Source organism: Camellia sinensis, chromosome 3, assembly GCF_055761805.1.
Source record: "Camellia sinensis isolate YWXY chromosome 3, ASM5576180v1, whole genome shotgun sequence".
In the NCBI taxonomy this organism is placed as follows: Eukaryota; Viridiplantae; Streptophyta; class Magnoliopsida; order Ericales; family Theaceae; genus Camellia; species Camellia sinensis.
The window spans coordinates 164097585-164241763 of record NC_138963.1 but is presented as its reverse complement, the minus strand read 5'-3'; the positions used below and the strand labels follow the sequence as shown (position 1 = coordinate 164241763).

At 37.5% G+C, this 144179-nt stretch overlaps 6 protein-coding genes and 1 long non-coding RNA gene across 15 annotated transcripts; 4 read left to right on the top strand and 3 right to left on the bottom strand.

The window, feature by feature from the left end:
* Positions 1 to 12633: 12633 nt before the first annotated feature.
* Positions 12634 to 19037, top strand: LOC145789414 (uncharacterized). The gene is made up of 6 exons (XR_014364722.1): positions 12634 to 12821; positions 14151 to 14233; positions 15391 to 15483; positions 17224 to 17358; positions 17486 to 17572; positions 18944 to 19037. It is a non-coding gene; the product is annotated as an uncharacterized LOC145789414 (long non-coding RNA).
* Positions 19038 to 30670: 11633 nt separating this feature from the next.
* On the top strand, positions 30671 to 31159 carry LOC145821992 (uncharacterized). Its single transcript, XM_082918561.1, has one exon. The coding sequence runs from the start codon at positions 30671 to 30673 to the stop codon at positions 31157 to 31159; it is 489 nt and encodes a 162-aa protein (XP_082774687.1).
* A 16526-nt stretch (positions 31160 to 47685) lies between these two features.
* Positions 47686 to 60144, top strand: LOC114315787 (transcriptional corepressor SEUSS). Its single transcript, XM_028262394.2, has 10 exons — positions 47686 to 48119; positions 48760 to 50167; positions 50256 to 50372; positions 50617 to 50665; positions 50902 to 51116; positions 51212 to 51280; positions 54873 to 54970; positions 57017 to 57110; positions 57782 to 57851; positions 58704 to 60144. Exons 2-10 carry the CDS (start codon positions 49130 to 49132, stop codon positions 59672 to 59674), a joined length of 2721 nt encoding a protein of 906 aa, XP_028118195.2. The 5' UTR covers positions 47686 to 48119; positions 48760 to 49129; the 3' UTR covers positions 59675 to 60144.
* A 1138-nt stretch (positions 60145 to 61282) lies between these two features.
* Positions 61283 to 62191, bottom strand: LOC114315786 (uncharacterized). The gene is made up of 2 exons (XM_082921320.1): positions 61880 to 62191; positions 61283 to 61673 (listed from the first exon to the last, which is right to left on the bottom strand). The coding sequence occupies exons 1-2, from the start codon at positions 62130 to 62132 to the stop codon at positions 61354 to 61356; spliced, it is 573 nt and encodes a 190-aa protein (XP_082777446.1). The 5' UTR covers positions 62133 to 62191; the 3' UTR covers positions 61283 to 61353.
* A 1361-nt stretch (positions 62192 to 63552) lies between these two features.
* On the bottom strand, positions 63553 to 74322 carry LOC114315783 (sequence-specific DNA binding transcription factor). Its single transcript, XM_082921319.1, has 5 exons — positions 74023 to 74322; positions 66710 to 66839; positions 66342 to 66542; positions 65760 to 65927; positions 63553 to 64230 (listed from the first exon to the last, which is right to left on the bottom strand). The coding sequence occupies exons 1-5, from the start codon at positions 74154 to 74156 to the stop codon at positions 63784 to 63786; spliced, it is 1080 nt and encodes a 359-aa protein (XP_082777445.1). The 5' UTR covers positions 74157 to 74322; the 3' UTR covers positions 63553 to 63783.
* Positions 74323 to 78350: 4028 nt separating this feature from the next.
* LOC114318503 (small RNA degrading nuclease 5) lies at positions 78351 to 99139 on the top strand. Of its 8 annotated transcripts, none has more exons than XM_028265408.2 (14): positions 78351 to 78563; positions 81599 to 81655; positions 81741 to 81806; positions 85243 to 85376; positions 85466 to 85578; positions 85859 to 85987; positions 86128 to 86198; positions 92693 to 92752; positions 93155 to 93210; positions 94474 to 94534; positions 95182 to 95449; positions 97591 to 97772; positions 97881 to 98173; positions 98806 to 99139. In XM_028265408.2, the coding sequence occupies exons 1-14, from the start codon at positions 78462 to 78464 to the stop codon at positions 98927 to 98929; spliced, it is 1716 nt and encodes a 571-aa protein (XP_028121209.2). In that variant the 5' UTR covers positions 78351 to 78461; the 3' UTR covers positions 98930 to 99139. The 8 variants fall into 8 exon arrangements, with proteins under 8 accessions (XP_028121209.2, XP_028121208.2, XP_082777440.1 ...); XM_028265407.2 differs by having other exon boundaries at positions 78364 to 78563; positions 86107 to 86198; XM_082921315.1 differs by having other exon boundaries at positions 78377 to 78563; positions 81585 to 81655.
* A 275-nt stretch (positions 99140 to 99414) lies between these two features.
* On the bottom strand, positions 99415 to 103451 carry LOC114318505 (scarecrow-like protein 1). 2 transcript variants are annotated; one of them, XM_028265410.2, is made up of 2 exons: positions 103147 to 103451; positions 99415 to 101468 (listed from the first exon to the last, which is right to left on the bottom strand). In XM_028265410.2, the coding sequence occupies exon 2, from the start codon at positions 101272 to 101274 to the stop codon at positions 99553 to 99555; it is 1722 nt and encodes a 573-aa protein (XP_028121211.2). In that variant the 5' UTR covers positions 101275 to 101468; positions 103147 to 103451; the 3' UTR covers positions 99415 to 99552. The 2 variants fall into 2 exon arrangements, with proteins under 2 accessions (XP_028121211.2, XP_028121212.2); XM_028265411.2 differs by having other exon boundaries at positions 102766 to 103172.
* Between the last annotated feature and the right edge of the window lie 40728 nt (positions 103452 to 144179).

The window sequence follows — 144179 nt, the reverse complement described above, 5'->3', positions numbered from 1 at the left end:
TCTGTATAATTTTCACATTATTTGCAATTCACATTATTTAAATTGAAAATTATTTCAAAAATAAAATAAAATAAAATAATAATTTTAACCTTATATTATTATTTGACATTACTTGGTATGCCTAATGCATGCAAACTATGTTATACATATGTCTAGATTAAGTTTTCTTGTGTTATAGGAAATGGCGAATTTAATGGAGTTGTTCTGGTTCGAGCCTCTAAAAGCTCATCTCCTCCCGAACCTATTAGAGGGCTGAGGTGACTCAGAGATTCTTGTCAGGCAAGCCCATCCGACACTTGACCAGGTCATGAGGAGACCCGTATATTTGCAAGCCGACCTTGATGAGGATTTCTTATTCTGGAGACTGAGCCGAGGTAGCACTTGTGAGAGGTATCTAGGGCCGACCCATGTTGTTGGTCTTGCTCCGGATCTAGAACCGCCGCATTTTCTGGTCGCACCTCTACCCATAGATTTTGCAGAGAGGATGGGACACGCATACCCTAGCAGTTACATCCGCACCACGACGCCTCCTCCACAGCACATTGCCTATACCCCAGCTGTGGACGTCACTGATAGTGCATCATATTTGAAGATACCGATACAGATTACCAGACGAGAATTTTGGGGTTATGATTACGGTGCTCCTGTCTACATAGTCCAGATGGTATGGAGTTGCTTTGGAATAGAGCACAGTGGGTGGGAGTTCGAGTCCCTCATGCAGAGTGAGTTTGCGGGGTTATTTCATGGGCCAGTTTTCCGGAGCCAGTTCTCATGGTGGCCTAACGGTCCATTCTAGACGTCCGACCGGAAGATCCTTTTTGTGGCCTGACCATGATTAGTCTAATCCTTATATTTTTGTATCAGTAGGATTAGACATTAATTTTTGACGGTTGGACTAACGACTTATGTATAGTAACAATGATGTATATATGATGTTTTATGTGGTATTAATGTGGTAATAGTAATGTGATAGTAAAACTAATATGTTATATGTGACGTGGTATCAAAGTTGTGTCAATATGATGTCACGCTTATATCATTTACCTTGTAGTAATGGCCAATGAAGGAAATGAAACCGGATCATCAGCCAGCGGTACCATCCCAATGGAGCAAATCATGGAAAGAGCAGTCACCAACTTTTTGCAAGTCTTGCAAACCAGCATAACCAATGGGACACTAGAGAGACGAGAAGAACCAACTACGATTAAACAATTTCAAGATCTGAAACCCACCACGTTTATCGACGGTCCAAACCCACTAGTGGCAGAGGCTTGGGTTAGGGACATGGAGAAAATCTTTCGCGCTCTACCTTGCACAGAAAGATAGAAGGTGACTTTTGCCATATTCACCTTCAAAGATGATGCACAAGAATGGTGGCTTCTTACCCTGGAGAAGGAATATATTGTGACTTGGGCAAGATTTTTGGAGGTATTCCATGAAAAATACTTTCCAGATTCACTACGGGAACAAAAGACGTCAGAATTCATACATCTAAGGCAAGGAAGCATGACAGTGGCTGAATACGAAAGCAAGTTCACACAACTGGCCCGATTCGCAACATACGTCATCCCTACCGAAGCTTGAAAAGCCAGGAAATTTGAAGTATGATTGGATCCTGAAATCAAGGACAGGCTGGAGGTTTTGAAACTACCAACCTATGCGGCGATAGTAGATCGAGCTTACATTACAGAAAAAGGGATTAAAGCCTTACGCTTCAGGGAACCAAGCCAAAGGAAGCGATTTTGGGAAAGAGATAACAGAAGACCCGGTGTCGCACCTCCCAACAGAATAAATACGGGCACAACCAGTTTAACCAATTCAAGCAATCAAGGTCCTACAAATCCCAGAGGTGGCACCATTCCAGCTTGCACTACCTGTGGAAGAACTCATTGTGGATAATGCCATCGAGATACGGAAGCATGCTTTAGATGTGGCCAAATTGCCCACTTGCTGAGAGATTGTCCAAAGCTTACCAGTCCTACAGTTAGCCCCTCTGCACCAGTCCAAAAACCCGCGGTACCTGGAGGAGTGAGAAAGGACCAGAAACGCCAAGGAAGAGCTTTTGCCCTAGTGCCTGGAAACCTAGAAGTTACTGAGAATGTTGTGTCAAGTACACTTTTTTGTTTGTGGTCACTTAGCCTATGTTCTCTTTGACTCTGGTTCAACTCATTTTTTTGTTACACCACACTTTGCTACCAAGTTAGCATCAACACCCAAACCCTTGGGATACGTACTATCTGTGTCTTTTCCTTCTGGAAACTCCGTCCTTAGTACTGATGTATACAAATCTTGTACTGTATCCTTAAAAGGTGAAATCTTACACGTAGACTTGATTCCCCTTTGCATTAGTACCTTTGATGAGATCTTAGGAATGGATTAGTTAGCTGTCAACCATGCCTCTATCAATTGTGAAGCCAAAAAGGTCTTCCTCCGGTCACCAAACCAACTTGAGCTTGTCTTCGAAGGAACTAGAGTCTCTCCCATTCCATGTGTTATATCCTTCATGTCAGCCCAACGGCTACTAAGAAAGGATTGTTATAGTTGTATTTGTTATGTGATCGATACTTAACAAGAGACCCCCACACTTGATGCAATCCCTGTGGTTCGAGAATTTTCGGATGTATTTCCTGAAGACCTGCCTGGTACCCTAGTTGACCGAGAAATCGAATTCACCATTGAAACCCAACCTGGTACACAACCAATCTCAAAGACCCCTTACCACATGTCCATGACAGAATTGAAAGAACTAAAAACCCAACTCCAAGAACTACTGGGCAAAGGCTTCATCTGACCAAGTACCTCACCATGGGGAGCTCTAGTACTATTCATAAAGAAAAAAGATGGCATGATGAGGTTATGCATTGACTATCGAGTACTGAACAAAGTCACCATAAAAAATCGGTACCCCCTGCCACGAATCGATGACTTGTTTGATCAACTGCAAGACGCTTAAGTATTCTCAAAAATTGACTTGCGTTCTGGCTAACATCAACTAGAAGTCAAAACGGAAAGCATCGAAAAGACTGCCTTCAGAACTCATTACGGGCATTACGAGTTTCTCGTCATGCCATTTGGTGTCACAAATGCTCCAGTGGCCTTCATGGACCTCATGAATCGAGTGTTCAAACCCTATCTTGACGAGTTCGTCATTGTCTTCATTGACGATATTCTTATATACTCCAAATCGCCAGAAGATCATGAGCACTACTTGCGAAGAATTCTACAAACATTACGCGATCACAAGCTTTATGCCAAGTTAAAGAAATGCGAATTCTGGATCACTAGTGTACACTTTCTTGGTCACGTCATTAACAAAGATGGCATCTTAGTTGATCCCCAAAAAGTTACAGCAATCATGGATTGGCCACGACCTACTAATGTGTCTGAGATTCGAAGCTTCTTTGGCCTAGCCAGCTATTACTAGCACTTCGTGCAAGATTTCTCAAAGATAGCTTCACCCTTGACCCAGCTAACTCAGAAGAACACACCCTTTGAATGGACAGACAAGCAGGAACGTTGCTTCCAAGAATTGAAGAATAGACTCGTAACGGCTCCTATACTAGCACTCCCTACGGAAACAAAAGGGTTCGTGATTTATAACGATGCCTCAAACAATGGTTTGGGTTGCATTCTTATGCAAAATGAGAAGGTCATTGCTTATGCCTCCCGCCAACTAAAGATTTACGAAAGGAACTACTTAACTCATGATCTAGAATTGGCTGCGGTGATCTTCGCCCTCAAGATCTGGCGTCATTATCTCTACGGTGCAACCATTGAGATTTACACTGATCACAAGAGTCTCAAATATCTGTTTACATAGAAGGAATTGAATATGGGGCAACGACGATGGCTAGAATTTATGAAGGACTACGATATAGAGATCTATCACCATCCCAGCAAAGTTAACGTAGTAGCAGACGCATTAAGTCGAAAAACGACCAAAAGTTTGGCATGTACCCTCGTTCCTCGCGAGATCAATGGACTGCTCGCCAACATAATCGTTGAACCCGAGTTGATTGAAGAAATTAGAATCTGCCAATATGAAGATAAACTTTTGAAGAAAAAATACAAGGAACAAGGAAGCACGCCCGATCCTGACTTCACGATAAGCAATGGGATGCTAAAATTTCATAATCGAATTTGTGTACCCGATTTTCCAGAACTCAAGAAAAAAGATATTGGTAGAAATCCATAGCTCGAGGTTTGCGATCCACCCTGGCAATACGAAGATGTATCACAATCTGAAGGAACGCTTCTGGTGGACAGGAATGAAGAAAGACATAGCAAGCCATGTCTCCAAATACCTGCGTTATCAACAGGTTAAAGCAGAACATCAGAGACCTGCAAGAATATTGTAACCACTCCCTATTCCCGAATGGAAATGGGAGCACATTACTATGGACTTCGTGGTCGGGCTACAGCAATCAGTCTCAAAGAATGATACAATATGGTTTATCGTAGATTGATTGACGAAGTCGGCGCATTTTCTACCAATCAGAATCATGTACTCCCTTACTAAGTTCGCCACTCTATACATTAAGGAAATCATTCGTTTGCACAGTACTCCAGTTTCAATCGTATCCGATAAAGACCCCCGCTTCGTGTCTCATTTCTGGAACAAATTGCAAGAAGCTTTTGGAACCACTCTGAAGTTTAGCACGGCTTATCACCCACAAACTGATGGCAATCTGAAAGGACAATCCAGACCTTGGAAGATATGTTACGTTTGCGTGTGCTAGACCTCAAAGGTAACTGGGATGATCATCTACCTTTGGTGGAGTTCGCGTATAATAACAGTTACCATACAAGTATTGGAATGGCGCCGTACAAGGCACTTGAAAATCCTACGTGATTTGTGATTAGATCAAGATTAACTGATTCCAAATCCCAATAAATCAAAACACTCAACCTAAAATCATCAAACACTTACGAGAGTGATTTTAGTTTGTTTGTTTTAGAGAATAAACAATAAATTGACACAAACGATTTTTTACGTGGAAAAAACCACAATTGAAGAGCCTTCAATTGTAATCAAAAACCACGGGCGAACCGCCACTATCAATCCACTACTGAAGAACAAAAAGATTACAAAGAAATCATACAAATTACCCAACCCTAGTCAATTTGTCTCTGAATCTTCTGTAACTCTTTTCACCACACCTTCGTCACGGAATTGATTCTGAAGTTGATTCCACACCACAACTTCACTTGTCGAATTAACGACTGCGTAGACTCAAACGCCTTTTGGATCCTACGCTTTGATCTTCGGAATCCACCGGAGAGAACTCTCTTGAAACTAAAGAAGCAACCTCCTTGATATATAAATCTCAATGCATAAGTTCAGAACTCTCTTAAGAACATCAAGGAAAAAGATCAAAAATCTCCCAAGAAGACTTTAAACACAACCCTAGTTTGTTTTTATCAGATCTAGGAAAAAACCTACCAAACAAAACAACGTTAGCAGCTTTAAATAGGAATCTGAATCGCGATCTCCGCTCGAGCTCAACATAGCCCGCTCGAGCGGACTGAAAAAAAACTGCATACGAAGAAACAGAGATGCGCTCGAGCGTAGGAGTTTCCGCTCGAGCGTCAAATCACACCCACCAGTATCTGTGCTTGCCCTGTCAAACTACTGTGACCTGCTAATCTACGCTCGAGCTCAAGAGTCTCCGCTCGAGCGTACAGTATAAAAACAGAAAAACATAGTTTTAAATCAACACAAGATTTTGTCTCCGGATTTGACAACACAGGGACCTAACAATCTCCCCCTTTGTCAATTCCCGGACAAAACTTTTCTAAACAAAAGTCCTTAAACACAAGCACTAGACAAAATTCAAAAACCAATACTAAAACACTCAAAACAACTCTATGAACAAACAAGCTTTCCAATCTTGCCATATATCAATCCATCAATCCAATTCATCATCCACCATTCACCTATGAAAAAACGAGCAACATACCAGAAAAAACAAAACTTGTGGAACTATATAAGAATATAGCAATGGAACAAAATATCAAAATATCCATTCAATAGAACCAACGGAACAAAATATCAAAATATCCATGTATCATAACCAAAAGACAAAACGAAACAAAATATAGCAACAATATCCAAGTACCATCAACAAAAGATAAGTACCATCAACAAAAGATACCAATATATCAACAATATCCATGTATCAGCAAGATCCAGCAATATCCAGCAAAGCAATATCCAAACTCTCCCATCATGCTCATCTCAAACTCATGTGTCATACAATCCGAAAAATATTTCACAAGATGTTCAGCAGTGGATCCAAACACAATATCATCAACATAAATCTGAGCAACAAGAATATGAGACTTAGTATGTTTCACAAACAAGGTCTTATCCACACTACCCCTTTGAAAATCATTGTCAAGAAGAAATGTAGTAAGTCTATCATACCAAGCTCGAGGGGCTTGTTTCAACCCATACAAAGCCTTGTCTAACTTGTAGACATGATTAGGACATTTAGGGTCCTCAAACCCTTTTGGTTGCTCAACATATGCCTCTTCTCTCAAGTACCCATTCAAAAAGGCACTTTTCACATCCATTTGAAACAATTTAAAGCCAAGAAAACATGCAACACCAAGCAAAATACGAATAGATTCGAGACGTGCAACTGGGGCAAACGTCTCATCATAGTCAACACCCTCTACTTGTGTGTAGCCTTGAGCAACCAACCTAGCTTTGTTCCTAACAACTGTACCATTCTCATCAGATTTATTTTTAAAGATCCACTTGGTACCTATCACATTCATGTCTCTAGGTCTGGGAACTAGAGTCCAAACCTTGTTACGTTCAAATTGACCTAATTCTTCATGCATAGCATTGACCCAACTATCATCTAGCAAGGCCTCTTTAAAATTTTTAGGTTCAATTAAAGAAACATAACACATATGTGATACCTCATCCCGAATCTGTCTTCGGGTTTTCATTCGATCCGAGACACTTCCAATCACCTGTTGAGCTGGATGATTTAGTTTCACCCTAGCTGATGGTTTAAGCTCAGGACTCGCAGTGACAGGGGCAACAGGAGTTATGTCCCTTGGAGCACTCTTTGGACTTGACCTTACCTGTGAAGATGGTTCTGTAACCATTTCTTGTGATGGGTCCACACCTTCTCCTTGATTTTGTGATTCCGCGTCCAAGATTGGAGACTCATCATTATCATCCTCATTTGTTGCTGGAGTAGGTGCACCTGTGTCATCTATAACCACATTGATAGATTCCATTAAAGATGAAGTTCGCAGGTTATAGACTCTAAAGGCCCTACTAGTGGTTGAATACCCTAGAAAAATACCTTCATCACTTCGGGAGTCAAATTTGCCCAAAGGCTCTCTATCTTTGAAGATGTAACACTTACTCCCAAAAGTTTTGAAGTATTTTACATTAGGTTTCAACCCCTTCCACAATTCATATGGAGTTTGTAAAGTGTCGGGCCTTAAATACACGCGATTTATAACATAAACAGCAGTATTTAAGGCTTCAGCCCAAAACTTAGGAGGAAGTTTCTTACTAAGGAGCATGACCCTAGCCATTTCTTGAACAACCCTGTTCTTCCTCTCAACAACTCCATTTTGTTGTGGAGTAATAGGAGCAGAAAATTCATGCTTGATTCCATGCATATCACAAAAATCCGAAAACGAACTATTTTCAAATTCACGACCATGATCAGTTCGGATTCTTATGATACGCCCAATGGAAACACCCTGTTCATTTTGGATTTTAGGGACTAAGGCCTGGAAAGCATCAAACGCATCAGATTTTTCCCTTAAAAAATTTACCCACGAAAATCGAGTAAAATCATCAACAGTTAAAAAAATGTATCTTTTACCTCCGATGCTTTCAGTCCGAGTAGGACCCATTAAATCCATGTGAACTAATTCAAGAGGACGTTTGGTTGTAAAGCTGTTCACCTTTTTATGAGGAGCACGGGTTTGCTTTCCAAGCTGACATGGTCCACACACATGGCTCAAATTCTTACCTAGTTTAGGTATTCCCCTCACAAGCTCTTTGTTGGCAATCTTAGTTAGGTCATTGAAATTCATGTGACCTAATCTTTGATGCCACAAATCAATGTTGCTAATGATGGCAGAGTGACAAGTGAGATCATTAGTTGTAACAATCCCATAGCAGTTATCAGATGTGCGAACCCCATGTAAGACAGTATTTCCTTTTTTATCCAAAATTTCACATTTATTTTTAGAAAACAATACTTCATGATGGGAATCACACATTTGACTAATGCTTAAAAGATTTGCTTTAAGACCATCAACTAGTAAAACATTATCTAGCTTGGGAAGACCAGCAACACTTATAGAGCCCTTACCAATGACTCTCGAAGTGCCGCCGTCTCCAAAGGTAACAATTCCTCCTTCATATTTTTCAAGGGAGGTGAAGTAGGATTTGTTACCGGACATATGACGAGAACACCCACTATCAAGATACCACATGTGTGAATCACGTGCTTTTAGAGCAGTGTGAGCAACAAAACAAGTCAAATCCTCTTTTCTAATCCAAATCTTTTTAGTCTTGGTGTTCAGCCTAGACATATAAGGTTGTCTCCTAACCCAAAAAGTATTAGAGTTTCTACCCTTTTGAGACACCTTACCAAAAAGTTCAAAACAGTAAGGACGAATGTGGCCATACCTACCACAGTGATGACAAATAAAAACCGGTTTTACCTCCTTTTTGTTGATTTTACCAGCTTTCGGTAGACGGAGAGAGAGATTAGCCTGGTCTACCTTCAATTTTCCCTTTGCTTGAGTCTTCTTGTCATGTGAAGTAGAGGCCTGTCCCTTGTGTGCTGTTGCATCATAGCCTAACCCGCTTTTGTCGCAACCCATTTGTTGAGACCCGAGGATGTCTTCTAAGGATTTTGAACCTTTGTTCCACATGGCAATAGTGGCTCTAGCAACCCGAAGCTCTTCATCCTTTTGACAGATTATCTCTTCCAATCTGGCTTGTGACAGCTCAAGACTTTCAAGCTTTTCTTCATATGTGGAATACACCTTCAGAAGTTCATTCCTTTCAGTTTCAGAGGATAGTAATTTTCCACATAAGTCTTGCCTGTCACTCGAGATCTTGACAATATTCTGCTTTGCTGCTACAAGTTCTTCTTTCAGCCTGACATTCTCACTCTCACATGTCTTGAGCTTGAGAGAGAGTCTGTCGTTGAGTTTGGACAAATTCAAAGATTCCTCGTACAGCTTTTCGTAGGCTTGTTGTAGTTCATCGCCATTGATCTCCTCATTATCCTCAGATGTCTCATCATCCTCTTTTTCACTACTACAAAAATAGTTAAAGATCACACTTTGACAAAAAAAAAGATCTCACTTTTATTGGAAGTGTGATAAAAAAAATTAAATTGATATTTTAATCACACTTAATTTGATTGAGTGTGATAATATTTATTTTTTATGTCACTTTTCAATTAAGTGTGATTATATATATATATTTTTAATCACACCTTCTAATTAAAGTGTGATTATATATACACTACTACTTTTTAATCACACTTTTTAAACAAGTGTGATTATATATATTTTTTTTAATCACACATTCTAACTAAAGTGTGATTATTTATATATTTTTTAATCACACCTTCTAATTAAAATGTGATTATATATACACTACTACTTTTTAATCACACTTTTTAAACAAGTGTGATTATATATATATTTTTTAATCACACATTCTAATTAAAGTGTGATTATTTATATATTTTTTAATCACACCTTCTAATTAAAGTGTGATTATATATACACTACTACTTTTTAATCACACTTTTTAAACAAGTGTGATTATATATATATTTTTTTAATCACACATTCTAATTAAAGTGTGATTATTTATATATTTTTTAATCACACCTTCTAATTAAAGTGTGATTATATATACACTACTACTTTTTAATCACACTTTTAAATAGGTGTGATTATATATATAATTTTTAACCACACATTCTAATTAAAGTGTGATTATTTATATATTTTTTAATCACACCTTCTAATTAAAGTGTGATTATATATACACTACTACTTTTTAATCACACTTTTTAAATAAGTGTGATTATATATATTTTTTTAATCACACATTTTAATTAAAGTGTGATTATATATACATTACTACTTTTTAATCACACTTTTTAAATAAGTGTAATTATATATATATATATATATATATTTAATCACATTCCCTAAATAGGTGTGATTGTATAAAATATTTCAATTTGATTTTTATATAAAATATACAATTCCCAAATCCGTGCCTCTATTCTACCCATGAATGATAGAGACGACTCACTACTAGAAAATGAGGCGTTAGACACGGAACTTTTTCACCCATTTTTTCATCTTCCTATCTCTCTGTCTCTGTCTCTCTTCTCTTTCTCTCTCACTCATCACTCTTCTCTGTCTGTCTGTCTCTCTCTTTCTCTCTGTGTCTCTGTCTCTCTTATTTTTCTCTCTCTCTCACTCATCACTCTTCTCTATCTGTCTGTCTATCTGTCTCTCTCTCTCTCTTTCTCTCTATGTCTCTCGTTCATCTCTCTTCTATCTATCTCTCTCATCTCTCTTCTCTCTCTGTCTCTCTTCTTTTTATCTCTCTCGCTCATCTTTCTCTGTCTCTCTCTCGTTTATCTATTTTCGCTCTTTTTTTTTCTCTCTCTCTTTGTCTATATCTTTTTACCCATTTTTTCATCTTCCTCTCTCTCTTCTCTTTCTCTCTCTCACTCATCACTCTTTTCTTTCTGTCTATCTGTCTCTCTCTTTCTCTCTGTGTCTTTCACTCATCTATCTCTTCTCTCTCCCCATCTCTTCGCTCATCTCTCTTCTCTCTATCTCTCTCATCTTTCATCTCTCTCTGTCTTTCTCGCTTATCTCTCTTCTTTATCTCTCTCTCTGTCTCTCTCGTTCATCTCTCTTATTTCTATGTCTCTTTCGCTCACCTCTCTTCTCTCTATCTCTCTCTCTCTGTTTCTTTCGTTCATCTCTTTTCTCTCTCTGTCTCTTTTTCTGTCTCCCACTTTCTATCTCTTTATCTTTTTGTCCCTCTCTCTCTCTCTCTTTCACTCTTGCCACTTCATCTACTCTACCACTACTACAACTTCACCATTAATCTCCTTCGCCACCGCCACCGCCACCGCCACCACCACCATCTCTTATCCACCACCTTCACCACTACTACTACTCCCTCTCCTCTACCACAAAAAATTAGTTCATGATTTTTAATAAATAAAAAAAAAATAGGCCGTAAAAAAATATTTTTCATTGACCACAGAAAATTATCTTTTATTTTAGTGGAAATATTTTTTATTAAAATATTACCCCTACTTCTACCAAATAGAAAATAATAATATTTTTTTCATTAAAATAAAAATGAAACAAATAAATTTTCAATCTTAGTAACTAAAAAAAAAAAGATTTTTTTTAAAAAAAATTCATTAACTACAAAAAAATATATATTTTAACAAAAAATAAATTTTTTTGATGACGACAACCCCGTCGCAAAAAATAAAAAAATAAAAAAAAATTAAACGACATTATTTTATTATTTAAATTTTATTTTTGACAAAAAAAAAATATTATTTTTTATTCCCGCCCCGCTCCCCTCTCCACCTTTTTTTTTTTCTATTCCCGCTCGGCGGAGGAGCAGCCGAAAGGGCAAACGAGCCCTAGCAGTCACTTGAACCAGTCCAAACCCAAACCATGGATCAAACTCTCATCCTTCTCCGCCCATAATACGCCCTCCCTCCCTCCCTCCCTCCCTCAAACCCCAAATCTAGGGCTATACACAATCACCACAATTCTGTACATACATATTGACGATGATGGTGTTTGCTCGTAGCATGTGGTTGCTGGGGTTAATTTACTTTCTGGGGTTAGGTTTAGTGTTTGGTTTGAATTTTGGGAAATCTCTGAAGGTACCCTTCAGAGTCAACGATGTCCTTCCAGCTCTTCCTCGGCAGATTTCGTGGCTTGTGCTCAACAATCTCCACAGCGCCGTTGACTTGTTGCCGTCGTTCGTCGGATCGGTCTCCCCTACCAATGGGTCGATTGAGTGGAAAGGGGCCACTACTACAAAAACAATTAAAGATAACACTTTTACAAATGAAAATATCTCACTTTTATTGTAAGTGTGATACAAAAATTTAGATTGATTTTTTAATCACACTTGATTTGATTAAGGCCTCGTTTGGCAAGTGCTCATTTTAGTTAAAAAGTCAAAAAACTATTAAAAAAGTCAAAAAGTCAAAAAGTCAACAATCCATACCAAAAAGTCAAAGATTCTATTTTCTCTTTACTTTTTACACATCTTTTCGTAAAAAGTTAAAAAGTCATCCCAAATATACTAATTTTTTTTACATCACATTTTAGCTAAAAAATCAAAAATTATTAAAAAAATATGTTCCCAAACGAGGACTTAGTCGGAAAAAAATACACATTTACTATATAATCCATATTTTTATCTTTTTTCTATCAGATCATCTCTCTACTTTTCTATATATCATTTCATAAAAAGATAAAAAATATATTTTTTAAGACATCCCAAAACCCTAAACAATGGGTTGCTAGGGTTTCAAAAGCATCACCGTTTTAATAAATCTTTACCTCTACTTCCCTCTCACGCCTCTCTCATAGCGGCTCTCTCTCTCTCTCTCTCTCTCTCTCTCTCTCTCATGCCTTTGCCCTCCTCCTTACACGCTATCTCTCTCGCTTTGTCTCCATAGCCGTCGGGTACAGGAGCATCACCGCCATCGCACCAACGTCGATCCACCATTGGAGCATTACCCCAGGTATCTCTCTCTCTCTCCCTCTCTCTCTGTTTTCTTCCAGTCGCATACCTTCACACAAACCCAGCCCCAAATTGACCCATCTACCGCCATTGAGTTTAATCCAGATTCCTCCTCCACCATGAACAACCACCATCAGCCCCGTTTTCCCTTTTATCCCTGCTTCTCTCTCTCTCTCTCTCACTCTATATATATATACATAAATAATTTTTATATGAATTTGGCTACGGTGAGAGTATGCGGATGACCTGTTCGTGAAATTCCAAAATGGGGTTTGACTTAGAGAAATCATGATAGTCTGTTGGACTGGTTTCTAAACTAGTTTATCGGCATCCTTTGTTGTTGGTGGCAATGATTTGGCCTTCTCAGCAAGAGCACTATGCATATCGCAATATAAGTCAAAACTTATTAAAAAAATTCAAACAAAATAGACGGCATAGGAATTACATAAGTGAAAACTAACAAACCAAAAAAATTTCTGTTAATTTTCTGTTGAGTGCGAGTACTTGATTTCCAGTGTAATCAAATTAATAGTAACATGAAAAGAGAGAATCTCTCCCTCCTTTGTTGAGTTTGAGCAATATTTTGACCTCCAAAGGATGATTACAGAAACACGCTGCTAATTTACTAGTGTAAGTTTTATTTGCTAGCCAGTTTACAATTGTTATTAAATAGTTTTTATAATATTTTGTAATGTCAGCAAATATAATATGAGGTTGTCAGAATGGGAAGGAATTTTGTTTGCAATGCTGAGCTATTGGTCAAAACTGAAACTAGGGCTTGCTGCAAATGAAAGCAATTTAGTATATTTGTCCTCTGATTCTATGGTCAATTGTTATTAAATAGTTTTTCCCATTTTTTTTGGTGTCTGATTTCATCAATGGGAATATTGTTTCCATTGTTCCAGAGATGGCTTCATGATTGCCAAGTAATTATAACTGAATATTGCGCCAATTCATTGTCACATAACAGCATTTAGATGTGAATACGATCAATGATATGAACTGTTGTTCAACTTCTGATGTTATCATAATTCTTGTGATAATTTTTCCAATGATGAAGCTTTTAGACATTACAGCAATGTTGTTGTTTTTCTAAACCAGATGGCATATTATGGGGTGAAGTGAATTTAGGCCTTTTCAATTTGGCCTTGAGCTATTAAGGATTTATATTTGACTACAACATGGGTTTCATGGAATTTAGTCATGCATTTCATATGTTTTCCCAAAGATAAAGCTTCTCTCTCTGCTATTCTATATGTAAAGTTGGTATATTTTCTGTCTTTTTAATGCGGATAGGAACTAACTTTCTTCTGCATGGGGCTTCACTCAGTTAATAGTCACTGTTGGCGAGGATTGTACATGTCGTGTGTGGGGACTGGATGGTAACCAACTTAAGATGATGAGGGAGCACATGTAAGTTAAGTTTGCAATTGTGCATGTGTATTTTGATGTGCCATAGCTTAAAGTGTAAGACCTTAAATTGCACTTATTTTAATATTCTACAATGTTGCAACTGAGCTTGTTAATACCACGGATCATGAGCCTACATAACCAGAATGCCCACACAGTACAGTTAGACCAAATCTTGTTGTGTAGTTATGATGCTGAGATAATGCCGAACCAGTTTAGGTTGTCGACTATTCACATGCCACATCATGGGTTCGTTCAACTCTTCTGATCAATTTGGTTTGGGCATCCTAAGAAGTTTATCATCTTGTCAAGTTATTCTACAATTTGTCAGTACTATTCTTTTCCTTTTATTATTATTTGGAGTATGAAAGATGAATTTTGCTATGCGGTTTCTCTTTTCCAGAAGCCTTTCATTCAGATAAAGCATCGTATCTGTTAAATGTTTTTCTATTATCAATGTCATGTGTGTTGCAAATAAGTTTTTCCAAACAACCTCTGAAAAGGTGTTTACTCGGTTTATGCATACTTTCATGCCAACCATGCAGATTTTGTTAACCAACACCCCCACCCCCCTTTTCTTCAGGAAGCGCGATGGCAATGTGTGATAAAATACTATTATTCATTTTGACCTTTTGTAGGATGGACTCATCTAAATGCAGTACAAACTGACGATAACCTCCTTTCTTCTTCGGGTTCAAATATTTCATAATTTGTTCTTAGGGTTGATATATTTCATGAAGTAAAACTACGCTGTATTTTTTTGTCATCTTAATTACCAAATTTTGTCTACAGATAATAAATTTCATCTTTTGTGGACACTTCTTATTTTTAGAGAATGCTATCCTTGACTTTTGAGTATAGTAGTGCTATAGTAGTAAACTCTAATGGCCTCTTTGTACTTATCTATTAAATTTGTGCTCACTAACCTACAATTCCTTCATTTCATAATCTGTTTTAAATACTTTCTGTAGTCATATTAATTTTATTCCGGTTTTTCTATTTACTTCTTTTGTTGTCTTTATGTCCATCAGACTTCATCAATTTGGACTTTGATGGGGAATTTAACAAATGTTACTGGGTACTGAAGTTGTTACAATGGATCTTGTAGTCTATGGTGAATGGTATAACATTTGTGATACATAAAACTTTTTATCTTACAGGTTGTTGAGAGCCGCGTTCAACTTCTTATCAAACTTGAGGAGTTGGGGATATCTGAGAAATCTGAATTGGGTTCTCTTATTGAATCCCTAATAGTATCCAGCCAACTTTGTTTTGCAATTGTTTTTCATTTCATTCATTCTTTTTTATATAAATCTGAAATATAGTTGAGTTTGTGTCTTGCGTGATTGTTATGGTTAAAATGGGTAGTGTCCAGAATTTGGTTGTAAGCATGGGAGAAATTACAGTGGCTTATTGTATAGCAAAAATTCCAGTCTTTTATATCAACAGATTCTGTCGTCATAGTGGAATTGGGTGAAGATACTTCTTATAGGCATTCCCAAGTGACTTCGTTGTCATTGTGTCTAGTCCTTGCCTTGAAATTGATTTGAATATTATTGATTTTTCAAGATTGGGTCTATAACAATCTGAAAACGGGAAATTTCTGACTTGCAAAAACATGTTGATTGACTTACTGAGAAAGATTTTGCTTGTCACTTTTAAACTGATTTGTGACTGTAATATTCTTTTGAGTCTTTGCTTATCCTCTTCTTTTTTTTTTCTCAATAAATAAATAAATAAATAAATAATCTTCTTGGTGTTACTTTTAGTTTTGAAAAATGAAGTTTCTTATATTTCATGTTTTATGCATAGGTTGTTCGATTTTTCTCTTTGTATGTTGTCCCTCAAAAGAGAGGTAAAGAGTTGTTCTTTGGTTAAGCCTCAAGGAAATTGGGAAAATCAGGATCGACCAAGCAAATCGTCACTTAAGTGTGTCACCTCTTTTGCTTACAGTGACAAGCTAGGTACCCTTGGCTTTGCCAATTGATACTCTACCTAAGCATGCTTCTCCTATGCCTCAATCCCTTGTCTCCACTGGTACCTTAATCCGCTCACGCTAGCCTAGATCAAGAGTAGGGCCTATGGATCCTCTCGAGGTTGGGCGTAAGGGGGTGCCTGAATGCTTCCTTGTGACGTATATGCTGGACCTTCAAGGGAATGCGGCTCAGTTAGAGCGATCAAGTGGCACTCATGTTCTGACCCTCGTATTTATAGAAAATCTCCTCATTCGGCAACTTGAACACTTTTGTTCACCACCTTTAGTTCTCCACTACTCCTACTATCTCTACCCCCTATTACCACATCAACTCTCACCCTGTCCACCTCAGATCTCCCCTTATTTGTCTCAAACCTGTGTCATCACAAAATGATTAAACTTTAGCAATTTGGCAATTTAATTTGTCTCCAAAAAATGATGTACTTTTTTATTTTTCGTAGGGCATGCCTGTGCACTTGTGCTGGGGGGAGGGGAGTTGGTCTCCTTGGACTCATCGTTTTCTCTCTAAATTTAGAATGCTGACTCATGGCTTCTTATATCTTCCCCTTATTATTATTATTCCTTTTTTGATAAACAATGAGATGAAGATGAATTAGTGGAAAAGAAGAAAAAAAGGCAAGTGATGTGGCACAAAGGGCGGATGTAAATGGGAAATAATTTGTTTTGTTCTTTCTATCAGTCCAAAGATCTTTTCTTATAGTCCTATTCTATTAGATAAAAGAAAGCTTCAGATTAGAACTAGTTTGTCATGTGCTGATCTCTTACTGATTGGAACAAAGATGCATGTGCTTGTGGTACACATTCTTTAGTGTGATAAATGACTAGATGGTGCTGTGATCTGTGGCAACAAAGCCTTGCACATTGAACTCCTTTATTGTATAATCACCCACATTAATTGTCAAAGAGGAGATTATCATTTTTCAGTGTGTAATATTCCTGCACACTGTTTGAGTGTTCTATATTTTTTGTCACAGTTCTTACCTTAACAGCTGACTAGATTTTCTGGGAAGACTTCACATGCTTGGACATTTCCCAGTGCATGTTAAATAAAACTATTTTGCATGTAGCTGCAAAATATCTTGAGTTAGACATATCAGGATGTCTACGGCACTTTATTTCTCTTGGTATCAAGGTACATTTCATTTCTATCCTCCGTCTACTTCATTAGGTTATCTGTACTTCTGTAACAGATGCTATATTTCAGTTTCTTGAAGTTATTAGAAATATGTGTTGGTGAATATCTTGAGTCTTACTTTTAGGCAAGCATATGGTGTGGAAAGCATTTGAAGATGACACTTATGTCGACTGAGGAGTCTCAAGAAGAACATTGCAATCTCTTTTTCCAGGTAAATGATATGTGATGTAAATTAATTACCTAATGAATTTTCTTAAGTGGGACTTTTCTTGAGTTATGAAGTCGTTTTACAGGATTGTGCAAAGAGAAGTATCAACATTGTTTTTCAGAATTCTTATTTGAAAATAAAATTATGCAGCTTGTAGAAACTTGCTAGCTGTAAGAAGAACCTAGTATTGGAATAAAAAAACCCTTAGTATGTTTCATTTCTGAGAACATGGACTTGCATTGTGCTGATTACATAAATGCTGATTTAACCAACATCTAGATTTTACTGCAATTGAATTGTAATCCAAATGCTGAAGGAAGGTTTAGAATTAGAAGGTTGAGTTTTTTTTTTTAATAAAAAAACTGCTAACATAGTTAATCGGTTTTGTAAAGGCTTTAAAATAATTTTTCCTGAATATTTGCGAAGGTCTTCTCAGAACTTTGAGACTTGTAGGTTTGGACCCTACAATGATGTGTCATTTTTATTTTTTCTTTACTTTTGAGTTTCCTTGCATTATTGATAAGTATGATTTGACCATAGTCAAACTGGATGTTGAATTTCTTAAGGCTGTTATGTCACACATGTTCACAGAGGATGGCAAGTCGCGACTTGTTTTGGTGGATTGGGACATTTTCTGAAAATGCTTCTGCATATATCATAACCTTTAATTAAAAGTCTTGTATCAAATTAAACCCTGTACTGTTAAAAATCATCAAAATATTTTTATTAGAGGAATCAAAACTGTATCCTGTGAGGGGCAAAAAAAAACAAACTTTCTTTCATCAGAATCTGTTTTAGATTAACATTTATTTAAGATACTTATTGTGTCACTCTAACATGTCATGCTTGCTTGACATTGATCATCACATATACAGTCAGCTGATGTATAACCACAGCAGAGTTGATTGATTCCCATATAGGTTGATAGTTTGGTTTTGGAGTTGCTAAAAGGCAATTTGTGTTTGTAGCGGTCTCTGAATTAATTTGTATTTTCATTTTTCAGGTCAGAAATTAATTAGAAAGATGCAAAATATAGTCAAAGAATTCAAGAAGTTTGTGCTTCAAATTTTTTCATTTTTTAATATATGTAAGCACAGTTAATTTTTTAAATAATATATATTCACAAAAAGATCGTACACAAGCTGTATTGAAATTTATCATTTTTAAATATTGTGCTCATTAGTGACCTTCTAATTACAATGTCATTGACACTGAGCTGCTGTGGCATCTAATTGTTAACAGGGAAGTTACTTCCAAAAGAATTAAGATCAAGCAGAAATAATTAATGTTTCTATTTTGGTTTGTTGAATTAACTTTTTAGTTTATTCATATGCATTAGCGGTTTCTGGATTAATTTGTGTTTTTATTTTTCAGGTCAGAATTTTTTTGGAGAGATGCAAAATATGGTCCAAGAATTAAAGAACTTAGTTTTTTTAAGTTTTTTCATTTTTTAATATATGTAAGCACATTTAATTTTTTATTATTTAATTCCTTTGTATATACTTTTGAATATTTAATTTTCATTTATGAAATATATGACGTTATTCTATTCAATATGTGGTTATGATTCAAAATATAGTATATAGTGTGTATTACATTATTCAAATGTGCATACAAAAATAATATTGATTATTTTTCAAATATGTAGCACCTTTTTTTTATCACAGATTTTATTAGTTATTAATCACACTTAAAAGATGTGATCTAAATGTTATTAATCACACTTAAAAGATGTGATGTAAATATTTTTAATCACACTTAAAAGGTGTGATCTAAATGTTATTAATCACACTTAAAAAGTGTGATTAAAAATGATCATTTTTAATCACACTTCCAAAGATCACACTTAAAAGGTGTGATCAAAATATTTTTAATCACACTTAAAAGGTGTGAACTAAAGTTTTTAATCACACTTAAAAGGTGTGATCTAAATATTTTTAACCACACTTAAAAGGTGTGATCTAAATATTTTTAATCACACTTAAAAGGTGTGATCTAAATGTTTTTAACCACACTTAAAAGGTGTGATCTAAATATTATTAATCACACTTAAAAGGTGTGATGAAAGTATTTTTTAATGACACTTAAAAAGTGTGATTAAAAATGACCATTTTTAATCACACTCCTAAAGACCACACTTTAATAAAACTTAAAAGGTGTGATTAAAAAACATACATCACACCAAAAAAGTGTGATCTTTATCTATATTTGTAGTAGTGTTTGCTCTTCATTCTCCTTTGCCTCCTCCAATCTTGCAACTAAGACTGAAAAGTCGCTGGATGGTGGTGAATGTGAGTTTCCTCTTTCATGGAATTGGCTCAAAATTTCCCATGCCTCTTTAGCCTTTGTGCAACGAACAACCCGTTGCTGTTCTTCAGCAGAAATTGCTCTACGAATAGTGCTAAGGGCTCTCAGATTGCTCGGACTGTCAGCACTTTCTGTATCTTCTTCAATGGCCTGCCAGCCTTCTGGATCAAAGGCTCTCAGAAAAGCCCTCATTCTGATTTTCCAAAACAGGTAGTTACTCCCATCAAAAGTAGGAGCATGATGCAAGTTCTGACAACGAGCTAACTCCGCTGGCTTTGGAAGAGTTTGAGTGAAAGTGGACCAAAAAGCCATAAAAGCACTATCCCCGTCTTCTCCAGATTCAGGTTCTTCGGGTTCTTGCTCCGACCCGCTTTCATCATCCCAAGTTACAGTGTAGACTTTCTTTCGATTCTTTTTCGAAGGGCATTCAAGGGCAATGTGGCCAAACCCTTGACACTCATAACACTTAACCCCTGGTCCCCTTACAATCTTTTTTTCAGTAGTTTGAGCAAATTTTGGTGGAACAGTTTTGGGTTTGTCATTACTTTTATCTTTTGAAGTAGGAGCTCTGAAATTCGGCTTCTTTTTCAAAAAATTTTTAAATTGTTTTGTAAGCATAGCCGTCATCTCAGACTCTAAATCAAATTCAGTCTCCGGAGGTTTTGCAGTCTCATGGGCACTCGTGAAAGCCATATTTTCTTTTTGCTTTTTCTTAGAAATTTGGTGGGCTTCATAAGTCTGCAAATTTCCAACCAATTGATCGAGCTTGAGGGTATCAACATTCTGAGCCTCCTCAATGGCTGTCACCTTTGGTTGGAACCTCTCGGGAAGGGACCTCAAAATTTTTCCAACAACTTTTGCTTCCGGGATTTTCTCACCGAGAGTGAAACAGGAATTCACGATATCACTGAGTTTTGCATAAAATTCATCGAACGTCTCATCGTCGCGCATAAAAAGGGTTTCAAAGGCGGACGTGAGACGTTGAAGTTTTGCCCTTTTAACAGAGGTGGTACCTTCGTGAATCGTTTCAAGAATATCCCACGCCTCTTTTGCTATTTCACACGTGCAAATTCGACGGAATTCTTCAGGTGTGACAGAGCAGAAGAGGGAGTTGAGAGCTTTGCTGTTCCAACTCGAATTCTGGTAATCGATTGTGTCCCATTTATCAAGGGGTTTAGGAATATCAATCCCATCAATGGTGATTGTAGGTTCACTCCACCCAAAGATTACGGAGTGCCAAACTTTCTCATCGATGGATTTTAAAAATGCTCTCATACGAGCTTTCCAATAAGAATAGTTTATACCGTCAAGTAAAGGGGGTCTATGAGTGGAGTTACCTTCACGAATAGAATCCATGATACTAATCACACAAAATCACACTCCTATAGTTTTGAAAAAACAAAGAGTGACCTGCTCTGATACCAATTGAAAATCCTACGTGATTTGTGATTAGATCAAGATTAACTGATTCCAAATCCCAATAAATCAAAACACTCAACCTAAAATCATCAAACACTTACGAGAGTGATTTTAGTTTGTTTGTTTTAGAGAATAAACAATAAATTGACACAAACGATTTTTTACGTGGAAAAAACCACAATTGAAGAGCCTTCAATTGTAATCAAAAACCACGGGCGAACCGCCACTATCAATCCACTACTGAAGAACAAAAAGATTACAAAGAAATCATACAAATTACCCAACCCTAGTCAATTTGTCTCTGAATCTTCTGTAACTCTTTTCACCACACCTTCGTCACGGAATTGATTCTGAAGTTGATTCCACACCACAACTTCACTTGTCGAATTAACGACTGCGTAGACTCAAACGCCTTTTGGATCCTACGCTTTGATCTTCGGAATCCACCGGAGAGAACTCTCTTGAAACTAAAGAAGCAACCTCCTTGATATATAAATCTCAATGCATAAGTTCAGAACTCTCTTAAGAACATCAAGGAAAAAGATCAAAAATCTCCCAAGAAGACTTTAAACACAACCCTAGTTTGTTTTTATCAGATCTAGGAAAAAACCTACCAAACAAAACAACGTTAGCAGCTTTAAATAGGAATCTGAATCGCGATCTCCGCTCGAGCTCAACATAGCCCGCTCGAGCGGACTGAACAAAAACTGCATACGAAGAAACAGAGATGCGCTCGAGCGTAGGAGTTTCCGCTCGAGCGTCAAATCACACCCACCAGTATCTGTGCTTGCCCTGTCAAACTACTGTGACCTGCTAATCTACGCTCGAGCTCAAGAGTCTCCGCTCGAGCGTACAGTATAAAAACAGAAAAACATAGTTTTAAATCAACACAAGATTTTGTCTCCGGATTTGACAACACAGGGACCTAACAGCACTGTATGGAAGGAGATATCGATCACCTCTATGTTGGACGGAAGTCGGAGACAAAAAATTATTAGGCCCCGAGATTGTGCAAATAACGAGCGATAAAATTCAACTCATCCAGCAACGAATTCGCACTGCCCAGAGCCGCCAGAAAAGCTGTGCAGATACACGGAGACGAGACTTAGAATTTCAAATAGGCGATCATGTGTTCTTAAAGATTTCACCTACAAGAGGGGTTATTCGATTTGGAAAGCGAGGAAAGTTAAACCCACGTTACATGAGCCCATTTGAGATACTCGAAAGGATTGGTCCTGTGGTATATCGCCTTGCACTTCCACCCGAACTATCCAATGTTCACAATGTGTTTCACGTTTCAATGTTTCGGCGATATCTTCAGGATCCAGAGCATGTTGTCGATTATGAGAACTTGAAAGTTCAAGAAGACCTCTCTTATGAGGAACAACCAGTACAAATTCTTGATTGCCGTAATCAGGTCCTTCGAAATAAGACTATACCTCTTGTAAAAATCTTATGAAGAAACTATCGTATCGAAAAAGTAACGTGGGAAACTGAAAGTCAAATGCGAGCCAAATACTTGCACCTCTTCAAAAACCAAAGTACGTTAAGTTTGGGGACAAATTTCTTTTCTGGAGAGGAGAAATGTGACACCTTAAATATTTAATTAATACTATAATAATAATAATAATAATAATAATAATAATGGTAGTAATACATTTAAAACAAATCTTGGTCCAAACAATAAAAATAAAATAAAATTTAAATTTAAAAAAACAAATAATAAAAATGAAAAATGAAAAATAATTAATAAATAGGATGGTTACCATGCCATATAGGCTTGGTGAATCACCAAGTTTGATAAGGAGGGAATTGCCACCTGTTAGACAGGTGGCTAAAATTAGGCAAATCAGATGAAAACATGCAATTACCACCTATAAATAGTGGACGGTTGGGAGAGCGTCGAAAATTAGGGAGATAGGAAGATGCGAATAACTAAGAAGCAGCGTGCTATTAGCGAGGAGTTTATACTAGGAAAGTAAAGGATAAGGGTTGATATTAAGATGTGTTATATTATATCTTTAGTTATTATATTATATTTTAAATATGTTTTGAGTTATTATAATTTATTTTATATAATTTATGTTTTATGGTTATGTTAATGTTTCAATTACGTGGATTATTTTCTGAACTCCATTTGCTTAGAGTAAAACCTAGGGGTGTACACAGTCTGGATTGGTTCGGTTTTGAGAAAATCCAAGAACCGAACCGATCCTAACAGTTCTGTGATTTTGAGAACCAGACCAAACCATTACACTTGTAAAACCGGACCAGAACCAAACCGAAAAAACGGTTCGGTTTCGGTTTGGTTTACGGTTTAAAAAATTTCTATTTATAAGAATAAATTGTTAATATTAGCAAAATAATTACTTAAACAAATTACATTTGACTCATGATAAAAACTAATAATATTGAGGCATTACATAATATTACATATTTATACCATCCTAATATTATTAAAATTATAAAAAACTAATTAATAAAAATAAAACTTGATATTATATATATATCTTTTAAATTTTGGTTCGGTTCAGTTCGAACCACGATTTTTTCATAAAATCCATTAACCGAACCGTTTTTACGGTTCCCATATTTCTTAATCCGAAACCGAACCAATTCTTAATAGAACCGAACCAAACCGTATGATTCGGTTTGGTTCGGTCCGGATTACCGGTTTGAACGGATTTTTGAACAGCCCTAGTAAAACCCATGGATATATTTATTTAAATATTAGAAATTATTTGACAATAATCTTGTAATCAATTATTTTCTGTCAGTACCACCACGGGAGTCCTATGCCTTGGGGGACTTAAATAACTATTGGCCCCTGTTTGACCACTTCGTGGTCTTCTGTTTGTCATGGATCCATTGACCCATATTCTGATTATCACTCTAATGACCATTATTTTGTACCGTGGTTATAATTATTTACGTAATTTTTATTTCAGTTTCTGTCACTTAAATAATTTATTTCTGTAACTTAAATGTTTTAGCTTAAATAACTGTACATGGCTATTTGGTACCCCTATACTCACAGTATAATATTTTTTACTCTGCTATGTGCTTATAGCTGAGAGGGGAGATTTGCACCGTTAGTACGGCCGAGCTAAGATAGGACGGATCTGTTTTGCTCGGTCTAAAAGGTCGGCTGACCGGGGGTGAACTAGCCTGGCCGAGCTACGACTAGCAAACATTCGGCAGTGTACATAGCCAAGTGGTGAGACCGGGCTACGGGTAGCTCGAGCTAAACTATGGATAAGTGAGGGATGGCATGTCTCTGACCGGTTAGCCGAGATGGGCAGATTCCAGACAACCTCGGGTGAAGGTAGAGCGAACGGAGGCCGGCATGCCTCACGACCGGTATGCCACGATAAACCGGTCAGTACTAACCCGGCCCATGAGCATCACCCCTCTGCCCCTTCGACAAGGGCCAGTCCGGTGGGGCATAGCACGGTTAAGTGCCTAAAGTGATAGTTCTTCGCGGGAGATAGGCCGGTCGTGGTACTGCGGTCAGGTGTGCCACCTAGGCCAATGGCATGAGGGAGAGGACGTCTGCTCCAAGCATGCCACAATACCGTTAGACAGTTCTGCGTGTACTAGTGGGAGGACAAAGCCTTTACACGCGTAAGGTGGTGAGAGGCGAGTACTGCCACCTGTCTTGGGAAGGACAGCAGAGGTAGTGCGCGCATAATCTTGAGGCTGCATGGTCAGCCTTGAAATAGGGAGGAAGATGAACGTTAGAGGTATGCAACTTCTTCCCCAAAGAAAACACTCTCTCTCTCTCTATCTGTCTTCTCCTTCCTCAAGTGGACTGACTTGATCGTCGGAGGGTCTTTCTGGCACACCACCGCCGGGCAGCTCACCTTTTCTGTGTTACCAGGTAGACGCCGCCAAGAGAAGCTTGGAGTACAAGGAGTACGAAAAGCAGAGGATATTTCGCCCCCGTACAATTGGCGCCGTCTGTGGGAAGTTTTTTGATACTTAACCCTTGTTCTTAGAGTTTCTTCAACCACTTCCATGGCCAATAACGGCGAAGCCCCACTGTCCATCGTCGATGGCGTCACACCTGAGTACGTCCGCTTGAGAGAAGGTCCTCCGAATATTCCAGCCATGGCGGGCCTAGAGACTCCTTCGCAAAGTGCGCGAGACAAACGCAAAAGAAGTGCTGATCGCTCGCAGAGTCCTGAGGGCCGCTGACGCAGGGGGGAGTCCCATGCGCAGCGCCTGGAGCACAAACTCAAGGACCAAGACGCCGTCATTCGCAAGATGGCAGCGGAGATGGAGCTGCTGAAACGCCAGATTAAAGGGAAGGGTGTTGCCGGAGAGGGCAACCTCAGTGAGCGCACCCCGTCCCCTCGTTGTAGCAGTCGCCACCAGGGGAGGACCCACTCTCTCTCCATCACCAGGAACTATGGAGTTAGAGGTTCCGACCAAGGGGAGGGTAGGTCCCTCTCTCGCGACAACACATACCGCCCCTCGCGCCCGACGTCGACGTCGGGATCCTCTTTCTCCACACGTTCCAGGGACTTGAGGGATGTATTGGAGGAGAGGGTGCGCCGTCAGGAGGCTCGGAGAGTGCCGGCATTGCAGAGGTTAAGCGCTCCAGTTCGTTACAGTGAGGAAGTGGCGATGCCAGCCCCCAAAGTGATGGCCCCTACGCTGGTGGACAAAGAGCTAGCGCGACTTACAGCCACACCACTGTCTCCAGAGATTGAGAGTACACCGCTCCCCGCCGGATTCCACCAGCCAAAGTTCACTTTGTACGACGACAAGACGGATCCATACATGCATGTGAGCCATTACCGGCAAGTAATGGCTGGACACCGACGGAATGATGCCTTGATGTGCCTCATATTCCCAGCAAGCTTGGGAGAGCTGGGTTTGAAGTGGTTCGAAAGGCTCCCGGAGGGGAGTATTGAGGGGTGGCAGCAACTAGCGGAAGCCTTCGTTACCATATTCAAAACCAACACACGAACGCTGAAGGAGGTCGACCATCTCTTGGGCGTCAAGATGGAGTCTGGATGTTCGTTGAAGGCATACAATGTGAAATACTGGGAAACTTACAATGAGATCCTCGACTGCCCCACCAATCTGGCGATCACTCTGTACAAACGGGGTCTCCCAGTCGGACATAGGCTACGAGATTCACTCATAATGCATCAACCTACAACCATGGAGTCATTGATGCAGCAGATCAATGAGCACATTCGTGTGGAGGATGATGCCGCCTCCGCGACCGAGAAGGCAAATCCGGTCGAGGCGGACAGAAGGGTTGCGGGGAAAGTTCACTCGGTTGGGCAGGAGGATAACCGCCCAAACAACCGGTCGAAAGACCAGCGCCATGGTTCAAACCATGATGACAAGGACCGCCGAAACGACCGGGCTGACCCTCCCCGTGATGCAGCGGAGGATGCCAAAAAAAAATTGAAGGCGCGGACTGGGATCACCACGGTATTTAAAATCCCCATCTACCGCATTTTGAGCGAGATTCGAGGTGAACCCTTCGTCCGTTGGCCGGCCAAGTTGGGGAGTGCGCAGAGGGGCTTCAATTCAAAATATTGTTGCACCTTTCATGAAGAACGGGGGCACCGCACAGAGGACTGCTTGTCGCTCAAACAACACTTAAAGTAGTTGGTGGCGGCGGGGCATCTTGACCAATACATAGATGGAGGCATCAAGGCCACGCCAACGGACCAAGCCGAGCCAAACGGCCTGGCCGCCCTAGAAGCGCCCCCGCAAGGTGTAATCAACGTCATCCACGGAATCATTGAACCGGCCAGGGTTTGCGAGCTGAGAGGGATGATCAAGAAGGCCGAGCACATGAGGGAAGTGCTCTCCGTTCAGCCCGCTGTGAAGAAAGGAAAGACCGAAGAAAGGGACATCCTTTCATTCTCAACCAAGGACTTGGAAAGAGTTCAGATACCGCACAATGATGCTTTAGTAGTCACTCTTCGCGTCAAAGACTTTGACATCAAGAGAATCTTGATCGACCAGGGGAGTTCGGTAGAAATTATGTATTATGACGCGTTTAAACAAATGAAGTTGGAAGACAAGGACTTAGCCCCCGCAACGTCCCCTTTGGTCGGCTTCAACTCACAGCCAGAATGGCCAATCGGAAAGATTATTTTGTCGGTCAAAGCGGGATCGGTCGTAAAGCAAGTAGAGTTCTGGGTGCTTAAAGTTCCATCAACTTACAACTTGATCTTAGGCAGGGGTTGGCTGCACGCCATGCAAGCAGTTGCTTCGACTTTCCACCAAGTCATGCACTTTCCGGCACCGAGCGGACAAATAGAGAAAGTTTCGGGGGACCAGGCGATGGCGAAACAATGCTTCGTTGCGGTAAATGACAGCCGAGCGGCCAAAGGGTTCGTCCAAATGATTGAAGGGCCCGAGGGTAAAGAGGTCCTTGAAGACGTAGGAAGAAAGGCCGAGGAAAAGTCAGTCGAAGATTTAGTAGAAGTGCGCATTGACGAGAACGATCCAACTAAATTCTTCCTCTTGGGATCATCCTTGTCTAGCGCCGAGCGGATGGATTATGTCAACTTCTTGGTTTCCAATTTGGAGGCCTTTGCCTGGACGCCTTACGACATGCCTGGCATCGACCCGAGCTTCATTTGTCATCAGTTGAATGTCTTCCCTAATGTGCGGCCAGTCATTCAAAGGATGCGCCGCTCAGCCTTGCACCATGCTGAAGTGGTCGCAGAAGAAGTAAAGAATTTGTTGGAAGCCGGGGCCATAGAGGAGGTGCAGTACCCTCGGTGGATATCCAACACGGTGGTTGTTCCGAAGAATAACGGCAAGTGGCGAGTCTGCGTTGACTACAAGACTGTCAACCGAGCTTGCCCCAAGGATAGCTTCCCCCTCCCACGAATTGACCAGCTGGTGGACTTAACCGCTGGCCATCAGAGGTTTAGCTTCCTGGACGCATATCGCGGCTACCACCAAATAGCCATGTATAAACCGGACATAGAGATCACGTCGTTCACAACCCCCAGAGGCTTATATTGCTACAAAGTCATGCCATTTGGACTAAAAAACGCCGAGGCGACTTTTCAGAGGATGGTAACGAAGATGTTCGCTCCTCTTCTGGGCCGAACAATAGAGGCCTATATCGACAACATGGTGGTGAAGAGTAAGGAGAAGTCTCAACACCTCGCCGACCTTGCAGAGATGTTCGCCATACTTAAGCTCCACAAGCTTTGCTTGAACGCCACAAAGTGCGCCTTCGGAGTTGGCACCGGAAAGTTTCTGGGTTTTCTGGTCACAAATCGAGGGATTGAAGCTGACCCATCACAGATCAAGGCCATACAAGACCTGGAGCGTCCCAACTCCACGAAGGACGTGCAACATCTTGCCGGGATGGCAGCCATGTTGAACAGATTTATCAGCCGGTCTTCTGATCGTTGCAGGCCCTTCTTTAAAACTCTGAAGTCCAAGTTCTTCTGGGATGACGAGTGCGACCATGCACTAGTAGACCTGAAAGCATATCTCTCTTCAGCCCCTATTTTGGTCACACCTCAGCCAGGCGAAGAGTTGTACCTTTACTTGGTTGTCTCTCAACACGCAGTCAGCACGGTATTGGTGCGTGCTGAAGGCATCCAGCACCTACCGATCTTCTATGTAAGCAAGACTCTTCTCCCAGCCGAAACGAGGTATCTTCCCTTAGAAAAGTTGGCGCTGGCCCTAATGATGGCGTCAAGAAAGCTGGCACACTATTTTCATGCCCATACGATAGTTGTGTTAACCGAGTTCCCGCTTAAAGTGCTTTTTGAAAAGGCAGACTTCACTGGAAGAATTTTGAAATGGGCCGTGGAATTAGGACAATATGACATCAAGTTCCGACTATGCACCTCAATCAAGGCTCAAGCACTTACCGACTTTGTGGCGGAATTTGCCCCTGGGATGCATCCAATATGCCCGGTTGATTTGGTTGGTGCGGATTTAGCACAACCCATGATTCTGGAAACAGAAACGAGTGTTGGTTCGCAAGTAGGAAAAGGGACGAGCACGACCGGACTAACAAAGTCCGACGTTGATGAACCCAACCAAGACAAGGAAAGGGACCAGAATGAATCGATCAGAGACTTGGAAATGAGAAGCTCCCAGAACCCCTCTGACTGTTGGAAGCTGTTTATTGGCGAAATGTGGAAGCTCTTCGTTGATGGGGCGTCCAACAGACATGGGGCCGGGCTGGGCATCGTGCTGAACTCGCCGGACGGGCTGATCATCGAGCAAGCAATTACACTCGGCTTCCCAGCATCCAACAACGAGGCTGAGTATGAAGCTCTCCTTGCCGGACTAAGAAGCGCGCTGAGAATAAAAGCCACAGCCCTCATGGTATTTAGTGATTCCAAGTTGGTGGTCAATCAGGTCTCAGGGGAGTATGAGGCAAAGGACGAAAGAATGGCCAAGTATCAGGCGCTGGTACGCGCAGAGATCAAGAAGTTCGCTGCAATAAGGTTGGAACAAATCGACCGCGAGGAAAACAGCGCGGCTGATAAATTGGCCGGACTTGCTTCTGCTCAGACAGCTTTTCCTAACCCCTTGATGATAGAATTTTTACCCCAGCCAAGCGTTGAGGAACCAGGATCAGCCGAGGTACTCTGCACCGACTTGGGCCCTTCTTGGATGGATCCTATCATCGCCTTCCTGAAAGATAGAATTCTACCAGAAGAAAAGAAGGTGGCGCACAAGATCCAGGCAAAGTCAGAGCGGTTTTGGCTCTCCCCGTCCGGGGCCTTGTACAAGAAATCTTTCACCAGCCCGTATTTGAAATGTGTCCACCCCACCAAGGTGGAGGCTTTCCTCTATGAGATACATGAGGGCATTTGTGGCAGCCATACTGGGGGCAGATCCTTGGCTTACCGAGCAATTTCTCACGGTTATTGGTGGCCGCGCATGTAGGCAGACGCGCAAAAATATGTTCGCAGGTGCGAGAAGTGTCAGAAGTTCGCCCATCAGATCCACCAGCCGGCTAGAGATTTGCTCTCCCTCACAAGTCCTTGGCCGTTCGCGCTTTGGGGGTTGGACATTGTTGGGCCACTCCCAGCTGCACCAGGAAACCGTAAGTTCTTCATCACCGCCACCAACTATTTCACCAAGTGGGTTGAGGCCGAGCCACTAGCGACCATAAGGGAAAAGGACGTGAAGAAGTTTGTATGGCAAAACGTGATCACCCGTTTCGGTATACCCAAGGCCCTCATCTCAGATAACGGCCCTCAATTTGATGGTAAACTGTTTCACGGATTTTGCGAAGAGTTGAAGATCGAGTTCTACAATTCGACGCCGACCTATCCTCAGTAAAATGGTCAAGTAGAGGCCTCAAACAAGACCATCCTGGACGGGCTGAAGAAGCAGCTTGAGAAGGCTAAGGGCATGTGGGCTGAAGAACTCCCTAATGTGCTCTGGGCATACCGCACTACACCAAGGCGGTCAACCGGGGAAACACCTTTTGCTTTGGCCTACGGCATGGAGGCCGTCATCCCGTTGGAAATTGGCATGCCAACCATCCGCTCTGAAGGTTTCCAGCCAGATTTGAATAGTGAAATGGTGGCATTGGAGTTGGACCTTGCTGAAGAAAGGAGGGAGCGAGCGTTGATCCACATAGCAGCTTATCAACAAGAACTCTCCAAAAAGTACAACAAGGCTGTGCACCCCAGGATGTTCAAGATTGGGGACTGGGTATTAAGAAAGGTGCTTGGCAACACAGTGGTCCCTGGCGAAGGAAAGCTCGGTGCAAATTGGGAAGGACCATACAAGGTGATTGGTCTTGCCGGTAAAGGGGAGTACCATCTGGAAGATATAGATGGCAAGGCTGTCCCCAGACCATGGAATACGGCCAACCTTAAGGTCTTTTACTTTTAAGATGTAATTTGCTCGTATTGTTTAGCTTTTTTAGACCTTTAGCCCTTTGGCACTTAATGTAAAGGATAGCAATGCTTTTGTAATGAAAAATAGCCCTCTTGTTGTTTGGAATTACATCTTTGTACAATGGATTCGCAAGGACGCAAGGCAATTATGAATACTAGGGGCGAGGGACCGGACTGATTTCCTCTCGCCGGAATGAATGCAAACCGCACGAACAGTTGGTGCATTGTCAAACGATGTAATTGGCGTAAGGCCCCATTCGCATTAGGGTCGAGACGGTTTTGCTCGCCCGGTTGAAATGTTGGCGTCATGACCAACTCAACTGAAACATTGGTGTTTTGCCCAATGTAAGGGCCGAGTTGATTTTGCTCGGCCCAGTGGACATATTGGTGTCTTGCCCAATATGGAAAACAAGCGGAGTTTGCTTGGCAGAATTCAGAATGTTGGAATTTTGTCCAATTGATAAGAAGCCTAAAAGAAATGTTGGTGGCTTACCCAACTTAAAAAGCGAGCTGATTTTGCTCGGTCACATCGAAATCGCATGAAATTTACAAACGAATGAAGGCCGAGCAGATTTTGCTCAGACGAGTTAAAATATCAGTTCATTTGTAAGCTCATGGAACCGAACTACTAGAAAACGTTTGAGCTGATTTTAGCTCGGCAAACCGTACGGCACAGCCGGCCTGGTGGTTGTGAATTTTCAACAATTGAATCAAGGAATCCATGCAGACGCAAACCGAACAGAAATAGAAGATGAGCAAGCAAAAAGCCAAAAATCTTCATTGATAAAGGAAATTTAAGTACAAGACGGGGGGAACATAGCCCGGTTACATTAAAAAAAAAAAAAGGGTCAATCCAACTCTACGTCAACCGTTTGTTCGGCGACTTGAACAGTTTGCTCAGCCTCTTCCGCATTGTGCTCGAGCAGGATTTCTTCGGCGTCATCGTCAGTGCCTTCCACCACGGCAACATCCCGATCAGCCTCTTCCTCCGCATCTGGAGATGCTTCGGGAGGATTTTGTTCGGCTAGTTTCGCGGCGGCGGCTTCTTCCTCGACCTCTTTCCTTGCATCCGTGATGAGCCGGTTTTGGGTGGCCTTGGAGTACGCCTGCATGTAGACCGGCATATAAATGGCAGGTGGATTGATGAACATGTCAGAATCCTGACCAAGACCAACTTTCTTCACGGCAACTTTCCAGCCGCACTGGAAAAAGATGTCCTTGGTCGCTTGGACCTGCCGTTCGTAGGTCTTCTCGCCCTGTGCGTATCCCCGATCTTCTGCATCATCAACGGCCTTATCCTTCTCAGCTTTGTGCGCATCGCGCAGTTTCCTCAGCTCGGCGAGTTACCGAGCCTTCGTCGACTTCACGGCCCGAAGTTTGTCCTCGTTAGCTCGGCCAACCTTTTGCCTCAAGATATCTCGCTCGGCCTCAACTGTTTCCTGCGCAGCTTTAAGCTTCGTTATCTCAGTCTTTTGTGCCTTATTCTCCGTTATGGCATCCCGCAGGCTCTGCCGCACTTTGATCATTAGGTCGTGGGCCAAATAGTTCTTTTGCGCGGCCTGAAAACAAGTGAGAGATCGTCAGTATTCGAAAAACCGCGCAAAAACCGAGCAAACAGTTTGACGTAAAGAATGGAGAACTTACCAGCACTATGGATTTCACCGTCGAGCGGTGGACCTTGAGGTCGGAAAGCTCGTCGTGTTTTTTCATATCAACGGGCAAGATTAACCCCTTGGTCAAATTGAAACCAAGCGAGTAATCCTTGTCTGCGTAGACGGAGTCCTCAGAAGAAACTGCACGGCCCTGGTATTTGAACTCGGGTGCCCAGACCGGGGGGGTGGCTGGGCCCTTGGACTTGCCGGTCTGTGGTTGCTCGGCCTGGTCCCCGAGCTCGATGGAGACGCCATCGGTAGAGTCCTCATCGGCCAGACGCGGCCCGGTTTGCTCTTTCCTCGGCCGCTTCTTGGACCGACCAGCCGGTTGTTCGCTGGCGAGCGCCAGTACTGCCCCTTCTTGCTGCACAGCGGGTGTGGAGGATGTCCCTCCGGTTGCCTCTTGTCTTTGGGACTAGTCTTCTTCCCCGGTGATCAGGGACTTGATGGCCCTGATTTTCGCCATTTCTTGCTCGGCGGTGAGTGGAATAAGCCTGATCGGTGGTAAGTTTGGATCTGGTTCTGGGGTTGGCGCACGCAGAAAATCGGTAACCCGGCTCCTACGCGGCGTGGTATAGTGGTAGGTCTGATCGAAGTAGAGCAATTTCGAAGCCTCCCTCTCCTCGGCAGGATGGCGCAGCAGGACTCTGATGGCCTTTTGGTTGGCCCGGTAGTAGTCTGCTGCTAGGTGCTTATCTGCAAAAAGAAGACAAGTGTTAGATCGGCATGGAAAGTGAGTGATGCAAAAAGAAAATAGCGCAGTCAGTCGAGCGACTCACCAGCACTGCCAAAATCCTTTCTAATATACCATCCCGGTATGGGTGCCTTGGTGTCCTCATAGCGACCGGACACCCACAAGAAGTTGTCGTCGTTTGTCTCCTTGTCCGGGTTACCCTCTATTAATTTTGCTCGACCCTTCTTCACTTTGAGGTACCAGCAAAACCCGCTCTTATTTCTACTAAGACTATACGATGGAAAATTTCAGCCAGACCAAGATTGAGACCGAGCCTCTGGTTCAGTTCGGCGACCCGTTTATTATTTTGTAAGTGTTATTTGAAACTTGGGTCGGGCAAAGCCTTGTTTGCCTCAAAAACTCACAGATCAAAGGCTGGACCAGGAAGCGGAGCCCTCCCTCTACTATTGACATGACCATAAAGGGGCACCGGTCTAGATCTCCTCAAGGGGTGTCTCTTTTTTGGTGAGCTCTAAGATGACGTCATCTGGGATGTTGTAATCCCTGCGAAATTCGGCCATCGCACCGGGCGAGCTAACCATATAGCGGTACTTCCCCATCTATCTCGGTCTTATTTGATATAGTGTATATCTCGGTCAAAAATGTTGGTGGGTCTGCTCGGACTCTGAGCTCCACCAATTAATGCTGGACTGGCTTGGTCGGTCCTATTTGTTCTGCATTGTTAAAAAATGAGGCTAAAGGTTAGCGCGGCATAAATTCCACGGCCCCTATTGGAAATAGCTCAGTGAAAGGATTTTTGGTGTTTTACTGGCCGGACCCCTATCTCGGCTAGATTATTTGGTCGATCTCCTAGCTCGGTTTATTCCAATTTACAAATTTTATGGAGTATTCAGCTCGGTTAGGCTTTGAAGTGAAAGTTATAGCTCGGTGCTTTCCTATTTACCAATCTAATTAAAGTATCCAGCTTGGTTGAGACCTCGGTAAGAAGCCACAAACCAGTTTTTGCTCGGCTATAGCCCTACCAATGGATCTAAATGAGCGTTTAGCTCAGTTCTACCCAGATTTCAGCTGTTCATCCCAGAAGTGGGGCAAACTCGTTTGAACCAGGAAGGAACGGGGGGTTCAGAGGCCCCCTCCCATTCTCAAGGTTCCCATTTGCCCTAGGGTGTGCAGGTTCTAAGCAAAGAGAGGGGGCACTGGTGGTTACAAACAAAAATAAATAAAAATACGAAGCATAGTGACACGGAAATGAAGAACATGTATGAAAAAACCTTGAGAAGTATAAGCAAAAGATGCAAGGGGGGGTAGTGTGACTTACCAGGGGGACAAGTGCGAGGGTGGACGCAACCTCGAGAGCTCAATTGTGGCCTTCGAAAGGACCTGAAATGGAGGATGTGGCACAGAAACAGCAATGGCAGTGGTCTTGGGGGTTCGAAAGTTTGGGAGGTTTAGGGCTTGTGTGGAAGAGAAAGTGAAAAGTGAAGGGTTTTAGGCCCTTCGTTGGAATACAAAAGAGAGGGGAAGGAACCCCAAACGGCTGCGCCGTTTGAATTTTGCGCGTCCAGAGCAGCTGGCTGTACGACCCAGTGGCGTGAAGCCACGTGGCACTGGAAATGCGGCTGTCAGTACGGCTGTACGACCTTTGATGAGACTGCGGAGGAAATGGCCGACCAAACGGGACAGGTTGGCGATAGATATGCCCCCAATCATGCTCGGCTTGGTGATGGCACAACTCATCCGTTAGCTCGGTCACGATGGTAACCCCAGTCACGACTAGGTCGGATGGGGTTAAAGGGCAATTGAGAGGGGAGATTTGCGTCGTTAGTACGGCCGAGCTAAGATAGGACGGATCTATTTTGCTCGGTCTAAAAGGTCGGTTGACCGGGTGTGAACTAGCCTGGTCGAGCTGCGACTAGCAAACATTCAGCAGTGCACATAGCCAAGTGGTGAGATCGGGCTACGGGTAGCTCGGGCTAAACTATGGATAAGTGAGGGATGGCACGTCTCTGACCGGTTAGCCGAGATGGGAAGATTCCAGACAACCTCGGGTGAAGGTAGAGCGGACGGAGGCCGGCATGCCTCGCGACCGGTATGCCACGATAAACCGGTCAGTACCAACCGGGCCCATGAGCATCACCCCTCTGCCCCTTCGACAAGGGCCAGTCCGGTGGGGCATAGCACGGTTGAGTGCCTAAAGTGATAGTTCTTCGCGGGAGATAAGCCGGTCGTGGTACTGCGGTCAGGTGTGCCACCTGGGCCAATGGCATGAGGGAGAGGACGTCTGCTCCAAGCATGCCACAATACCGTTAGACAGTTCTGCGTGTACTGGTGGGAGGACCAAGCCTTTACACGCGTAAGGTGGTGAGAGACGAGTACGGCCACCTGTCTTGGAAAGGACAGCAGAGGTAGTGCGCGCATAATCTTGAGGCTGCATAGCCAGCCTTGAAATAGGGAGAAGGATGAACGTTAGAGGTATGCAACTTCTTCCCCAAAGAAAACACACTCTCTCTCTATCTGTCTTTTCCTTCCTCAAGTGGACTGACTTGATCGTCGGAGGGTCTTTCCGACACACCACCGCCGGGCGGCTCACCTTTTCTATGTTACCAGGTAGACGCCGCCAAGAGAAGTTTGGAGTATAAGGAGTACGGAAAGCAGAGGATATTTCGCCCCCGTACAATAGCTGTTATCCCTTTCAGGTGACGAGATTTAGCAGGATCAAGATGGGAAATGAATCGCTATGTTGTTTTTTTTTATTACTTTTTTTAAGATTTCTATCTGTTTTTTTGTCGGACTCTTATAATATAATAAAACTCAAATGACTATGTTTTGTTTCTTTTTAATAAATATTTGGTACTCAATTATTTTATTTTAATTTATTTAATTTATCTGCTTACACTACGACTACAAAATTATTTAAATTATTTTATTTTTATCTTCTTACGATGTCGAGCCTTTGAGTGCCGGATTTAGATCGTAACACACACTCCCTTAGTGATGTAACAAACAATACTAACCAATTGACTCGCTTCAAATTATTTCCTCTCATTTTAAAATTGTTTATCATATCAATGAGGGAAATTTAGAAAGGAAAAAATTATGGGGATATAGCCGTTCCTTTTATTTAAATGCCCAACTTAAAAGAATCAATTTCATCATCTCTGCATTGATGCACTACACGAATGACTTGCAAAGATGATAAGGAATTTCGGTACAAAAAAAAAATTGTTCATTTTAATATTGCTCTAAATTTATATCTAGATGGCAAATCTTTCAAAATAATTGAAAATTTTATTATTAGCAATAAAAATGTATAGTTTCACTTGGAGCTTTCTTGTGATAAGTTCATAGGGTTAATTATACTTTACCTCTATAATTTTAAAAACACTTTCTCACTAATATACAAATAATCCTTCATAATCGAGAGTAAATGCAAAACTAATGGATTTCACTGAAGATAAGATAACTGCCCATATTGCTCAAATGCTTATGAGACACTTGACATTTGTGCTTATAATTAATTTAAGAAGCAAAGTTACTCTATTACCTTATCCAAAATGTTTTCATCATTTTCTTCAATATTCTTGTTTATCATTCCTCCACCATCTCTATCTTGCCACTTCAACCCACCACCATACTTTTAAATCCACCACTATCAAGATATACAATGTCACCAATACCGCATCAATCACAATTTAGGTCTCATTTGACAAGTGATTTTTTTAGTTAACAAGTTAAAAAATTACTAAAAAAATTAAAAAGTCAATAATCTATATAAAAAGTCAAAACTTCTCTTTTCTCTCTACTTTTTGCACATATTTTCGTAAAAAATTAAAAAAATCATTTCAAACATATTAGTTTTTTTTTTATATCATATTTTAGCCAAAAAATTAAAAAATTACTAAAAAAATATATTTCTAAACGAGATCTTAGTCCAAAATGAGAATATCAATTGTCATACGTAGGACACAGTTTTTTAGAAAGAGTAGAATTTTTGTGGGTCAATTTTTCAGTATGCTAGTTTTATCAACAATGTCTATATAGAAAGTGCATTGGTGCTGAGAGAGGAGGCCATGGCAGCGAATATGGTGGGTATTCAGCTGGTTGTAGTAAAAGGGTCTTCTACGAGAGGGAATATGGCGGTGGCATAGAAAAAAATTAGACAAGAAAACAAGGGTAATATAGTATTTTTCACAAACATCATTAAATGTGTTAGATATTATATATTTCATTTAGATCACACAGAGAATGTGTATATTTGTAGATTACATACGATTAAGAATATGAAATTATGAAGAAATAAATGATAAAATTTAACTATGTTCATTATTATAAATAAAATGGTAAATTACAAAGACACTCGAGAGATTTGCTTAAATACCTATTAGGATTGACTATTAATGAGTTCAATGCCAAATAATGAGACTTATATGCAAATTTTGTGAGCATTTGGGATTTATTTTATTTTTAGTGATTTTTTTTGTTTTTTAATTTTTTTTTAATGAAAAATGCTAGTTATTATTGGTGTTAAAAAAATGTATAAAAGGTATATTGAAATGTGTAGAATGCTTTGAATATGTGAAAGTGCATTGGGACTATACTTTTTTTGGGCTTATTATGATGTTTATTGATAGCTCATAAGATTGTCATTAACAGAACCTTTTTTTTAATTAATGCATTTGAAAAATTGATAAAAAAAATTTATATTTTCTAGTTAAAAAAATTTGTTGTGACATTGATTTTTGGATAAATTACATATACACTTTTTAAGATTTATTTAAAATACAAATTGTCTTATGCGAGTCTGTAAATTACATCACACTACTTGAAAATTTTAATTTAATAACAAACGACCTCTTTTATTAATAAATCATTAATTTAATTAATTATTTTTAATAATATCATAAATTTATTTTAATTAATTTAATGATATATTACTTAGGGCTCATTTCGAAACTTGGCTATTTTAATCTGACTAAAAAAATTATATTTAAGATGATAATAAACTTTTTTTAGTTAATTTAATGATTATGAAAAAAAAATTACAATTTAATATTTTATCCTTATTAACTATTTTGACTAAAAAAAAAAACCAACCAACTCAAGTACCCAAACACCTCTGAATATTTTAGCCCAAATCCAATAACCCATGAAATGCATAATGATCAATCAAGACAAATCTAGCAGGGTACAAACTGAATCAAGATTCTCTTATTCATTTCTCTTCTTTAACTCTCTTCGTGTTAGGTTATGAGGCCTACTTTTGAATCCAATTTTAATGAACCGAGTTGTTCACATTTTAAAACTTGTTAAGTATATCATATCTGAAAAAATTAAATTGATTAAATATAAAAAAATTATGTGTTTGGAAAACTATTTATTAAATTTTTTAAAAAAATAGTTTGTAATTCAATGATTCAAACATATAATTTTTGATATTTGATTAACTTAATTTTTTATAAATTTAATATATTTAACAAATTTTAAAATTGAACAATTTAAATTATCAAAATTAAATCAAAATTGAGTTTAATGACCTAACAAGAAAAAAGTTAAGGAAATTCGTACAAACTACTAAACGTGTTTACTTTAGAGTTGGTTCGAGGGTCTCAATCATGACCGTTGATGCGTCGTAGGTCCACCCACCTATTTACCCTTTTTACCCTTTCGATGAAAAGGATGTTCGATGAGTCGTACATACGACACTGCCACTTTTGATCGGAGTCGTTAACGTGAGAATCATAAATCGACTTCGATCAAGCCACGTCTCCTGCAATTTGCACCATCACTCCAGTCGAGGACATTTTTGTCAATGCATAATTTCAGTTTCAGATTCTCAGATAAATTTATTTTTACGTAATATTTTTGGCTATATTTGGTTTAATTATGGGAAATATAAAAAATTTAAAATTAATTTTGTCAAAGGAAAAATAAAATGTACCTATTATTTTTTGGGTACTTACGTGTAAGTTTTAATAAGTATACTTATTGTCTAATAGGTCCTATGAAAAAAATTTATCATAAAAAAATGTCACTAATTGTAAATTTTAGTGATAATTTATAAAAATTATGACAAAAAAAATTACTAATTGTCAATTTTTAGCAACGTATATAAAAATTGTCACAAAAAAATATTTTTAACGACAATTTTACCAAGACTTATTTTCAATAGGACTTAATGAGAATTAAGTTTAACTATTGGGATCTATTAATAATTTATCCTTATTTTTATAAGGCATAAATAATTTTTAAAATATTAGAATATATTTTTATTTATTTTTGTTAAAATAATTTTTATTTTTTTAAAAAAAATAAAAAAATCAAACCAAACATGACATTCATTTCTTTAGACTAATTTTTAATTGTGGTCTCCTTTGAAAAAATGATTAAAAGTTAAAAAGTAATTTTTAACCTATTTTAGGTCACATTATCTTACTATTTTTTTATATATTTTTTAAAAAAATAAAAAAAGCCAAAAAATTATTTTTTTAACTAGCTTTCTAAAACAATAATGCATACATTTTAAAAAAAAAAAAATCAAATCACCATTTTATTTCATTATACACCCTAGGCCCCATTTGTTTTCAGAGGTAGAATGAAGGAATTAATAATGATGGAATTAATAGTGAGGGGATTGATAGTGAGAGGATTAAATAAAATTGTGTTTGTTTTGATAATAGTTGTTAGTGTAGGAATTGTTAAATTATTTTTATATAAAATAATAAAACAAATATAAAAATATAAAAATTAAACCTTAATATTTAAAAAAAAAATTCCAGTATATAAAAAATAAAAATAAAAATTTAATCCCCTCACTATTTTTCTAATATCATCTCTACCTCTTCCATCCCAATCTTCTTTCCAAGATCTTTACTAATACCAAAAGATTAAGATTCCCCTCCCCATCTCTCAAAACAAACACCCCATATAATAGCCTACCTCACTATCAATCTCAATTCACTCCCTATTAGGGGTGTGCATAATACCGCCGAAACCGCCAAAACCGCACCGAACCGCACCGCCAAGGCAAATTCGTTATTATTTGTAAATCGAACCGCCGGTTTTTGGTAAGAAAAATTGCAAATTCTAGTGACACTTTTATCAATCCGTCAGTTTTTATTTTTCTTCCAAACCGCACCGACCCGCACCGCTATTAAATCATGTTTTATAGGATTCTAAAAATTCTTTTTTACTTAAGTTTGCTTGTTGTTCTATACCTTAGAATATAGTATTACATTACTGCTCGAGGGAAATTTTATGTATTGTATTTGATCATTGTAGCTTCCACAGATACTTGTAATGAACTGATGGTATTGTCGTTGATATTATCATGTTGTTGCTACACTTGCTGCATCAGAAGAAAGCTTCGCAAGATGCTTAACATTACAATATCTCTCGTCTTTTTTTTACTCTTTGATTTAAGTTTTGTAATTTGAATTATATTTTTTATAAACCGCAAATCCGCCCGAACCGCCAAGGCAAATCCGCCATTATTTGCCAACCGAACCGCCGGTTTTTGATAAGAAAAATGGCAAATTCTAGTGATACTTTTATTAATCCGCCACCCGCCATACGGTTTCTATTTTTCTCTCAAACCGCACCGATCCGCACCGTGCACACCCCTACTCCCTATAACCCCAAACAAATAGGCCTATAATCCTAAATGGCTGATTCAGGAGAGCGTGGCACCATTAGCAAATATAAATAGAAAATGTTAGAGGTTCTAAATTTTCTACCAAACAAATGACTAAATGTCTCATATGGGTGTGGGGTTCACAAAATTGCAGACCCCACACCCATGTAAGACATTTAATTATTTATTTAATAAAAAATTTGGTATCTCTAGCATTGCTTAATATACATTGCAATGGGGTGAGCCTGTGACGAATCTGTAGTGCCCTGTCTTTACTCTCACATCACATCACATCATATAATGTTGGGAATGGGGAAGGGCGAGTTCATTTTTTAAAAAAAATTAGCAAAACATCTCTATTTAATTTTTTAGTAATAAAAGAGGTCTAATATTTTTTTTTATTAGTTAAAATTTCTCAATAATATTACTAGATAAATTTTAGTTTATCATAAGAATTTTAAAAATTTCTCTATGATAAATTAAAATTTTTTTGTTAAATTTCTTTTTAAAGAGTTGAAATTTCTCTATGAAGACAAATTTTTCTATGCTAAAATTTTTGTGTATCAAAATTTCTTTGTGAAAATGCCGATGGACCACAACTATTATAAAAATGTTATATGTCATTTATCTTATAAAATTTTAATATCAGAGATTTTAAACTAAAAATCTCTTAATTTTATGATTTGAGCCTTCTAACAAAATAAATCATGAATTTTTAATTTTGTTAATTTAAACCCTAATTTTCTATTTATTTATTTTCAATTTATATCATTCGTCCAATTTTATTAAGTAAAATTGACGGGAAAATAATATTTTAATTATTAAACTCAATGTAGATGTACATAAAATGTCTAAAATATGGTTGCGTTTGATAGAATTTTCTAAATATAATTTGAGAGTAGGAGTTGTATTTTAAGTTTGTGAATAGAATTATGATTTGAATGTGGAAAATTTGTTTGGTGAAAGAATTTTGAAAAGAGTTTTGAAGAGAGTTTTGAATTGAGTGGGGAATTTTTTATGTGACATATGATATTTAATACAAAAACTTACAAGTCATAACCAAACATACAACTCAAAATTCTATTAAAGCACATAAATTTTTTTTAAAAATTCGAAAAATATTTTTTCGAATATAAAAAAAAATTAACATATGTCAATCGCAAAAAATATATATATATATATATTACACTGTTCTGGTCAACCGATCGGACGACCGATTAGTCCAAATTTTTTCGCCTTTGACCGAATTTTCAAAAGTAAGTGTGGAATTATGATTTGAAACTCCTAAATGTAGATATACATAAAATGTCTAAAATATATTTTTCATTCAGTTTAATGATTAAAATATTCATTTTCATCTATTTTACTTAACGAAAATAGGTAAATTATTTAGATAAAAAATATATCAAAAGTTTAGAGTGTTTAAATAAAGAAAATAAAAAATTCTTAGTTTATTTTGTTATAAGAATCAATTCTTGATTTTTTTTTTTGTAGTTTCTCCAAATTAAAAATAATATAGTATATTATGAATAATAATTAATAATTAACAATAGTTAAAATATGTATGATAAAAATAAATATATGAAAATTAACTTTAAGTGTGATATTTGATATTTTAGTATTTTAATTTTATTATATTAAAAAAAAATTAACAGAGACGTGCCTAAGTGTGGCAATTTAGCAAATGTGTTAGTGGAAAAAAGAGAGATTAAAGCACGAATTAAGTAGTTCAAAAAAAAAATGTACGAATTAATCAAGATTAATCAATTATTTTTGTTGTGTTCCGGTGATTTTCAAACCAAGTAACATGTTCAGAACATCTCCTATACTAAAGTATTGAATTGATAATGTTAATATTAAATTTTAAAATGTATAGTGTTAAATTGTTAAAATTTTAAATTTTGATATGGATTCAGCGGACCATGCACGTTGATAGGTGAATGTGACAGTTTGAATTTTATTATTTTTTTACAACTATTTTAAAGTAAACTTGTTACTGTGTTTGATCTTATTTGAATTCAAAATTTTATATTCTTCATTTTTTATAGTAATTAAAATAAAGACAAATTTTTCATATTTTATAAATAGTTAATATTATTTCTAATTTTTTTTTTTAAACATACAAAGTATAAAAATATAAAATTACTTTTTCAAGGAGGTTTGACGGATCAGGTTGGATTGGGTGATCTTTCATCCACCATTCGCCTGAATATAAGTTGACTTGAAAAATCTCCATTTTACATCCTCCTGCCTATATTATTGAAACCACTTAAAAGCGGGTGAATTTGGTCAAGTCGATTGATTTTGGCAGATTGATCGGTCCATCATCACCTCTACTTTTAATAATGTAAAATATGTCCCTCTATTTTTTACAAAAAAAAAATACATATAAATATTATTGATAGATTTAGAAATAACCTGTCAAATTTTAATATTTTATAATTTGTCACAAAGATAGTAGTATAATAACGGAAGGGAAGTTGCTCTCTCGTTCATATCAAATTGGAGAGTCTCATCATGGAATCTATATAGATTGATAATGCAATAACATCAATGGAAGATGGGTCGGATTCTACATAGATTGATAATGCAATAACTTCAATGAAAGATGTGTCGAATTGATCCACGCTTCTAATGGGTCTGCTAGCCTTGCTGTCCTCAAAGCGTACTTGCAAAAAAGTCCAAAGGGGGAGGTAATCTCTTGACAGACACTCCGACGATCAAGTTAGGTTATGACATATTGATTTGAGAGAGAAAGAGAGAGAGAGAGAAGCAAGGTGGTAAAAAACTTAACCTCGACTTATCTTGAAAGCTTCCTTATATCTTTTACTTATCATTTCCTTGTCAATTCTTCATTTCCTTGTCCATTCTAAGGGTTGGTTTGGGGTGTCCTAAAAAAGTGCACTTTTTGTCTTTTTACGAAAAGATGTGCAGAAAAGTAGAGAGGTGATGTGATGGAAAAAAGATAAAAAGATAAAAAGATGGATTATATAGTGTACCCCAAACCAGCCCTAAGTCGTCTTATTGGCCGAAAGTCTATGACCTAGTTGACATCGTTCATGGTGAGTCTGCATCATCCGACGTAAAGGGGTTGCCATATTTAATATAACGAGGGCGTTGTTAAATGGCTGATGTGTGGGTGCAATAACTTTGCAGGATCTTTGTTTGTTTACATGGCTAATTCCCTGCTTGACAAGTGTTTGAATGCTATTAGTCCTGGTTCAACATTGGCTTCTCAAGGTTACTGGGCTTTAATACCTAGGCCGTGAGCTGGGCCCTAAGCCTTGGACTGGGCCCTCTTAGATACCCATCAGTATCAGTAAGTATCATAGATGATTTAAACTGTTTAATGTGTAAGATTCAGAATATATTTTATTTCTACAAAAAAATTATGTTGATCGTATATCGATAATCATTTGATCAGATCACATTTAGATCACTAGTAAATATGATTTTAAAAATAACTAGTTGACATAAATATAATATGATTAAGTGACTACCGATATTTAATTAACATAATTTTTTTATGAAAATAAAATATTCAATGAATACTACACATTATGCGATTGTGATCATAAATATCGGGTATGTTTGGTTTGTGTTTGAGAGATGTGTTTAAGAGATAAAAAGTACGAAAAGTTGTTTGGTTTGGTTTTTTTCAAAAGATGTTTTGGAAAATTATTTTGAGAGAAAATTTTGGAAAAAGTGATTGATTTGATGTATGTGAAAGAGAGATTTGTTTGGAAAATTTATTTGGTTTACAAGTTTTGAGAAATTTTTTTGAAAAAATTTGTTTGGTTTGATTATTTTTAAAAACTTATTTGTAAAGAAAATTTCTCAAAATTTTTTTAGAAATACAAACCAAACGAACCCATCAACTCTGTAATAGGCTCACTAATATCCGATAACACTTTCTAGTTAAAAAATTCAAGATATGCTTCACCTTATAATTAACTATTGACAAATATTTATCAAAAAGATAGCACAGTATCAAAAGAATAATGTTAGAATAATGTTATATGTAGCACCGCTGACGTCAAAATTGCCAATGAAATTAAACGTGGGATGAATTACAAGATTGCCACTGATCTGACAGGTGGCTCAAGCGCGTGTGGTTAGGATTCTCAAATAGTAGAATCATTTCCAATGATGAATATTGCCCACATATCGCACTTGTTTGATCTGGATAAATTAATGTTTGAAATTGCCCCTTATTGCGAAACAGTTCATGAGGCTTTGTTTGGTATGGCTAAGAAGGTTTATTTATTTATTTATTTTATTTTTCATGAAGGTTTTTAGATTATCTTAAATTTGTAAAAAGAAAATATAAAGAAATAAAATATAATTTTTACAAACCTAACAACAAATTTAAAATCTAGATATAACCTTGAATAAAAAGATAAATAATTATTACTTACATTGCTTATCAAAAATATGATTATCTATCCTTAGAAACATATTTCGCCATCTTCTGTTCGGTAATAGTTAAAGAAGGTCTTTTTCTTTTCTATTTTTTTCAAATTTTTATCTTTAAAGAATTATTAGTTTTAAACTTATTTTTATATTCTTGTTTAAAAGAATCTAAAATTAAAAAAAAATAAAAAAAAAAGTTCACTATGTCTTTAGATGAATTTTTTTTTTAAAATTGTTTTTTGGTAAGTAGGATTTAAAAATGAAAATATTTATAAAAAAAAATAAAGAGAAAGAAAAAAAAATCAACAAAATAAGATGTTAAAAAAATCATTATCAAATCCAGGGTCATTTGTTTTTATTAATAATTTTATTGAAGATAATAAATATTCATTGAATATGCTACGTAAAATCTAAATAGAATTTTCATGAGCATGGACTTCCAAACACGTCCTAAAGCTAATCATCCAAGCATGGGTTACAAATTAAAGTAGGGTCAACAAGCTCAAGAATTACACAAAACTTATGTCAACCGTAGTTAATGGCCTTCACTTAGGTCAACAGCAGTTAATGTGTAATTTTTTTTACGCAGATAGGATGTTATATGATATCTTTTAGGAAAATACATGAGACCCGCAGTGGGGTGCTGGGGTCTTTTTTATTGGTCAAGAAAATTGTTTATTTATTTATTTATTTTTTGATTTTTAGCAATGGCAGCGCCCCACGTCACTGGAGGTCGGAAGCATTACCGTATATTTTATTATTGTTATTAATTTTGATAATAGGGATTCTTATATTTATATTGGGTATTTAAAAAATAATAAAAGATATATATATTTGTTATTGATGAGAGATAATATCACATAATACCTTAATGACCTTCAGCACAATGGTCTAATTTAGTAATTTTAACAATTTAATTATGGTTTAAAATTATTATTTTTAAAATTATAGAGATCAATGTCCTTCAGAACAATGCTCAGGTTAAGTAAGTTTAACAATTTGATTACAGTTTTAAATTATTATTTTTAAAATTATAGAGACTAATTTGGTTTTTAATTTACTTTAAAATTGGACCAATTTGATTCGTAAACACCTCTAAAGCTATTTTAATCTTATTTAAATTGTTTTTATTTTATTTTATAAATTATAAAAAATATTACACCAAACTCTTTAAAAAAATTATTAAAAATCATATAAAGTGCACTAAACATGAATTATAATTACACCAAACTCTTTAAAAAAATTATTAAAAATCATATAAAGTGCACTAAGCATGAATTATAATTATTGAGAAATTTTCCAATAAATTATAAAAAATATTACACCAAACTCTTTAAAAAATTATTAAAAATCATATAAAGTGCACTAAACATGAATTATAATTATTGAGAAATTTTCCAATGAGTTCCACGCAAATGATCATCTTATTTAAAAAATAAAAGACAAAAAATAGTATATCTTCCTACTAATAATAAAGTTGGAATAGAATAAAATAAAAAAATAAAAAAAGTGGGAACTTGATAATTTCTCCTAAACCTCTTAAATATTAAGCTAAATTATAAATACACTTTTAAAATTTGTTTAAAATATAAATTAAATACCCCTTATAAAAAAATTTATTTAACATAATTAACAAAAAAAAATTCCTAACTACTCTCTTATATAAGAATAAAATTATCTAAATTGTTAATTAAAATAAATTTCTAACTTCATTAAAAATTGTTAATTGATTTGATAATTTATTAATCAAATGAATTATTTGTTATATAATTATAAATTTGAAGAGATTAAATGTAATTTTTAGAATTATTTGTATCTTAAATAAATTTTAGGAAAGTATATTTGTAATTTAGGATGTTTGGAAAAGATAGTTAAAAATTGTTTTTTATTTTTATTACTTTTGTGTGGGAGAGAAAAGTGAATTTAAATGTGAAAAGTGATTTTTAACCTAATTTCCAAAATAGGCTAACGTCGCGACTTGTACCAAATCGGGGCACTTTGGTAATTAAAAAGAAATGATGGGTCAATTGTTATTAGCACCACGTAGAGACCGTGTCAAGGCGGTGAACGGTGATGATGATGATGATGAGACATAACATACATACATAACATAATACAAGTGAAGAAGATTTGACTTCATTAGTTTCATGTCAGTGAAGAAAAGCTAAAGAAAGGAATGAAGAAAATTCAATCCAATCGAATGCAATTTTGACGTCCGCAAGGAGAGAACACACTCTCTCTCTCTCTCTCTAAACTTTCTCTCTCTAAGATACAGCGAAGAACAGGAAAGCACTTTCTCTCTCCTCCCTTTTTCTCTATCTACAGCAAAGGGACTCAAATGAGATTGATAGAGATTCATTCAAGAAGACTGTGACGAAGAAGATAAATTCAAAGAAACAAACCCTAGACATATATATATATATATGCACGTATATGTGTATTTAATGCCAAGAAAGGTCAGCAAGTTGAAGAGTAATAGTGGATTGTCTTCAATTTTTCATCAGTTGAAGTGCGTGTGTTTTGTTCGATCGCAGTTTTCAGAAACTATCTGTCAATTCTTGTTTTGGTAAGTAGTCTTTTCTCACATGTCTTTGTCTAGTGTTTCTATTCCGAGTTTCTGCTCCAACTTTAAAGCCCTAGATTTTTTCACTCATCTCAGTTCTGGATCGACCATTGTACATTTCTAGCACAATTTAGGGCTCGATCGAGAGGTTCTCTGTTACTTTTTCAGCTTACTGTTTTGTTTTTTTCTCAGTTTTCCTTATATTATAATGTTGTTTCGTTTGAATTTGTTTGTTTCGTTTGAATTTGTTTGTTTGGGTATAAATATTGATTTTTTTTATCTTGCAAGTGTGATTAAGTTAACCTTTTTCCTTTTCTTAACTTTTTTCCTTTTCTTTTCTTGTTCATTATGTTTTAGTTTCCATTAGTTTGGTTGTTGAATTTTGGTTTTTTTTAGTTGGGTATGGGAATTTTGGAGATTTGGATTCGTATCTGTTCAAATTCTTCTTTTGATGCTTCTTTGGGGGGGGGGGGGGGGGGTGTTTGAGTCACTCTATGGAGGGCATTGGAAGATTCAGGAGCTCTATTTGATTGTCAAAGTTTGGTTTCTTTATTTGGTTGCTTCATTTTTTTTTTCTTTTTTTCTTTTTTAAATGCGTTACAAATTTTGGTAAAGTTCGTCTAATGAGTTACAAATTATGCAGAGATCTAAGCGAAAGTGGGTCGAAGATTGTTCCTTTAGCAGAGCTAAGGCAATTTTAGGATGTACAGGACCAAAGCTTGTTGCTTGTATCTGCTTTTCTTTGGCAACCGACTTGTGTTTGGTAACGCTCAACACCGTAAGCTCGGCCACAAAGGCTTTCCATTTCTATTGGCACACAATAAAGAGTCTGGAATGTCTACCCTTGGCAATGAGTGCAGAACGCTTGTTGGATTGATCAAGATATTGGCTTTTGTCCGGTTTGTTGTGTAATTGTAGTGTATTCAATCTTAGTGGCACTGAGTGCCGAATTCATGCCCTTTTAGATAGTTTTTGTACTTGAATAAGTGTTTGTAGGTTCTGCTTTCGATAATATGGTACCATCGGGGCCTCCCACTCCAATTGGTGGTGCCCAGCCTGTACCTTCGGTACTGCGATCAAATTCTGGTTTATTGGGTGCTCAAGGGGGTGCAATGCCTTCACAGGGTGCTTTTCCCTCTCTTGTATCTCCCCGTACACAGTTTAATAACGGTAATATGCTTGGCAATGTGTCCAATGTTTCATCCCTCCTTCATCAGTCTTTTGGAAATGGAGGTCCAAATCCTGGGCTTTCTGGTTCTGGAAGTAGTCAGCGAGGAATTATTGATACTGGAGCTGAGCCTGATATGATCTCCAATGTGGGAAATGGAATGGGTTTTGCTTCTGCACCCTCATCATTTGTGCCATCAAATATGGCAAACCCCGGTTCTTCAGGTCAAGTGCAGGGGCAGCAATTTTCAAACTCTTCAGGCAATCAGATGTTGCCAGATCAACAACAGTCTCAACAAATTGACCCTCAAAACTTCCAGCATAATCAGCAGCCGATGCAACAGTTTTCTGCCTCTCAGAACAACCAGCAGCAGCAGCAGCAATATCAATCAATTCGGGGAGGATTAGGTGGCGTCGGACCTGTCAAGTTGGAACCACAGGTGACAAATGATCATCACACACAGCCTTCACAGCAATTGCATTCATTGAGAAATCTTGGTCATGTAAAACTGGAACCCCAACAAATTCAGTCCATGAGAAATCTGGCAACTATCAAGATGGAACCCCAACATTCAGACCAGCCACTGTTTCTGCATCAACAGCAGCAACAACAACAACAGCAACAGTTTTTCCACATGTCCCGACATTCTCCTCAGGCTGCTGCTGCCCAGATTAATCTTATGAATCAACAGAGACTTCTGCAGATGCAACAACAGCAGCAACAGCTAGCCTTAAAGGCTCATCCTCTACAGCGGTCCCCATCACAGTCACCGTTTCAACCGCAAAATTTGCCTATGAGGTCCCCAGTAAAACCAGTACATGAACCTGGTATGTGTGCCCGGCGGCTGACGCGTTATATGTATGAGCAACAACACCGACCTGAGGTAGGGTTTCTTTCCTGTAAAAAATCTGTTGTAAATGTAGATATTTTGTTACTGATACATGTTATGACTATGATAACTTTTCGTGCAGGACAACAATATTGAGTTTTGGAGAAAATTTGTTACCGAATTCTTTGCTCCCAATGCCAAGAAGAAATGGTGTGTTTCTATGTATGGAAATGGCCGCCAAACTGGAGTGTTCCCTCAGGTGTGCTGTTTAAAAACACGCAGCAGGACTTTGCCATATTAGGGATATCGCATTCCAGTTGATCAAATCTTAGTTGATTCTTTTAATAAATAGTTCCTAATGGCTCATAGTAACTGTTTCCTAGTATGGCGGCTTATTTTTTGAAGTTCCTAGAGCTATAGATGTTATGTTTAGATCTTTGGATTTTTTGATTGCTTATCTATGTTAAACATTATGTAAACTAAGTGTGTTTGGAATTCTGCAGGATGTATGGCACTGCGAAATATGTAATCGCAAACCTGGACGTGGATTTGGTATGTTTTCGTGGCTAGGTTTTGGAAACTGTTTTCACATAGAGAACTTTTGGCAGTCCGTCCGCCCCTTAAATGCTTTAAATTTGTGTACTGTTTATATTTTCCCATTGCCTTTTAGATTCATTTGCATAGATCCATTTGCGACTTGATTTTTGCCACTGTACTCCTTTTACTCTCTTGCACCATGTTAGCTATTTGTATTTCTACAGCAGTATCTAAAATCTGTTTACTTTCAGAGGCAACTGTCGAGGTTCTGCCGAGGCTTTTCAAAATCAAGTATGAGAGTGGAACTTTGGAAGAACTTCTTTATGTTGATATGCCTCGAGAATATCAGAACAACTCTGGTCAAATTGTCCTGGACTATGCAAAAGCCATACAGGAAAGCGTTTTCGACCAACTTCGTGTTGTCCGAGATGGTCAACTTCGGATAGTTTTTTCTCCAGACCTGAAGGTTACCTATGGCTAGTGTTGTTTTCAAGAACTCTATACTTTTAGGAGGCATCAATTGTTTACTTGTTTCTGTTGCTTCTTCCATTCCTTTGCTAGATATGCTCTTGGGAGTTTTGTGCTCGGCGTCATGAAGAGCTCATTCCTCGAAGATTGTTAATTCCTCAGGTTGAGTTAAATTCCCTTCATAAAATGAGTTCGCTTGTTTCTTTTGATTTTTGAAGTACACATGCTATGCTTGGAAGTATGGACTTGTAGTTAGTTTGTGTTTCTATGCTTCTTTAGTTACAGACATAAATTTAGACATTCTACAAGTAAAAATGGTGTTTCAGTACGTTCTCTTATTAGACATGTTATATATATATATATATATTCCTTTTTAGCCCTTAACTTATTCTGTCCTTATATTTTGCTCCTGACTTCATTGTAATTGCAAAGATGCCATTCTGCCTATTGGTTTTATGGACTTGTCCCAGACACTCCTTCAAATCAGTTTGAATTTTGTAGACATGTCATAATTTGAAAGTGAAATTTCTTAGTTTCAAAACAACACTTCTCGGGTACCCTCCAACACCACCTATGATGTGAATATCTTAGTAGGAGCAATGTCCAACATGATTGTGAATGCAACTCACATCACGTAATGTGTATTAAAAGATTTCTAAAACAAGACATCTTGGGTCATATATTTGTTTTCATGTTATTGAAATAGACATTCATTCTCATAAGGCACCAAAGTTTTAGTTTACATACCTTTATTTATAGAATTGGCCACAATTATGAATCTACAAATATTACTTTTTTGCCCTTGTGTCTTGTGTCAATTACAATAATAACGTTGTTCATGCATGTCTACTACTGCAAAATTACTGTTGTGTATTGTTTTCTTTGTCATCTGATTGTTCTTTTTCCATTTTTGTCTTTAGTGTTAGATTAAGGATTAGAAACTAAGCTATATTCCTTTCCATTTTTCTATTAACTGTAGCTATTTATTACAATTATCAATTGTTCATTCATATATTCCTATTCCATATTTTCCTATTATGCATACTTACATGTTTGTTCTTTCCCTTTTGTTTTATATGCAAATTGATAATGTCAATAATGACATTGCCTATATGCATTTGTTTTCTTTATTATCACCCTTACTAATAACTAGAATGATGTAATAGAAAGCTTGCTATTGAAGAAATTTGGTTATCGATGATTGAAGTTATGTTTGGTTTTTCAATTTTTGAAATTGCACGTGCTAAGATGTAATTATAGTTTTGCTACCCCACATGATATATCAATGCTATAATATCGGCAAAACCTTTCTTGACAAGAGTCTTCTGCCCTTGATATCCCAATGCCTTTTCACTCGGCAACCTAATGCTAGACTGTTGCTCTCTTCGTTAGACGCCAGCTGTCGGCAAGGGCACTTCTCATGACCCAACAATATATCCCTTTGCAAAAGCCTCTTGCAGATGTAGGGCTTCGATCTTCTTCCAAGATCGCGGAGGAAGGGGTAGATGACGACAAGGAAAAAATACAAAGGGAAATCAAAGGCATTAGGCTAGGGCTTTGATCATCTTTGACAATTGTTGAGGGGTGATTGACAAAGACTTCTACATTTTTGATGATCTCGGGCTTTGACGAAAAAGTTGGCCTTGAAGGATCCTTTAAGTTTGTTTTAAACACTAAATAGGTTGTGTAGAGAGAGAGAGAGAGAGGGGGGGGGGGGGCTTGTGTGGGGTAGGCCTTGGTTATGGTGGAGGTGGTTGGAGTGAGTGGGGACCAAAATGTTGGGTCTTGTGGATCCTAATAAGTACTATTCACTAAACCCTGAGTCCAATGGGGGGTTTGGGGGGGCCCGATTTTTCTGGATTCTTTGGTAATTTCCCAGTTGCTTCCGCGTTGCCCTAATTTTGTACTTATAAATAGATTAATGGGGCACTTCTTTTCTGTAAGAGAGTTGTATTGTTTTCTAATCATAGTGAAAACCGCAACAACCGCGGGCGTAGCACTATTCTGGAGTGAACCACATAAATCCTTGTGTTCTTGTGTGTGAGATTTGTTTGATTCGTTTTATCTTTCTTATTTGTTATTTTGTGACTCATCGATCCTGCTTAGGAAGAGTCAATTCGTAACACAAAATGGGGAAGAAGAAGAGGGAAATAGCGGCAGAGGAGAGAGAGGAGGCTCTAACATTAGAAACTCTTTTTTGCATGATAGAGAGAGAAGGCTTGGTTGGGTTGGGGGCGTTTGGAAGTGTGAGGAACGGAGGATGTTGCACTTTAGTTTAAAACCGCATGAGAGTAATTTCTCTAGGAAGAAGAAATAGAAGTTGTTTAGAACTTTTAGCTTTTTGTGATGAAGAAATCTGTGTCTTGGGCAGCCATTGATGCCTAGGTTTTGAGCTTTGATCACTTTTAGATGAAGAAGACAAAGAAGGTATCAAGGTCATTTTATACCTAAGTTAACTGAGTTAATATTGCATTTTAGTTCAAAATCACACGGGTGATTTCACTATATTTAAAAGTCATGAGTAAAGTGCTTCAAGGGCAAACCATAAGGGATAAAACAGATTCTGCCCAATTTTTTGTTAATTACAAGTACCATCTGCCGTTGCCTTAAGAATAACTATAATGGCGTAAAGTATGTATATGTGGATATATACTACTGTTTTTTCATTTTGTGGTTATTTCTATAATAACTATATTGTATATATCAATATTAATTGTGTTTTTCTATTATATTGCTTGGAAAATGATTTTTAGTAACTCTTTTTAAATAAAAACATTTTGGGTCCTACTCCACTAGAAGCCCTAATTTTTTTATTATTTAAAAACGGACCAAATTGGGAAAAAGTTCACAAAACCAAAAACAAAAGGCGCCCTTTCTTTCTTTTTTTGTGTCTTTATCGATTTTTTTTTAAAAAATATTTTTTATTTTTAAATTTTTTTTTCAAGGCTTTTTAGTCTAGAAGGACCTAAAAAGTAATATATATATATATATATATATATATATATGCAGCTATTTTAGCATTTGCTAAGCAGCATATCTCATGCATTTTATGGGCCACTAGCCAGCCAATTTAAATAAGAGTTCAATCTAATTTGGACTTTTTCCCTTGTTGGTGGCTAACTATTGTTTTCAAAATTTGAAGAATATATGAAGAAGTTTTATGCAAGTCACTGAGATTATGGTCTTGAGAGCTAATAACATGACCAATCTTTTGTACCATTTTCTGTGCAATTGCCTTTAGTTCTCCCTCCTTATTCTCCCTCCTTATTACTCATCTTGAATAGGGATTTAGCTAGCTGAAGGGAAAAAAAAATGTTTGTAACTGCAAGGTGTAATTATTGGTTTAACTTTTTGTTTATGTGTGTGTTGTTCTGTATGGTAGATATAAAAAGCAGCTCAGATATTTGTATTGGATGATTACCTAGTGGATCAGATCCCAATCATATTTATGAGGAGTTATCTGATTATTGGATTTGGTTGGGTATTTGCTTCCATCTTATACCTGGATGTGGCTATAAAATATTTGAGATCTCATTGATTTTTCTGGCGTAGTTTATTTTCATTGGGTGGTCTAGGTCACTCTTTTTTTTTTTTTTGACACATAACTGCACAAGTATTGCTTTTTGCGAGAGTAGACTTTTGTATTTCTGCCTGGATCTTGTAAATAATGTCAGGATCATAATGCCATTCTTGCCAATTGTCTCGTATTGTCTCGTATAATTTATATTTGACAGTTCTAGATTGTATTCTACAGGTTAGTCAACTAGGGGCTGCTGCTCAGAAGTACCAGGCAGCTACTCAGAATGCATCACCCAATTTGTCTGTGCCAGAGTTACAAAATAACTGTAATATGTGAGTTCTCTATCCCAATGTTACTTGTAACCATATAAGGTCTGGGCATTGGAGCTTGTTCTTACTGCCCTTTGTTTTTTGAATTCTATTTGACGATTCACTCAGGTCTTTCATGTTCTTTTGTTGTGAATAAATAACCTTTTAGTTTAATCCTCAGTCTCATGCTATTAGTATTATTTATTTCATTATGAAAAACCTTGGGAGGTCATTGTAATTTTCCACCAAAAAAAAAAAAAAGAAAAGAAAAGAAAAGAAAAGACATTGATGTTATGCACTAACTCATTTGGTTGAAAATGATTGAGAAAGTTATTCTTTACTTCTGTATTAGTTCACAAGCAAGTTTTTGGTTAAAATCATATATCACAATGAAGAAGTATAGATTAACTTTAATGAATGATACTTGTATAAAATTTGGAGAGAAATCTTCACATCCTGAATTAGATATGAATGGAAAATAGTGGCCCTTTTGGAAAAAGTGGAGAAAGTGTGGGTTAGGACTTCTCTGTCCTAAGTGCTACAGTGCATGTATGCGTGTTTTTTCCCCCTAAAAATCAAAAGAAAATTGTAATACCCAATCAAAGATATGGGTAAATCCTAACCAACAGTCCAAACTGGTGAATGATATCACTAGAAGAGAAAAATGTTCTTCCACTTCAAAAATAACTTTTTTTTCTCTAAAAGGACATATCTTTTTATTCCAACTGTATTTGTTTTTGCACTTGCAGAAGAAAGTGATTATTGTCTCTTAAAATTTAACAAGACATTATTACGATGATGGATAAGTTGGAGAATAAAGATGGTATAAATAACCATCCTGGTAAGGGAAATATAGTTATTACCTATTTTGATGATTAAAAATAAATGCCAATAGATATTATTGGATAAATTAAATGGTAGTAATAGAACTAAATTTCTACAAATGTAGTACTCCTTTCATCCCACAATGTTAGTACCTTCGAGAGTTCCAACTTTTTAAGGAGACATGTAATTGATGCATTCAATTCAAATCAAAAGGCATCAGTTTCCTGAATCGCACCTATATTCTCACTCTTAAATTTATTATTCATAGATATTTATAAGGGATAGTTCGGAAAACTATAAATTTTTATTCTTTGACTTTTCAAAGAGGATATTTGGGGACGTCCCTAATTAGAAAGGACTAACAATGTGGACGGGGGCGTATATCTTTTGGATAAGAAGGATAAAACTGAAATGAAATATTTACAGAAGAAAATATGACATAGAGAATAAGTAGTCATTCTGTTGAATGGCAGAAATGAGAAACTATAGGAAAAACTTATTCCATTATTGTAGTTGTGACATATGAATTTGAAAGAGGGTAATAGTATACTGACTACTGTAGGGTTTTTTGTAAATATGGTACAGGTTGTAATCTTAGCTAGTACTCATACATACAAGTTCGTGTGAATTTGATCAACCCTGGTTTGGGTTGTCCAGCCATTACACACACGTATGCTTCTTAGAAGGCAATTTTTTTTATTTGGGAGCTCAGATAGGAGGAAAAAACTGTTGCAAATGCGGTTTTTGTTCAAGTTATTAGTGGTTTGTATCTAGCAACTAAAATTTTCTGGTGTCCTGGTTAAAGCTTACTTTCTTTGTTTATGAATGGCATATTTTTCTGCACTTAATTAGTTTGATACAGTGAAGAGGGATGTCTACGCACAAAGGATTGGTGTTGTGAATGGTTACATTTTTCTGCACTCAATTAGTTTGATCCAGTGAGGTGGTCAGAGGGATGTTTAGTCATGAAGGATTAGCGGTGTTTTCAATAACTATAGAGTTTTGTTGCAATGAAAGGTGTGCATGTATCTTTCGTTGTCAGCCCAACATTATCCCCTCGTCTCTTTGTTTGGTGTAGATCTTTTGATCCATCTTTGAATATCTAAGTAGAGCCCCAGTCTGAGTGACCTCTGAAGTAGTAGATATGGGTTTTTGCATTACATTATAGTTGGTGATGAATATTCTGTGCCTCATATATTTCATGTCAGATGTATTTAAACTATTATATATTGGATTCTGCCTCAGGTTTGTTGCATCAGCTCGTCAGTTGGCAAAAGCGTTGGAAGTGCCATTAGTAAATGATTTTGGATATACAAAGAGATATGTGCGCTGTCTTCAGGTAGTGCACTTTATTCTTCAGTTTCCATTTAAAAATGCTACAAGTATCTTCTGTGTCCAACAGTTGCATGGTGACAAGGTTGTTGGGTATACTTGGAAAATGAACATACTAGTAGTATTGCAGTTTGACTTGTCAATAAAACATAAAACAGAACAGTTGCAGTTGTAAAGGTATTATCAGGCCAGAGCTATGTGATAAGATCAAGACTTGGCATGAACCTAATATAGGTTGGCTCAATGTATATAGCACTGGCCTTCATGATTATAAGCATACAATCCACCCGTGGGTGGAGCAGTTTACCTGAAAACTCCATTCCACTGCCTCAATTAATACGTTTCATTCTTAACTTTGGTGCTTTTGTAAATATATGCACACTCATGACCATGTTCTCTTTATTGATAAACCACACCCTAACTTGGAGTGCTTGTGCCTTCAATGCTTTATGTGTGGATACAATTTTGAACTATCCCATGAGTTTGATGTTTGGTTTTATTATTATTTTTTTATTCCCCATTTTAGCATTGTATTAAAATTTGTCACATAAGGGATGATGATTCATGGGGATGTACTTGCAAAAAATTGTATTGCTAAATTTTGTGTACTCCCTGATTGATAACATAAGTTTGTTGTTTGTTTGTTTTTTTTTTTCCCTCCTCCTGGGTACATTGCAGATATCTGAAGTGGTTAATAGTATGAAAGATTTGATTGATTACAGCCGAGAAACTGCGACTGGACCTATGGGTAAGACTGATATTTTTGAAAATAATTGTGCAAGGAAGTTTCAAAAGCTACTAGAGGCGTGTTCGAACAATATATAGATCAAAGATCTGGATCTGATAATTTTTTGGAAGACATTGTTTTTTTGTTTAGCTGATGTTTAATATGACATAAATTGGGTTGCAGTGCTAATCTACACTTTGAAAAGAGAATTTATTTAGATAATATTAGATGCTTTTTTGTTCATTTTTGAGAGCTAGAAACCTCGTTTTGACATAAGTACTGGACTTTGGTTAAAAAATGGTAGTGTGACCACTGCGAGAGTTTTTGGACAAATTTTTGTTTTTTTTTTTCTTTTACTTACTGTTAATTATGCTAGTGATGGCATAATGATTTATTTGTTACCCTTATATTGTGGAGTTTATAAAGCTTGTTGGACTAAATTTCAATTGCATAGAAATTTTTTGATAGTAATAAGATGAGTACCCATGATCTAATGGCCTTTTATGGGGGAGAATTTGGGGGGTGAAGCAAAATTTCTATGTCAAGATACTGCTTGTTTTAGTATTGGGAAGAAGTATTAGTGGTAAGAAAAAGGAAACAAATGATTGTGTTGCTATCAAATTTATGAAGTAGCATCCCACCACTTAAAACAAGCAATGATGTTTGAGGTATTCAAGTAGCTATATTGATTTTTATCTTACTAGTGTAGCATTCCTTGAAGTCACATTTTGATTTGTTTTATGTAGAAGTAGGCTTGTTGGGTGACTTGGTATGTGCGAATCATAGCAACCTAGTTTTGCCTTAAAAGAGAGTCACATCTTGCAGTTACTGAATGTCACATGGCCATTTCATTTTTTCGTTGTTTTTTCTTAGAGAGCTTGGCCAAGTTCCCTCGGAGAGCAAGTTCTACACCTGGATTTCATGGTCAACCTCAACAACTGGAGGAACAACTACAACAGCAGGCACAGCAGCAAACAATGGGTCAGAACTCAAGAAATGATCAAAGCTCTGTCCAGGCCACTGCAATGCAAGCTGCTTCTAGCAATGGTGTGCCTAATGCAAATAACTCTCTCAACTCAGCATCAACCACTTCCTCCACTAGCACCATTGTTGGGCTTCTCCAACAGAGCTCAATGAACTCCAGACAGCCCAACCCTATGAACAATGCAAATAGTCCATATGGAGGAAGTGGGATTCAGATTCCTTCTCCTGGTTCATCAAGTACAATGCCACATGCTCAACCCAATCCTTCTCCATTCCAATCACCGACACCGTCATCATCCAACAATGCTCTGCAAAATTCTCATGGCGGCTTAACAGCTGCAGCTCATATGAGTTCTGCAAATTCTCCAAATATCTCCATGCAACAACAACCAGCTCTATCTAGTGATGCCGACCCAAGTGATTCCCAGAGTTCTGTTCAGAAAATCATACAAGAAATGATGATGTCTACGCAAATGAATGGTGGGGGCGGTCTGGTGGGTGTTGGTTCCTTGGGGAATGATGTGAAAAATGTTAATGGAATGTTGCCGACAAGCAATAGCACAGGTCTCAATGGTGGCAACAGCCTGGTGGGAAATGGAACAGCCAATAGCAATGCAGGAATGGGGGGTGCAGGATATGGTAGCATGGGTAGCGGACATGGTCAGTCGGCTATGCTTAATGGAATCCGAGCTTCAATGGGTAATAACTCAATGGCAATGAATGGAATGGTAAGCATGGCAGCAATGGCTCGAGACCCGAATTTAAGTCATCAACAGGCTTTGGGGGATCAACTTCTTAGTGGTCTTGGAGCTGTTAACGGGTTCAATAATCTACAATTTGATTGGAAGCCATCTCCCTGAAACGTTCTTCAGGCTTTATTGTTACAGCTGCTTGGTCAGCGCGGGGATTGCGGAATATTGTCTTCGGCCCTATGAAGATACTGGGACGATGAATCAGTGTCAAGGCTGCCCTCTGTACTAATTTCAGGAAAGGAAAACATATAGCGTATTGTTTTTTTTTTTTTAATCATTGATAACTTTGTTTTCCTCCGATTGCTTAGACCAACTAACAGCCTCGGAATTGGGAAATTCAGGGAGTCACTATTGCCTGATGGAGCTCTCTTTGACATCTACTTCCTGTGTACCCTTTGCTGAGCCATTTGTAAACTAGAGTATCTGCGAATGTCACTCTACCCCCTTCTCTCTCTCTCTCTCTCACGTGAGTGTATATATTTCTAAGGTTGGTTTGGACAAAATTTAATGTAGAACTTTTGAAAGCTTCCGGAATTGATTTTCCGCGGTTATATGATGTTGCCTGAATTTTTTTGCCCTTTTTCTTTGGGTGGTGGTTTTCAAACGCAGTATCATATTATATTTCAGCATTGGCATGGTCTAATAGCCATACTTTGGGGATGTCGTGAGAAGTTCGAGCTCATAGAGTAACGGCGAATTTCTTTAGTTGTAATCTAACTAGATTGACATACTAACCGTCTTTGTATAAAAAAGACTTGGATAGCTTCGTGAGGCACAGTATTACTTGACTGTATAAGTTACAAACCATAAATTCTGTGTGACGTACCATAAATTTCCTTGTCCTTATCATACCTCATCCATATCATATGGAGCTTTGAATTGCAACCATTCATTACACACTAATGAGGAGATCCAACGACTAGAATATTTACAACGAACATTTTTTTAGATAAAGAGTATTTACAACTATTAGACCAAGGATTGTGTCTCTAGTTAGTGTTTCTCTTGGAAAGTATTTATAACTATTGGATCATGATCATGTCAGAATTTAAAATGAGAGAATCTCAAGGCATTTACTATTGGACAATGCTACAATTTCAAAATATGAAAATCTCGAGATCTAATTTTCGGAGATGTTTTTGAAAATTATGTCAGAATTTCAAAAATTATGTCAGAATCTGTAGAATGTATGTTTTGGGATTAGGGAAACGGGGACATTTGGAAATAGAATTCCCAGCCCACGTGATATGGGGCTGACACCATTCAACTATAGGCATTTTTTTCTTCAACAATAATGATAGAGACCTTCACAAAAAACAACCTCACAACTCTTAAAATGATCTGAACCATTTATGTCACTGTGAAACACGATTTTCAAAAAAAATTCAAACACATCAATGTCAATACATCAGTAGGGGTCGTGAAAGTCCTCATTTGTGGGGATTCCAAACATTTTCCTTTCTTCAATTTCTTTTAGGAGTGTTCGGGCAAGAAAATTTTCAATGTCTTGAGCTATGTTTAGTTGACAGAATTCACATCATTAGAAATAAAGTTTTAGTGTGAATTGCTGTTAATGTGTTTGGCTTGACTAGAAATTTTTTATCCAAAAATAATAAAAATTTAAAGATTATGGGCTTAATTAACTTTTTTTACTCCAAATTCCTCTAGGCGTGCGGGATCAAATTCCTGTTTAATTTGGAGAATGTGACTCTTAGGTAATCATGAATTGCATTGTTATTCTTATTCAATTCCAAACATTAATATAATACATACTATGTTATTCTTATTCAAGTAGTACTAGTGTTCAAATATTTCTCAATGGTAGAAGTGAGGGTGGACTTGGGCACAGCACCTATGATGCTCTCTTTGCTCTCTCCATCCATGAAGAACAACACCGTTGGGACACTTTGGATTCCATATTGCGTGGCTATGTTGGGCCAGTCATCGGTGTTGAGCTTGTAGCATTGGATTTTCCCACCATATTCTCCGGCCAATTCCTCCACCACCGGTGCTATCATCCGGCACGGTCTGCACGACGGTGCCCAGAATTCTACTAGTACGGGCATTTCACTTGCAATAACAAGATTGTTCCAGCTACAATGAGTGACTGCATCCACATACATAATAAAACTTTCACATGAATGTACCAATGCAGTCAAACTCAAAATGAATATCGAAAAGTCATGAGTTCAAAATAGTGTTTTTTGTGGGAGAAACTTTGACAAACTCAATCAGTCAGGCTTGTACTTTTCATATAAAAAAAAAAGTTTGAAACATCGATGGTGGATGTAGAGCGAGAGAGATGATTTTCACCTTCATCGACAGCTTCACGGGCCTTGCAGATGATGTTGCGCGATCTGCGATTGAATGAATGAGCAAAACACAAGGATATTGTACTACTACTACTAGTAGTACTACATGTTGGCAAATGAAGCTTAATTTCCTTTAAACAAAATGGATGGTTTTGGTGGTGCAATTTTACACCACCACCACCACCACCACCACCATCACCACCACCTCTGCCAGTAGCTACTGTCCTTACTTGAAAACAGTTCCTCACTGACATCTCTCTCTCTCTATTTTACAGGGCATGTGGCCTTTATTGGTTGTTTTCTATGATTTTTCTTCTCTAGCATTTCTAGTTTTTTTTTTTTTTTTTAAAAAAAAAAAAAAATTGGATAACTCTGAAGATTGTGAGGTGTTTAGGTGCTCAATTTCTCGTGGATGAAATTAATGGATTATAACTGAAAAATATATGCAATTTTTATTCATAAAAATCATAAATAATAATGTGACATTGATTTTAGTCAACTATACAAAAAAATTCTTTCCTCTCTATTTTTTTACATGTTTTTCATAAAAAGTCATCTCAAACATCAGCTTGTTTGGTTCTGATTTTTAGAAAATAATTTTCAAAAAAAATTATATATTTTTAATGAATTTTTTTAATATTTTAAGCAATTTTTTTTAAAAAAAATTAAACACACCAAACAAAAATCCAGTTAAAAAATATAATATTTGTGAAAAAAAACTTTAAAAAATACACTAGATACCAAAAAATACAAAATTCAATACATTTTTGTATTTTTGTGTATTTATTAATTGTTTAAAATATTTTTTCACAAATATTTTATTACTTAAATACATCTAAATAAAATACATCTAAAAAAGTAAAAAAAAAAAATTGCTTAGAATTTTAAAAATATTCGCTAAAAATAAAAACAAAAAACAAAAAACACAATTTTCAAAAAACTGAATTCAAAAAACTAAAGCCAAATTAGTTTTTTTTCCCTCATATTTTAGCCAAAAAATTCGTAAGTTACTAAAATAACATATTCTCAAACGAAACCTAACATCCTATCATTTTCCAAAAAAAAAAAAGCTTAAAATTGTCACCAATCATATTATGTCAGAATTATGATTTTATGATGAATTTTATTAGTAATCCCAATGAGTCATAACACAAATAAAATTCATGACATTTAAGTAACAATGAAAATAAATACCACAGACCATTAAAAAAATGAAAAAAATTCAACAGATTATAGGCCCTGCATCTCAGTACTCAAGGCGACTACTTCATTCAAGGTCAAGTGTGAACCCAATAATTTACTTCTATATTGTTGGATTTGTTCATGATCATATGAATGGTGCACAAAATCAAGTAAAAAGGACAAGAACCATCACAAGATGTGTCCCAGTAAATTTAAGCTCAAACAAATACCAACTTGATGAACACTCATCGACTATGAGGGTAAACTTCTAAAGATTACCTTACAGGAAAAAATTAGTTTACAGGGTGTAAAGATTTTTTGCTGGTATAATTAACACCTCCCAACAACCTACATTCTTTCTCCGTCTGTCCTATTTTCCATTAATAATAACATGAAACACCTGAGGGAAACTAATCAGCACTCACAGAAGCTTATGATCACCCCGGCCAGTTTGCACTTGACCATAAAATTTAGGACCCATCAACTAGAAGATTATAGCAAATCACAATCCATTTCCATAACATCCATTTAGGAAAGTTCCTAAAACCAAATTTCGTAAGGTATTTCAAATGATAATAGACAAAATTTGATACCCTACTTTTGCTAAAAATTTGCCAGCTAGTGTTGTAGTTTGGAATCATTCACAAACAAGAACGCATATATTTGTGTGCATAGAGAGAAAGTAGTGAAACTCAACCCACCAAAAGAGGCTGAAAATCTCACTTAAAACGAGTACTCCTTCAAATCGGACTTTGAGTCACCCATATCCATGTCAGCCATGCACTCTTCTGCAGTCAGGGGGGGAAGTTGCCTAGTCTTGCGCCTTAGGTTATGCTTGTGCCAATCACTCTTGAAGTGCTCTCTGTACTGCTTCGCATCCCCCACAAGGGCATTGCATGTGGTACACTTATTTTGCTTTACGCCACCCTCAGAATTCCCACTTTTTGCAGAGATGGTCTGCTTTTGTACTCTCTCACTTATTTGGGCCACAGAATCTGTAGTTTCCTTGGGCAGGCTTGGTGGTGGCATGTCTTCATGATCATCGTAATGATCAACGTGGGTATCATCCCCTTCCACATGTACGGAGATTGCAAGAATTTCCAACCTGCCCTGCAGATTCCTCACAAAGGCATCACACTCCCGGAAAAAACCAGGGTCCATTTCACAGGTCTGCACAACAATCAAGTAGAATGTTAAGCACCAGAAAAGGGAATAACAAGGTCATGATCAAATCTGCACATGAGATAACACCGTGTTACCTATGAAGATTACAATGCAGCTCACTAAAGCTGGCTAGCCTATTAGAAGTTCATCAAACACACAGTAAAATAAAACCAATAAAAAAGGATCTTCATATCCAAATAAAGTCAGCCTCTACATAGATTAGATCATAGACAGCAACATCATGTATAACAAATAAGAAAAATCCTTCTATTTCAATACTATCTTTTATTAATGTATCTTCAAACTATATATAATTTCACAAAAGATTAAATACATTTTAAAAAAAAAATGGAAAACAAAATGGCCTTAGTGATAAACATATATTTCCAATTGCAATAATTCAAAATCATCATCCCTATTTCAATAATTAGAACTTCTCAAGCTCTATAGAACATTGATATTTTACATCTATCTATAAAACAAGGTAAGGTGTGTATACATATATATATATTTGAAGTGCTAAGTTTTGACAAGTAACAAAGAATCTCAGATCTCACAGAATTCAGATTCAGAGAGTTCCAAGTAAATTCAATATATAATTTTCAACATACACTTCGTTGTTTATGGTACCTCATAAATGGACAAAATTGTATTGGTCCTATGAAAACAATTACTTATTTTGAAGATTTACTGGCATTAAATATCACAATTACATCTAAAACCATTGCCTCCAGGACTAGGTGATATTACATATCACAATTACACAACACCACCAATAGCATGATGCTACCCAAAGGAACCAGGACATGCTTACTAGAATAACTAAACACTATCTAAACCAAGACATTAACCACAACTACCACTGGTCAAACTATGGTTTTTCTATATAAACTCAGCTGATCATCCTAATTGACAAAGTTGGAATTGATTCTATTAGTTGCATATGTCATTCCTTTCTCACACACTGACAGCAGGATGTTACCACTGTAGAGAGAGATTATTTCCAAGGGGCTCTGTGTATATGAGTAAATTGGTGATAGTACTCAACCCGTAAGGTCTACTTTAAATACATAAAGGTTTCCCATGTGAGTTTGCAATGAACAAAGCAATCATTATAACAACTGGAGTGATCAACTGTTGCAAAAACATAAATGAATTATGTTGTTTCCATGGTTAAATGCGCTCACTAGTTCACCCAGCCAGATAAGCATCGACTACATGAATATCAATCAAATGATCAAATGATAAACTAAAAGAGTAATTGACCATAAAAGTTCAGTCCAAGATTAAGCTGTGAGTTTGCTCCTCTGATACATAACCACACTTATGCCAAGTCAAAAGAAGAAGATCACTGGTTGAATTTGCCATGTAAGAAGGCAAGTAAACCCTATGTCAAAACTTGATAGGCACTAAAGAAACAACCAAGCTAACACCAACTATTTAAGCAAGGATGAGAAAAATAGCTAAATCATAATATAAAATTTAAACTACTTTAAATAAGATTGTGCCCTTAGGGGCCCATGTCTCACACTTACAATAGAGAGCTGACTTCCAGATTCATCTTTCGATACAATACTAGCGGTCCAATCATTGAGCTTCTCCGAAAGAGAGGAAAACTTTTCTCCTGGGACATATAACCGCAGTCTCATTGGAGATCGTTTTATAGGGAAGTGCTTTTGAAGCTCCCGAATAACATCTAGTGACTGTAAAAGACAAACAGTTAGGTGAAGTACATAGTGTTTAAAGCAATCAGCTTCTACAAAAAATCATATGTCAGCAGTGTGTAAATTGGGAGATGACCATTCCTTTCAAGATACATGAAATCATCAATTTTACAAATAACAATAAGTCACAGCAATAAAATTGCAACAGGAATGGAATGACAAATTGGAACTTGCTAAGAGAGCATTTGCTAGAGGAAAGTGAACTTCTTTTTCATTTTTTCCTTTTTATTTAAGCAAAGAATTAAACAAAATTTCAAATGTGAATAGCACAATTAATTGAATTTCCTAACAATTTGAGAGTACTTAACACAGATCAATGCTGAGCAGAAAATTCGCTAAAACTCAGAAAACCATAAATCTCTTGTCAATCTACAACCAAACAAATGAACTCACCTGTTTTTTTGAGCTACTATGGGGATCAACCGCAAAATGGATTTCATGCATCAGACGCTCAATCATGCTAATAGTATAAGGGTGTTGAGTCTCAGGGTTAATAGTCTTCTGCATAACTATGGTAGCAATATCCCGAAACTGACTCGATAATTGAGAATCCCTTTCCTTTCCAGCAACTTGTAGCTCTCCTTTGTTCAAAATCTATTCCAAAATGAGGTACATCAGTTAACCACCACTTTTTTCCAACAAATAATAATAATAAATTTACTTAAAGAACTTGTCAAGTTAACCCACACAGGCCACTGCCACAGAATAGTCTATCACACAATGACATATTCCAAATGTAAGTAACAAAGCTTAAAACTGACCTCCAAGCATATATTTGTCTGATCATCTGTCCCAAAAGCTGCTACTAAATCTTTTGACTTGGCAAGAACCCCCTTCGAAACATTTGAATAAACAGTTTGTGACTGCAATACTTCATCCAAGTCCTTCTCTCTATTTCAAAATTTTAAGATATTAGCATTTTAGTAATTATATATCCAGAAAGAATGGGAAAGAGAAGAGGAAGGGGAGATCAGGTCCTTGATTCCTTGAAGACATCATAAAAGAACGCAGAAGAATATGTTCAATTCTGTTACACTCTACTTCACAACCAAAAAATGAATGAAAAACCACTTAAATAGACATTATTAACTTTGAAAACTAATAAAAATGTTCTCCTACATGAGGGTTGAGACATGGCAACAGCTGAAGACTATACGTGGCAACAAATCTATATATGTAGTTTTGTACATGTTGTTTGGAACAAATAGACTTGCAAATAAATATATATAAGTGCCTCTGCCTTTATTGCATGTATAATGGGAGAACCAATGAAGTAATCTCCAGTATTCTAGTCAAAGAGTAAATGCCATACTATGCATGTATAATGGGAGAACCAATGAAGTGATTTCCTATACATCAGTCAAAGAGTAAATGCTACACCATATAATGGGATACCATGTGTGTTGAACATTGGCTAGACAAAAACAAGTTTGCTATGTGATAGTGTTATGCAATTTTCAGTCAATTTTCAAAAAACATAGAACACGACATGTGTGGAGAAGTGGTTTGGAAACACTCTTCTGATCCTGGGAGACGCTTGTGATCCTCAGATAGACACCTGAAAAGAAATGAACACTCAGGTCGGGGTTGCCGGAATTAGCACTCCGATGGACAAGTCAGTCTCTACTCTCTCTGGGTTACTTGTGTTTTAAGTTAAGCATACTAGTTCTCACATACCTTTCTTCGACTGTTGTTCCTTTATTTATACTTGTTTCCAGGGCCTTGGGACCTGGTCCACTTTTCGCTCACTATCCGCTTATTTATTCGGCCCCGTAGTTCAATAGTTACTCGGCCTATTTATTGTATTTGGCCTTCTGATCGTGCAGGTTAGAGCCGAGTAATGTCTATCTTCTAGAGCGTACGCTTTTGATTCTGCTACTTATTCGGCTCCCACAATTGCCCCCCAAACTCCCCATTGACGGCAGTTAATAGGTGTGTTTGGTTTCGAATTTGAAAAGTCAAGGGAAACATGAGTTAGGCGGCTTCACCTATCCCAATGTGAATGTCAGAACGCACACGCCTCTCGGTCATCATTATACGTTCCCGCCTCATTCGTGCATCTTTTGCATTTATTATGATTTGAAACTCCAGTCTCTTCGAATGCACGCTTTTTTGAATATTTGAGCCTCCTGGATTACCAGCCGGTATCTCTCCTCTGTCTCGCGTCTTCTATAACTTCTTCCCGTCTCTCTTTGTCTTTCGTAAGTTTTCTTTTCTTCTCTTCTCTTTGTAATCCTATTTTCCGTGTTCATTTTTGATTTAGAATACCCTTGAGTCCTTACTAGAATGGCTAAAACATTTGAAAGACCTCCTTTCCGAGGGTCGTATTTCTGGGTTTCGACGACATTTTTCTATCCCTGATGATGTCCATCTATCTCTAGTGACGGACAATACTCTTGATATGAAGAGGGATGACCACAATACAATCGTCTTTCCTCTCATGTCCATTGCGGAGGGCGGAGTTCGCTTTCCCCTACACCCATTTCTTGGGGCCGTCCTCCGCCATTGGGGTCTGATTCCTTCCCAACCCAATTTGAATTTTTTTCTAATCATAATGGGAATCATAGAGCTGAACCGGCGCCTTAGGATCAACCTTGGCATTCCGACGATTCGGCATTGCTACACTTTAGCCAAATCCTCCGGTTGGCTTGGGCACTACTTTCTTAGAGCCAAGGACACCAACCATCACTTGGTTACCATGCTTGCTAGCTTTGGCAAACGAGTTGACGATGTAATGGTCAATGTCCGAGGTAACTGGGAATTCGGCGAAGGCGAAGATCGCCTAGACCCTATTCCCAGACGGAGGGGTGAACCAGGTTGCCGTGTAACTCCTTGTGTTTATTGATCTTTCTTTTATTCGGCTTTTTCTCTAAGTCTAATCCTTTGTTTTTGCAGGCAATAAGTTGAAGAAGATTCTGACCTCGGCTGACGACGCAGTCCTTGCGGAAATTAAGACTGCACTCAAGTATTTTGGCCGTTCAAACGTACAGAAGCAAGGGAGAGCCGCCCATATACTCCTGCGGTACGAGCCTACTTATACTACGTTCTCGGCCGCGGATGACATTCCGATCCCATCTGGCGAACAACACCTTACGGCTCTTATATTCCCCAACTTCAAGACCCTTAGGCAAATTGGTTTCAAAGCTTTTGATTCGGAGCAAGACGTAGAGCCGGTGGTCGAGGTAATTGCCGAACCAACGAGAGAGCTCGCTGCGGAGGCCGAAGAGGTCGATGAGGCTCTAAACTCAGCGTTTGAGGCAGCCGGTCTTAACCAGCCTAACTCACCGTCCACTTCGGGTCGGGCGGAGTTTTCCTTCGGAGGTATTTTTACAAATTTGGGAGATCTACCCGGCGCTTATTCTGAGGATATGGCTGGGGAAAATCTCACGCAGATGGCGCGAAAAAGAAATGCCGAACACATGGCTGCCCGGCGGAAAGTCGGGGCCACCTGTTCTAGACTTGTCCCGATTGAATCTTCACAACCCGTTATTGTAGAAGAAACGGCTCAAGTTGTTGTGGCCGAGACGGAGAAGGAAGCCGAACTGCAGATTCTAGAAGAACGCCCGATTCCAGAAGAGCGGGGGGAAAAACGTACCGCCGAGGGAGAGGCCGACTCAGAGGAGAGCCCCGCTGACAAACGGCCTCGCTTAGAGGAGTCGGATGTGGTTGTTCCTTTCGTTGTTCAACCAAAGATCAAAAACACGCCGATCTCCTCTGACGCATCTGCCTTGAAGGATCCAGCTATAGCGTTGAGCTTGGCTGCCTCAGTCTCGTTGCCGTCTGACAAGGCCCCCTTTCGAGCAGAGCTGGATTTGGCAGCTATAGCGTTAGCTGCCCAGTCGGCCCTTTTGGTATGTGACTTGATCTTTTTTACTCCTTATTTGGTTTGGTTTGCATACGATATTTCTTGGTATGTGATGATCCCAACTCCTTGTTTTGCAGGCGGTTGGAAGGATAGCCGAACTAGGCCGCCGCCAGCACGATGCCATTGAAAGAATTGGCCGCTTGAAGTCGGAAGCTGAAAGTGAGAGGAGCAGGGCCGAGATCGAGGCAATGAGAGCCACAATGGAAAGTGCCCGAGCCGAAGCTGAAAAGGAGAGGGCTCGGACTGCTGACCAGCTCAGATCCGACGCTGAGGAGAGGGCAAACGTGAGCGAGGCATCGCTCAAGTTAGCCAAGGAGGCGCTTGCCAAGGTGGAGGCCGAATTAGAAGAGTTGAAGAAGGCTAAGGAAAAAGCCGACTCTGAGGCTTCTGCGGCGTTCGAGGCTGGAAAGAGTGCCACCCTTAAGGACTACGTAGAAGAAGTCTCCAAATTCGAGAATCGGGGATTCAAACATGGGTGGCTCAAATCCCTTGCTGCCGCTGGAGTTACATTGGCCATGCCAATTCCATACGAGCAAGTGGACGTTGAGCCACTTGAGTCTGATCCCGATGATTGATTTGGGAGACATTCTAGTTTTATTAAGTATTTTCAATTTTAATGTATGTTTTTGTTTGGTAGATTTTTGTTAGTTCAAGGTGATTTTCATGTATAAATTAGTTACTATCTGCGCTCAATTTATTAATGAAAATTTCCTTTTCATTTCACTGTTAGTTGTACGCAGTTTTTGATATTAATGAAGAGTTTTGCTTTTCACTACTTTGGATAAAATGATTACTGTCTGTTGTGCTTGCTAACTATCGATCTGATAGGAAGTAGGAACAAGAGATGAGTAGATTAAATATCCCACTGCATCGCTGCCGATTGGATAACAGTGTAACTTGGCAATTAATTTAACTTTAATTTATCCGAACAAGTAAATCGACTCAGGGCCCCATCGTATGCCCTTGCCCCAGCCAATGTATGAATTTTGGATGCCGAATAGGACTAGTTCATGGAGTGGCTGCGGCACAGTTTGATCGGCATTGTGCTTAGGTATATGGCCGATCAGATTAATATGGGGCACTCAAGCCGACTAGATTGATGAATCTGCCATTGCCCCAGCTGGTTCATGAACATTAAACGCCGAATAACATGAACTTATGAATATTGTACTGAAGAGTCAATTCGTGGAGCGGCTGGGGCACTCAAGCCGACTAGATTGATGAATCTGCCCTTGCCCCAGCTGGTTCATGAACATTAAACGCTGAATAATATGAACTTATGAATATTGTACTGAAGAATCGATTCGTGGAGTGGCTGGGGCACTCAAGCCGACTAGATTGATGAATCTGCCCTTGTCCCAGCTGGTTCATGAACATTAAACGCCGACTAACAGTGATTGATGGGGCGTTTGGGGCATATGACTCAGTCGGCGTCGGGCTGTTGAGGTTTCAATATTAATGAGATTGCCTCGGAAGTGCTGCCCTCATAGGGAATAAATGGGCGTGTACTTCATGAATGAAGGTCCTACTTATGTGCTCAGTCAGTAACTCAGTCCAGCTCTTTGAGGAAGATTAAACAAGCGCGAATGTTGAATAGACTTTTTTTCAACAGTAGAGGGGAAGTGAGGACGCTAGCTGAGCTGGGAGGAGATATGAGTCGAAGTGGTAAACCTTCACGTGCGGGAAGTAGGACTTCGAGGGATCGGGAGAGACACCAATCTCCTCGTCGTCGAAGTAGATCGCCCAGGAGGGACAAGCAGCCACACGGCAAATCTCCTCCACCCCGTTCTGGAAGGGAATCCGACCCGAATACACGCCCATTGAGTTTTGCGGTCTTCGTGGGGAATAGACCCATGATAGAGGCGGATTCGATCGTTCGAGATCCAAATGTGGCAGTCGAGTTCGCTCGACAGATTTTTCCACTCGAGGTCCAGCAGTCGATGGTAGGTCGGCAGGACTTCGAAGTGTTTCGTGAAGGTGTTGGACTTTGGACATAACCGTGATGATCGGCTCTGTCAACTCTGTATATTTCTTGTCGGCGCGCCTCGTGCGCCTGCTATCAACTTGCAGTTGTTCATTTGCTCAGTGGGAGCATTTGTCGCTTAATCGGCGGGAATCCCGTCTCTTGTCTCGTTTAACCCGATGCCGTGGTTCAGGGCTCTGAGGTGCTACAGAATTTATTGGCTGCGCAATTTTTGAAGGGGCCGTCTTGTTGGCCATGTTTTCGGCTTTAACCCGCAAGGCGTCATCCTCCACTTTGCAATATTCCTCAACTTTCTTCATCAACGACCAGACTGTTTTGGGGGGGCCTTCTAGTCAAGGAATTGCGGAGAGCACTGTCATCCATTTTGAAGGCGGTGATGGCCATGGAGTCGTTGCAGGCGTCGTCGACAAGATTAAAGCACTCCCAATAGCGCGCCGAATACGCTCTTAGTGTTTCTCCTGGCTGGATCTGCATTGCCCAGAGAGAGTCAGCTTGTTTCGGTTGGACCTCGTTGGTGATGAATTTGGCCCGGAAGGATTTCTGTAATTGATGGAAGCTTTTAATCGAAGCCGGCTCCAGTTTATAATACCACATGACCGCCAATGGTCCCAAACTGCTGGGAAATATGCGGCACATGAAGGCCTCGTTTTCTGCATGTAATGTCATGGCTTGCTTGTAGTAACGGATGTGATCGGTGGGGTCTGATTTTCCATCATCGAGAGTGAACGACGGAGCTTTAAACTTTTTGGGCAAAACCGCCCTTGCAATCCGTCGCACAAAGGGATCATGCTGGTCTTCCTCCTCTGAACTATTTCTCCTGCGCTTATGCCTTATACGTGGACTCTCTTTAGAGGAACTGGAAGTCTCGGGTCGACCCTTCTTCTTGGGCTCCGGGGATAATGAGTCGGAGTCGCTATCAGTGTCTTGTTGTCGGGCTCGAGGTCGTCGACCACCTGCCCTCAGAGGTCGTTCCGGATCTTGGCGTACAGCTTGTTTGGATTTTGCACTTCCAAGGCCAAGTCCTGATGGAGACGTTCGTTCTCAGCGATCATGTTCTCCAACCTCTGTTCGTTTTGCTTCGCTTGTTCCATGATCGCTTGCATTGCCTCATGCTCTGAAGTCGAGGGTGAAGCGAAGTTCAAAGCGCGTCTTGCGGGGATAGTCTCCGGTCCAAGCATGTTTGTTGGAGTGAGGTCGTCTCTCTGCGTGGTTTCATTAGTGACTATCGGAGGGTCTTCCGTTACGCCCGCCATGGATGTGTTTGAGTATTCCCACAAACGGCGCCAATTGTGGAGAAGTGGTTTGGAAATACTCTTCTGATCCTGGGAGACGCTCGTTGTCCTCAGATAGACACCTGAAAAGAAATGAACACTCCGGTCGGGGGTGCCGGAATTAGCACTCTGACAGACAAGTCAGTCTCTACTCTCTCTGGGTTACTTGTATTTTAGGTTAAGCATACTAGTTCTCACATACCTTTCTTCGACTGCCGTTCCTTTATTTATACTCGTTTCCAGGGCCTCGGGGCCTAGTCCACTTTTCGCTCATTGTCCGCTTATTTATTCGGCCCCGTAGTTCAATAGTTACTCGGCCTATTTATTGTATTCGGCCTCCTGATCGTGCAGGTTAGAGCCGAGTAATGTCTATCTTCTAGAGCGTACGTTTCTAATTCTGCTACTTATTCAGCTCCCACAATATGCTTGGTTTGGAACATGTTAAAATTTATAATTTTACAAATTTATTATATGTCATGTATATAAATAATTTATATCATGGTAACATAACACTAATTACCATGGTTTGTTAGCATATCACAATTCACGAATTGATTCATATAATTCAATACAAGTTTGAAGCAAAACGATTCGATTCACATGCAAAAGCACACACAAGCACAGACTAAGCCATGCCTAATTGCTAAATGATACCTGGTCTCCACAACACAACATAACCCAAATGGTTTCAATATCGCCAATTTAATTCTAACATATCTCAAACTGTCCGTAGGTGCCCTAAGTTTCTCAAATTCACGCTGAACTGATTTAAGCCACAATCACTAATATTTTTGTCAGAGTGGAGTTAAATTTATGTTCATCTGAACGCGTGATCACAACAAGAACACCAATATTTACAGCATAAGAAGGTACAGAACTATAAGGCCAATTCGGACTAGTAGCGTACACTAAGGTCATATATACATATATATAGAGAGAGAGAGAAGGACTTACACGCCTGAGCGCCATGAGAGGACCTTGTTCTTGTAGCAAGCAATCTCGAATCGAACTCCGTGCTTCTTCAGGCGAACCACTGCGACGTTCGTCAATCGCTTCTGACCAACCGGCTGCACCAGAGTCTTCGACATCTCTCTCTACTCTATCTGTCTCTCTTTGAGTATGTCCTCTCTCTCTCTCTCTCTCTCTCTCTCAAACGAAAGCGATGAACGAAGACGATGTATCACACTTCGCAACCGCACCCTTATTAACCCGCTTCCTTCATCATGGCTGAACCTAAACTACGGGTCGCATCATATTTATATTTTCAACCTAGCTCCATTCAAATTTTTTATTAAATTAATTTATCAATTTATTATAATATATTAAATATATATTTTTATTATAATTTAAATTTTATTTTTGTTGATTTTATTGAAATTCATATTTATAGTGATATGTGATTGTATTTATTTAAGAAATTTTTTAATTAATAATAATGTCAGTATGTTTATTTAATAAATATAATATATGGTTGAATTTAATAATGAAATGTTTAATATATATATATATATATATATATATCTCGATAGTTAAGTTTGAGATTTATAATTATATTTTGGGTTGAGCTTAGGTAGATGTAGAGGTCTGATATTAGGGATGGGACAGGTTTAGACAAATATAAAATCTCTTATTATTTAGTGTTGCCTAACCCGATCTGATGAATGTTCGGCCATATGGGTCTAGTTGGGGAAAAACCGACTAATCTTTGTTGTTTCGTTTTTTTTTTTCAAATTATAAATAAATAAATTTAATAAAAGTAAACATCAAAAAATATGTTTTTAAATTTTTAAAATTTAGTTTTATCTTTAAAAAAAAAAAAAAAAACTGACGCAAACATAAGAGTGAAAAAATAACATTCTATTTTCCATTTGTTTGGTAGTGAACTACAACAATTTTTTAGATAAATATTTTTTTTTCTTGTAGTTGTTCAAACTCCATAAAATTTTAGACTAAATTCATTTTATATAACTTCATAATATATTATATAGATTAAATCATCAGATAACATATGTAACTCAATTGATCTTTTTTATTTTTTAACTGTCCTAATAGAATAATTATAAAGATATTACATTCTTGGTAAAAATCTTGATATTTCAACATGCATGTTTTTAGTGTATGTAGCATTGCTTACCCTAATATAATTATTAAATACATAAATGAAAATTATTATTATTTTCGGAAAAACATAGAATAATTTTTGGTAAATTATATCAACCTCCCTTGAGGTTTGAGGAAAACAGGAAAACATAATTAACCTTACACTTTTGACATTATTACATTGATGTCCTTTTTAGGCTTCATTTGGGGAGTAATCATTTTAGTTAAAAATTCAAAAAGTTACTACAAGTTGTCATATCACTCTCTTTATTTTTCTGCATATATTTTCATAAAAAATTAAAAATTTACTAAAATAACATATTTCCAAATGAGGCCTTAGTATAGCTAAAACAATTGAAACTAATAGTTGATAAATACTAAAATAAATAAAAACAAATATATATTCAAATTAAAAACATATGATAATATTATTTTTTATTTATACGATTAACTAATTATTTATGAAAAATAATTTAATTATTAGGTGAATTAAAACTTTATGGGAAGCCAATGTAATTAAACTCTTAGTTGTTATGTGAATTACACTCACCTCTCTTGATATTTAAAAAAAAAAAATTATAACTAATTAAATACTTTTGAGATAATTAGACTTACTTTCCTTAAAATTTTAATTCACATAATAATTAAGTTAATTTTCATTAATAATTTGTTAGTAGGGGAATTTATTATAAAATCTTCTTTCAAGTTGTATCCCAATTAGTTCATAAGATATTTTTATATTCCAATAATTCCAATTATCCTAGACATTTGATGATCCAAATCATGATTATCATATTTAAGGTATTTTATGAACAATCTTACCCTTAGAAATATTTTAAAACCCTTGGTAAATTTGTGATATGACCATTCACATTAAATAAATTTGATAGTGCGGATGTTTATATCATGAAACATTCAAACTGTCAATGTGAACACTAATCTCGCTTATGTCACCTATAGAACTTATTGGAACATAATAAAATAATTTAAATTAAAGTAAGAGGGCTGCTGTTAGCACTTGCTTAAATTCTTTAGACTCTTTATTTTTTTGGGCCTCCGCTCTAAACTCTAAATTTCAATAAGATTTTTTTGAACATTCCACTTAGGGGTTGTTTGGGGTATCCTAAATAAGTATACTTTTTGTCTTTTTAGACTAAAAAGTTGAGGAAAAAAAATATAGATATTTGGGTTAACTTTTTGACTTTTTATGAAAAAATGTGTATTAAAAATTTGTATAAATAAATGTATAGGAGAATATAGGGTATGAGGCCGTACGGATTGGCAAAGGAGCCCGCTGAGTGAGTAAATGAGGAAATATTGTCTCTTTGACGGGCTTTGATTTGATGGTATTGTTTGGCCCGTGGGGGCCCACCACGGGTCCCATTTTTCTAATCAGAACCATTTAATGTGTAGAACTCATCGAGTACGATATCCTCTTAAAAAATCACGTTGATTGGATATCGATAGCTATCTGATCATGTTAGTTTTTTTTTTGTTAACTATTAACTATAACATTATCCATTTTTATACAAAACTGGTTTGATCATGTAGTTAGCGATATCCGATAGACGTAATTTTTTACAAGCATATAGTACTAGACGAGTTCTACATATTTAACGGTTCATATTATCAAAACGGGACCCATGGGCCCAACTCTACTATTAAGATTTAGTGAATATTCTACTTTAATTTTTTTTTCTCTGTCACTAACTGAACTCATTACGTCAGTACCATCATTTGGGCCAACTTTTTTATTTGTATTAATATTTGTATATTAATTTTTAAATATTTGTTTTGTGAATAGTGATAATTTTTGAATTTTTTGTGTAACTTTTTGATTTTTTCTAAGGTTGCCAAACTAGCCCTTAATATCAAATTTACCATATTCATAAAATTATTATACCCAATGGTACACCCATTTAATTTTGCACACCCTCTCTCATTTTCATTTTGATGACCGTCCATTTCATATTGAAAAGAACACTGACGATCATTGCATCAATAAACATCATTACCTCAGTAAAGAACATTGCATTGATGATTTATCATGAAATTTCTATCAACTCTCAATGAAACGAGGAATCAACTTGACGATGTCCAAAAAATACTGTCGGAAAACTCGTCGAATATGTCTACCATTGCAGAAAACTCATTGGGAATTCCTCTCAGGTAAAATCTTCATGAAACATACAATTTGTTGTTGAAGATACAAAAATCAAACTATTTGGCACACCAGTACCGACTATCTACATTACTGTTCGGAACCCATATATTGAACTAAATGTTTGTGTTCAGTTCTGTGTTACTGAACATAATTTTGACAATCGGCAAACCAGTACCGAACAGTTTGAACAAATCAACAACAATTGAAAACAACCAAGAATATTAATGCAATACAGATAAACTTACTAATGGAATGCTAGACTCATCAAAATTGTTTTCATCATCCTTTATTATTCTACAAGGTAAAATAACTGATGAAGAGTAAAACATTGGACTTGAAAAGAGCTTTTTGGTTCAAGGTTTCTGATTTATGAGGGTTTATGATGGTAATGAAGATGATACATTCAGAGTTTAAGATGGTTATGAAGAGTAACAGATTTATAGTTTATGTTAGTTGGTTATAGGATTTAAAAAGGTGGAATACATATAATTGGAGGTGGAGGTGGAGGTGGAGGTGGGGGTGGCGGTACAATATTGTAGAGTATTAGTTCTTATTTATAGGCAAGTATTCCATTAAATGATGTATTTTAATGTAATTTTACTTCAGGATATAATTGTAATAACAAAAAGAAAGAAATTGGGAGTTCTAAAGAATTTAGACAAGTGCTAATAACATCCCTCCTGAGTAACAAATAAGTAGACGAAGAGAAATTCATGAATAAATGCTAGTAATATAAATATATAAAAAAATGAAAATAAGATGATATTGTCATATCTTTTAAACTAATATGTACATTTATTTCTATTTCTTTTATTGTCTAATCATTATTTGCATTAATTTTAGTCACTTTGATCTTTACTAAAAGAAAAATTAAGGTAATTATATTAACAATGTGAGGTTTATTATTATTTTTTATTTATGATAAGTGTAATTTCCCTATTTATTAATATCTATTTTACTCATAATTTTAGGGCTTTGAAAAATAAAAATAAAAATAAAGATAAAAATAAGGTGTATTTTAAAAGCTAAAGGCTTGAACGCAGCAAACTAGGGAACCTAGCGGTGCAAGCAAATCATCTGTTTTGAGTTCTTTCTCCGCTGGTTTCTTTCTTCGCAACTCGATTAAACAATGCGTCCTTCGAACCCCGATTTCGAAGCCCAAGTTTCTGAAGAAGAGAATTCCACTAATAGCAACAAACATTCGACTTTCTTCGATGTCTACGGCCCACAAGTACTCTTTCTCTCACTCTCATGTGATTTATACTTTTCTACTGTTACAATGGTTCTTCGACGAGTTTAAAATCGATTTTTCTTTCCCCCCACCTTGAAATTAGTGAAGTTAGGTTGATAAGTGTGAAAAAAGCTAACTGGATGGATTTTTTTTTTTTTTTTGACTCGATATTTAATTATCTCTGTTGCTAATTATGTGTTTATGTTAGAAATAATGCTCTGTTTGGTTGCTTGGAAACTGGAAGAAAAAGCAATGATACAAAGAATAAATACAGTGATTAATTGTCCTATCATTCATCTTAGACCAGATTTTTATTTATTTATTTTTTTGGACCATAAAGGAGAGAAGAAAAACTTTATTTTCATTAATTTGTTTACAGTTTTCTGAGCAATTAAATAGAGCCTAAAGTGAATTTCTTATTTTTCCTTCATTTTTTTATTTTATTTTTATTCTTCTTAAGTTAGTGTTGGTTGTAAGGAAATAATTATACAGATTTTGTATACCCATTGAAATATCTTATTTGAAAATGTTGGCCACAAAACATAAAAGAGCCTGCTTGGTAAGATCCTTAATTTCTGAAGTGGAGTTGATTGTTGAATTGGTGCTCATTCAGCCTCGCGTGAGGTTTCTCAGGTGCCCTTTGGAGTTTTCTTAATTTATTTACCATTGGGAGGAGCTAAGTATACTTGGTGTAATAATTAAGATAATCCATCCCTTTTCGCATTGATTGATTCTCCATCTCGTTGAGTTGGGAATACTATTTGTCAAATGTGGTGTAGGTTACTCTTCCTAGATGTATTGCGGGTTAAATAAAACACACTCCATTTAGATTTGAGAGCATGTTGCTTGAAGAAGTGAACTTCCTTGATTAAGTGGGCGAGTGGTGGTGGAGCTATAGGGTAAAGAGAACTCCAAGCTTTGTTATAGCCAGGAAGAAGAAACTTCTAAAAGAAGACTTGAGAAGACGGATCCAGCAAGAGTTGGGCAGCTTTGCTTATCAGAAGACTAAAGTATTAGGGGCCATCTCTTGCCTTGATGATGTGAAGGATGAACAGAGGATTTTGTCATTGAAGGAAGCTATGTTGTTGAGATAGAAGGCCATGGCTAAATCAGGGAGAATTGCTTTGATGGAGGATATCAGGTGGAGACAAAGAGCAAGGTCCCTATGGCCTATGAAGCACGGACACAGATACATACATGGACACGGGACACAATGGCCTTGTTTGGTTTGGTTTTGAGGAATAAATTTTGGAATTTTTTTTTTTAAAATTTTGTTTGGTTTAATGATTTTGAATTTTTTTTTTTCCAAAATCACTTTCTATCTCCTACACATCAATCAATCATTTTTTCTCTCTCTTCTCTCATTCTTAATCACTTTTTCTCTCACACACATCTACTCAATTACAACAAAATATCAAATCATTCCAAACTTCCATACTCCAAAACTATTTCCAAAATATATAACCAAACAAACCAAAAAAATATCTAAACTCTTTCTCCAAATTTTTTTTTGAAAATTTATCTCCCAAAACCAAACCAAACAAGGCCAGTGATTTCAAAAAAAATCAGGACATGGATGCAATGGGTATACGATTTATTTATTTATATTTTATGTGCTTTTTTTTTTTTGCTATGTATATAATTATTACATTTATAACCAAAATTAATGAAAACTAATACTAATTTAGTTTAGAAAACTCTTTAAATTTAAATTAGTCAAAGACTAGATATGTATTGCTTTAGGGCTCTAGAGATCGTTAGAAGTCAACACTTCACAACTCTGGTTAGAATTGTGTTTGCATTGTTGAGACTGTGGTGGAGTTCTTGCTAGTCCGTTATGAGGTGACAAGATTCAAATTTGCAAGGAAAAGGATGGTTTGGAGAGTTAATGGGGGAAGATTCTCTATCAAATAATTTCACAATCTTCTTCAAGGAGATTCTCAAGCCACTTTTCGTTAGAGAAGCATTTGGATGTTAGGGTTCCCATAAAAGTTTCCTATATATATATATATATACTTTTGTGTTTTGGATTGTTGCTTTGGATGCCATCTTGACCATTAGCAATTTGGGAAAGAGGGGGAAGATGCTTCCAAATTGGTGTCAGAGGAGTCAAAGGCTGAGGAATCAGTTAATCATCTTCTTTTGTATTTTGAGGTGGCAGGGGAGCTTTGAAGTTTGCTTTTCTCATTTTGTTTTTTGAGTGAATTGGGGGAATTGGGTGATGTCAGGTATTCTAGTTCATTTTTATGAGAGTTGGGTTGGGGTTGCTCAAAAAAGATTTAGGAGGCTTGGAAGGTGGCTCCATTATGTGTTATATGGACTATTTGGAGGGATAAGAAAAGAAAGTTTTGAAGAAGCTGATTTGGGGATGCATAGGCTCAAGTTGACTCTTTTATGTAGCTTTTATTTTTGGCTTGAAGATTTTGTTTGTTTGTTTGTTTTTTTTTTTCTCAATCATTATTTGCTTTTATTGACTTTTTTTAGGAAATCTCTCTTTTGTAGATGTTTGATAGCTAAATTTTGAGCATTTTTGTATGCTCCCAGTGCATATAGGTTGAGCCCCATTGGCCACTTTTAGTGAAATCTTTACCTTTTCAAAAAAAGCCAATCAACTGGTGCCTTAGTTTGGCAATAGATGCATGCTTTTATAATATTGACTAATTAATGGCAAATGAATAGGGTAAACTATCAATAGATCATAATAGTTGGACTTAATTCCCATAAAGTCCTATTGAAATTAAGTCCTAGTGAAATTGTTGCTAGAAATAATTTTTTGTGACGATTTTTAGTACATGTTAAAAATTGACAATCAGTGACTTTTTTTTGTCACGGTTTTTATAAATTGTCACTAAAACTTACAATTAGTGACATTTTTCTGTGACGAATTTTTCAAACTGTCACTGAAGTTGAAAATTAGTGATGGTTTTTAAAATTGTTGCTAAAACTTATAAATAGTGACATTTTTTGTGACAAAATTTAAAATTATTGTTGAAAATTAACAATTTGTGACTTTTTTAATAGTGTATGTCATGCAGGGGAAAGCAGATGTTACTTTTAAGACACCTGAACCCGGCTCAACTTTGAATTTGCAAGTAAGTTTCTGCAACTTTCCAAATATCTGAAAATTTCAGTTGCTGTGAGAATTAGAATTTCTGATGCAATTGCATGATGGAGCAGGATGTTCAAGGACTTGTCACATGGGTGCTAGCTGAAGGATTCATGCCTTCATGGGTTTTTATCAAAGTAATGAACACAGTTTTCTTTTACCTCATGTTATTTGTTGTTGTGAATAGCATATATTTGGGTTTCTTGTCATGAACGATGTAGTAACCATTGTGTGGTTACTTGAGGTATATCCACTTTGGAAGCCCAAAACTAAGTCTATTGGCTCCACATCACTCAAAAAGAGAGCATCCATGGTAGTGAGTTCTTTTTGTTTTGTTTTGTTTTGTTTTGTTTTTTTTTTTTTTGGGGGGGGGGGTTCTTAATATGTTGCCCAAACAGAGAATTCAAGCACAGAATATGGAAATATGGATAACCCCAAGGGGTTGGCCTAGTGGCAAGGCCCTGGGTCTTGGGGGTGTGCTCCCACCAAGGTTCATGGATCGAAAACCCTTTAGGTGCTAACAATTCTTCGGGCCATCAAATTGGGAGAAAACCCTTGAATTAACCGTGGTGCACTTGCGGGAAACTCTTTGTCGAGAGCTTGTGCACCCCTAGGGATTAGTCGGGCTTTGATCTGGACACCCTAGTGCCAATAAATAAAAAAAAAACACCGAATATGGACGTATTATGTGGCATTTACACTAAGGGCTGGTTTGGTGTGTTATAAAAAAGTGCACTTTTTGTCTTTTTGGACTAAAAAAGACAAAAAAAAAAATATGGAGGTTTGGGTTAACTTTTTGACTTTTTATGAAAAAATGTGTATTAAAAAATTGTATAAAAAAAATGTGTAAGAAATGATTAGAGAGGGGTGGGCCCCAGCCGTACAACCGGCTGGAGTGTATTGGAGTTGGAAATTATTGGCTAATTTTTGTACAAAGCATTGGACTGTTTTGTTTGGCCCGTGGGGGTCATCACGGGTCCCATTTTAATAATCTGAACCGTTCAATCTGTGTAACTCGTCGAACACTATGTACCTATAAAAAATCACGTTAATCGGATATCGATAGCTATCTGATCAGATTTATTTATTTTTCAATCATTTATTATAACACCATCCATTTGTTGTATATAACTGATTTGATCATATAGTTATCGATATCCGATCAATGTGATTTTTTGCAGACATATAGTACTCGACGATTTCTACACATTGAACGGTTCAGATTATCAAAACGGGACCCGTAATGGCCCCCATGGGACGAACAACGGTGTGTGTGAAAATCACACCGAATCATTTCATTTTTGCTGCACAGCCGCTGCTTTACATCAATTCAAATTGTACTTTTTGGGAAGAAAATTGATTTTTAAATTTTTTTTTTTGGTGAATAGTGATATCTTTTTGGATTTTGGAGTAACTTTTTGGCTTTTTGACTTATATAGTATAAGCCAAACTAGGCCTAAGTTAATATGCTGTTGGTATGTTTTTATTTACGTTTGGTGTGTTTTAGGAGTCGAGGGTATTTTGGTATTTTTCAGATTTGTAGGGCATGGATTGTATTTTGGGCCCATGGGTTGTAGTTTGATTGACGGACTACAATATGGGTCATTTGATTTTGTGTTCTCTGTTCTTCATCTTCTACTCCTTTTGCTTCTCTTCACACAAAATTATTCCTAATTTCTGCACCAAAACCGTTACATACCTAACTCAAATCAACCTTAACCCCACCTCGTGGCCTTTAATTCCACATCAAAATCCCCCCTTATAGACATTGTTTTGAGAATTCCAGCACACTGATTAAAGATCCTGTATGCTGCCTCTTTTAAATTGAAGCCAATTACACTTTTTATTTTTATGTTTCAAACCCCAAAATCCTCTATCCTTGCTTCAACCTTTTAAGATCTTAACGGGGGAATCTTCTCTGCCCTAAACTTCAAAACCCATCACAAGCAACCTTAGCCTAAGTTTCCTCAAGGCTTCAAGTTGTGCTGCACCAACCTTAATAGATATATCTGCTGTCCAAAATTTCTGGCATGTTAGAGTTCGAACAACCTATTACCTTGTAATTCACACAATTTTATCCCTTTCCTTTTAGAAAGCTAACAACCTCTGTTCTACTTCCTAAAACCTTAAAACTTTCATAGCCTTTTAGATTCTTTACTCAACAATAAATCAACCAAGGGCTTCCTATTGCTGTCCTGCATCATTTTATTTTAGTGGACCACCGAATATGGATGTATTATGGAATGATTGATGCTTTATACTAAGATTGAACACTATCTGTGTAGAGGGTTAGCATTAGGGCTGTTCATGGGTCGGATCGGATCGGCTTTCCTATCAACCCACCAACCGATCTGACCATGGTGGGTTGAACATGTTCTCACCCACTATCGACCGATGTGGTGTTCAAACTCGACCGTTCTTAAGATTAGATTCTGCAGTCGGTTTCGGTTGAGTTGCATGGGTCATAGAAAATCATACACAGAAGAACAAGGAAGAATATAATAAATGGGGTTTCAATTGCCGAAGGAGAAGAAGCTATCACTAAAAATAAAAAACAAAAGGGGTTTTCAAGAAATGATCCCAGATGGAGGAAGAAATCATAGAAGAACAAAAAACAAAGAGACTGACCACAAATCAAAGGTTGTTCTACCACTTAAACAATTGTTCATTCATTTTGCAAGTGATTTCAGATTGGATGTTGTTCAACATCAACTCTCTAAGAATAACCCAGTCTAGGTTTTTGCCCTTCTTCGTTGAGTCACCAGATAGGTGCCAAAAATTTAATAATCAAAGTGGGTATTTTTGGGGGAGATAGATCGAAGGAGGTTAGGATTTTGGGGGAGATGGGATGATGAGAGGAGCTAATGAGGGAGAATAGACACTGTGAGAGAGGAGATACAGGAGAGAAGAAAGAGAGATAACTGAATGCATGTGAGAGAAGAGAGAGAAAGAATTGATGCACGAGAGAGAGAGAGAGAAAATGAGAATTGAATGCATTGAAAAGAGAAGAAAGAGAAGAGAGTGGGAATTGAATGCTTTAGAAGAGAGTCAGAAGACAACTATGAGATGTGGACTTCTTTGTCAAGTCATAATGGCTTGTAGATAAGTGTAATCTGGATTGCAAATAAAATAATGACACGTACATCGGTCGGATCGGGTTTGTCGGTTGTAATATTCATTGACCCGCTGCCCGTCTGAAAAATTGAGATTTTTTACTTAGACTTCTTGTAGCCGACAGTTCCTTCTCACAAAACCGTCTGTATGTTGATTTTTCGGATCGGATTGGTCAATTTCATCGGGTGATTTGTGTTTTTGTACAACCCTAGTTTGCATGGCACACAAATTTGTGTAACATGCGTACCATTTGTTCTACCATAAATCACCAAATGGGTAAGCATTAGATAGAAGTGATGCATCTGTTGCATTGCATTCTTTGACAAAATGCAATGCACACGGTGGAACTGGATCTTTGATACTTGTCGTCCTTTGATAGATTGTGGTGCTCAGCTTACTGATTTGTAAGATGCTTGTGTATTCTTGGAGATGCTGAAGTAGCTTTCTTTTGACATGCAGAACAAGCCCCTGATTCCAAAAGTGGTTATGCTTTTTGTCCCTGGCCTTGATGCAGCTTTGTACTTGTCAGAGTCTAAAATACTTAAAAGTTTTAAAGAATGCTGTGGTATCCCAAGGGCAGTTTTAGCTCTTAGGTTGGTAATCGTGTTCCTTACTTTTGTAGTTTAAAAACATTTTGTGTATTATACTGCAGTTATGTTTATTGCGCTTTGTTCTGTGCTAGCTGTGTATCAGATGGGATGCAGACTATAGATGCACTCCTTACCTGCAAGACAAAAAGAAAAAGGGGTGGAGCCGATTCAGTTTTGAGGAGACCTGGCCAGACATCTGAACAAGGTCTGTCACCAATTTCATTTATTTTCACTCTTGTCAACAAAGGTTCCACTTTCATGCCCTCTCAGTTTAATGAGGAAATTAGGTAGCTTATGAGGTTCATTGGTTTCTTATTAGGGTGCTAGTTCTAATGTGTGAGTAGTAAAGCAAGAAGCACTTCCATAATAGTCCTAATGTGTTGTAGTTTTTGCTTGGATGTGGAAAGCAGGTATACGTTGCTTTACACTACTCAATTTGGTATGTTTCCATGTAATTTTATGTCATCATTATCCTCATCATGCAGGAGCTATTAGTTCTGGTTTAGAGATCGCATCATTTACTGACCTTGTGAAAGAGATACCATTCCCTATTACGCACTACACACTTACAATGCAGGAACTAGAAGATAATGGGTATCATAACGTCCAACAAGGTGACAAGAATGTTAGATGTTGATTTCCCTTTTCATTTGGGCATGTGAATTGTACATTTTCTTTGTGTATGTTTATTTCGTTTCTCATTTTGTTGTTTACTCATTGAATAGTTCCTTAGGGTCATATCTACAAATTGCAGGTTTTCTTTCCACTATTCCTGCTCCTTCAGGAACTCCTGCCCATGAAATCTTGGCTCTTGATTGTGAGATGGTAAGACTACAAGTATCATTACTTCTATATTAGAGAAGGTTTCACTAGACAAAAATATAGTGCCCAAAATTTCTCACATTTTTTCTATATTAAAACATATTTGCTACATTAATCTCATATAGGTGTTCTATAGTTGTAGCTATGAACTTTGCAAAGGCAAACATATAGGCAAGGGAGATATTGTATTTATATTGTACGATTAAATATCTTGTATTCCAGTATTTTCGGTGATCAGTAGTTGTTGGAGTTTGTAAGAGTCATAGTGTATTATAGTTATGCCTCTTAATCGATACAAAAAACATTAGAATGTTATATATATTTTAGGGCAAATTACACTAACGGTCCCTGTAGTTTTGGATTTGTGTCACTTTGGTCCTTGACCTTTCAATTGTGATACATTTGACTCTGAATTTTGAATCTCGTTCCAAATAAGGACAATCGAAAACATTGTTGCTCCATTTCAAGGGCAAAGTCGTCAATTTGATATAATATAAACTAGTTTGACAAAAATAAATGTCAACAAATTATTTTTAAATTTATAAAAATTATTTCTACTCACTAAAGATAAAATTATATAAAAGAGATAAATCTTTTACATTTTATTTTATTTTATTTTATTTTATTTTTTTTTATCAAATTAATTTTTAATATGTGTTTGGATGATGATCATGTAATGCCTAGTTGTTTTTGTTGATATTTTTGGATGGTTAATAGATAGTTGTATTTGTTGTTAACAAATATTTTTGGATGGCTATCATATAATGGATGGTTATTAGGCTTTTAATGCATAATTGATATGTTTAATATATGAAATGTTTTTAGTTTTGGATTTTTTGATTTAATGAATTGGTTTAATAATGACATCAAAGTTGTCGCCATGTTTGACTTTTGAAAAAATAAAAACTAATTTAATAAAAATAAATAGCAAAAAAAATTTATTTTAAAAATTTATTTCTACCCTCCCAAAAGATAAAATTATATAAAAATGATGTGTTTGTAATTTTTTTTCACCAATTTAATTTTTAGTTTCTTAGAAATTTTTTTTGAAAATAAATTTTGAAAACTAGACAAAATAGAACTTTATAATTGAAAAAGTTCCAACATTGTTCATCTAAAAAAAAGGCTATTATATTTCAAACAATATATAAGTTAACCAATGCAAAATAAGTTGTATGATGACTTTGCCCTTTAAATGGAGCAACAATGTCTTCAATTGTCCTTATTTGAAACGAGATTCAAAATTCAAAATTAAATGTATCACAATTGAAAGGTTAAGGACCAAAGTGACACAAATACCAAACTATAAGGACTGTTAGTGTAATTCGTCCTTTATTTTATTGATGATTTGTTTATCGGGTAGTTTCATAGTTTTGAGCAACGTTAGTTAATCCCATTGTAGACATTGGAGCTATGGTCTTTGCCATTTCTCTTGTTTGGGGTTGAGTGGGTGATCCTGTTTGGTGTAGTTTATTGGGGTTTCTTATAGCTTTATTTATTTAATTTTGTTTTAGAAATTTGTGCCAAAGTGTTTGGCGTAGCTTCTGCTTATATCTTATGAGGCATAAATAACTTAAATAAGTTGAAAAAAGTTGATTATCTAGAAGATGGTTGGGTGTTTTTAGCTTATGCTTTCTAATTTTAGCTTGAGAAAAGTTGCAGCAAGTGGGCCTGGTGTTACCTTGGAGGGTGAGCTTCTTCGCTCTTGGAGAGGAGCGCTGGGAAGAGGAGGAATGCTTGCTATTTGGTTCCGTTAGCATTAATGGTGCTGGTGTGGGGTGAAAGGAATATAAGATTGCTTATGAGAAAGAATTAACCGATTTTTAAATTAAATAGTATATTTTTGTCTTTCTTTCATAGTTGGTTTTTGAGGATGGTCTCTATTCTTGAACCAAGTTTTGGATTTTGTAGAGGCCTTTCATAAGCTTTTTGATGTAATGATGAGAGAGTTCTTCTTTTCATTCAGGTGGCACCACCCCCTTGGTTCTCCTTTAGGAAACCTTGTATAGTCAGGTTACACAAATATTTTTAGGTTGCTTGGTTTTCCTAATTTTGTTAGGAAGATGATTCACAATTTAGGAAACCCATAAACTTTAAACAACCAAAATAATCTAGACCTAATAAAACTCCATTAAGACCCAATAGCAATATTTAACTTCTAATATGATCTATAGCTCATATCCATCAATTCTCAGAATTACCAAAATCCCTTTTGACTCCTAAAAACCTAATAAACATCATTAAACATATCCAACAATCCTGATTTAAAAAAAAAGAAGAGAAATTCGAACACAAAAGTATGATTAAAAACCCTAAAGCTTCATTAAACAGTGCCCTAAAAATTGCTGATTTGGCGCTTCTCTTCTTTCCATGCTGTACATCGTGTTGCCATGTGCTCCTTGTGAGTTATTTGTTGCGTCTACCTTTCAATTTAAGTTCTCTTCTATGATAATCAGTGACTTTCAAGTTCAACTGGAACTTTTTGACCTAAATGAGACCCAGAATCGTCAGCATGAGTAACTTTGGCATCATGTCATCCTTATTTCCTTATTGACATTATTAGGCTTTTGGTGGAGCAATATGTCTACTGTGGATTGGATACTTGGTGGTTCTATTTTTGCTCCAATTGGACATACTTTAAAGTTGCTCTTCATTCACAATGTGGTAGCAGACACATCCATTTGAAGTTCAGAGTCATTTGTGTGTGGTTACTATCTGTTCAATTGTGAAAAATTAGTTTCATGCCTCGGATTTGGATGAATTTTTTTTCATGTATAATTATCCAAGAAAATATAGAGATCAAAATTTCAGAGATATATGATGTACAAAGATGTCAAACTCGAAAAGAAAAGAAGTGTAATTCGCAAATGATTGTATAAAAGCCAATATATATCATCAAAATTGCACGAGATCTGATTCAGGAAAAACCAGAAAATGAAATTCAACAGAGATAATGTAATAACTAATCAGGTCAAAGAGAATTTAAGAACATTTTAATTCCCAAAAGTTCCATATTTACTTTTATATACTTCTTATGGTATTATACTTTTTTTTTTACTAGAAAAACATAAAAATAAAAAACTAGGTTGTTTATTTTGCTCACGGAAGGCCCTTCAATGCTTGCTCACAGATAGCTTCTGTAAAATAAATTGATGTATATTATTGATTGATGTATTGTTACAAGATTGTTGTATATATATTTTGTATATTACAAGCTATTATATAGGAGAGGTGTGAGGTAGGTGAGTGGTGGTAGTGGATGGTAGTGGAGGTGGTGGGTGGTAGTGGAGATGGTAAGTGTGTTAGGTTTAGTGGAGTGGATGTAGTGGGTTAGGTTAGTGGGTTAGGTTTAGTGTACATTAACAGCCCCCCTCAAACTCAAGGAGGATAGGTACTAGCCAACTTGAGTTTGGAGAGAGTAACAAAACAGAAAAATAAGCTGACAATTAAAAAATGGGATAGGAGACACTGTATGGTCGTGTCGGACCGTTGTAGCAGACAGTTTACGGAGTCATGTTGGACCGTTGTAGCAGACACTGTGTGGTCGTGTCAGACCGTTGTAGAAGACAGTTTATGGGGTCATGTCGGACCGTTGTAGAAGACAGTTTACGGGGTCATGTCGGACCGATGTAGCAGGACAGTTTACGGGGTCATGTCGGACCGATGTAGCAGACACTGTGTGGTCGTGTCAGACCGTTGTAGAAGACAGTTTATGGGGTCATGTCGGACCGTTGTAGCAGGAGTTGTGGTGGTGCACCAAGGGGGCGACTTAGGGAGTGCGCCATGAGCGACTTATACATGATACTGTGTATAACCCCCCCTCAAACTCAAATAGGTGTAAAGATAGAAACCTATTTGAGGTTGAAACAAAGGGATTGATAAAGCTGACCGGTGTAGAAGACACTGTATGAGTGTGTATATAGGCTGCCCAAAAAATATACATGGATGTAGATATCGAGCCCTCAAAAGTCGTGCCCTCAAAAGGTGTGCCCGTACCCTCAAAAGGCGTGCCATCAAAAGGCGTGCCCGATTCATCAAAAGACGTGCCATGAAAAGGCGTGCCAGGTTGTCGGCGAGCGTCAAGAGGCGCGCGATGCGCGTGGCTGCCTCGGCTATATAACCAAGACTGAACCTGAGGCTGAGGCTGAGGCAGAGGCTGAGACAAAAAACCTGCGAATTTCTCTGAAAAACTCTTCGTTGTGCTGAGAGAGAGAGTCTGTAATACTCTGTTGCGAGAGATAGTCTGTAATACTCGGTTGCCCAGAAAATGGCCTCGTCTTCCCGGAGTCTGCTCACTCTCTTTCCAGACCTCAACGAGTCAACAAGAGAGAAAACTGGTGCGGTGTCCCGTGAACCTCAACCAAACATCACTGGGTTTGCTCCGTTGAACTTTCCGATGCAGTCGGTGGAGCAAAAAATGGCAGTGCAAACGGATGTGGAGGCTAATCAGTATACTTTGAAGGCGTGTGTGGAGTCCATGACGGCGGTCACAAACTTGTCGCACCGGCTGCAGAGTAGGACAAATGAGGTGCAGCAATTAAACTCCCAGCTGGCTCTGCTCCAACGCATGTATAAGGATGCGCGAGCAGAGATAAGCGTGCTAAGGGCAGAAAACAAGGAGCTGAAGCGGAAGGCCACCGTGATGTTCCGATTTGGAGGGCCGCCATATGCTGCAGTGGAGGAGCAGGGAGTAGTGATCGTGCCCAGTGGAGTGGGAAACACGGAGGCAACACCGTCAAGGACCGCCCAGGACGGAGGCAAGAAAAAGAGACCGGCGGCAGAGTAGAGAAGAAAAAATACCACTGTTCCGATGTGTGTTGGTTTTTTTTTTTTTTTTTTTTTGGTGTAAAATGGTGATCGGGGTGAGCCCCGATATAAATAAAATGAGTTTGGTGTGCAGTTCGTCTTCTGCCTTCTTTTGTTTTTTGTTTTTTTTTTTTTTTGGTTGTGTGCAAAAAAAATAAAAATAAAATAAAATAAAATAAAAATAAAATAAAAATATGAATGTTTCAAAATAAAGTAGGGGGTAGTGCCCCTGAAAAAGATATATTAGGGTAGAGTGGATATTTGAAAGTTTGGAAAAAAAAAAAAAAAAGGGATGAAAAAAAAAACATATGTCAGTGCACGTAGAAGAGCATATGGGTTCCCCATGGTTGTCTGCCATTTCTCTGATCATATATATTTGATATGTATAATATTGAGTCATGGGTGGTGTGCTAGTGCTCTTAATCATAAGTTTTTTTTTTTTTGTCTTTTTTTTTTTTTTTTTTTGTTTTTTTTTTTTTTGTTTTTTTTTTTATGTATAATATGGAGTCATGAGTGGGTTTGAGGTAAACTGTGGGCTGGTTTTGAAGGTTGGTATATATATATAATATATATGAAACTTCGAAGTTCTGGATAAAAAAAAATAAAATAAAATAAATGATAGAGGGTGAGAATGGATAGAATTAAAGTGGGTGGTGGAAACAATGATGGTGGGGGACAAAAAGAGAGAGAGAGGGAATATACCAGAGAGAGAGAGAGAGAGAGGGATAGTGGGTCTGTTTGTGAGTCCGTCGGTGGCTGGTGCAGGGAGAGAGAGATGTCAGCGGCGGAGATGAAGCTGCAGGTGGTGGTGGAGAAGTGGATGACGGCAGCGAGGTGGTGTTGGTCGAATCACGGCTGAAGGCAGTGGTCCTCAAGGGAGTGCAAAGCAAGATGGTACCTGGGTTGGTTGAGATCGAGTTGAGTCACTTGTTTCGGATCGTTCTCTGTCGTCTTCTTGAACAGAATAAGAGCCTCAGTGTTGGTTTTGATGGATGAAAATCCGGCTTACTCGGCTCGGTGGTGGAGTAGCTGCGGCAACAATGGAAGAGAGTAATCAGAAATAGTTGGAAGATGAGAGGTCCGGCGGGCGGCTAAGGCGAGGCTGCCGCCCGCCGGTGAAGCGAAAATACTAGATTCTTAACCTAGCTCTGATACCATGTAAAATAAATTGATGTATATTATTGATTGATGTATTGTTACAAGATTGTTGTATATATATTTTGTATATTACAAGCTATTATATAGGAGAGGTGTGAGGTAGGTGAGTGGTGGTAGTGGATGGTAGTGGAGGTGGTGGGTGGTAGTGGAGATGGTAAGTGTGTTAGGTTTAGTGGAGTGGATGTAGTGGGTTAGGTTAGTGGGTTAAGTTTAGTGTACATTAACAGCTTCTTTATTCTTATTCCTCAATTCACAATCAATGTCAGGGAAGTCTAACTAACCCAAGGTTGAAGTGTTGAAACCATGTTAGTTTACTTGCTAAGAAATCACTGCCCCAATTTTGAATGGCTCTCCTCTTTTTCAGAACATGGTAATAGAGATTAGTGGTGCAGGATTGAATTGTCTTCTATGTAAATAGTTTGTCAATATACTATCGGACTATGATTTATTCTAATTGTGATAAGTCATTCCTCATTTTATCTTGGCCCACGTTTTTGTGTTTATATATTTATTTGCTTTCTTTGTGTTGATAGTGTATCACAAGTGAGGGGTTTGAGCTCACAAGAGTGACCCTGGTTGATATTAAAGGACAGGTATGTCTACCTCATTTTCATTGGTTGTTTTACTTTTTTCCCTTTTTGGATTTCGGGTGGAAGGGGAAGCGGTAAGAGATTCTCCTGTTACACTTTGGTTCTTCCATGGTCCCACCATGTTGCAATGACTTATATAATTCATTAGTTACTTTATTATCACGACCTCCATCATCATCACCACCACAGCCACAAGCATCATCATTATCATTAACACGGTTATTGGTGTATTATCTTTCAAGAGGGGTTTGGCAATTTGAAGCTCGCGTTGTGATTGTGATATGTCTAGATCTGTGAATGTGTGGCAATCTATTTGCTGCATAATCAGTATTTCTAGGCCTCTTTGGTTTCTTACTAGTGTTTTCCTTGTAATTTTTGTTAATCCTACTTTTTTATTTCTCACAGGTAGTGTTAGATAAACTGGTCAAACCATCAAACATTATCATTGACTACAACACTAGGTATATTCATTTGTAACCTTTTTTAGATGGCCAGTAGATGATAATGTCTGTTTTTTTCTTTTGTTTTTCTGGATATCTGTTGTTTTTTAATCTAAACGTCATACAACTTGCTTTGCTTTTTCTATTGTCATAGTGGACCATTTAAGTGTTATATTCCTTTCCAATGTCATACTGTCTCTCGAATTTGAAAAGATGTAGTTTCTCCATTTATTATTTTAGTGTATACAAATGGTAGATGACAAGTTATCTGATTGTTGTTTGTATGCTATAATATTTGCTCATTTTATTCAGTGAAACTCACAAAGATGTGATGCTGGAAAGTTCCAGGCATGCTTCTGGAGGCACTGATAGATAGTCAATTACATATAGGACGAATGCTATATGAACCCAAGTAAAAACCAATGACCACATTCTAGTAGGTTTAAAATGAGCTACAATTTACGCATTACAATGTTCGATGGGGAAAAAAAAAAAATGCGTACTAAAGTAGATGGAAATGGCAAAAATGATAGATTTAAGTATAGAGTAAAAGATTTATAAACATTAATTGACATTGTGAGAGTGTACAAGAATAGTTTAAGAAAGGAAACCACAATGCTATATGAAGGTTGCACATATAAATGCTAGGAAAGAAAGAAAGACAAGAAAAGGGAAGAAAGAAATGTCCCCTAGGGCACATGCTAGCGGCTTAGGTCACTCTTTCAATAAAGGGACTCAAGTTTGAGTTTAATTCATGCCTATCAAAAAAAGAAAAAAGGAAAAAGAAAAGAAAAAAGCAACACGGTTCAATGACTTAAATAAAGAAACACAGTTAATATAATAGAAACCTGCAGAGAACATACACGTGGTTAGAATATAGTTTAGTGGAAAAAAGTGATTGAAAAACATTGTCTGTCACTTCAAAATTTGTGGGGAAAAATTTGAAAGCAAATCAACCGGGGAATAATCCAATATGCTAAGAAGAAAAAATATATTACATTTAGATCATGAAACCAAAAAGAAAATGGGATGAACAGAAAACAATACATGTAGGATAATGATATTATCGTCATTTTATGGAATTTATTGATTCATAAACCTGCTTATGAACTTTTGTATTGCAAGCTTTGTACTTTTTGCCTGGCTATATTTCTTTTTATTTGTAAAATTATGATGTCTCAATATGTATTACTGTGCTGTGAACCAGCTTATTCAAATGCTTTGTATGGTGGAACTTAGTGATTCAATTTTCATTGCCATTAAGCATACTGTTGGGTTATGCAGGTACAGTGGAATCACATGTGAAATGTTGAGTGGGGTGACAACGAGTCTTAAAGATATTCAGGTTTGTCGATGGGTCCTTCTCCCTTTTCTTTATGCTAAATTGAGTTACCATGTGTGCCTGCGAATTAAGTACAGAGACATGATGTAGATGTGCTGGTAAGATGAATCTAAAAAAGAAGGATATAAATACAGTGGGAAATATGTGTCTGTTCATATATTCATTTGCACCATATAAACGACTGTTATGAATTTATTAAATTTTCTAGTTTTCTGTTGATGAACTCCATGTGAGAAAGTAGGATTTGTGTTGATTTGATGCATTGTCCGAACTAGGTGCTACATGGTTACTCTCATCATGTCTCAATTCTTACAAAATTGTTCAAGTATACAGAAGTCTTATTATGTGTTTCTCTTATTATTATGGTTAAGTTCCGCAGCAGAAAGGCCTCGTCACAATTTCTTAGTCTTGTTGCTTTCATGTCCAAACATATCTAAAAGGTATTGGTCACATGTTAAAAATTAAAGAAAAATGTGTAGTTACGGATATTTGTAGGAAGTACTAGAAATGTATCCACACTTATCTGAGCATATTGGTATCTAGTAAGGGTACTATGCTATAGAAGTATTTGTGCTATCTAGATGTCTGCCGATCAATTTTTTGTTTTAAATGCTGTTTCTTAATTTATTTTGTTTGCTTCCCATTTTCAGGAAGAATTTCTGCAGTTGGTCTACAAAGAGACCATTCTAGTTGGACATTCCTTGGAGAATGATTTGTTGGCATTAAAGATATCTCATGATCTGGTGATTGACACGGCAGTGTTATACAGGCACCGTCGCGGCGGAACCTACAAAATTGCGCTTCGTGTGCTCACCAGAAGATTCCTTTCTAGGGAGATACAGGAGTCAGGAAATGGGCATGATAGTATTGAAGATGCAAAAGCTGCCATGGATCTGGCACTGCTAAAGATTAGAAATGGTAAGTGGTCCATCTTTTTGTGCATTTATATTGGCATTTGCAATTGAAACATTGATTGATATGAGGTCTTAACTTGAGATTTCATTATATGTCAACCAGGGCCATTTAACCTTAAGGCTCAGTTTGCTTAGATAGAAAATTCAGGAAAGTGAAAGAAAAAGATTTTTTTTTTTAAATTTTTACGTGTTTGTTTAGATAGAGAATCCTAGAAAGTAATGGAAACCAAAGTTTCTTGTACAACTCAAATTAGCTTGTTAGTTAGGCTAATAGTTTCTTGAAAAATATAGAGGGAAATTTATTTTTTCCCACAAATCTTGACAAGGTTTGTTTTGTTTTCCTTTTTGCCCATGTTTCTCTCCACAACTCTCTGTTATGTAGTGAATATATTTTTTCCCCCGTCATTTTCTTATAAAAATTTTCATCTATTCAAATGCATGCAAGAAAATAGATTTTCATTTCTTTTTCCTTTCTTTCACTTTACTTTCTGCCATTTCCATTTTCTATTATCTATTTCTTTCTGAACAGAGGAGCCTAATGGAAAAATTATACCAACATGTGCAAGCACGGCTTAATATCAGCTCTTAATTTGTATGTGCATTATAAATCAAGCATGATTTTATATGAGTTGATCAATGCAGTTTTTGTTTTGTTTTGTTTTGTTTTTGTTTTTGTTTTTTTTTTTTAAATTTAAAATTTTTGTACTAGATCATTTGTGCATGCATCTTAAGAAAAGGTGTTTAAATTGATCAATCATCACAATTGTCATCTAGTTGCTGCCTGACTATTTTCAATTATTGACAAATTAATTGTCCCTGATATGTACAGATGCTGTGATTATATATGGGCATGTAATGTCATCACTTTTATCATAACCATAAACAGCTTATATAAGACCATCTTACAAAAATAGTTCCTCTATTTCATGCTTTGCATATGTCTCTGCTTTAAATGTTATTCAATGAGTTCCATGCTTGACTTTTACTCAAATTTCTTTTCTTTGTACATAAAGGTAATTGATCTGGACATGTGAAGTAGATAGAGTATGTAGGATGAAAGTTTTTCTCCCAAAGGAAATAGGGGACTAACAATTAGACAAAGTAGAGTAGAACAAGCAGTTGAAGGGCAAAAAATCTCAAAATTGAGGCCACATCTCCGCACAAGAAGTCTATGTAGGTCAGCTATTACTGTTTTTTTTTTTTTTTTGTATCTTCGTGTCTGTGTAAGGGAAAAGGTTATCCAGAGTTTACAAGCATGCAGAAGCAGAGTGCTCTCCAAAGGTTGGAATTTCCAATTGTTCATTCATTCCTTTGATGAAAGTTGAATCTTCTTGTCACTTGTCAAATAAATAAAAGACTGTTGAAGCTTCTTCTATTGATTATCCATGATGAAACCACTTCCTTTTGTCTTGTAAACTATGGATCAATTTTTTGATTCCCTGATGGTTTCATTTGTTTATTGTTGACTCCTCACCTCAGCAAAACTCCATCTGTGAAATTGTATATTGTTTCTGGTATTTGGGCATTCTAAGTCATAAAACATGGATTCTGTGACATTAGTCCTAAATAATTCTAACTTCTTTTTCTTTAGGTACATACATAAGTGGTCCATTATCTAGGAATTTTCCTTTGTAAACTCTCCTCGTCCTTATGTTACTCATGCATCATTCTGTCGCTATCACATCCTCTCTGAGCTAACTTACTTTTTATGTGATAAATGGATTCTGAAGCACTACTCCAAGGTTTTTGGAATTACAGATCTTTTATGTTATTCAAGCAACAGTAGTCCTGTTTGTATTGTTCCTGCAGTTACAGTTTTTCTAGACAGTTATTCATGTTATAAAATTATAAAGCAATAACTTGAATTCTTGGTGCGTAAGGCATGAAGTGGCTGGTCAGTAGTGAGGGGAAGAAAACTGGATTTGTAATGGAGTGTAGGAAAGTAGCATGTGTTGCTTATATTCCAGACAAGGATTTAGGAGTTTGACACCTTTTTATTTTCCTTTATAATAGCTCTATATCAGTCCTAAAATAATAAAAAATAAAATAACCTCCTTTCATTTTCTTTTTTATGCTTTTTCTCTTGTTTTCTATAATAGATTTCTCAAAATTTATATGCCTTTGGTTTTGATATTTTGGAATTAGGACCCCATTTTGGTTTTCCTTCATCATTCATGCGGAAGAAGCTCCTTACAGTTTTAAGCGAGTGTGGTAAAACCTCGACTTTGATTGATAATATTTCCATAGTGAAGCGATATGCTTCGGAGTCATCGCATACCATTCCAGTATCTTCCGATGATGAAGTCCTTTTGAAGGCCAGAAAAGAGGTAATGTTTATGCTCAGAGTTTGTTGTTCAAGATTTCTTAAAGCAAGGCTGAAGATGGACTGGTTGTACTCATAGTTTTACCCTTGTAATTGTTTGATGTCATTTTAGGTTAGAAATGAGAAGGTACAGTTTGTCTGGGCCCACTTCTCAGAATTAAATTCCTATTTCAAGAAACAAGCAGAGGACATGGAGATTTTAAATACAAGGCTTGCGGAGATGATATCCTTGCTTACATGTAACAAGTCTACTGGCAGAAAAGGCATCAAATACAGTGTAACCTCTGAACTAAAGGACATTTTAACTCGCTTGGATGCTAGAATCAGAAGTGTCCACTCCAATTTACCTACCAATGCCATGCTTATTATTTTCACTGGTCATGGGGACACTGCAGTTGTTCATAGGTATGCATACATTGTGCTTGTATTAATTTTACTATGCCATGCTTTCTAAAGACTTTCCAGTTTTTTCAGCTGTTCGTTTAGAAAAAAAATAAAGTAGTGATTTAAGAAACTTATCCTTACCATATATGTTTGTGCTTATTCGAAGCCTCATGTTACTTGCATATTTTATCCTTTTATCTCCATTGTTGGGAGCAGAAACAATCATGCCATTCGTCTTATTTTTATTATTTTCTCAAAATTAAATATGTAATACTGTAAGTCATTTTCTAAATGTTTTTTCCCCCATTTTTATCCGTCCCCTTGCATTATGATTCCAATTATCTCATATACAAAGTTCGATTCAACTTTACTGTTTAACTTCTTCATTACATGCTAATATGCTAACATGTTAGGGTTTCAACTTTATTGTTTATTCAAGTTCTATAGCTTGTCCTCTGGCATCTCTACTTCTAATTATGAATTATGAAATTCTAGTTATATGATAAATGTTACGATCAAGGAAAATCTCATATCAAAATTATTTTTCTGTTTCTTATTTGTTCCTCCTTCTGTGTCTTTCAAGTTTTGAATTTTTAATTGACCGTTGAAATCTCTCTCTCTCTCTCTCTCTCTCTGCTTGTGCATGGATGAAGATTGAGAAAAATGCTTACAGAGCAGAATGAAACTGCAATGTGCCGTGAGAAACTTGTAAAGGTCTTGGAAGAGCTGCAGGCCCAAGCTGAAGTAGGTTTGTGCTTTGTGGGTGTAAAGCATTGAGTTATCGTTATGCAAATGCCTTGGTCTTGTTTCTTGTTTCACAAAGCTTGTGGTGAAGAAATGCAGTATAAACTATTTTATTTATTAGACATGTAATGTGATACATACATACCCTGCCTTCACAATTTTAATTAAACAGTCAATGAAAGTGAAGCTGGGCAAGTTCTGTATTTTAAGGCACATTGATATCAATTGCGTATGTTTCATTAATCTCTTTGCTCTTCTTTCTCCTTCCTCATCTTTGTACTGTTTTTTGGTCATTTATGGAAAACAGTTTGAGATCTCTTGGTCTGTGTTAAGAGTACAACATTTCAAGTAGAGTTGAAAGCAATTTTGCAATATAAGGCCCCCTTGTTTTTGTTTGATTAGGAGATAAGGTGCTCCTTCCTCCGGAATTTAGCATTTTAACACTGTAGCGTGTTAAAATATGACATTGGCACAATTAAAATGACATGATCTATTGTGGACCATGTGGTCAAAACCAATTTTAAGTCAATAAAAACCCCTTGATTATATAACATCATCGTGAATCCTGATACAACACAAAAAGTACAGCCACAACAAGAAGAAATACATAAACTAAGCAAGAATTGAGAGAATCACTTGTGATCTGACGATGTCAATTAACTCCATGCCGAAGCAACGATCAAGATTTTGTCTTCCCATCCAAAGTGGAGCGCGCCCGTTTCCTCCTTCACCTTGTACCTGTCACAATACTGCTTTATGAGTCCTCTAATGGTTTCATTCACATTTGGACTAATTGGAGTTGAAACAAAACCAGCCATCATCATTCGCGCTTTCCATTTCCCAGCAACTTCATACCGCTCTATTCTCTCCTCTCCCTCACAAGCCACGATATTAACTATCTCACGTGCCAAACACTGCTTTTCTACATTCAACCTCTCCTGGCTATCCCTGGGAAGTGTCGCATCAAGAGATTGAAACACTGCTGAATAGTAATTGTGGGCTTCGACAAACCGTGGCAAAAATGGGGCAGTGTTAGCGTTCATATCTTGTTCAACAACGGTAACGAGTTTCGGATTCAAGCTCTTAACCATCCGGAGAAGCCGGTCTCGCTGGTTTATTGTTGAGACGCTCTCATCGGGCATGTGGTGAAGCTGGAAAGCGAAGTTTACAATCAGCGCTTCACCAGCCTGGCAGTTCAGCATCACCGGACTGACTACTGCGGTCTTTGCTGCCACTGCTTCGAACTCAAATGGCACGTCAAGCGATTCAGCCAATTGCTTGAGCCTTTGGCCGATGACTTTTAGGCCCCCATTGGCTCGTTGAACTGATTGAGGGTCATCAACCCCGGTTAACCTCAAGTGGGGCAGCTTACCACGCTGATTAGCGATAGTTTGTATCAGAGTTATGTATTGACTCCCTTGGCCGATGTCAAAATCAATTATCTGAACCCTTTTTTCATTTTTAAAAGATTCTATAATCGCACCATTTGCAGCCATAAATCCGAACCTAAAATATGGACATACCTCGAAGAGGACCTGCATAGCCGATAATTGATCATTAGAGGGAGGCTCTTTGCATTTCAGAGCTTTGTAAAGACCCGTGCCAGAGGTTGCCACACGAGCCGCAAGAGCTTCCACCATGTAAGCTGCGATCCTCTGCGAAGGCTCTCCTTGGATCGAGAACCTCTGCCGGAGATCATTGATTGTCGTTGACGCTTCCTCGATGTTTCCCTCTGAAATCATCACTGCACAATCATAAAGCAACTGCTTGGGCGTCTGAGGAGACGAGGTAAGTGATACCTCTTTGTTGCTGCTGATGCTGCTGAGAATAGAATCCAAGGACGAAGACTCCTTGGGGGAATCATGTAGCAGTAGTGCATCACCGATTGGATTAGACCATTCACAATCAATCTCCATGCTTTGATTGGGGCCAAAAGCATCATCATCTTCATCATCATTATCATCAAGTAGTGCTCTCTCCAGTTCTTGAAGCTTTAGCCTCATCTTATCCTCGTTATAGTCAATGTCATCAGGACTAAGACTTTCCAAGTATTCTGACTCGAAATTGGGCTGATATCGATCCTCATGTCTTGTAGTGTCAAAATAGTTAAATGGGTTTTGCATGGTCATGGAGTGTAATTGATTGACCGAGTGGCTAGAGATGGATGGATGTATAAATTCTTCCATTGGGGAGTCAAGGAAGAAGTTTGGATCACAACACTCACTGTCGTAAGATTCTGTTGCATACATGATCTTATGCTTATCGGAGTTGAATATTGGACTTGGAATGCCAGAGGTGTCACTGCTTCCATTTAGAGCGTAGAGTTTCAGATTGCCATATGACCGGGTATATTGATCTTGGGTCCGAACTAAAGACATCGCTCACTTCTAACTCACTCAGTTCTCAAGGAAGGGTTAAAGTAACCATATAATATCAGGCTCGTGCCACGAAATGTCCCATTAACTGCATAAACTACCCAAATAAATGTCCTTTGTTTACAGTTGAAGAAACAGTAGATGAGTATCCAGTTAGGCTACTTGCAGTCGAAATTACTTAGAAGCCACTGGGATTCCTGCGTTAAGCCAAAATGAAAAATGCAGAGGAAAAAAAGAAGATAAGCACACCAGAATGATAGAAATTCAAACATTTTTGAAACAGTTAAAGAAAACACAGATACATAGATAAACATAATGAGGGGCGCACTCAGAAATAGACACACATGAGACCTGGAAAAAGAGAGATTTGTTCTTCCTGTATTTCATGTTACTTCAAGGACAACGTTTTGAGGAGAAAAGAAGAAGAAAGGAGGTCATTTACAATAAATAACAATTTTCCTTCATGATCAAATGACATTACTAGTGCTTTGTTATCGGTCCAAGTAAAAAAAAAAAGATTTTTTTTTTTAAAAATTATGAAAATCTGGACTGGAAAAAAGTTTATCCAACTTGATGAAGTCTAGTAGGAAAAACGTAACAGATACACAACATATTGCAAAATTATGTGCAAACTAGTAATATTGACAACAAGAATGATTATGACAAACAAAAAGTGAAACTTAAGTATAGTATCAAGTAAGCCTAAGATGTAGGCTGTTTTAAGGTCTTCAATTAGCTAATCATGGATAAAAAAAAATTATTTAGCTAACCAGAGCGGTAAAAAAGAAAGAGGTTATAACAAAGATTCTTGCACAAATTGTTGAACACAACGGGGGTTTATTTCACTTTAACCATGTATTAATAGCAATCAAAAGATTTAACATGTTGAAGCAGAGTAGAACTAGAACTAGAAGGCAGGCAACTACCAAGTAAGATGCTCCTAAACCACAATCTACAAAACTCATCCCAAAACAAAAAAATTGATTGTAAAAAAACTGATAAATCAATGCCTTCAAATCTTATGTTCTAGTCAACCAAATTACAAAACAATCAATTTTGCTAAAACTAGATAAAAAGGGTACAAGGGGGTGGCAAACGTGTAGCAAACCTCCATGGGCGTGACCATACGAGCCCTTGCCCATCAGGGAGGCTCACACGAGGGGACTAGACGGGCTATAGTCGATCCAAGGACATCAAAATTAGCAAATTGAGAAGGAAAACATAGGCAGCTAGCTATTCACAATCCAAATTATATATAAAGGTTTCAACACATGCAAACATCAAGCTAAAAGAAGATGTCCATGGCCAACCATAATAAGATCTACACATATAGCTAGTTTGGGCACATATAGGTATATAAGAAAAAAAAGAAAAAAAAATTCGAAAAGCACACAAAAGAAGAGACAAAAAAGAAGCAGCTGAGGCATATATATAAAGCATAAGAATACACCAAGGTGAGGCAATAGAGAGATCATATCATTCATTAATCATAACCTGCAATTCCACAGATACCCAGATGGAGATGAGCTTCACAATTAGCTTTGAGTTTGAAGGTTGGAGAAACCTAAGGTTTGACCATGAATCGTTCATAGTAAACAAAGACAAACCCTCAAAGCAAATTCACCTACTTTTTTTTTTTTGTATCTTTTAATCTTTACATTATTAAAAAAATAAAATAAAAATTGCAGTTTGTGAGGTTAGGTTGGCCGAAAACCAACAAACAACATAACAAAACAAAACAAATTAAACAAGTCCACAGAAGAACAAACTTTAGAAACAGAAAGAATAGAAAAAATGCATTAAAAATTAAAAATCAAATGACCCATTTGACATAGACACATAATAAAGAAATATATATATTTCCTTTCCACTTACCCAATTCAAGAATATAAGCAAATCAGAATTCCAAGACTCTCTTGGAAAAGACCACCGCTGAGAATCTACCTTCTGGGAAAATGGAAGAGAAAGTTACTCAAAATTTTCTTAGCCTAGAAAATTTGAGATCTTCTTCGTTCTTTTTTTAATCTTTTTACTTTGTCTTCATTGTCTCGGTGTGAGTTGGTTTGCATGTCCACACCAACTTCTCTGACTTGTAATGGTGTTGTTGACAGTACAATGGGCATTCCCACTCTCACCAAACAACCATGAGTGTTCAAATTGTGATTGAAGGTCCCTAGATTAGTTGGGTTGAGGACACGTGTACGGTGATATGGAGGATTGTGGTAACAAATTGCTGTCGTGGGGTGTGACGTTGGATTAACATAATCACTGTCATCTTCGAAGCATCGAATCATGATGCTTTTTGACAATGTCAAAAAGGGTGCTTGATCAATTTGACAAGTAAGCCCTTGGAAATTTCTTGGAAAAACCGAGGGAATTGCGAGGAACGGAAGGGCAATCAAGTCAATTGGGTAAGTTAGTTGCCTAGTTGGTTAAGAACCATATGTTAAATTTTTGGGAAATATCATATAAATAACAAAATAAAGAAACTAATTTTAAGGCCAACAAATAATTAAAATCGTTAAAAAGTCAAAAAAAAAAAAATATAGATATTTTTTTTTTTGGGTTAGAATATAGATTATTCTCTTTACTTTTTGCTCAAATCGTGCTAACCTGTCGGCTAAACGCTAGTTAGTTTGATTTTCGTTTGAAATTTATAATTCGCAGTTGAAATCATTCCGTTCCGTCATAATTAATATATATATATATATATATATATATATATATATTTACTTCTAATGAAATATTAATGTAAAAATTAGTGTGAAAGAAATCTAAAAATGTAAAATTTGATGCAAATTAGTATTATATATATGAAAAATATAATGTAAAATCAGTTAGTGTTATATATTATAAAAAAGTAATATTATATATTATGAAAATATTTGATAATTATTTACGATTATTATTTTTAATTAATTAATAGGTTGAAACTACTTATAATTTTTGGTTTTTGTTTTATTTTCAATTTACATTGAACTACAACGCGCACACTCCTAGGTTTTGGTGCAACTTATTAAAACTGTATATAGTTTTTTTATTAATATTTTGAGAGTTTGGATCAGATTGTTTAGTGTAATTTCTGCATATAGTTTATTAGATAAAAATAATTTAAGTAAGTTGAAAAAAATTCGTTATCTAAAAATTAGAAAAAAATATACTTTTAATTTCTAGTTTTTAGATTATCAACTTAGGAACATGCTTCTCTCCAATCCAGAAAGTGGATTGGACGGTGTTGTTGGGACTGTGAGACCCACGATGGGTCCCATTTTGGTGATTTGGATTGTTCAATGTGTAGAACTCATTGAGTACTCTATCCTTGTAAAAAAAATCATATTGATCAGATATCAATAACCCTTTGCAAAAAAGTGACATCAATATAAAATAATTACAATGTTATGCATTAAATTGTGTTGTGAAGTGATTTATAAATTAACTTTTTGGTTTATTACAAAAAAAAATATATAAAGAGTAAAGAAATGATGTGACTTTAATAAATTAATAAGTCAATAAATTAAGTGTTCGTTTGGCAATAACTTTTTTAGTTGGTTTTTTAACTTTTTTAGCCTAAGACTTTTTTAATTGTTTGGTACTCTTATTTGGCTTTTTTGGTTTTTTTAGCTTTTTTTGGCAATTTTTTTTGTCCTTTTACAATTTTTGACTTTTTTCTATCCTTTTGTGATTTTTTAACCCAATTCAAAAACCAAACGACCCCTAACTTATCAACTTATTCCCAAGCAGAGCGTTATACTTCCATCTCGTTATACTTCCACCTCCTTATAATTAATTGAGTAAATTACAAATACACTCCTTAAGGTTTACTTAAAATACGAATTGTTCATTGTGATTTAGAAAATTACAAATACTTCACTGTCAGAATTTTTTATTTAACAGAATTAATTAACAAAGCGAAATTTTTAACTGTTCACCTATACAATAATAAAATTATCTGAATTATTAATTGAAACAAAATTTTAACATTATTAAAAACTGTTAATTAACTTGATAATTTATTAATAAAAGAACCTATTTATTATGAAATTAAAAACTTTAGAGGGCAAAATGTACTTTCTAAAACTACAAAAAAATAATTTATAATTTAAATAAATTTCAAAAAATGTGTTTATAATTTATCCTAAAAATTAACTTTCTCGAGGAAAGTTACTTTTACACTAGGAGGAAAAATCAAATGTGAAGAGAATCCGTATGGCATATATCAAATGACTAGGAGTAGTGTGGAATTAAGAAGTTAGAGACAGGTGAAAACAATGTTTACCATACAAAAAACGAAACATGATTTCAAATTATTCAGTATTAGTCTTAATCATCCATACTCATAAGTTACCTCATCTAAAAATACTGATAATAATTTTGGGCACCTTTAGACCTGTCCTTCCAAAATACTGTAAGAACAAGTGAATTTTTCTTTTTTATTTTTATTTTTTATTTTTTATTTTTTATTTTTTATTTTTTAATTGGGATAGAATGGAGCATTGTTGATGTTATGTGAACAAGAGCAATCGGTGTTATTATTATTTCCTATTCGTATAATTTACAATTTGGAATATCAATTATTTTTACAACTCCAAGCTCATTCTTAAATCATATAAGAGAACTTATGAATTGGTAAGTAAAAAAATTGATAAGTATAAAAAGATAAAAAAAATTCTTTCTTTCCGATGTACCCAAAAAGATAAGTATAAAAAATTGATCAAAATAACTGTCTTATGATACTATGGGGTTTAGGCTAATATTAAAATGTTGCTGAACTTTTTACTGCACAATGTTTATATGGCTCACTGCCTTTTGATCAATTTTAGGTTTTAGGTTAATGGAATGTACCGCGCCATATGTCATTGCTTCTTCCATTTTCTTCAATTAGTCTGGGCAAAAATGGAAAGGGTTTGGTTGGAGGGTACTGTTAGGCCCGTAAGAATTCACCATAGATTCTGTTTTGATAATCAGAATCGTTAAATGTGTAGAACTCGTCGAGTATAATATACTTGTAAAAAATCACATTGATCGAATATCAATAGTTACGTAATCAAATCAGTTTTATATAAAAAAAAATAGACGGTGAAAAATAAACGGTTAACGGAAATTTGATCCGATGAAATAGCTATCAATATTCGATCAATGTGATATTTTACAAGCATATAGTATTTAACGAGTTCTACACATTGAACGGTTCAGATTATCGAAATAGGACTCGTGACTGGCCTCCACAGGGCCAACATGATCGGACTAGAGAGAAGCCAATATGTTTATATTTTTTTTTCCTATAGTTAGATTTTTAGAATCTTATGAATTGTAAATTATGTTTCGATTTTAGATTTTTGATAATATTTATGAAGGAAAAAAGAAAAGTGAATGAAAAAGTGACGAAAAAAAAAATATATTTTTCTTCCACCCACAAATTTAAATCCAAACAGGGCCTCAATCTTGTTTCCTTCATCTTTAGTCCTTTCTAATAATTCAAGGCATTCAAGTTGACATATTCTTGAGTCCGTGTTCAAATATCTTCATCTATTATTGAGTCTAGTGAATTTAATTGCTACACATGTCACCCAAAAACAAAAAAAAAAAAAAAAACACCCAAAATCAAATGATAAGCATATATCCAAAAATATCCGAATAGATCAACCTTTTTGAATTATTACTAAATCTATGAGTAGGTAAAGCGACAACTTGATGAATTGAAACATCTAAGAGTTCATTTGAAAAGTGGGTTGATTTTTTGGTTTTTTAATTTTTTGACTATTTTAGCTTGGGTTTAAAAATTTCGTTTGGGATAAATTTTTTTGATTTTTTAAACTTTTTGTGAAAGAAAGAATATAATGATCATGGGTGGGTTAGATGTGATATTTTGTCTTATTAGGTTAAAATATTTATTTTATCTTTTTATGACTAAAATAGCTCTAAACCCAACCCAACCCAACCCAAGTTGCCAAACGAAGGCTAACAATTAGAGAACAAGATAACAAAAGCAATCCGCTAATGGATAATGAGATTATGGCATGTTTGATTGGAAGGATTAGAACATGGGATTGGGATTATTAATCCGTGGGCCCAATTATTCCATGTTTGTTTTGATATTTTGTTTTGGGATTATTAATCCACTGGATAATTAATCCAACAAATTTGTAGGATTATTAGTAATGGGGTAGGGGTGGGATTGTGAATAACACACTAATTTAATAGGATTGTTTATACCTCACTATTAGTCTTATGGAATCAAACATGGCCTTAGTCTTCTAAGAATTAGTGGAGGTACACGTAAATTAATTCAGACATATAAGATATCAAAAAATAAAAAACAGCACTGAATGAGAAGGTAATCCATACACCATAAGTTAGGTTTGAGAAACTGTTACTATTACTCCACTCTGTATCATATTTAAAAAAAAATAAAAATTAATTTCAATCTGTACGGAAAGTGTGGAGGATCAAGTCAAACCTTACATGCATCACAAAATAATAATAATAATAATAATAATAATAATAATAATAATAATAATAATAATAATAATAATAACACATAACTTGTAATAACAAAAATTATTTATAAAAAAATAAAAAAGTTAATATTTTAATTATTATATATTTATAAAATATTTTTCACTGACACAGTGTCAATATAATTTCCCCTAACAATAATAGTCACACTAGTTTACTTAATTAAAATGTTAGTCCATTTGAATCGGCGTTTACCTAACAAAATTAATATTTGGGATTTTTTTTTAGAGTCCCTGATATTAAGACTTTATAGTATAAAAAACATCTAATATTTTCATAATGTCTAAGATCCCTCAACATTGATCCAGAGAAATTTTTCCCAGAGAAATTCTATTCAGAGAAATTCTGGACTGCACAGAGAAAATATCACATTTTTTTGGACTTTCCAGAGAAATTCACTTCAACCCAGAGAAATTTCCCTCTCTAACTCAGGGAAATTCATTGAAAACCATAGAAATTCTCATCTCCAATCCAGAGAAATTCACTTAACCCCAGAGAAATTCTCCATCTCCAACCCAAACCAGAGAAATTCTTCTTCTCCAATCCAGAGAAATTCCAATTTCTGTGATTGGGATGCCAGAGATTGATGTAAATTTCTCTACTTTAACATCATGGGCAACTTTGTATACATCAAGAAGATAAATACAGAGGGGAAAAAATGCAATGAAGCCTATTACAGATTCAAAAACCCTAATCTAATCATAGAAGTACTTTTGTAGGCCAACAAGTGTAAACCCATCTCCAATCCCAAGAATGATGAACTGAGGAGGTAACTAGAACACGCTCATAGACAGATAACCAGAGAAATTCCCCAATCCAGAGAAATTCCCAGACAAACCTTTCTACAGAAATTCTCTCAACCCAGAGAAATTCCGGGAAGAATTTCTCTAGACTCCACAACCTAGAGAAATTCCCAAAAAATACAGAAAAGACAAACATAGAGAATTTCTGGAGGGTGCACCATATGAGGGTATATGCATGAGAAATGTGAGTTTACTTGGCTTAGCACCATCTGCAAAGTGGAATTATGAAATTGTTTTGGGGTTTACTGATGCATAACTTCATTGCCGTGTCCACAGTTGCAGAGCAATAGATCTTCATCTTGGTATTCCTATTCGTGAGTTGCTTTTTATGCTGACAGGTTTGTGCAGATCATAGCCGTCGCATGATCCAACAAAACCCCCTTTCCGATCCTTGCCGTCGGGTGAATATTGACGGAGAAGACATCGGAGACCTAGGAATGGAACGCGAGGGAAATGGGTTTTCGGTTCTGGATTTAGAGCTTGTGGGTGACTCGGTGGGCTTGGAGAGAGTGAAAGCCTTTGTAGTTGAGGAGGCAGTGGGAGAAGGAGAGGCAGGCCGGGTCGCGGATCCGGGCGGCGCGGAGGTCTGCGACGGTGGCGGAGCGGAAGAAGGAGTCGGAGAAGAAGGTGTTGAGGAAGAGGTTGTAAAGGAGGGTAGAGAGGAGGGTGGAGGAGCAGAGCTTGTTGCCAAGGTGGACATTTCTCCATAACGTCAAGTAACTGATTTGAATGCCTTGCATTTGGAAGACAGTGGGTGAGAGGAGAAGAGAGAGAGAGAGAGTAGAGTAGAGACAAATAGTCAAATTTCTCTGATATATGTTTAGGGACCTTAGACATCAAAAAATAATTTTGTAGATCACTTCCATTACAAAAAGTGAGAGAGGGACCCTAAACTAATTTTTCCTTAATATTTAGTCAAAAAAAGATATTTTTGTCCCTATTTACTCAATGCAAAATTTGAGTATTTTAAAAGGGTCTTTAACAACCCAAAAAAATTTTAGTGTAGACCCTTGGTTCTTTTTTATTTTATAGTCCATGTTGTGTAGTTGACCCTTGGTTCTTTTTTTATATTTTTTTTTGTTTATGGCGCATTGATGCTTTCTGTTTAAGGCGTTTAGCCCCTAAAAAAGGATTTTTGGGCATTTATTTCATGTCCTATATGTGTATTCATACAATAATATTTCATGTGTACATGTAATATTCATCATATTTAAAAAATAAAACCCATTATACTATATGAAAAGTGACATAAAAAAAAAAATCTAACAGTAATATATCATGGAAGGCTCAACCCTATAATCATAAACTGAAGTAAATTCTCTTACAAGGATTGGCCGCCAAAAAAACAAAAAATAAAGTGCTGTCAATGTGTCATCCACTAAACATAAGTGAATTATCCCAAATTGTAGTCACAACTTTGATGATCAGTTTTAGAAGGTAAGACCTCTTCAGTTTGAGTCTTTCTATTTGACTTTGTATTTCTTGTTATAGAAACACAACACATTTTTTTATTTTTATTTTATAGAAAACTAGATATAATGAATTTATTTTTGGTAGAGCCTCCACCAGGCTGCATTCTGTGGACTTTTTTTAATTTTTATTTTTTTTTTTATTGTAGAATTATTGTGTTCCAATTCAATTCTTTATTTATACAAGTAGTATATCTGTGCTATGCATGGGAATTCCTTTTAGAGAAAAAAAATGGATATAATTTTTAACTTATAATATATTTGTCTCAATTGTTTTTAAACAATGATATTTAAATTTCATTTTAAATCACTTGTCTTTATTTTATAACCTCTCAAACAAGAATTGTGAATACTATTTTTAATTTTTTTATGCACATGCGTTGGATGATTAAATGGATCATGAATATAATACTTTCAGTTTTTGTTTTTTCTTTAGTGTTCAAGTTATTTGAAATATATATCAAACTTCACTCTCTTTTTTTTTTTTTTTTTAATTATTTGGTAAGACCAAAAGTTATAATTTTTTTTTGGTTAATAATAATATTTATATTGGATGGACTTTGAAAACCTTTGATGAAAAAATTGGGAAGCACTTTGCAAGTTTTGGGGTGCAACAACAGCCCAATGGATGCAACCTTAAGTACATGTCAAGTAATGGGCTGGACTATTGTCAAGGACATCATGCCTTTGTTGGACTTAACAAAAAATCTAACCTAAAAATCCATTCCAAAAATTGATCATGATGTACACTTTTTCTTACAAATAGAGGAATGTTAGAGATCTCAAATATTTTATTAATATTTTTATCAAATGTCTTATATGAGTGTAAGACCCACATGGAACTCACATAGTGTGTGTCTCACACCCATGTAAGATATTTGGTAGAAATATTGGTAAAACATTTGGGGTCCCTAGCATTTCTTTACAAAAAGAGTAATGTTAGGGATCCCAAATGCCAAGTGCTGTTGCGCAACATTTATGTTTATAATTTTGTTTTTGTTCCTAAAAAATTGTAAAGAGTTTATATAATTTATTATATTATTGTAATAAAAAAAAGTTTGTTTAATTTGTTTAGATAATAAAATTTTCATTCATTTCTCCATCTTCCTTTCCCATCCCAACCAACCACCACTCACTGCCCATCATCAGCAGTGGCCACCATATCTAGCCACTCCTACCTTGATTAACCATAGCTTATTGACACTTCTCACGGTTGACAACTGAGAGGGTAATTTGTGTTAGCAAATTGGGCCGAGCTAAGTAAACAATGGTTGGGAGTTGGGCCAGGCCATTAGGTCGAGGTGAGAGCTCGGATAGCTTAGCCCTCGGCCAAATAATAGGCTTGGGCTTGATTGGTTAACTATATGCCATGAGTGGGCTGAGGTGTCTTCAGTGAAGAAGGTCGAGCATGCTTTAGCTCGGCAACTCACCATTTGGTTGTTGGCTCGGTTCTGCTCGAGTTGAAATAAAACAAGGTAGTTCAGCTGCGCATGGCTAGCTGAGCATTGCCATCTCACTTGGCTTGCAGTAAGGAGGGTGTTCTAGGGATAGGAATTATTCTTGGGCATGCGACTCCTAGGAGGACTCTGCTAAGGAGAGTTAAGAGTTCTATTAGGATTGTGCCACGCGGAATCTATAAAAGCTTGTGATAGAACCTATGCATAGGTGTTGCAATTTAGACTTCCGAATTCGCAGAGCTTTTGTGTCTATTGTCTATTTGCTGACTTAGGCATCAGAGGGGTTTTCGGCATACATCGGCTGGCTAGCTCAAGTTTGTGTTTTCAGGTGATAAGACGATGACATTTGGAGAAGTGCAAATTTGATCAACAGGATTATACAAGGCATATTATTTCGTGCTCGTACAATTGGCGTGGTCTATGGAAACTCTAATGTGAACATACCTTTTGATTGAGTTTTCCTTCGACTTATTTTAATGGCGCACAATGAAGAGTTGCCCCAATCTGTCATCAATGGACAGACGCTAGAAGGGAACAAAAGGCCTGACGATTTGCCTTTTGCGCCATCGATGGCGGACTTGGACCCTCAGCAGCGGAACCCTCATAAGGGGGCAAGAGAAAAGCGAGGCTTGAATCCTCATCGTTCTCAAAGGTCGGAGGGACAAAGGAGAATGATGGATACCTAGACTTTGGAAAATCGCGTGAAGGAGTAAGACGAGTTAATCAAGAGAATGGTCGTGGATACGGAGGCCTTGAAACACCAAATAAAGGGCAAAAACATGGCAGTGATGGAAATTCGTGAAGGCAGAATGCGTTCTCGCCACTCAGGAGATCATGACCGACGAGCCACGCCCTTGCATTCTGAAAGTAGAAGCCTCAGAACATGTGACACACAATCAAGAACTTCCAGAACTCGTTACTCCAGGTTTGAGAGAACGAGGACTTGAAGGTCTTACACGGAGGGAAGCAGTTATCGACCCTCATATACACACCAAACCACCTCTCAAGACACCATGTTGCCTAGATCAGCGAACTTGTAGACCGTGCTAAAAGCAAGGGCTCAAAGGAAGGAAGACGTCTGGGCACAAGACCCTCAAATGGTCTCAACTCTGCAGCGGCTGGCTCCTAGGACGCATGGAAGTGTTGAGATTGGAATGCCAATGCCGTGCCTTGCTTACGAACCAGCAGACAAAGCGTTATCAAGGTTGCAGAGCTCGCCATTCGTTCTGGCGATAGAGAACGCACCATTGCCCTTGGGCTTCAACTAACCTAAGTTCACGATCTATGATAGGAAGTCAGATCCTTACATGCATTTAAGCTACTTTCACCAAGTTATGGCCATGCACCGCAGGAACGAGGCTCTGATGTGCATTATGTTCCTATCTAGCCTTGGGGATTTGGGCTTAACTTGGTTCAAAAAGTTGTTAGAAGGCAGTATCGCTTCCTAAGTGCAACTTGCGGAGGCGTTTGTTACCAGGTTTAAGACAAACACCAAGACACCAGTTGAGATAGATCAATTGCTCGCCATTGACATGGGTGAGAAGACAACATTGAAGGCCTACAACAATAGATATTGTGAGACCTTTAACTAGATAGGTGATTGCCCTACCAACCTAGCTATCGTGCAGTACAAGCGGGGTTTGCCAGTGGGCCATAAGTTGAGGGATTCAATGACAATGATGCCACCCCTCACTATGGAAGCCCTGATGGAGAGAGTACACCAGCACATCAGGGTAGATAAAGATGGCGCTCGCGCCAAAGTAAAATCTGGCACAACTGCGATATTGGATAAGAAACCTGCAGGAAAGGTTAATACGGTCGAGAAGAAGGGCCGACCTAACAACAACAATCGCGGTGCACCGCCAAATGATGAAGATGACAAGGCAAGGAGGTTGAGGGTCTGCATCGCTATTACGATTATTTTTAAGAAGCCCATTTACTGAATTCTTAGCGAAATACACAATGAACCTGTCACAACCCAAACCCGCCCCTATAGGTTTAGTGTCGTAACCGACCAGTAATCCTGGGATTACTAAAGGCCTCTGAACAAATTAAACAAAATACAGGGGCTAGTAGAAGCAAATACAAACATATAATGTCCATAGAGCTGTGTAGGCATACATGAGACAGAAAATTTAAAACTTCATATACATATCAGTGACGTCATTTTTACATTAGTCTTACGTCACCAAAACCCACATAAACACAACGTACAAAAACTTGTTCAGTTAAACTGAAGAAAACAAAAACTTAAAACTTGTTAACAGAACATGACCATTTCAAAATGGGAACCTCCTCGGGAGGCATAGTGGTTGGCTGACACAAAAGAATCCATACAACAGTTTATGTAACGCCCTGAAATAATTACCACAATCCACTCATAGTATTAATAAACGACAACAATACTAACATAATTACCTTCTATTGAATCCAACGTGATTACAAAAAAGAAACATATGCGGTATACATTCAATATGCCTAACCATGAATCTATAGCATATGCTAGAAATGTAAGAAAAGAATAAAAGTTAAACAGATAAGAAGCACCCTAAAGGCTTACAACTTTCCAAGATAGTTCTTGGTTACAATAAAAGTGGACTTTAGGTCCAATACATTTGAAGCCCTTAGCTATACAAAAATGAATACAACAAAAAGATGCCTGTGCTCCAAATCCTCTCAAGCTACTACCTTGGCGGAGGCATGCCATTAACACCTGAAATATTTTTCTCATATAGGATGAGCCAAAGCCCAGTAGAAATAATCCAACACATTTTATGAATCTTAACAAAGCTATAAGGAGAATGCATATGTCATGTTCTTGACAAAACATATTTATATCCCTTTTCAAAACTATGTAATGCCAAGTTGATACCTTGATTCACAATTCATTTCCATTTCAATTGAAAATAGGGTGGTGATTCACACTTTGAGAATCTTAAAACAAGACAATCTTTACCGGAAATTTCGTATGGAGGAAATCGTAAATCGGGGCCCATGTAAACGTAGGCTATATAAGCACTACTATTGCCATTTCACGAAAATTTCGTCCACGGGATCGGCACCCATGTATACGCGCGATTTTCAGGACTTTCACCTAGGACGCTCAGGCCAACTTAGTTCAACAACACAATTCATGTTTTCCGAATTCACCATTTTTCTCAAAACGATAACATTTTCAATGTATTAGTGTGAAATAATGTTCAATGCAAATGAATGAGAAAATAGTTTCAATTTTCTTAATTCACATGCAAATTCTACAACAATCATAACTATCCTCCACCGATTGCCCAAAATAGATATTTCTAAACAGCTAGTTTATATTCCATAAAGGTAAACTTTCCAAATCTCAAGAGTTGAGTGACAATACATATCTAACTCTACCATCCTCATCAATACCAATCCAATTTCATTATTCCAACATCAAATTCATTTATTTATACAAAATAAATGTTTGAGACATTTAGGGCACGTATTCAAAATCAACCTTTTCCATCCAACTCCTCATTTATTTCAACATCAAAACCATTCCCAAGAGATTATTCGAAAAACCCCTCTTTTGATTTTTATATTCAAAACCCTGGATTTGTTCCAAACCTTCCAAATCCACAATATAGTTTAAAAACAACAAATAACTAAGTTAAAACTCATAAAAAGTGTGAAAAGTATCCCTACCTCAAGCTAGAGCATGAGTGAGAGAATGAGAGAAACTCAAAGGCACCAAAAACCAACTTTGTTCCGGTTAAAACGAAGCCCTTGCCAGCTCTATCTTTTTAACAAAGACATACGGGTGAAAAGATCGACGGATCTAGGTGTATTTGAGGGAAATAGGTGAGTTTTAGAGAGAGAGAGTGAGAGAAAATAGGGTTTGGAAATGTTTAGAGAGAGAGAGAGAGAGTGATATGAAAAAGTGATGTAAAAAGTGATTTTTACGGACTGATGTACACATAGTCTGCTTGAGTGCAAGAAGTGACGCTCAAGCGTCCAAATACAAAAATGATTACCGCTTGAGCTCAAGAAGTAACGCTTAAGCGTAGAATATACATTTGCAGTAGTTTTGCAGACAACTGTCCATCGCTCGAGCGTAAGAATGGCCGCTCGAGCGCACGACTGCTCGAGCGTAAGAAACACTGCTTGAGTGTAGAATACACTCTCCTAGCAGTTTTTCAGACCTATAAAAATACTGAGAGTTCACAAAGCCCGCTTGAGCGCAAGAAGTGACGTTCAAGCGGAGGAGTAAAATTCTGGGTAGCAAAAGTTTGGAAACTAAGCTACCAACTTGTTCAAAATGCAACCAATACAACCCATTGGCCAAACTCAAGGGGAAAAAGAGGAATATGACAAGAACAACAATACAAAATCATGAAACTTGAGTTCAGAATATCAAATGGGTCGGGTCTAAAACCAGAATCGCTATGGCTTAGGCCTGATCACACGGCTAATCACCTACATACATAAATAATACGGTGAGCTGGAGTCTAGTGAATAATAACAGAATAAATTTTTTAATGAATGATGTCCACAATAAATTCAGAATTCAGATAAGAAACAAATTCATATTCATACTCATACTCATATTTGTGTTCAAAGTTCACATATTCAATATGATTATACGTGGTTAGGGCTGCAAATGAACTGAGTTGTTCGCGAACAGGCTTGAGCTCGGTTTGGTTGATTAATAAACGAGCTTGAGCCAGAATTTTAGGGTCATTTTCTTAACGAGCAGAGCCCGAGCTTGGTAAGGCTTGGCTCGATTCGGCTCACGAGCCTATATATATATATGTGTGTGTGTGTGTGTGTGTTATGAAATTAGGGTTTCAGTCAAATCTTTTTCTCTGGAAGCTGCTGTGGTTTTCTCTCACTCTAAAAAAAATGTTGTTTCCATCCAAGCTTTTCCTGATTCGAATAACAGAAAGAGATCGTTCTACAACCTTTGTTTACTACTCTTTCTTCCTTGTTTTCTTATTTTTCATCTTTATTTGAAGAGATTTCATCTCATCTTATCTCTCTGTAGACAAATTTTGGGGCTAGGGTCACAACATCGAATCAAACGAAGAATTGTGTTGGATATCAACGTTTCTTTGTTCTGGTAAAGATTTGGGACCAGAAGATAAAATCTTTTCTTCAATCCCTTGTGGTAAGTTTTCTATTCCTTACTTTTGTTCTTCAATCTTAGGGTTAGTTTTCTTCTTCTTCAGATTGAACAGACCTCTTTGAATCTTACAATGTTAGGATGCCTCAACGATCTGTGGTTGATAATTTTCCTTTGTACATTTTCATCTATCTGTTAGTAAAAAAAATTTCATCTATCTACCTTAACAGACTGGTACACAATTTTGAATCTTTGAATCTTTGCTCTGTTTTTTTTTTTTGTTGAGAAACTAGAACACATATATAAATATGCAGAATGTTTGCTCTATTTTTTTTTAATCCATTTTTTGAATCTTTGGACTATTTTTTTAATTTTTTTTAATACTTCGATGCAATGTTGTTGCTATGTTTTTGCTTACTTTGATGCAATGTTGCTGCTGGGTATGGCAGAATTTCATACATGAGTTTCCCAGACACTTATTTTGGAAATAATCATCAAGTTTGACTTGTTTCATAGATGAATCCACCATGACTCGTTACTGGGTATGGAAGAATCCACCATGCAATGTTGTTTTAATCTTTTTTGAAAAACTAGAACACATAAATAAATTTGCAGAATGTCTACTTTGTTTTTTGAATCTTTGCTCTGTTTTTTTTAATCCATTTTTTGAATCTTCGGTCTGTTATTATTTTATTTTATTTTTTATTTTTTGCAATATTGTTATTATGTTTTTGCTTATTTCGATGCAATGTTGTTGCTGGGTATGACAAAATTTCATAGATGATTTGATTAACTTTGGAACTTGTGAATTTCATGTTGTTGCTGGGTATGCAATGCAATGTGCTGTAGCTAAGTTTAACCTATTTCATAGATGAATCCATCATGACTTGCTGTTGGGTAAGGCAGAATCCACCATGCAATGTTGTTTTAATTGTTTTTGAGAAACTGGAACACAAATAAATCTACATAATGTTTACTTTGTTTTTTGAATCTTTGCTCTATTTTTTTTTTTTAAAATCCATTTTTGAATCTTTGGTCTGTTATTATTATTTTTTTAATTTTTTTTTGCAATGTTGTTGCTATGTTTTTGCTTACTTTGATGCAATGTTGCTGCTGGGTATGGCAGAATTTCATAGATGAATTGATTAATTTTGGAACTTGTGAATTTCATGTTGCTGCTGGGTATGCAATGCAATGTTGCTGTAGTTGAACTAGATTGTTAAGAAGTGCAGTGCAATACAAATTACCCAACAAAATCGAAGGAAACTTTTGGAGCTTTATCAAGTGAAGACATTATCAGACAGTTTCAGTTTCTCTTTTTGCTTACTAAGAGAAACTTTAAAGACTTTTATTCTTTTTTTAAGTGATGTAATTTTATATTTTGGAGTTGGGATATAGAAGTTCTATGTTTTGATTAGTTTAGTTTTAAAGTTTGAATGGTTTGTTTGTAGATTGCTAGAATAGTTATTGCAATTGATTTTTCTATGTTTTTGATAATTGAATTTTAGTTAAAGAGTTTGAATAAGTCTATTTGCAGGTTTTCGTAATATGTTGATATTAATTGTGTTGTTTATGTTATTGATTTATTGTTGCATTAGGACGTTTTATTTGATTTTCAAGATTGGCAGATTTTTTTGGGCTGTTGTTATTGATTTATTGTTGCATTAGGATTTTTTATTTGGTTTTCAAGATTGACAGATTTTGTTTGGCTCTATTCATAGCTTGATTTGTTTGTGTGTTCAAGCTCAAGCTCGAGCTCGAGCTCATTCATTTGTAAACGAGCTAAGTTGAGCTGAGCTCGAGCTTTATAAATATCTAGTGAGCCGTGCTCGAGTTCAACTTTCATAGATCGACTCGAGCTTGAGCCGAGCCCGAACATGATCAAATTCTATCGAGCCAAGCTCGAGCTTTGGAGAACTTGACTTGGCTCGGCTCAGCTCGTTTGTAGCCCTATACGTGGTACATCCATTAGTGTGCTAACAAATCCGATGACCCATAAAGGGATGGCCATAAAGGCATTCCGATGACCTATAAAGGGACGCATATCATATGATGCTAAGGATGCCACAAATACATTTCAGAAAATTGGACAATCATTCATTCATACAAAACATAGCATTTCAAAAAATTGATCATTTCCATATCATAATGTTCGAAAAATACGTAACATTGAACAGAGCTTTACATAGTTATTACTCACAGATGACTCCAAGAACAGAACAGATAAAGTAGACAGATCATATAGTCTATGGTGCATGACCTACACAACACACAATGGATACACATTGAAACACACATTTGGAAAGCACTTAACTTGTTTGTTTTTTTTTTTTTTTTTTTTTTTTTTTTTTTTTTTATCTTGGTGTGTTTCTAATCTTTATCCTTTTTATTATGTCTTAATTAAGGCTTATGAATGCTTAAGATGCAATGAGGATGCCAAGATATGAGTTGTAACGCTTAGTCAAATTTATGAAAATAGGGTCTTCGCTCGAGCGCAACCTTGGTCACTCGAGCGGACTGCAAAATTCTGTAAAACTTCTAAGAGCTCTCATTTTACGCTCGAGCGCAATTTCCTATGCTTGAGCGGAGGATAAAAAATAAGGGTGGTCGCTCGAGTGGAAGTTTTATTGCTCGAACCATGACCCATGTCTACAAAAGTACTGGGAGCTCGAATTTTACACTCGAGCCAACTTTTAGTTGCTCGAGTGAAAGTGCAAAATAAAGAGTGGTCGCTTGAGCGCAGGTTCTGTCGCTCGAGTGATGATGCAGAATTATAAAATTTCCAGATTGATGTTCAAGATGCAAAACTTAAGTGTAAAGCTTCAAAACACATCTTTTGGGTCCCAAAACTTGAGAAAACATGTCTAAACTTGTAAAACACCCAGAATTAAGAATAATTTCGCAAAATAAAGGCCCAAAAGTAAGTGAATTGTCTAAAATCAAACTTGAAATTTAGAAAACATAGCTTGCATGTATTGTTATGAACTCCAACCTTCTAAAACATGATCAAATGATATAAAATGGCATGAAACTTGATGAATTTCCAAAACCAAGGTCAAATAATGACATGCATGGGAGAATTACTTGAAATCAACTTCAAGATGCTATAGAATGCACATGCATGATGATTCCTCTCAAAATTATGTATCTAAATTTAATTCTCATACTAATCTACTTAATTCTCTTGAATTCATTCTCTTATTGATTCAAACTCTTAGTTTAAAGGGTAAATTCTTACCTTAAGCTTGAGTTCACAAGTGTGGAAGCTTAATTCTCTTGAGTGTTCTTCAATTCCTTCAAATTCTCTTAAATTCTCTTATGCCTTTTTTGAGATCAACCCTCTTATATGTTTTCCCCTCTTTCTTACATTTTGAGCTCAAAAAGCTTGAAATGGAAGCGTGTAAAATGATCTAAGGCTTATCATTAGCCTTATATAGGCTTCTCTAATTAAGCTAGCTTAGCCTAATCAAATTGTAATTAATTAATCTAACTATTTGGTTTTGAATCAAAATCTAATTAAACCTACCATAAAATTCTAAAAATTCTAAATAACAAATAAATGGAGTCAATTCCGTGATCAGATGCCGATAAGGCCTTCAATTTACTTATCGAAACGGAAATTCAAACAAATATTTCTACGACAGATAGATATAAATGCAAATAATATATATCTCATGCAATTAACGTAGAATTTCATCTTAATTACTTGTTAAGCAGTCTTAATCAAGGATTATGGGCTAATCATAGATCGGGATTGTTGCAGTACCCTTCGTTCGGCTGCCTACCAAGTTGGGAGAAGCACAGAGAGGCTACGACGAGAGGTATAGGTGCACATTGAATGACGAAATAGGGCACTGAACTAAAAATTGTATGCTTTTAAGGCAACATCTGGAAGAATTGGTGGCAGTAGGCCATTTAGATCGGTTCATTGAAGGGGGAACACGGCCTGCCCCCCAAGATTGGGATGCGGCAAACGACACACCTTAAGGCATGATAAATGTTATACATGGGATCATCGAGCCTAAGCGAGTCTGTGAGCTTAGAGGGATGATCAAGAAGGCAGAGCACATGAGGAAAGTACTGAATGTACAACCAACCGTAAAAAAAGGGAAGATGGAAGCAAAAAACGTCATCACTTTTTCTGACAGGGACATAGCATGGTTGCAAAGCCCTCACAACGACGTACTAGTGGTTACTTTGCGCATCAAGAATTTTGATATAAAGCAGATCTTGATAGACCAGGGGAGCTAGTACAAGATAATGTACTATGAGACCGTCAACTAACTAAAATTGAAGGACAAAGACTTAGCACCCTCGATATCTCCTTTGGTTGGTTTCAACTCAATGCCAGAATGGCCGGTTGGCAAGATAATTCTGTCGGTCAAAGCTAATTCGATGACAAAGCAAGTGGAATTCTAGGTATTGAAAGTCCCCTCTACTTACAACATTATTTTGGAGAGAGCATGAATGCACGCCATGTGAGCAGTAGCTTCGACCTACCATCAGGTGATGTGATCCTAATGAAGCTGGAGTAATTGAAGAGGTCTTGGAGGACCATATTATGTCTAAGCAATGCTTTGTGACGGTGAATGGAAGCCAAGCAACCAAAGGATTCATACAGATGGTAAAGGAACCGGAAAACAGCGAGATGTTTGTCGACTTTGGCAAGGAAGCCGAACAGAAGGCGGTGGAGGATCTGGTGGAGGTAAGAATTGACGAAAGTGACCCAGAGAAGTTCTTCTTGCTCGACTCATCTTTGTCCAGCACCGAGAGAAAGGAGGTCATGGAGTTTTTGATCTCCAATATCGAAGTGTTCGCCTGGACGTCGTATGATATGCCTTGTATTGACCCGATCTTCATCTTTCATTAACTTAACGTCAGCCCCACTGCCAGATCGGTCTTATAGCAAACTCGTAGGTTGGCTCTACATTACACCGAGATAGTAGCTGAAGAAAGAGGAAACCTTCTAGAAGTAGGGGCAATTAGAGAGTTCTATTATCCTAAGTGGATCTTTAACACGGTAGTGATGCCTAAGAAGAATGACAAATGGCGCATTTGGGCGGACTACAAGATGGTCAACAAAGTGTGCCCAAAAGATAGTTTTCCCTTACCAAGGATAGACAAATTGGTGGACCTAATTGCATGCCACAACCGACTTAGCTTTCTTGATGCGTATCGTGGATACCATCATATTACTATGTATGAACCGGATCAGGAGGTCACATCCTTCATAACTCCAAGGGGGTTGTATTGCTACAAGCTCATGCCCTTTGGCCTAAAAAATGCAGGGGCAACGTTTCAATGAATGGTCACCAAGATGTTCGAACCATTGTTAGGCAGAACAATGGAGGCTTACATTGACGACATGGTAGTCAAAAGTAAGAATGAAGCGGACCATCTCAACAATCTAGCTAAGATGTTTCGAATTTTGAAAACCCACAAACTGCGATTGAACGCCTCCAAATGTGCATTCGGCGTGGGATCAGTAAATTTCTCGGCTTTCTAGTCACCAACCACAGTATAGAAGCCGATCCCTCCCAAATCAAGGTCATTCAAGAACTAAAGAGGCCTAACACGACCAAGAAGTTGCAGCACCTCACAGGCATAGCTGCCGCGCTAAATCGATTCATAAGTCGGTCGTTAGATAGGTGTCGACCGTTCTTCCAGGAGCTCAAGGCGAAGTTTGTGTGGGATGAAGAGTGCGATTGAGCTCTGGAGAGCTTAAAGGAGTACCTCACATTTCCATCGTTGCTGGTAACCCCGACGCCAGGCGAGGAAATTTACTTATACTTGGTCGTTTCCCAACACCCAGTTAGCGCTGTGTTGGTATGCACCGAAAGAATACGACACTTACCCATTTTTTATGTGAGCAAGACATTGTTGGACGCCGAAACGAGATACCTGCCATTAGAAAAACTTGCCTTAGCTTTGATGATGGCTTCAAGAAAGTTGCCTCACTACTTCCATGTGCATATCATGGTCGTGCTGACGGCATTCCCTCTAAAGGCCTTGTTTGAAAGGGCAGACTTCTCCGGATGAATATTCAAGTGGGCAGTGGAGTTGGGATAGTTCGACATCAAGTTCTAACTTAGAACAGCGATAAAGGCCCAAGCTTTGGTAGACTTTGTAGCAGAGTTTGCTCTAGGAAGTCATTCTGTTTGTCTGGTCGACATAATCGAGGAAACCGAGCAAAGGGGGAGAAGTGCCATGGGAATAGGGTAGCCCTCGTAGCAAGCTAATCTACCGTGGAGTGTGCCCTTAAGCCTAATAGTGGCTGCATCGTTCACTAAGGCCAACAACCCATTTACAGAGGGGGAAGGGGCAAGCCACATAGTTACAAGCGCAATTTGCGAAGACATGCCTGAAAGGGAAACGGTAAGGCAACCAAGCAGTGAGGATTAGGTCCAAACGACGGACAAAGACTTGGACAAAATTACCGACATCCCAAATCCTAGAGCATGTTTCGACCCATCCACCTGCTGGAAACTGTTCGTAGAAGAGATGTGGAAACTCTTTGTAGATGGAGTGTCCAATAGGCAAAAGGCAAGACTTGGGATAGTCCTCATCTCGCCAGATGGCTTGACCATTGAACATGCAATAATACTTGGATTTTCAACATCCAATAATGAAGCAGAGTACGAAGCATTGTTAGCTGGTTTGAAGTCAGCCTATTGGATGAAGGCCACCGAGCGAATGGTGTATAGTGACTCTCAATTGGTAGTCAACCAAATATCAGGCGATTATGAAACGAAGGATGATAGAATGGTCAAGTACCAAGAGTTGGTCAGAAATGAGATCATGAAATTCAAAGTCGTGAGGATAGAGCAAATCGGCTGAGAAGAAAATAGCAAGACAGATGAACTGGCCAGTTTTGCGTCGATGGCAGACATTTCAATCTCTCACCCTTTGCTAGTTGACTACCTGCCAAGACAGAGCATCGAGGAACCTGAAGTGGTCGAGGTATTTTGTGCCAAGCTAGGTCCCTCCTAGATGTACCTCATCATCGTGTTCTTAAAGGATAAGATTTTTCCAGAGGACAAGAAGGAGGCCAACAAGATTCGTGCAAAGTCGCAATGGTTTTTGCTTTCTCCGTCTCTAGCGCTATATAAAAAGTCCTTCATGGGACCGTACTTGAAGTGTGTCCATCTTAGCAAGGTCGAGGCATTCTTGTTCAAAATTCACGAGGGCATCTATGGAAGCCACCAAGGGGGGAGATCTTTGGCCGATTGAGCTATCTCGCAAGGGTATTGGTGGCTATATGTCACGATCCAAACCCGCCCCTATGGGTTTAGCACCGTAATCGGCTAGTAATCCGTGATTACCGAAGGCCTGCTTAACCGTAAAGACAGTAATATAGAGTACAGGGGCTGGCGGAAGCCAAAACAGTAATAAAAGATGTCCAATGAGCTGTGACAGTCTGTATGCAAAAAGACTTTTCCGAACATATTCACATTCATAAGCAAAACATATATACATCCATATACAATCATCCAGGATAGGGACCTAATCCCTATTAGAACAGTATAGTACAGGTACAGTGAGTCTATACAAAAACAGAGACAGAAAGGATAAATCTAAAACACCCCCCAAAAAGCCCTAGCTTGAAGGACTTGGAACCTCTCAGTGAGACATAGTGGTTGGCTTGACAAAAAGGGAGTTAAACCCAACGCTCCTAGCTCCGATCCGGTGCCTGGACACCTACATATTTATAAAAACAGTAAGCTAAAGCCTAGTGAATAACATATGCGTAAAGAAGTTAAGAATGAATGTCCTTTCAGTCAATAAGCAGTCACATCAGTTATTTAGAAACCATAGCAGTTATATGTGGTACATCCAATAGCAAAACAGTACAGTAGGTCTTAACAGACCGAACAGTCAGTTGATGGCCATCATAACAGTAAACAGTAGTGGTTCCAAACATGGAAACCGACAGAGATCTCTGTGATAGTAGCAGTACAGTAACAGCACAGTAACAGTAAGTTGCTATGGATACCACGAGTACAGTTCATCAATAGGACATCATTCATTCAGTAAGAAATATCATTTCAGAAAGCAGTACAATAGATCATTTAAAAAATATTCATGATTGAACATATCTTTACAACATTGTTACTCACAGAGCACTGGGCTACAGATAGGCTAGAGCGTCCTCGAATGCCAACCCTACATAGTTACAGAATGAACACACACTAAGTTACACACTTGGGAATCAATGACTTAGTCCCTAACTTGACTTGGTGTGGTTCTACATCAATAACCTCATTAAGATGCCTTAAACTAGGCTTAGGAATGCCTAGGATGAAATGAGGATGCAAAGATGTACTTTAAAACACTTTTCAAAATTTTTAGAAAACAGGGGTCTCGCTCGAGCGTGGCTTTCTACGCTCGAGCGGACATGCAGACAAGGGATCTCCGCTCGAGCGTGACTTTCCTTGCTCGAGCAGACTGTAAAAGTATTGGATGCATGAAATTCACGCTTGACGGGCGCTCGACCCCTGCTCGAGCGTGAGACACAAGTCCTCGCTCGAGTGTGCATTCCCTCGCTCGAGCGGACTGTAAACACATGCAAAGTATTGGATATAAGCATTTCACGCTCGAGCGTTACTTTACTCGCTTGAGCGGACTACATGAACTCAGAGTGTACGCTCGAGCGTGGATCCAAAATCTGGAATTTCTAGATTTGTCTCCAAGCATGAAACTCAACATTTAAAGCATCAAATTCGATCCTTTTGAGCTAATTTTCTGGAAAACACTTTAAAACTCATAATATGACATGTTTCAAAGATCAATTTGCAAAATCAAAGCCCAAAGGTAGTTCAATTGAACCCATTTCCAAACAAAACTTCAAGAACATGATGTACATGCAACATGCATGAATTTAATCAACTTCAAAACTTCTAATACAAGAACAAATGAGCCAATCCTTCCAAAACATGATGAATTCATGAACTATAACCCAAATATGGACATACATGTGAGGATTCGATGAAAATAACCTCAAAATTCAAGAATGTAACACATGCATGCATGATTCAAGCTTTAATTCAACAATTTAAAACCAATTATAGACTCTATTTACCAAACTTCCATGAAACATGCAAGATACAACTTAAATTCAAGTTCAAGAAGATGATTCTCCTACCTTAGGTCTTCAATTTCAAGTCTAGAAGCTCAATTATGCAATCTACTCTTCAAATCTTCTAAGTCTCAAGTAAATTTTGATGAACTCAAGCTTACTTCCAACTCTCCAGCTCTGTCTTACGTTTTTGGTCTCTAGAGGAAATAAATGGCGTATCAAATATGAGGGAAATAGAAAGAATGGTCTAGGATTGTCCACTAAGTGGCAATTTGGTAATAAAGCCAAACTAATGTAATTTAACCTTATTTAATCTGATTTAATCAAACCAAATCACATTTCAATTAAATCTACCATAAAATCACATAAATTCTAATTAACACATAACACCAACCAATTTCTGAATCGACCACTGATAAGGTCTTCAATTTGCAGTTTAAAACATAAAACATGAACAGATCAATTAACAGTCAAACAGATAGACATGCATTCAAACTAATACACTCAATCAATCAGTTCAGAATTTCAGTCTAATCAGTTACTTAATCATGTTCAGTCACAGTTTAGCAGTAATCAATGGTATTATCAGTAAACAGTGGTGAGGGTTGTCACAGTCTCCCATCCTTACAAAGAGTTTGGTCCTCCAAACTCGAATTACCTTCATTTAGAAGAACACTGGATCCAGAGGGAACAGTTCAAGATATCTCTTGATCATATCATCTTCCCTTTCCCAAGTGGCATATACGCAACCATGGTTTTGCCAATCAATTTTCATTAACGGAATCTCTTTGTTCCTCAACTTTTTGATCCGTCTGTTTACAATCTGAATAGGCCGTTCTTCATAAGTGTAGTCATCACTTAGCACTACACGGGTAGGCTCAATAACATGAAAGGGATCTCGAAGATAATCCCTCAACATTGAAATATGGAAGACATTATGCATATGCTCCATTTCAGGAGGAAGTGCTACTTGATACGCCACTGGATTAATCTTTTCAATAATCTCATACGGCTCGACATATCTCAGCGCTACCTTACCCTTGACTCCAAAACGAGTCTGGCCTTTCATCGGTGTCACTTTAACAAAAACGTGATCACCTACTTCATATTCTCTGTCTCACCTTCGGACATCCGCATAACTTTTCTGTCGGCTTTGTGTGGTTTTCAGCCTCTGTTGAATCAGTTTCACCTTTTCTGTGGTTTCCTGTACAATCTCGGGCCCAAGCAAAGGCCCATCTCCAACTTTTGCCCAGCAAATTGGAGATCGACATTTCCTGCCATACAGCCTCGAAAGGCGCCATACCAATGCTTGAATAAAAACTGTTGTTGTAGGCGAATTCAGCCAATAGTAAGTGGCTTTTCCAATTTCCCTGAAAATCAAGAACACACATTCTCAGTAAATCCTCCAGAGTCTGGATGGTTCTTTTTGACTGGCCATCTGTCTGAGGATGGTATGCACTACTCAGTCTCAGTTCAGTACCCAATGCTGCTTGTAGGCTTTGCCAGAATCTCGATATAAACTTCGAGTCCCTATCAGAAACAATGGACACAGGCACTCCATGCAATCTAACAATCTCATCAATATAGATTATAGCCAATTTGTCCGCATTATAAATTGTTTTGACAGGTAAGAAGTGAGCAGATTTAGTCAGTCTATCAACAATAACCCAAATTGAGTCCATACCTTTACTGGAGCGAGGTAAACCAACAATAAAATCCATAGTGATATGTTCCAGTTTCCACTCCGGTATCGGTAAGGGTTGCAGTAAGCTTGCGGGTCGTTGATGTTCGGCTTTAACTTGTTGGCAGTGAAGACATTTCGATACAAAGTCAGCAATCTCTTTCTTCATTCTTGGCCACCAAAAATTCAGTTTCAAGTCTTGGTACATTTTCGTATTTCCTGGATGGATAGACAATTTTGAATTGTGGCCCTCTTGCAGAATTCTTCTTTTCAATTCAGAATCACTCGGTACACATAATCTTCCCTGGAATTTCAACACATTGTTTTCAAATTTGAAACCCCGCCTCGGTTTAGATTCTCGTTCATCGATGATCTTCTTCAAGAAGTCATCTTGTTGCTGTTTCTCTTTAATCTCTTCAATAAGTGCCGGTTGAGTAGAAATAGCAGTTACTGTTCCACCTTGTTCACGCAAAACGATCTCAACTTCAAATCTTTCAAGGTCACATAACAATTTTTTCTGCTTGGCGAGTAAACAGGCTAAATTTTCAACTGATTTCCGATTGAGTGCATCAGCAACGGTGTTAGCTTTCCCCGGATGGGACAAAATTTGCAAATCATAATCCTTTATCAGTTCTAACCATCTATGCTAACTCATGTTCAGTTCTTTCTGTGTGAAGAAGTACTTTAAACTCTTGTGGTTTGTATACACCTCACATGTTGCCCCATAAAGATAGTGACGCCAGATTTTCAATGGAAACACTATTGCAGCAAGTTCCAAATTATGGGTCGGGTAGTTCTTTTCATGCGGTCTTAGTTGTCGGGAAGCATACGTAATAACTATACCATTCTGTATTAAAACACATCCCAAACCCTTATAAGAAGCATCACTAAATATAGTATAACCATCCGTACCTGAGGGTAGGGTAAGAATTGGTGCAGTCACAAGTCGAGTCTTTAACTCTTAAAAGGATGATTCTCTCTGATCGGTCCAGTCAAATGATATCCCCTTTTGAGTCAATTGAGTCAGTGGTAGGGCAATTTTGGAGAAATCTTTGACAAACCTTCTGTAATACCCGACTAAGCCTAGAAAACTTCGGACTTCCGCAACATTTGTCAGTCTAAGCCAATTCACTACTGCTTCAATTTTCTGCGGATCAACTAAAATTCCATCTTTACTGATTACATGTCCCAAAAACATAACATTGTCAAGCCAAAATTCACATTTGGTCAGTTTAGCATACAGTTTCTGTTCTCTTAGGGTTTGTAGGGCAGTTCTCAAATGATGTTCATGTTCTTCCGTGTTTTTGGAATAAATTAAAATGCATCTATGAAAACAACTACAAATTCATCAAGGTATGGTTTGAAAATTCTGTTCATAAGGTCCATAAATGCAGTAGGTGCATTGGTAACTCCGAAAGGCATAACAAGAAATTTGTAATGTCCATACCTCGTTCGAAAGGCAATCTTTTCAATGTCCCCTGGTTTGACTTTCAACTGGTGAAATCCAGATCTAAGGTCAATTTTTGAGAAAACTTGGGCACCCTGTAACTGGTCAAATAAATCATTAATACGAGGCAATGGATATTTATTTTTCACTGTTACCTTGTTCAGTTCACGGTAGTCAACGTCTTTTTTTTTCACAAATAAGACCGGCGTGCCCCATAGTGAAGTACTGGGCCTGATGAACTTCTTATCTAACAGTTCTTGCAGTTAAACTTTCAACTCTTTCAATTCAGTCGGTGCCATTCTGTAAGGAGCTTTAGATACTGGCTGTGTACCTAGAATCACATCAATGGTGAATTCAATCTCCCTATCAATCAAATCCCCTGGCAAATCATTCGAAAAAATATCTGGGAATTCTCTGACTATAGGAATACTGTTCACATTAGTTTTAGCATCAGTAGGTACAGTCAATACACAACACAGATACCCTTTACATCCCTTTTTAATTAGTTTAAAAGCTTTCATGGATGAAATTAGATACGGGGGAGGTACAACTCCAACTCCGTTAAATACAAATTCAGGTAAACCAAGTGGAAGAAAAACAACTTGTTTTATTACATAGTCTATGGTAGCATGATATTTTGTTAACCAGTCCATTCCCAATATTACATCAAAATGGTTAATGTTCAATGGCAGTAAATCAATATACAAATGCGCATCTACAATAATAATCTCACATGCAGGGTACATATAAGCACAAGTTATGGATCCCCCAACAGGTGAAGATACAGCTAACAGATAGTTCATAGGTTCCAATGGTCTATTTAATTTTTACGAAAAAGCATGCGATATATATGAATGTGTAGACCCCGAATCAATTAGAATATAAGCATTTTGAGCACAAATTAAGAGTATACCTGACACGACGGTCTCGGTATTCTGTACATCTCCCGGTACGAGTGCGAACACTCAGCCTTGCCTCATAGGCTCTTTTCCAGTAGCTTTGGGATTAGGTTTTGGTGCAACAGTTGATGCTGCGACGTTGGCTGCAGCTTTACTATTGCCCTAAGGAGCAGAAGGGCAATCTTTGACCATGTGGCCCACCTTGCCACACCTGTAACAAGCACCAGATATTTTATAGCAAACCCCTTTATGTTTCTTACCACATTCAGAACAGGGCGGTATGGAACCACTTCCCTGACTGGAACTGGTTGTTGACCCTGCATTTTGCTTTTTATTCAATGAACTGTTCCGGCCTTTCTTAAACTTGAAGCCTCGTCTCTTACTACGCCACTCGGTCGCTGGTGTTTCAGTCTGTTTCAATGCCTCGATGTTCGACTCAGCCATTATTGCTCGGTCAAGAACATCTACATATTTCAGTAACTTCAGAACATTTATTTTGTCAAGTATTTCAACATTAAGGCCGCCATCAAACTTCCTGGCCTTTTTGTAATCAGTGTCCACCATGTGTGGTGCATATCTGGCCAGTTCAGTGAATTTAGATTCATACTCTGCTACCGACATGATGCCTTGTTTCAGTTGTTCAAATTCAGTCACTTTTTGGTCCCTGACACACTGTGGAAAGTATTTCTCAAAGAAGGCTCCCTTAAACTGAGCCCAATTCATGGCAGTATTGGTGTCGCGGACCAGCATCCACCACCTTCTGGCCTCTTCTTGTAAGGTGAAGGTAGCCAGTAGCACTTTGTGTGCTTTAGAACACGGAAAGACTTCAAACAATTTCTCGGTCTCTAGGACCCATGCTTCGGCCTTTAGCGGTTCAAGGCCTCCCTGAAAGGATGGTGGTTTCATTTTACTAAACTTCTGTGTTAGAGCAATTATGTCATCATTCACATTCTGCTCGGGTTGAACTGGAGGAGGTGGGGGCTGTTGGTTTTGTGGTAGCCTCAAGGCCTCAGTTAGCAGTTCAACTGTTCTTTCTAATCTTGCCATTCTGGCATCAGAGGATTTTGTTTCATCGGCAATCCTTGCATTGTTCATTTCACTATATGCAATACAATAATAATAAACAAAGGCAGTTGCATACTTAAACACCTTAGCATATTAGCATATATATTCATGTCATGGCCACACACACTTTCTTTTCAATGCTCATGCAATGCCCTATTTACTTTTCTAGGACATCCTATAGCTCATTTGGACACGTGTGTGCGGTATAACTCGTGGTTTGATATTGCTTTGATACCACTTTGTCACGACCCAAACCCGTCCCTATGGGTTTAGCATCGTAACCGGCCAGTAATCCGTGATTACCGAATGCCTGCTTAACAGTAAAGACAGTAATACAGAGTACAGGGGCTGGCGGAAGCCAAAACAGTAATAAAAGATGTCCAATGAGCTGTGACAGTCTGTATGCAAAAAGACTTTTCCAAACATATTCACATTCATAAGCAAAACATATATACATACATATACAATCATCTAGGACAGGGACCTAATCCCTATTAGAACAGTATAGTACAGGTACAGTCAGTCTATACAAAAATAGAGACAGAAAGGATGAATCTAAAACACCCCCCCAAAAGCCCTAGCTTGAAGGACTTGGAACCTCTCGGTGAGGCACATTGGTTAGCTTGACAAAAAGGGACTTAAACGCAACGCTCCTAGCTCCGATCCGGTGCCTGGACACCTACATATATATATAAACAGTAAGCTAAAGCCCAGTGAATAACATATGCGTAAAGAAGTTAAGAATGAATGTCCTTTCAGTCAATAAGCAGTCATATCAGTCATTTAGAAACCATAGCAGTTATATGTGGTACATCCAATAGTAAAACAGTACAGTAGGTCTTAACAGACCGAACAGTCAGTTGATGGCCATCATAACAGTAAACAGTAGTGGTTCCAAACATGGGAACCGACAGAGATCTCTGTGACAGTAGCAGTACAGTAACAGCACAGTAACAGTAAGTTGCTATGGATATCATGAGTACTGTTCATCAATAGGACATCATTCATTCAGTAAGAAATATCATTTTAGAAAGCAGTACAGTAGATCATTTAGAAAATATTCATGATTGAACATATCTTTACAACATTGTTACTCACAGAGTACTGGGCTACAGATAGGCTAGAGCGTCCTCGGATGCCAACCCTACACAGTTACAGAATGAACACACACTAAGTTACACACTTGGGAATCAATGACTTAGTCCCTAACTTGACTTGGTGTGGTTCTACATCAATAACCTCATTAAGATGCCTTAAACTAGGCCTAGGAATGCCTAGGATGAAATGAGGATGCAAAGATGTACTTTAAAACACTTTTCAAAATTTTCAGAAAACAGGGGTCTCACTCGAGCGTGGCTTTCTACACTCGAGCGGACATGCAGACAAGGGATCTCCGCTCGAGCGTGGCTTTCCTCGCTCGAGCGGACTGCAAAAGTATTGGATGCATAAAATTCACGCTCGACGGGCGCTCGACCCCCGCTCGAGCGTGAGACACAAGTCCTCGCTCAAGCGTGCATTCCCTCGCTCGAGTGGACTGTAAACACATGCAAAGTACTGGATACACGCATTTCACGCTCAAGCGTTACTTTACTCGCTCGAGCGGACTGCATGACCTTAGAGTGTACGCTCGAGCGTGAAGTTCCTCGCTCGAGCGTGGATCCAAAATCTGGAATTTCCAGATTTGTCTCCAAGCATGAAACTCAACATTTAAAGCATCAAATTCGATCCTTTTGGGCTAATTTTCTGGAAAACACTTTAAAACTCATAATATGACATGTTTCAAAGATCAATTTGCAAAATCAAAGCCCAAAGGTAGTTCAATTGAACCCATTTCCAAACAAAACTTTAAGAACATGATGTACATGCAACATGCATGAATTTAATCAACTTCAAAACTTCTAATACAAGAACAAATGAGCCAATCCTTCCAAAACATGATGAATTCATGAACTATAATCCAAATATGGACATGCATGTGAGGATTCTATGAAAACAACCTCAAAATTCAAGAATGTAAACATGTATGCATGATTCAAGCTTCAATTCAACAATTTAAAACCAATTCTAGACTCTATTTACCAAACTTCCATGAAACATGCAAGATACAACTTAAATTCAAGTTCAAGAAGATGATTCTCCTACCTTAGGTCTTCAATTTCAAGTCTAGAAGCTCAATTATGCAATCTACTCTTCAAATCTTCTAAGTCTCAAGTAAATTTTGATGAACTCAAGCTTACTTCCAACTCTCCAGCTCTGTCTCACGTTTTTGGTCTCTAGAGGAAATGAATGGCATATCAAACATGAGGGAAGTAGAAAGAATGGTCTAGGATTGTCCACTAAGTGGCAATTTGGTAATAAAGCCAAACTAATGTAATTTAACCTTATTTAATCTGATTTAATCAAACCAAATCACATTTCAATTAAATCTACCATAAAATCACATAAATTCTAATTAACATATAACACCAACCAATTTCTGAATCGGCCGCCGATAAGGCCTTCAATTTGCAGTTTAAAACATAAAACATGAACAGATCAATTAACAGTCAAACAGATAGACACGCATTCAAACTAATACACTCAATCAATCAGTTCAGAATTTCAATCTAATCAGTTACTTAATCATGTTCAGTCACAGTTTAGCAGTAATTAGTGGTATTATCAGTAAACAGTGGTGAGGGTTGTCACACTATATATGCAAGCAGACGCAGAGAAATATGTTAAGAAGTGCAAAAAGTGCCAGAAAATTGCGCATCAGAATCATCAACCAGCTAGAGAGCTCCTACCTTTGACTAGCCCTTGGCCTTTTGCAATGTGGGGTTTAGACATAGTGGGACCACTCCCAACCGCGCTGGACAACAGAAAGTTCTTTATTGCAGCGACAAACTACATTACAAAATGGGTAGAGGTAGAGGCACTAGCATTCATAAAAGAAAAAGACGTCAAGAACTTTGTCTGGCAGAACGTCATTAGCTAGTTTGAAATTCCCAAAGCCTTGATATCTGATAACGGCACCCAGTTTGATGGTAGAATTTTCAGGGGCTTTTGCAAAAAACACAAGATGGAATTTTATAACTCCACGCTAGTGTACCCCAAGCCAATGGTCAGGCCAAAGCATCGAACAAAGTGATATTAGATGGACTGAAGAAAAGGTTAGAAAAAGCGAAAGGAAAGTGGGTTCAGGAATTCCCCCATGTCTTGTGGGCTTACCAAACTACTCTTAGGCGGTCGACCGGGGAAACGCCTTTTGCCTTGGCCTATGGCATGGAGCTGTGATCCCCTTGGAAGTTGGCCACCTCCCCACCATTAGAAGTGAAATTTTGGATTCAGATTTGAATGGAGAGGCCGTAGCCTTGAAGCTAGATCTAGTCGAAGAACGAAAAAAAAGAACATTGGTCCACATTGCCTCATATCTACAGGAACTGTCTAGGAAATACAACAAGGCAGTGCATCAAAGACAATTCAAGACTGAAGATTGGGTACTGTGCAAAGTATTGGGAAACACTTTGGTGCTCGATGATGGCAAATTAGGACCCAACTGGGAAGGGCCGTACAAAGTAGTGAGATTAGTAGGAAAATGAGCTTACCACTTAGAAGATGTAGATGACAGAGCTATCTCAAGGCCATGGAATACGGCCAATCTCAAGATATTTTACTTTTTGTAATTGTAATATTCTTATCTTTTTGTTTGATATTTTTAATAAAACAAGTAGACAGTTTCTCAACAATTTTCAATACTTGTATTTATTTCGGTCTGTAAAAAAAAACCCTTTGCCTAACTGGGGGCAAAGTGGGTTGGTAGGTTTGACTAACTATTTCTACCAAAATCTTTCCCCAAATGGAAGCAAAGTGGGTTGGCAGGTTTGACCAACACAACGTTTTGCACTCTTTGACCGAGATGTTTATCTTGGCCAAAGAAGGTTGGTAAGTTTGACCAACATAACTTTTTGCACTCTTTGACCGAGATGATTATATTGGCTAAAGAAGGTTGGTAGGATTGACTAGCAAATTTTTGAACTCTTTGTCCGAGATGGTTATCTCGGCCAAAGAAGGTTGGCATAATTGACCAACAAATTTTTGAACTCGTTGTCTGAGATGGTCATCTTGGCCAAAGAAGGTTGGCAGGTTTGATCAACAAATTTTCTCATTGTCCGAGATGTTTATCTTGGCCAAAGTAGGTTAGCATGTTTGACCAAACACTTTTGAGCTCTATGACTGAGATGGTTATCTCGGCCATAGAAAGTTGGTAGGTAAGACCAACTTTTTTCGATTCCTTCGACTGAGATGGTTATCCTGGGCAAAGGTTGGCAGGGTTAATGTAAACTAAGTTAATTTGCTTAGTGAGACACAGAAAGTTTGAATTATCAAAGCAAGGAGACAACTAGTGTGCAAAAAGTTAGAAGTTTTTCATTAATACTTGAATTCAGTACAAAAGGAAGGGCAGCTAGCCCAGTTACATGGCTACAAGGAACAAAAGGTATAAAAACATAAAGTACTAGAGCAAGTGCCATCACGGTCATTCAAATAGGTCATCCAGCTCGGCGTTAGCACTAGCAATGACTTCACCACTTGTCTGATCGGCTCTAGCACCATCCTCCATAGTCAGGTCGGTGGTGCCTTCTTTGACAACCAGGATTGGCTTAGTCTGGCCTGGTACTTTCGACCGAGTAGGCAATGAGTTGGGCAGACCGAGATTGCCAGCTGACGGAGGAGCATTGTTGGACGGTAGGCTATCATCTTCCACCTCCAAAAATCTCTACTGCACGGCATTGGCATAGGCCCTCATGTAGCTCGGTATGAAATGTGGATGAGGATTCATGAACACATCAGAATTGTGCACTTGGTCAAGCTTCTCTACCGTCGCCTTCCAGCCACACTTAAAGAAGATGTCCTTGGCCACTTCACATTACTGGTCGTAGGTTTCCTCGCCTTCCTTGAAACCAGGCCTTTATTTCGGCGTCCTTATTTTTCTCCAGCTTGGCCAACTCGCGGAGGTAGTGATCTTTCTTCTCGGCGAGTGCCTTTTGTTTGACCTCCTCGGCTGTGCTGACCTGCTCGGCCAGCAATTCTTTTTCCGTGCTCAGCTTAACTAGTATTTCCTTAAGCGCCTTCAGCTCGGTGTCTTTGGCTTCATTGTCAGCTATGGCAACTCAAGCTGTTTTCCTCAAATTAAGCACACGTTGATGGGCGATGTGGTTTTTCTTCACGGCTTATAATTCGATCATTAAACAAATGAGTCACATCGAACAAAATTTGAAGAAAAAAGGATAGGAAGCACAGAGTCAATGCTTACCAGAACCAAAGACGTGGTCATCGACCTAATAGCCTTTAGCTTGGTCAGTTATTGGTGCCGTTCCATGTCGGTCAGCAGGCACAGACTCTTGGATAAATTGAAGGCCAACAGATGGTTCTTCTCGGCGCTCACTGAGTCGGTTGTTGTCACAGCGCGATCTGTGAAGGGCACGGCTAGTGCCCACACTGGTGGGGGAAAAGGGTTAGCTCGGCTAGACCCTTGGATAGGTTGTGATTTAGGCAGCTCAGGCTCAAGAAGGGTGGTCCCTTTCTTGTCCACCATCTATTGTTGCTCGATGGATGAAGTACGAGCATGCTTGCTGGGTTGAGATAAGGATGCCCTCGTGGTTGGAAGGGCAACGACGATCTCACGCGGTTGATCGATTGGAAGTTGCTCAGTCTGGACCCCAGCCAAGGCAACATAGGTTTGCTTGGTGATAAGAGCGCGCACGACTCTTCTTTTTGCCATTTTTTGCTCTTTAGTGAAGGGGACGAGATTGATTTGGAGGAGATTGGGGTCTAGTCAGGCGATGGGTCTAGGAGGAAGTCTGTGATCTTACTCTTCCTCTTACCACTGTAGCGGTAAGTTGGCTCGAAGTTTAGGAGCTTAATCCAATATCTATTTCGGTAGCGTAGCACTGCATGAAAGGCGTTTTGGTCAGCGTAGGCACAATTTGCCGTAAGTTGGTTCAAATTTGCAAGGAAAAAAAAAAGAAGAGAACAAAGTGTTAGTACGACAGTAAAGACTGAAGCTGAGAGAGTAAACAACCGAGCTATTCTCGCTGGCCATTCCTTTATTCTAATTGATATTGTAGCCAGGTATCTGGGCTTCTTGGTCTTCAAAGTTGTTGGATACCCAGAGAAAATTATCATCGTTTAGGTCTTTGTCCGGTGTATACTTGACGATTTTCTCTTGACCCTTTCTGATTCTGAGGTAATAGACCCAACCGTCATCATTTTGGCCTGGTGAATGTTGATGAAATATCTCGGCCAATCTGAGGTTGAGACCGAGACAACGATGTAGCTCGGCGATGCCATTTATTATCCTATAAGTGTTGGTGGATAATTGGGTAGGGCATTGCCTGGTCTGCTTGAGAAATTCACAGATGAGAGGCTGAATAGGGAACCGAAGTCCACCCTCTATGATGGAAAGCAGGGTGAAGGGGATGAAGCCAGACTTGCCTCAAGGCGTGGTGTCTAGCTCAGCGAAGGTGAATTGTACGTTATCTGGGATACCATAGTCTCTTCTAAACTTGGCTATGGCGCTCGACGAGCTCACCATGAATCGGTACTTGCTTATGGGAGTTGGTTTTACAAAGATAACTTAAGCGATAGTTCGGTTGGTTGGCAAGGTCTGTTAGCTCGGTCGAGTGGTACTGCCAGGTGAAGTGTGAAAAAGAGTGTCTGGCCAACCTATTCGAGTCTGCAAAGGGAGAAATAAAAAAAAGGTATGCCTAAGTGTTAACCAGACTATGGTACGAGTGAAGACTAATCAAACTTAGCTCAGTAGTAAGAGCGTGCGTGTTATATTTAGTTTGGCTAAAGTATTGGCAGTGTTTTAGCTCGATCCCAATTAAGGAGGGGTTTTTAGCCCGGTTATGGCCAAGGGGGAGGGTTTTTAGCTCAGTTTTATAAGAAGGAGTTCCCTAGTTCAATTGAATTAGTGTATAAGGATACAAACAGGTTTTTTACTTCAATTTTAATGTGATTTCAGATCATAATCAGGGTTCTTGACTAGTTTTAGCTCCAGTCATAAGAGGCTCACCATTGAGCGTGGAATTTCAAGGTCTATAGAGGCGCTAAGGCCGTTTCAAGTTCATATTGTGCTCATATTTTACGGAAATATTGTTTTCAAGCCTATTTGGAGGACTAACAAGGTTAGAATGCCCAAGAAATGAAAAACAACTTGAATGTCAGTAGAATAGCATAAGTGAGGTGGAGAAACTTATGGATTCGAGGGCTGAATCGAGTTCCCAACAGAAATAACACTTCTCAGAGTGATTTCAAGTTTAGTGAGGTGTGAGTATGCTTCGATCTGAGGCAGGAAGGTGGAATCCATAGGGTTTTTTTACTTTGGCTCAAGAGTGAAGATGATGAATAGTGAGGGAGACTCTACACTGTACACGAGTCACATATGTTGAAGGCAAAAAGGCGGGCTGTTCAAATTTTGGGAGGTGCACGATGGTTGTTACATGGGTACGAGGCTAATAGGGGCTTGCCACGTGTCCTAAAAGTGATGTTGTGCCAAACATGACAGAGTAATGGTAGGACGTGTTGTATAACTCATGGAACTTCTAAGAGCCGAGCAGATCATAAGACTAAGCGACCTCTTTAGCTTGGCTGCTTTTAACATTGTTGGCTCGTTCACCTTAAGCATGTTTAGCTCGGTTGAGGAAGCGTAATCCCGATCGTGCTTCATAGATGGAATTAAGGGGCAATTGAGAAGGTAATTTGTGTTAGCAAATTGAGCCGAGCTAAGTAAACAATGGATGGGAGTTTGGCCGAGGTGAGAGCTTAGATACCTCGGCCCTCGGCCAAATAATAAACTTGGGCCTGATTGGTTAACTGTATGCCATGAGTGGGTTAAAGTGTCTTCAGTGAAGAAAGTTGAGCATGCTTTAACTTGGCAACTCACCTTTTAGTTGTTGGCTCGGTTCAGCCCGAGTTGAAATAAAGCAAGGTAATGGCTAGCCGAGCATTGCCATCTCACTTGGCTTGTAGTGAGGAGGGTGTTCTAGGGATAAATTAGGATTATGCCACGCGGAATCTATAAAAGCTCTTGATAGAACCTATGCACATGTATTGCAATTCAGACTCCCGAATTCACAGAGCTTTTGTGTCTATTGTCTATTTGCTGACTTAAGCATCAGAGGAGTTTCTGATACACACCTGCCATCTAGCTCACGTTTGTGTTTTCAGGTGATAAGACAACGACGTTTGGAGGAGTACAAACTTGATCAACAGGGTTATACGAGACAGATTATTCGTGCTCATACAACAACCACTTCCTACCTCTATTTTTTACAATCGACAATCACCTTTGACCATCGGCAACCATCTCCTGTCGACATCTACCCCCTATTGCTATTGACAATTGCTTGTTGCTAGAAAAATCACCTTTTGCCATCGGTGATCACTTTTGGTTACCACTTTTCAATAGCAATCACCTTTGACCATCCTCTCTCACTTATTTTCAAAATAAAATTTTGAAGTACTTGTAGATGCTATACTTTTTTTTTTTTCTCTTTCAAAAATAACATAAACATGTTTAATTTTTTTGGTAAACAAAACATAATAAATTGTAAACTAGAAAATTTTTATAGAAAACATTTATACAAAATCATGTGACAAAATGACATTCTTACAATTATGATTCACAATGATGAATTTTTAAAATTTTCAATGAGTGGATAAAAACTGTGAACTTTATGACTATAATTATCATATCGATCTACTTTGTTTTTCTTCACAAACGATCTACAAATATAAGTTCACAAAATAAACAAATTAAATTATCAAACTAAACCCAGTAACAATATTGTTCAAGTACAAATGATGGGACGATAATATTTTTAAATTGTAATTAAAAAAATTGAAAAAAGATAATTTGTTTAAATGTGACATAATTAACTGCGATTTGTAAAATTTAAAAGGTTTGTGTCCATGTACAACAGGTAGGTAAAAAGCTAGGTGTTGGCTTTTTTTTTTTTTTTTTCCTTTTGAAGGTTAAAAATGTAATTAGAGCGTATCAGTAAGGATCAATAAATCCTTACAGAAATAATGAATGTCAACCAATTAATCAGACAATTGCTTCAAAGCTCTTTTAGCCTCAATGAATAGGACTTTTACTGGTGGCTTGTTTTAGGGGAAAATTCAGAAGAACTAATCCCAAAAGTAAAAGGAGAGAGAGAACAGTGTCAGAAAATAAATTTCATCAAGTAAACCAATATTTACAAATATACCTTTGCACTTCCAAAGCCTCGAATGGGATTATAGTATGAATAGACTAAGTTGGAACTACTCCTGAGAAACTAAAATGCAGTGCAGGAAAGTAAAAGACTGGAATGTAAAGAATTGGAAAGTACATAATTGGAAAAATATAAAGTAAGATAGACTGGTTTCTGGATCTGGTTCTAGTTTTCTCACACTATTAGTTTTCTCCTCTATTTATAGGCTCTGGTAGTAACCGTCGAAGTGGTTGATAACTGTCGAAGTGAATGATAACTGTCGAAGCAACCTCCATGATCATGGGACATGGTTTCAAGCATTTTGCCTCCACTAAGCCATTTCTTGCAATTGGGCTTCCCTCTTGAATTTGAATTTAAATCTTCAAGACCTGTTTAGCCACGTCACCTTTCTCCTTTCGATTGTTCCAATACTGCGCAGATCCATTGCAATTGATGTAATTTTGCCACGTGTCCTCTGATGACTGGAGACCTTTACTAATTCCTCAAGTTACCGACCACGTGTCAAGCTGTGATTGGCTGATACAAAATATACGGCTAACATTACCCCTCACACTAATATAACCGAGACCCACTACTGCCCAGATCCTGGGGCATGCATGGTAATTAATTGTTCTAGAAGTGTAACCGTCTTCAAGCAACATTTAAAACATTGAACTTTCCCCTGTGCTTGAACCTTACTTACACTACCTGTGCAAACAAAAAACTGATACATCCTTGATGGCCAATCAAACCTTCTCCTTCATTGATCAAGCATATGAAGATATTCTGGACAATGATGGCTGACCTCGAAAGAGCTCTCATGCATTTATTAGCCACACTTACCCTCCTCCATTTATACAAGTTATGGAGGCTTTCGCAGAATATACACCTTTAGAACAAAAACTTGCTCATATGGACCTCAAAGGCTCTTCATATGCCCTAAAGGTCTCTGTTTGGGAGGAGGTTGTCTCCATTTCTAAAAAAGCTACTGGTTAGAATACTTAGCCAAAACTAACCCAACCTCAAACAAGGGAACGAATCTACCATAGATTTGTTGAATTCGATGACCTTACTTTGGTTCTTCGTTTTTTTTGTAGCTCAGTGGATATCCTTATGTGCCATTTGATCACCTCTGCTGCCTGGAAGACAACTTACTTTCGGTGTGGTATACCTCCACTTGCCAACAAAAATAGTGCGGAAGACTTCCAATCCAATCGAAGCTTTAGGACTGAGTCCCTCACACTTGGCCAAGAAGACAAAACTCTGTTCTTTTAACTGGCTAGAGTGTGTGAATGAGCCCCAATTTCCACCTTCTTTTTGGAATGGACCCAGTTGCATCTCCCATTCCTCATAATCTTAACTGGATTGAGAAATTGAAACTCACCCTTTTCGAGAACTGGCAATTTGCTCCATACCAAGCCCCAGCTTTTCTCACTACCTACCAGCAATATAAAGCCCAAACTTTGCTTGCTGTCTTCTTTCACCTCTCCTTCAAAGTGCTCGAGACAACACCCCTCACAAGAACCTTTTATGGGTTTGTGATACGATCTCTCGAAGCCATACCCTTAATCCAGTGGCTCAAATAAAACTCCATACCTTCCTGGATCTAGGAATGGCAACGGGGTGGGGCGGGGCCGGGGATCACACTCCTCGTCCCCGATCCCCGACGGGGAGCCTATCACCACCCCCGCCCCCGTCCCCCAACGGGGATCTGGTTTCCCCGACCCCGATAATTCCCCGGCTAAAATTAAAAAAAAAAAAAAATAACAACAACAACATAAACATCCAACAACAACAGATCTGAGCAGAGACTCATCAACAACAAAAACAATCATCAAAAGATCTAAATAGATCATTTTATCCCTATATTTATAAAAATATAAAAAATAAAAGTAAAAAAAAAATAATTGTAAAAAATGTTAGATCATTTTATCCCTATATTCATCAAATGTAAAAAAATAGAAAAATCTAACAAATCTTTTTCTTTATCTTCATTGGAGGCTCAGATGGTTGAATGATGCGACAGAAGCGAGAGGCAGATTGGAGGGACGACGACAACGATTTAAGCTCAGACGGAATGGAGGGACGACGGCGATCGGAGGGAGACAGAGAGATCGTCGTGAGGCAGATCGGAGGGAGGGAGAGAGATCGGCATGAGATCGGAGGGAGGGAAAGAGATCGGCGTGAGGCAGATCGGACGGAGACAGTGATGGTGGTCGGGGTGAGGCAGTGAGGTCGGAAGGAGGGATGGAGATCGGAGGGAGGCGAGGGTTTCTGACTCAGAATATTTGTTAGTGTAGTGTTTGTTTACATCTTCATTAGGAAACATATATATATATATATATATATATATATATATATATATGAGGGTTTTATCTGTAATTTCCTATCGGGGAAACAGGGACGGGGGATGGGGACGGGGCCGAGGCGGGGTCCGGGGCTGGGGAAGGTATCACCGTCCTCGGCCCGAAAGTAATCGGGGATTTATTTTTTAATACCATCCCCAGCCCGTGGGGAGTTTTTTTGGGGAAAAAACCATTCCATTCGGAGTCGGGGGGTCGGGTCCTCGTCGGGCCAGTTTCAAATTGCCATCCCTACCTGGATCAACTTCCTCTCTTGCTTAACTGGCATAAAAATGCTCTAGCCACCAACGAATCATTAGAAGAGATCTCTGCCACTCACATTTAAACCCAATAGGAAGAAGATAATCTCCTTGAAGGATATGAAGACTTTAAGAATCCTGACTCAGCATATAGAGAGGATGCTGATATGGATGAGATGGATGAGGTAGAGAAAGCACTGAAGCAAACAGATTTTGAGATGAAGGCCTAACAACTTTTCCACCAAATAAGGGCACACCATCTAAAACGACCCCAATTGGATAGGATAGAGGAAAAGTCAGAGAGAGATGTTCATTGAGTTCTGCTAGACTAAGTTCCATGACCTTGTAACATTCTCAATTTCGTAACATTTCTTATTTTTATGAAATTGAGAATGTAACCAAATAGGCCCCTCAATGTAATCATTTATTACTCAATAAAATATGGGTTTCTTGCTTCCAATTACATGGCTTTGCATTTGTTAACATGCATGTCTTTGATCTCAAACTCATACACATACTAGCAAATACTGGCTTCGAAGTAACCCATTTATTTTGAAGCATAGCCTAGCGTTCCAAAACACACTTTCCTTCCTCAAAAGGCAGCAAAATGTTCATTCGAAGGAAATTTTCTTGGTAAAAAGTTCAAAAATGTACTTTCAAGGCCTTTGAAATTAAAATATGGGTTTCTCTTTTCCAATTTCATGGTTTGTGTCTGCTAACATACAGGGCTTAAATCTCAAGACTCATTAACATATTAGCAAATACTGGATTCGAAGTAACCCATTCATTTTGAAGCCAAGTCAAACATTTCGAAGCACATTTCGCTTCCTTAAAAGGTGCAAAAATGTTCCTTCGAAGGAAAATTTCTGGTAGAAAGTCCAAAAATGTACTTTCAAGACCTTCAAATTGTTAAATGGGCCATTTCTCCACATAGGTCAAATAAAACCCAAATAGCTTTGAACTACTTGACCCATTAGGTTAAATGGGCAATTTAGACAAGAAGGTGTAAAGCCCTAATTCTCGAGCTCTTTACCTATTCACTTGTCCATTTCTAACTCTTACTCACCTCCGTGCTCACTTTAGCTCTTGTCCCTCTTACCCTTGTTCTTGCTTCTTCAATCCCTCATTCAACTCTCACCAATGGCTATTTCTTCCTCTACAAACCTAACAGTCATCAAACGTCTTCGTCCCTTGGTGGCTTCGAGGAGATGCATAAATGAAGAAATAACTAAATATAAAGAACTAGAAGGCCATTATGCAATCGATGGCAAGTACTTTATCCCTCGCCATAACGTAAAAGGGGAGCATATTCTTGGCCCTATTTTTACTGAGGCTCCCGCTACACTTCCCCCATTGTACCCACATTTGGAGGATCACTACCTTCTCTATGAAGGGAAGTTCAACTGGGGGAGTTGGAGGGCTAGTCGACCTCATCGCTACGGGCCCACATTGAAGACGGAATGGGAAGAATGGTATGACAGAGTCATTGGGGCCAGAGAATAAGATCTAGAGGACCTTTGTATCCTTGATGCCCTTCAACTTTCCAGGTTTGCAATTCCTGAGGA

Bases quoted from the DNA above. Each gene is read 5' to 3' on its own strand.
- LOC114315783 (XM_082921319.1), bottom strand. From the start codon at position 74,156: ATGTCGAAGACTCTGGTGCAGCCGGTTGGTCAGAAGCGATTGACGAAC. The intron at 66,543-66,709 runs GTCAGTTTTAAG...ATTTTGGAATAG, and splicing joins AGACAAATATATGCTTGGAG to ATTTTGAACAAAGGAGAGCT. The intron at 64,231-65,759 runs GTAAGTGTGAGA...ATTGTTGTGCAG, and splicing joins CTGGAAGTCAGCTCTCTATT to ACCTGTGAAATGGACCCTGG.
- LOC114318505 (XM_028265410.2), bottom strand. From the start codon at position 101,274: ATGTCTTTAGTTCGGACCCAAGATCAATATACCCGGTCATATGGCAAT.
- LOC114315787 (XM_028262394.2), top strand. From the start codon at position 49,130: ATGGTACCATCGGGGCCTCCCACTCCAATTGGTGGTGCCCAGCCTGTA. The intron at 51,117-51,211 runs GTTACCTATGGC...TTCCTTTGCTAG, and splicing joins TTTTTTCTCCAGACCTGAAG to ATATGCTCTTGGGAGTTTTG. The intron at 54,971-57,016 runs GTGAGTTCTCTA...ATTCTGCCTCAG, and splicing joins TTACAAAATAACTGTAATAT to GTTTGTTGCATCAGCTCGTC.
- LOC114318503 (XM_028265407.2), top strand. From the start codon at position 78,462: ATGCGTCCTTCGAACCCCGATTTCGAAGCCCAAGTTTCTGAAGAAGAG. The intron at 92,753-93,154 runs GTATGTCTACCT...TATTTCTCACAG, and splicing joins TGGTTGATATTAAAGGACAG to GTAGTGTTAGATAAACTGGT. The intron at 93,211-94,473 runs GTATATTCATTT...TGGGTTATGCAG, and splicing joins ATCATTGACTACAACACTAG to GTACAGTGGAATCACATGTG.
- LOC114315786 (XM_082921320.1), bottom strand. From the start codon at position 62,132: ATGTCAGTGAGGAACTGTTTTCAAGTAAGGACAGTAGCTACTGGCAGA. The intron at 61,674-61,879 runs GTGAAAATCATC...ATGTGGATGCAG, and splicing joins CCGTGAAGCTGTCGATGAAG to TCACTCATTGTAGCTGGAAC.
- LOC145821992 (XM_082918561.1), top strand. From the start codon at position 30,671: ATGTGGGCTGAAGAACTCCCTAATGTGCTCTGGGCATACCGCACTACA.